Source organism: Anolis carolinensis, chromosome 5 (genome assembly GCF_035594765.1).
Source record: "Anolis carolinensis isolate JA03-04 chromosome 5, rAnoCar3.1.pri, whole genome shotgun sequence".
Lineage (NCBI taxonomy): Eukaryota > Metazoa > Chordata > Lepidosauria > Squamata > Dactyloidae > Anolis > Anolis carolinensis.
In genome coordinates, this window is record NC_085845.1 from 3898607 (window position 1) to 4020502 (window position 121896).

At 46.2% G+C, this 121896-nt stretch overlaps 4 protein-coding genes across 10 annotated transcripts in view; 2 read left to right on the top strand and 2 right to left on the bottom strand.

Moving 5' to 3' along the window:
- The window catches only part of LOC103281892 (drebrin-like protein A), a 215788-nt gene extending 203219 nt beyond the window's left edge, over positions 1-12569 (bottom strand). For all 3 annotated transcript variants that reach the window (XM_062981920.1, XM_062981919.1, XM_062981918.1), the window contains exons 1-3: positions 12451-12569; positions 5272-5324; positions 5000-5112 (exon numbers count right to left, since the gene is read on the bottom strand). In XM_062981920.1, the coding sequence (XP_062837990.1) occupies positions 5000-5112; positions 5272-5324; positions 12451-12542 (258 nt within the window). In that variant the 5' untranslated portion in view covers positions 12543-12569. The remainder of the gene's footprint in view (positions 1-4999; positions 5113-5271; positions 5325-12450) is intronic.
- Positions 12570-51002: 38433 nt separating this feature from the next.
- LOC100558177 (rho-related BTB domain-containing protein 2) lies at positions 51003-81244 on the top strand. Its single transcript, XM_062981933.1, has 10 exons — positions 51003-51163; positions 54234-54435; positions 54725-54828; positions 60269-60454; positions 61100-62013; positions 62122-62240; positions 66068-66218; positions 69121-69209; positions 69470-69575; positions 79778-81244. Exons 2-10 carry the CDS (start codon positions 54244-54246, stop codon positions 79951-79953), a joined length of 2037 nt encoding a protein of 678 aa, XP_062838003.1. The 5' UTR covers positions 51003-51163; positions 54234-54243; the 3' UTR covers positions 79954-81244.
- A 3965-nt stretch (positions 81245-85209) lies between these two features.
- On the bottom strand, positions 85210-95952 carry wdr54 (WD repeat domain 54). 3 transcript variants are annotated; one of them, XM_062981937.1, is made up of 11 exons: positions 95544-95680; positions 92547-92653; positions 91091-91466; positions 89147-89209; positions 88941-89010; positions 88463-88519; positions 87913-88040; positions 87015-87115; positions 86423-86585; positions 85901-85975; positions 85210-85793 (listed from the first exon to the last, which is right to left on the bottom strand). In XM_062981937.1, the coding sequence occupies exons 3-11, from the start codon at positions 91313-91315 to the stop codon at positions 85662-85664; spliced, it is 1014 nt and encodes a 337-aa protein (XP_062838007.1). In that variant the 5' UTR covers positions 91316-91466; positions 92547-92653; positions 95544-95680; the 3' UTR covers positions 85210-85661. The 3 variants fall into 3 exon arrangements, with proteins under 3 accessions (XP_062838007.1, XP_008119808.2, XP_003228138.2); XM_008121601.3 differs by lacking the exons at positions 92547-92653; positions 95544-95680 and adding an exon at positions 95815-95952; XM_003228090.4 differs by lacking the exon at positions 92547-92653 and having other exon boundaries at positions 95544-95677.
- c5h2orf81 (chromosome 5 C2orf81 homolog) lies at positions 95839-121058 on the top strand. 3 transcript variants are annotated; one of them, XM_016997778.2, is made up of 4 exons: positions 95839-96015; positions 107633-107860; positions 111416-111622; positions 119873-121058. In XM_016997778.2, the coding sequence occupies exons 1-4, from the start codon at positions 95839-95841 to the stop codon at positions 120995-120997; spliced, it is 1737 nt and encodes a 578-aa protein (XP_016853267.2). In that variant the 3' UTR covers positions 120998-121058. The 3 variants fall into 3 exon arrangements, with proteins under 3 accessions (XP_016853267.2, XP_016853266.2, XP_062838004.1); XM_016997777.2 differs by lacking the exon at positions 95839-96015 and adding an exon at positions 96037-96331; XM_062981934.1 differs by lacking the exon at positions 95839-96015 and adding an exon at positions 100423-102386.
- The last annotated feature ends 838 nt before the right edge of the window (positions 121059-121896 follow it).

A 121896-nucleotide genomic window follows, 5' to 3' on the forward strand; every position in this document is an offset into this window, starting at 1 on the left:
TTCCTTGTCATGGAATGGAGAGTTGGCCATGGCACTAAACTGGGGATATCCTATTCCAAAAGTCTGTGTGGCCTCTCCCAGAGGTTGCATGTATACGTTCAACAGCACTGGGGACGAGGGGATGGAACAGGAGCCTCCCAGCATCACCTTCTGGGTTTGCCCCACCAGGAAGGACAGGAGCTCCTGCAGAACAGTATGTTCAAGCCCCATCCGAGAGAGACATCTCAGAAGGAAAACACAATTGATGGCATTGAAAGTGGATGAAAAGTCCAGTAGAACCAACAGTGACACACCTGCATAGGACAGCTGCCTGCGTAAGTCGTCCACCAAGGTGACCAAAGTTGTATCTGTCCCATAACCAGGAGTGGAGTCAGACTGAGGTGGATCTAGGTCAGGCCAGTAGGCCAGTAGGCTGTTAGGAATTGTGGGAGTTGAAGTCCAAAACACCCGGAGGGCCAATGTTTGAACATGCTCGAGTTGAAGTCCAAAACACCAGAAAGGCCAAAGATTGACCACACCTGAGCTGAAGTCCAAAAAATTTGGAAGGACAAAGTTTGACCATGCCTGAGTTGACGTTCAAAACACCTGGAGGGCCAAAGATTGACCATGCCTGAGTTGATGGTTAAAACACCTGGAGGGCCAAAGATTGACCACATCTGAGCTGAAGTCCAAAATATCTGGAAGGACAAAGTTTGACCATGCCTGAATTGAAGTCCAAAACACCTAGAGAGCCAAAGTTTGACCATGCCTGAGCTGAAGTCCAAAACACCCAAAGAGCCAAAGATTGACCATGCCAGGGATGAAGACCAAAACACCTATAGGGCCAAAGTTTGACCATGCCTAAGCTGAAGTCCAAAACACCCAAAGGGCCAAAGATTGACCACACCTGAGCTGAAGTCCAAAATATCTGGAGGGCCAAAGTTTGACCATGCCTGAATTGCCGTCCAAAACACCCAAAGGGCCAAAGACTGACCACACCTGAGCTGAAGTCCAAAATATCTGGAGGGCCAAGGTTTCACCATGCTTGAGTTGACATCCAAAATACCTGGATGGCCAAAGTTTGACCATGCCTGGTTTAGAGCCCATGTGGTGCTCCAAAGACCCCATCCACATCCTCAGGTGGCACAACTGGAAATGCATCCATCAACCTGGGACAAGCAAGAGTGGCAGCAGGAGGCAGGGAATGACAATGGAGCTTTGATGTTTGCTTAGCTTTGATTCACCCCCCCCCCCCCAAATGAATAATTAGGATGAGGAACAAGGCAGCCTTCACCCTGAATTACAACCCCCAGACACAACTAGTCTTCCTTGGAATAAGTGGCACTCCCCAGCCCTCTCTCCTCCGGTTTCTGTGCCATTGCCCCATGGACAAAAGGTCACCCCACAAGCCCTCAGGGATAAGGATGGAGAGGAAGGGATGCCAGAGCAGGACCAGCCTGTCCTGCAACTGTCTCTACTGGTTTTGTCTCCGTCGCCGCTGAGAAAAGCCCTGGGGAAGCCCTGCTCCTTCCCTCCTTCCTTCCCTTCATCAGCCTTCACCAGACCACGGCCAGAAGGTTTTTGCCTTCTTTGGTTTTGTTGCGGAGTGTTTGGCTCAGGAAGGAAGGAAGGAGGGAGGGAAGGAGGCCCAGCGCAGAGATTCCCACCGAGATAAGAAGTCCTCCCCCTGCAAGGATACCAGGCAGCAAAACAAGACCTGGGCAGCCTGGCTCCTATGGAGTTTCGACTATTATCTGAGCTCCCTTAAGAGAAGTTCCAGGAATCGCAGCAGCCGTAAGGGACCTTATGGGGTGGGAAAGGACCAGTGGTTCCCATAAGACCCCCCTCTTTTTGGAGGTGTCTGGAAGGAGGGACCCCTCTTCTTCTCCCTCCAGCAACAGACTCCCTTCCCAGAGTTCTCCAGGACACTCAGTCAGGACTTTATCTATATATATAAAAGAGTGATGGCATCACGGCGACCCACAAAACAACAAAACTACAGGCCCCCCAACCTCGAAATTTGACAACACAACCCATCATCCACGCCTCTAGGTTGATACAACAAAAAGAAAAGAAAAATCCTCCAACTTGGTCTCCTAGCAACCCAATAAAAAATAATAAAAAACTCTAAAAATTAATACAATAAAATACTATAATAACAGAAAATAACTAAAAATAATACAAGAAAATAATAAAATATAATAAATAAAAATATAACTTACAATAAAATTAATAAAAAATTGCAAATAACATCAAATAAAAATTACACAACAATTTTTAACCAATACCACCACCGCTTTGCCACAGCAACGCGTGGCCGGGCACAGCTAGTTCCTACTATTGGTTTCCCTGCAAGCTCCTGGGTTTCCTGGCTCTTGAGAAAATTCTGGGAGAAGAACCAAGGAAGGGGAAAAATTCTTTGGGAGAATTATTCCAACCAAAAGTGCAGATTATTATTAACTCTAATGAGGGCATGCCAAAAATGTCCAAGCTGACTATGTTTTGTGCACTGCCTGCACAAAAGTTCTTTTTGTGCACAAAACAACCCCCTGAAAGAGCATTTAAAGGGGAATATTTGGGGTCCCTACCTATACTTTCCAAGGGTCCCTATACTTTGTCAGCAGAGAAGACCATAGAATCATAGAGTTAGGAGAGACTACATGGGTCATCTATTCCAACCTCCTGCCATGCATGAAAACCACAATCAAAGCACCCCTGACAGAGGACCATCCAGCCTATGTTTCAACTTCCAAGGAATAGCTTCCGCCAGACTTCGAGGCAGAGAGTTCCACTGCTGAACAGCTCTTCTTACAGTCAGGAAATTCTTCCTCATATTCAAGTGGAAGCTCCTCTCCTGGCATTTGTCTCTATTGAGTCCTAGTGTGCAGAGTAGCAGAAAACAAGCCTGTTCCCTCTTCCTTATGACATCCTTTCACATGTTTATACATGGCTCTCATGTCTCCTCTCAACCTTCTCTTCTAAGGCTAAACAGACCCAATGCTTTAAGATGCTCCTCAGAGGGATTCATGGTCTCTAGAGCTTTGATTCTTCTAGTTGCCCTCTTCTTCTGGACACCTTCCAGCTTAGAGTCAATATCTCTTTTAGACTGTGGTGCCCAGAATTGGACACAGTGTGATTCCAGGTAAACCAAAACAGAATAGACAAAGGCACCATAGCTTCCCTCGATCTAGACATTAATCTAGACCAGTGTGTTGTCTACCCATCTTTACAGAGAGGGTGGTAAGTAGAGAAAAAATGTGGAGTATAAATAATAATAATAATAAGAAGAAGAAGAAGAAGAAGAAGAAGAAGAAACTCCTCAAAGCACAGCAGACAAAGGATCAGTACAAGAAAACTGCACTACAAACTAGAGCTGTGGGCTAGACAAAACTACAGTTAGGTGGATCTGTAATTGGTTAAGCGAACGAACCCAAAGGGTGCTCACCAATGCATCGTCTTCATCTTGGAAAGAAGTCACGAGTGGAGTGCCGCAGGGTTCTGTCCTGGGCCCGATTCTGTTCAACATCTTTATTAATGACTTAGACGAAGGGTTAGAAGGCACGATCATCAAGTTTGCAGATGACACCAAACTCGGAGGGAGAGCCAACACTCCAGAAGACAGGAGCAGAATTCAAAACGATCTTGACAGACTAGAGAGATGGGCCGAAACTAACAAAATGAAGTTCAACAGGGACAAATGCAAGATACTTCACTTCGGCAGAAAAAATGGAAATCAAAGATACAGAATGGGGGACACCTGGCTAGACAGCAGTACATGTGAAAAAGATCTTGGAGTCCTTGTGGACAACAAGTTAAACATGAAAGCTTGTTTTCTGCTGCCCTGCAGACTAGGACACGGAACAATGGCTTCAAACTACAGGAAAGGAGATTCCACCTGAACATCAGGAAGAACTTCCTCACTGTTCGGGCTGTTTGGCAGTGGAACTCTCTCCCCCAGACTGTGGTGGAGGCTCCTTCTTTGGAGGCTTTTAAACAGAGGCTGGATGGCCATCTGTCGGGGGTGCTTTGAATGCGATTTCCTGCTTCTTGGCAGGGGGTTGGACTAGATGGCCCATGAGGTCTCTTCCAACTCTACTATTCTATGATTCTATGATTCTATGATAGCTGGCACAACAAAACATTGCATGGAAAGTTCCTTGACAAAATTGAAGGAAAAGCTGATAAAGAGAAGACCTGGCTCTGGCTCACGAATGGGACCCCTGAAGAAGGAGACAGAAGGCCTGATCCTCGCAGCCCAGGAGCAAGACATCAGGACAAAGGCAATTCAGGCCAAGATCGAAAAATCAGCTCATGACCCAAAATGCAGACTGTGCAAGGAAACCAATGAAACCATTGATCATATCCTCAGCTGCTGTAAGAAAATTGCACAGACAGACTACAAACAGAGGCACAACCATGTGGCCCAAATGATTCATTGGAACTTATGCCTCAAGTACCACCTCCCTGCAGTAAAGAACTGGTGGGATCACAAACCTGCAAAAGTATTGGAAAATGAGCACGGAAAGATACTGTGGGACTTCCGAATCCAGACTGACAAAGTTCTGGAACACAACACACCAGACATCACAGTTGTGGAAAAGAAAAAGGTTGATGTCATTGATGTCGCCATCCCAGGTGATTGTCGCATTGACGAAAAACAACAGGAAAAACTCAGTCGCCATCAGGACCTCAAGATTGAACTTCAAAGACTCTGGCAGAAACCAGTGCAGGTGGTCCCGGTGGTGATCGGCACACTGGGTGCCGTGCCAAAAGATCTCAGCCGGCATTTGGAAACAATAGACATCGACAAAATTACAATCAGTCAACTGCAAAAGGCCACCTGCATCATCCGAAAATATATCACACAGTCCTAGACACTTGGGAAGTGTTCGACTTGTGATTTTGTGACACGAAATCCAGCATGTCTATCTTGTTTGCTCTGTCATACTATGTCGTTGTGTCAATAATAATAATAATAATAATAAGGACACCTGTTACATGCAGACCCTGCCCCACTCACCCAGCTGATGAGGACAACGTGCTGCTGGCCTGTGTTGCCATCCGGCAGGCGGCACAATCCGTACATGACGGCACCGCTCTGGAAGCGCTTGGCTAGTTCGTCTGGGCCGCCGGCTGCAGAAGAAGGCAACCAGGCAGAGGTCAAGAAAGGTCACAGGGCTTCCATGGCCAAGATGCCCCTAGGAATCCCTGGAGGCTCATTTTCTAACCAAAACCAAGGAGGAAGGGAGCCCAAACCAAGGGAGGGTCAGCAAGGTCGGCTGGGCCACTTACCTCCTGAGTCCAGCAGCTTGAGGACGTTGGCTTTTTCATAGGTGAAGAGGGCCCTGGATTGGAGAGAAAGTCAGGAGGGAGTCAGAAAGCACAGCAGCCCCAAAGCACACGCCCTCTTTCTGCCAAAATATCGGGATGCTATGCTTAGGACCTGCCATGTTTGAGAGTAAGATGTGTTCATGCTGTTACACCTTATCAATACTTTGCATCTGTAGGTATTAGGCATTTCATATTGCTATGTTCAGGAGATTCCAAGAATTTGACTGTAAAAAGAACTGCTCAGCAGTGGAACTCTCTGCCTCGGAGTCTGGTGGAACCTCCTTCCTTGGAGGCTTTTAAACAGAGGCTGGATGGCCATCTGTCGGGGGTGCTTTGATTGTGCTCTTCCTGCATGGAAGAAGGGGGTTGCACTAGATGGCCCATGAGGTTTCTTCCAATTCTATGATTCTATGTCAGGGGCCCCCAAACTAAAGCCCGTGAGTCAGAGATGGCCCTCCAAGGTTATTTACCTGGCCCCTACCCTAAACTTTAGACTTGGGATCGACCTAAGTCTATCTGGTCTTTGGAGGTCTCTTTGCTTACCTATGGTCTTGGGAGATCGTCTAGATGGTCTTTGAAGGTCTCTGTGCTTAGCTACGGACTTATGAGACTATCTAGATGGCTTTTGAAGGCCACTTTCCTTATCTATGGTCCCAAGAGACTGTCTAGATGGCCTTTGAAGGTCTATTTCCTTACCTATGGTGTTATGAAACCATCTAGATGATCTTTGAGGGTCCCTTTCCTTACGTATGGTGTTATGAAACCATCTAGATTATCTTTGAGGGTCCCTTTCCTTATCTATGGTCTTCTGATGGCCTTATGATATCATCTAGATGGCCTTTGAGGGTCTCTTTCCCTACCAATGGTCTTATGAGACTGTCTAGATGGCTTTTGGAGGTCGCTTCTCTTACCTACGGTCCCATGAGGCTGTCTAGATGGGCCTTTGAGGGTCCCTTCCTTACCTATGGCCTTATGAAACCATCTAGATGGTCTTTGGGGGTCCCTTTCCTTATCTATGGCCTTATGAAATCATCTAGATGATCTTTGAGGGTCCCTTTCCTTATCTATGGTCTTCTGATGGCCTGATGAGATCATCTAGATGGCCTCTGAGGGTCCCTTTCCTTACCGATGGTCTTATGAGACCATCTAGATGGTCTTTGGTGGTCTCTTTGCTTACCTAGGGTCTTATGTTAGGGTTGATCTAAGTCTGAAATGTCTTGAAGGCACACAAAAACAATCCTAATTTTTTACTATGTCATCGTAGACTGAATTGGCCCTCCACTTAAAAAGTTTGAGGACTCCTGTTCTATGTGCTTTGAGTTTAATTGCTGATGGGTATTAGAGTAGTGTGAGATGCTTGCCAGCTGCAACTAATTATTGGCCAAAGATGGGTACAGCTTAAATGCAACACTTAGCGATAAAGGGTGATGAGGTTGGTGCAAGGAACGTCTTGGGATCCATACAAACAAGGGACGAAGACATGTTTTGATTTATCGACCAATGCAGCACAGACCACAGAAAAGTGTAAAAGAAGGGGTTCTTTGGAAGCAATGGCCCTAAAAGCACACCAAATGTTTGACTGCAAACCCTATAAAGTAGTAACATCCAGCTCTGATAATGCTAAACTCGAGTAACCTGTACTTTTTAAAGTTTTATTTCAAGTTGGGCAATTTAGCATATTTTTAGAATGAGATCATTCGTATGACTTGGTATTTTAAAAGTTCTCTCCCCCCCCCCCCAGTTGACTTGATAGCACATTTGATTTTGATGCCCTGAGGTCAGCCTGATGCCCTTTGGGATGCCCAGATTGGGAGAAATGTGGCTAGGGAAGGAAGGGAAAGGGGGCTTTGGGGACACTGGGACCTGCCTCTCAAACCAAGGAGACACATCTCGATGATCCGGACAGATTTAAGAGGACGACAAGGGACAACTCTTCCATGCAGTGCCTCCGCATCACCTGGGGTCCTTTGCAGCTTCCTAAAAGTTATGTACTGTATATACTCAAGTACAAGCCTAGTTTTTCAGCCCTTTTTTTAAGTTTGAAAAAGCCCCCCTCGGCTTATACTCTTTCTCAATCTCAATGGGAGGAAATGCACCCGGCCAACAGAAATGCATGCAGCACAATGGGGGCTGCCAAAGCCACCGTATTGTTGTTGTCGACAAGGCACGGTGTATGGCAAATGGGTGTGGGGTACAATCCTTATGCTCTCAATCTGGATCCCAGAGCCCTCCCTTCTAGGCATGCGCTTAGGGCCCATGTGGCAGCCGGCTGGGAAGGAAGGAGAGTGCCTTCGGCACATCAAAGGGTTGCCTGTCTGCCACATCTGGGCCCCATCCCCCCCAGGCGCCACGTCTTAGTATGGGGAAGGGGCACCAAGGAAATGCCCTGCCTTTTGTGGGGGGGGGGGGGGGCACCAGTGGGTGAACAGCCCCCAAATGGGATTCCAAGCTGCATCAATAGGAGTACAGTGTCCACATCCCACTCTCGTCTTCTTTGGCCAAACTTCACCTGGAATAATGACCCTGTGTCCAGTTCTGGGCAAAGCAAGGAGGAGGCGGTCAAGTTGGAAGGAGCCCAGAGAGGGTGGCCAGAATGGTCAGACTATGGAAACTATGGCTCCTTTTTAGGAATTTAAGGATGTTTGGCTTGTGAAAGAGAAGGCTGTACTAATAATATAATGTACTACCCTGTTTCCCCAAAAATAAGACATCCCCGAAAAATAAGACCTAGTAGAAGTTTTGCTGAATTGCTAAATATAAGGCCTCCCCGGAAAGTAAGACCTAGCAAAGTTTTTGTTTGGAAGCATGTCTGCCAAACAGAACATCAGAGCATGTAGGATTGGTACATGTACATACCATAGAGTGTTGTACATGGAAATAATTGTAGTAACAAGAAATTATTGATAGGATTCAGTTTGTCTGGTTATGCTGGTTTCTGATGACAACTACTGTACAGTATATAATAAATTCATTTTTTTGTTCAACAATAAATGTGAATTCTTCTTCATGGAAAAATAAGACATCCTCTGAAAATAACACCTAGCACATCTTTGGAAGCAAAAATTAATATAAGACACTGTCTTATTTTCGGGGAAACACGGTATACTACTAATCTAATATATTGTATATGCATATAATATAAATAATCTTATAATGTAGTACAATATCATAATTACTATTATACACTATTATAATGGTATATTTATATTGCATGTAATATTACTAATAATATTACAATATAGTGTTATAGTACAATATAGTACAGTAGAGTCTCACTTATCCAAGCTAAACGGGCCGGCAGAAGCTTGGATAAGTGAATATCTTGGATAATAAGGAGGGATCAAGGAAAAGCCTATTAAACATCAAATTAGGTTATGATTTTACAAATTAAGCGCCAAAACATCATATTATACAACAAATTTGACAGAAAAAGTAGTTCAATACGCAATAATGTTATGTTGCAATTACTGTATTTACGAATTTAGCACCAAAATATCATAATATATTGAAAACATTGACTACAAAAATGTCTTGGATAATCCAGAAGCTTGGATAACCGAGGCTTGGATAAGTGAGACTCTACTGTAATATATAATGCTTATATATAATGCAGTAACGCATTGTGCCCTGGTGGCACAGTGCGTTACAGCGCTGAGCTGCTGAACTTGCGGACTGAAAGGTCCCAGGTTCAAATCCTGGGAGCGGAATGAGCGCCTGCTGTTAGCCCCAGCTCCTGCCAACCTAGCACTTCGAAAACATGCAAATGTGAGTAGATCAATAGGTACCACTCCAGCGGGAAGGTAACGGCACTCTATGCAGCCATGCCAGCCACATGACCTGGAGGTATCTATGGACAATGCCGGCTCTTTGGCTTAGAAATGGAGATGAGCACCAACCCCCAGAGTCAGACATGACTGGACTTAATGTCAGGGGAAAACCTTTACCTTTACCTTATATTGTGCTATACAAATAATATAATATATTGTATGTACATATGACTCATGAGTTGCCCTGAGTCCCCTTCAGGGTGAGAAGGGTGGGATATAAATGTCGCTAATAAATAAATAAATAATAATAATAATTTATTTCTTATATGCCGCCTCCATCTCCCCGACGGGACTCGAGGCGGCTCACATGGGGTCAAAGCCCTAAAAACAACAATTGACATATATATAAAATAGTACAAATTACAACATTAAAATACATAGCAAAATCCAAACAATTTAAAAAACGTTAAGACCACATATCAAAGTAATTAGGCAAGGGAGTGGGGCTGTTTAGGATTACAGGAGAGTCTCACTTATCCAACACTCGCTTATCCAACATTCTGGATTATCCAACGCATTTTTGTAGTCAATGTTTTCAATACATCGTGATATTTTGGTGCTAAATTTGTAAATACAATAATTACTACATAGCATTACTGCGTATTGAACTACTTTTTCTGTCAAATTTGTTGTATAACATTTTTCTTAATCCCTCCTTATTATCCAACATATTCGCTTATCCAACATTCCGCCGGCCCGTTTATGTTGGATAAGTGAGACTCTACTGTACATGGGATTTAGGATTAAACAAATAAAGAGGGGAAATCATAGAATTGGAAGAGACCACATGGGTCATCTAGTCTGACACTCTTCTTCAGTGCATTAGAAGGAACTTTGTGAAGAAAAGAGTGGTTTAGCATAAAATCATAGAATCTAAGAGTTAGAAGGAATTGCATGGCCCATTAACATTATTTTGTATATTGACCTTTTATGACTGTTTTTACCCATGTTGATGTTTTATTGTTGGCTGATTTGTTTATTGTTTTGTTTTGATTTTGTGCTGTTGTGTCCGGGCATAGCCCCATGTAAGCCGCCCCGAGTCCCTTCCGGGCGATGAGGCGGGGTATAAGAATAAAGTTATTATTATTATTATTATTATTATTATTATTATTATTATTATTATTATCTAGTCCAAACCCCTGCCATGCAGGAAAAGCACAACCAAACAACCCTGACAGAGGCCCATCCAGCCTCTGTTTAAAAGCCTCCAAGGAAGGAGCTTCCACCAGGCTCTGAGGCAGAGAGTTCCACTGCTGAACAGCTTACAACAGGCACGGGCCAACTTTGGCCCTCCCTCGAGGTGTTTTGGACTCCAACTCCCACAATTCCTAACAGCCTACCGGCTGTTAGGAATTGTGGGAGTTGGAGTCCAAAACACCTCGAGGGAGGGCCAAAGTTGGCCCGTGCTTGAGCAAAACATTAGAAAGAACATTAGCAAGAGCTGTTTGTCCTGCAGATAATCTCCTTCTTTGGCGATGTCCCAGCCGAGGTTGGGTGGCCATCTGCTGGGAGTGGTTGAGCTGGGCGGCCCAGCTGTGAGACTAGGAAGCGGAACAAGGGCTTCAAACTACAGGAAAGGAGTTTCCACCTGAACATGAGGAAGAACTTCCTGACTGGGAGAGAGAGCTGTTCAGCAGTGGAACTCTCTGCTCCAGGGTGTGGTGGAGGCTCCTTCTTTGAGGGCTTTTGAGCAGATGGCCATCTGTCGGGAGTGCAGGAGGGGGTCGGACTGGGTGGTCATGGATTCTATGGGCCTTGAGGATCTGCTCAGTTCCAAACCTGTGTCTCCCTCCAAGTCTAGTCTGAAGTCCAAAATCCACTGGCGGCGTTTCATAAGTGGGGGAAAACACTGACTACTAACAAATTGGCTACAAATAAAGATAGAATTGCATAAAAAGAACAACATTGTCAGAAGGTAAATCAGTAAAAAGTTCAGTCTTTGCTGCTTAGAGAAACAGCTGTAGATCCGGGTGGGAGGTAGACTGTGTTGGATAATCCAGAACGTTGGATAAGTGGATGTTGGATAAGCAATATTCTACTGTGTGTGTGTGTGTATGTGTGTGTGGAGATACGTTTAAAAATGTACCTGTTCAAATTCAATACAAATTCAACAAATCTACAGAAACCAGGCGAGATCCTCAATTGTAAACATATGAGTCTCACTTATCCAACATAAACGGGCTGGCAGAATGTTGGATAAGCAAATATGTTGGATAATAAGGTGACACCAAGGAAAAGCCTAAAGGTAAAGGTAAAGGTTTTGCCCTGATGATAAGTCCAGTCATGTCCGACTCTGGGGGTTGGTGCTCATCTCCATTTCTAAGCCGAAGAGCAAGTGTTGTTCATAGACACCTCCAAGGTCATGTGGCCACTGGCATGACTGCATGGAGCGCCATTATCTTCCCACCAGAGCAGTATCTATTCATCTACTCACACTCTGGGGGTTGGTGCTCATCTCCATTTCTAAGCCCAAGACCCGGCGTTGTCCATAGACACCTCCAAGGTCATGTGGCCACTGGCATGACTGCATAGAGCGCCCTTACCTTCCCGCCGGAGTGGTACCTATTGATCTACTCACATTTGCATGTTTTCGAACTGCTAGGTTGGCAGGAGCTGGAGCTAACAGCGGGCGCTCATTCCGCTCCCGGGATTTGAACCTGGCACCTTTCGGTCCGCAAGTTCAGCAGCTCAGCGCTTTAACACACTGTGCCACCGGGGACAAAAGCCTATTAAACATCAAATTAGTTTATGATTTTACAAATTAAGCACCCAAACATCACGTTATACAACACATTTGGCAGAAAAAGTAGTTCAATACGCAGTAATGCTATGTAGTAATTACTGTATTTACGAATTTAGCACCAAAAGATCACGATGTATTGAAAACATTGACTACAAAAATGCGTGGGATAATCCAGAACGTTGGATAAGCGAGTGTTGGATAAGTGAGACTCTACTGTATCTACAAAATTCAGAATCATCTGGGCTAGAATCTTCCAGCCCCCTCCCCGGGCCCTCCGACCCAAGTCGCAACTCCAGAAAGTGGCTTCTGTTTGGGAGGGAGGGAGGGAGCCCCGCCTCCTCCAGCTCCAGCTCCAGCTCCAGGTGCCTTCCTCTGAGACCGGGGGAATTGGGGAGGGTCTCCTCTTGGCCTGTGTGGCCCCCTCCCTTGGCAGGGTCGTGCCCCCCGCCCAAGGAGGGGCTGAACGCGGTCCCCGAAGGCTCCCGCTGTGCGCCGGGAAGCCAGGCAGGCTTGGAGGGTCCCAACCTGGGTCCCAAAGGAAGAAGGAGGGGGAGAGGGAGGGGGTCTCACCAGCTGGCGGCGGCGCCCCCGCCCACCACGTCCCCCTTGGCGGCCATCAGGGCCAGGCGGTGCTGCTCCAGGTCCACGCCGCCGCTCCCCATCGCCACCCGAAGGCAAGAAGAGAGGGAAGGAGAAAGGAGGGAGGAGGAGGAGGAGGAGGAGGAAGAAAGGCCCGCCCCAGCCAGCCAGCCCCCCAGGAGCTCCAGGGAGGGACCGGCCCAGGCCTGGAGGAGGATTCAAGGAGGGAGCGCCCCGTCGGAAGAAGGGAAGGAAGGGAGGGAGGAGAGAAAGAAGGAAGTGAGGGAGGGAGGGAGGGAGGGAGGGAGGAAGGAAAAGAAGAAGGAAGGGAGGAAGGAAGGAAGGAAGAGAAGAAGGGAGGGAGGGAGGGAAAGAAGAAGGAAGTAAGGGAGGGAGGGAAGAAGGAAAAGAAGAAGGAAGGGAGGAAGGAAGGAAGGGAAGAAGGGAGGGAAAGAAGAAGGAAAGGAGTAAGGGAGGCAGGAAGGAAGGAAGGAAAAGAAGAGGGAGGGGGATGGAAAGAAGAAGGAAGTAAGGGAGGGAGGGAAGAAGGAAAAGAAGAAGGAAGGAGGGAGGGAGGAAGGAAGGAAGGAAAAGAAGAAGGGAGTAAGGGAGGGAGGGAGGAAAAGAAGAAGGGAGGGAGTAAGGGAGGGAGGAAGGAAGGAAAGAGGAAAGGAAACGGGAGGGAGGGAGGGAGGGAAAGAAGAAGGAAGGGAGGAAGGAAGGAAAAGGGAGGGAGGGAGGGAAAGAAGAAGGGAGGGAGGGAGGGAGGGAGGAAGGAAGGAAGGAAGGAAGGAAGGAAGGAAGGAAGGAAGGAAGGAAGGAAAAGAAGAAGGGAGGGAGGGAGGGAGGGAGGAAGGAAGGAAAGAGGAAAGGAAAAGGGAGGGAGGGAAAGAAGAAGGAAGGGAGGGAGGAAGGAAGGAAAAGAAGAAGGGAGGGAGGAAGGAAAGAAGGAAGGAAGGAAAAGGGAGGGAGGAAGGGAAAGAAGAAGGAAGGGAGTAAGGGAGGGAGGGAGCAGGAAGGGAGGAAGGAAAAGAAGAAGGGAGGGAGGGAGGGAAAGAAGAAGGAAGGAGGGAGGAAGGAAAAAAAGAAGGAAGGGAGTAAGGGAGGGAGAAAGGAGGGAGGAGGAGGAATAAAGGCCCACCCCAGCCAGCCAGCCCCCCAGGAGCTCCAGGGGAGGGACCGGGCCAGGCCTGGAGGAGGATTCAAAGAGGGAGCGCCCCGTCGGAAGAAGGGAAGGAAGGAAGGAAGTGTCGCACCTCAGGTTAGCTTCACCTTGCTAAAATACACAAGGCAGTACCAGGGCCGGCCCAAAGTAATTTTCAAGTGTAGGTGAACAGAATTTTGGCGCCCCCAAAATCAATCACTGAAAAATAAAAGCGTTGGATGAGCGAAAAGCGTTGGATAATAAGGAGGGATTAAGGAACAGCCTAAATAAAGAACAACACTCTGAAAACAGGGGAAATCCAGACAGGAAACAATCAGGGCCAGCTAACACCTCCCAACCAAGGATGCCCCCAGGGAAGAAGCAGCCAGGCTTTGAATCTGCAAGGCCATTAAATGCTAAATGGAACACCCTCCCCATTGAAGTCAGGCAGGCTCCCTTCCTCCTGTCTTTCCGAAAGAGAACAAAAACGTGGTTATGGGACCAGGCATTTGAGCATGAGTAGCAGCAAAATGAGATAAGAATACATGACCTACTGACAGACCCCACATGAACATGGAAAGCGCCTTAAATGTATATTTAAATGTATAATTATGTATATTTTAATGTATATTCTTAATTTTATTGTAATTTTTAATCTTGATGGATTTTTAAATTTGATGACAACTGTTTTTAACAGCAACGTGTGGCCGGGCGCAGCTAGTGTGATATATAACATACTCCAATCCTGGCTGACCCCTCCCCAAAGAGAGTCCACCTGAATATTGGGAAGAATATTAGGAAGAACGTCCTGATGGTTGGAGCTGTTTGACAGTGGAATAGGCAGCCTTGGAGTCTGGTGGAGTCTCCTGCTTTGGAGGATTTTGAGTAGAGGTCGGATGGCCATCTGTTGGGAGTGCTTTGACTGTGTCTTCTTGCTTAGCAAGATGGGGACGCACTAGATATCCCTCAGGATTTCTATGATTCTGAGACCAAGGATGGTTTGGGTAGAATTTGTGGGTGGGAGCGGGGCATTTCTAGCACATATTAAAGAAGATGCTGCGCTCTGCCAAAGGGCTGGGTGCTTCCCTTTGCATGCAGACCCCCTTTGAGCCCCCAAAAAAGCGGATCTGATATAGCCGGAGAGCGGTGTGACTCTTTTGGGGGTCGAACGCACATTTGGAAGGAGAGGGCAGGGGTTGGCACCCAGTTCCAGCCTGAGGCGCATGGGCAGTCCTTGGTCCGTAACATGAGGCTAATGGGCATGCCGGGCAGCCTTGCCAAAACAAACCCATTCCCGCCTCTGGTGGCGCCGCTGTGGTGCCTCTGGCCCTCGGAGCGCATGGCTGCGTCAGCCTCAATAGAATCACAGAATAATGGAGCTGGGAGAGACCACATGGGCCATCTCGCCAACAAAAGCACAATCAAAGCACTCCCGACAGATGGCCATCCAGCTCCTGTTGCTCGTGCCTGAGTTGTTCTTTTCTATGAGGCTTTGCAGCCTCAATAGAATCATAGAATAATGGAGTTGGGAGAGACCACGTGGGCCATCTCGCCAACAAAAGCACAATCAAAGCACTCCGGACAGATGGCCATCCAGCCTCTGTTGCTCGTGCCTGAGTTGTTCTTTTCTCTGAGGCTTTGCAGCCTCAATAGAATCACAGAATAATAGAGCTGGGAGAGACCACGTGGGCCATCTAGCCATGCAAGAAAAGCACAATCAAAGCACTCCCGACAGATGGCCATCCAGCCTCTGTTGCTCATGTCTGAGGCTTTGCAGCCTCAATAGAATCATAGAATAATGGAGCTGGGAGAGACCACATGGGCCATCTAGCCATGCAAGAAAAGCACAATCAAAGCACTCCTGATAGATGGCCATCCAGCTCCTGTTGCTCGTGCCTGAGTTGTTCTTTTCTCTGAGGCTTTGCAGCCTCAATAGAATCATAGAATAATAGAGCTGGGAGAGACCACGTGGGCCATCTAGCCATGCAAGAAAAGCACAATCAAAGCACTCCCGACAGATGGCCATCCAGCCTCTGTTGCTTATGTCTGAGGCTTTGCAGCCTCAATAGAATCGTAGAATATTAGAGTTGGGAGAGACCACATGGGCCATCTAGCCATGCAAGAAAAGCACAATCAAAGCACTCCCGACAGATGGCCATCCAGCCTCTGTTGCTCGTGCCTGAGTTCTTCTTTTCTCTAAGTCTTTGCAGCTCCATCCTAGAAGTCTGGACTGATAGAGAGGTTAAAAAGGAGAGCAGAATGATAGGATCACATATAATCATTGCATTGGAAGCGATGCCAAAGGGCCATTTTGCACACAATCTTAATCCTAGGACTTTGCAGGGTCAGTGGGGATTTGTAGAGATACATCTCCAAGATTTCACCAATGCCATAAGGCCTCATTTTATAATACTAGGATGTTGGGCAAGCTTGAGTACACAATGAGTAAGACCCTTCTTACCTCCTTCCTGCTTTCTCAGAGCAGCCCAAGACACTATCTCCCCTCAAGTTCTATAGGATCCATCCCAGATAAGCGGGAGGCTCACCTTGCAGCTCCAGGGCCTTCTGTGTGTGTTCTTTTTCTCCCTCCTTGTCTTCCTTCCCCTCCCAGCCTCTTGGCCATGTCTCCAGGCTCAGAAGGGAAGGAGGCATTTCGTAACTTCTTTTTGGCATTCGCTCCGAAGGGAGGTCTCCACCTTCTGCAAGACGTTGCCACAGGAGAAAGGAAGCAAAGCCTATAGATGGGGCCGGGCTGTGGCGCAGCTGGCTAGTAACCAGCTGCTATAAATCACTACTGACCGAGAGGTCATGAGTTCGAAGCCCGGGTCGGGTTAAGCCTCCGACCATAAAAAAAAAAAATAGCCCCGGCTTCCTGATGACCTAGCAGCCCCGAAAGACAGTTGCATCTGTCAAGTAGGGAAAATTTAGGTACGCTTTATGCGGGAGACTAATTTAACTAATCTACAACACCATAAGAATGAGGAAGAACAGCCACCAATGGACGGTGAAGCAACAGCTCCCCCTGTGGCCGGAATCGTGAAGCTGGAAAGATGTTAAAAATGCCTCTGTGTCTGTCTAAAACTGAATGTTGTTTGTCTGTTGGCATTGAATGTTTGCCATATATGTGTTCATTGTAATCCGCCCTGAGTCCCCTTCGGGGTGAGAAAGAAGGGCGGAATATAAATACTGTAAATAAATAAATAAATAAATAAATAGATCAGGCATGGGCAAACTTAGGCCCTCCTTCCAGGTGTTTTGGACTTCAACTCCCACCATTCCTAACAGCCGGTAGGACAGCTGCCTGCGTAAGTCGTCCACCAAGGTGACCAAAGTTGTATCTGTCCCATAACCAGGAGTGGAGTCAAACTGAGGTGGATCTAGGTCAGGCATGGTCAAACATTGGCCCTCCAGGTGTTTTGAACTTCAACTCCCACCATTCCTAACAGCCGGTAGGCTGTTAGGAATGGTGGGAGTTGAAGTCCAAAACACCCGGAGGGCCCAAGTTGGCCCATGCCTAATCTATAGGCTTTGCTGACTCTTATCACACTTTTCTCCCATGATTCCAACTGGAAAATAGTTGTGATGGGAAGTTTCCCATCCTGTTTCATTGCCTAACAGTCAGCAGTCTCTTGTTTTCTATGGAGTTTGGTGCAGAACAATAGGATCCCTTGGAAAGCAGTGGTTTAAACCTGGAGCACTGTCTCTTGTATCCTATGGGTTTTGATGTAGAACCATAGGATTCTATAGAAAGCAATGTTTTTAAACTGGCGCCAGTCTCCTTTAATGTAAGAGGTTTTAGACAGGGCAACGGATCTCTTGGTTTTTGGACACTGTTGTTTCTCCTGATTTAAAAAAAAAAGGTAATACTGCCCTTGTGATGAATATAAGATGAATGTATTACCAGCTTTTAGATTTTCACATGTGAGTGTGAGTCTGGTGGGGAGGCAGAACGCAAACTGCTGACAATATTAGAGGGGAAATTCTCTACTCTTAAAGGGATAGTCACCCATGCTTTCCCCTCTCAATGTGATGAGGTGGAAAGTGAATGAACCCAATAATAATATGATAATAACACTTTATTTTTAACCCATACTCTCTTCCTCAGTGGACAGCAATCTCCTAAAGCAGAGAAGGGCACGCAGGCAAAGGCATGCAGGCTGAGGCACTATGCCACGAGGTGCAATGGCTGCTCTTGTCTTCTGGAAGCCCTGTACTCTCGCATTGGGTGTCAAAACGTTACTCTAGGCTGAGTGAGGATTTGTAAGTTAAAACATGGTGTCCTGTTTTGTCTTTCAAGAACAGCCTTAAAACACTGTGGTAAGTAAATGAAAACTGCTTTACTTCAGCAAAACATAAAGTACAGCACACTCAGTGGAATAATGCAAAAGGAAGCAAGGAAGTCTTGGTAGAAAAAGGAAGAAAAAGGAGGCGATAGGGCCACTGCAAGGAGTAGATGGGGTGATGGTGACAGGGGATAGGGAAAAGGCAGAACTGCTTAATGCCTTCTTTGCCTCGGTCTTCTCACAAAAAGAAAGCCATCTTCAACCTCAGCAACATGGAATGGACGAAGGATTGGGGGAAATCCAACCCCAAATAGGGAAACAAGTTGTCCAGGAACACCTGGCCACTCTAAACGAATTCAAGTCCCCAGGGCCAGATCAGCTACATCCAAGAGTATTGAAGGAACTAGCGGAAGTTATTTCAGAACCACTGGCAATCATCTTCGAGAGTTCTTGGAGAACAGGAGAAGTCCCAGCAGATTGGAGGAGGGCGAATGTGGTCCCTATCTTCAAGAAGGGAAAAAAGAACGACCCAAACAATTACCGTCCGGTCAGCCTCACATCAATACCAGGCAAGATTCTGGAAAAGATCATTAAGGAAGTGGTCTGCAAACACTTAGAAACAAATGCGGTCATTGCTAATAGTCAACACGGATTTACCAAAAACAAGTCATGCCAGACTAATCTGATCTCTTTTTTCGATAGAGTTACGAGTTGGGTCGATACAGGGAATGCCGTGGATGTAGCATATCTAGATTTCAGTAAGGCCTTCGACAAAGTCCCCCACGACCTTCTGGCAAACAAACTAGTAAAATGTGGGCGAGACAAAACTACGGTGAGGTGGATCTGTAATTGGCTAAGCGAACGAACCCAAAGGGTGCTCACCAATGCGTCGTCTTCATCATGGAAAGAAGTGACAAGTGGAGTGCCGCAGGGCTCCGTCCTGGGCCCGGTTCTGTTCAACATCTTTATTAACGACTTAGACGAAGGGTTAGAAGGCACGATCATCAAGTTTGCAGATGACACCAAACTCGGAGGGATAGCTAACACTCCAGAAGACAGGAGCAGAATTCAAAACGATCTTGACAGACTAGAGAGATGGGCCGAAACTAACAAAATGAAGTTCAACAGGGACAAATGCAAGATACTTCACTTCGGCAGAAAAAATGGAAATCAAAGATACAGAATGGGGGACGCCTGGCTTGACAGCAGTGTGTGCGAAAAAGATCTTGGAGTCCTCGTGGACAACAAGTTAAACATGAGCCTACAATGTGATGCGGCAGCTAAAAAAGCCAATGGGATTTTGGCCTGCATCAAGAGGGGAAGAGCATCTAGATCCAGGGAAGTCATGCTCCCCCTCTATTCTGCCTTGGTCAGACCACACCTGGAATACTGTGTCCAGTTTTGGGCACCGCAGATGAAGGGAGATGCTGACAAGCTGGAAAGCGTCCAGAGGAGGGCAACTAAAATGATTAAGGGTCTGGAGAACAAGCCCTATGAGGAGAGGCTTAAAGAGCTGGGCATGTTTAGCCTGCAGAAGAGAAGGCTGAGAGGAGACATGATAGCCATGTACAAATATGTGAAGGGAAGTCATAGGGAGGAGGGAGGGAGCTTGTTTTCTGCTGCCCTGCAGACTAGGACACGGAACAATGGCTTCAAACTACAGGAAAGGAGATTCCACCTGAACATCAGGAAGAACTTCCTCACTGTGAGGGCTGTTCGGCAGTGGAACTCTCTCCCCCGGGCCGTGGTGGAGGCTCCTTCTTTGGAGGCTTTTAAGCAGAGGCTGGATGGCCATCTGTCGGGGGTGCTTTGAATGCGATTTCCTGCTTCTTAGCGGGGGGTTGGACTAGATGGCCCTTGAGGTCTCTTCCAACTCTACTATTCTATGATTCTATGATTCTATGATTCTAAGTCTTAGGGTAAACACAGTTCTTAGTTTTTGTTAAATTCCCAAATCAAATAGCAGTCTTACTTCAGACAAAGAAACAGCAATTAAACCTTAGGAGCAGTTTCCCAGATGCAGACTCGAAGCAGGCACAAGGGGAGCGAAGAGTCAGTTTGTTACCAGCAAGAGCTGGCTGCGCCTGCTTCTGCTTTATAGCCCTGAGTCCCCTCACAGCTGCTAGGGCAGTTCCTAATTACTCAGATGCATTTCTGGCAGTTGTTCTAGCTGAACGACATCTCTGCTGTGTTTCCTTTTGCCTCTCCTGAAATGTGGGTACTTGCAAAATCTCCTCCTCAGATTCCAACTCACCCTCAGATTCATGAACACTTTCCTGCTTCCTTCCTCTTCTGAAGAAGAGGAATCCCTAACACGTAGTTATGTTGGGACATTCTTATGTAGAGGTTCTACTGTAAAGACTAAAGCAGTAAGCAACAAGAAGACGGTAATACAAGTGAGCTCATTCTAGCAAGGAAGACATGGCTGCTATGAAATGTCAAGACCTGAGGAAGGCAGCAGGCATTAGGGGCTCTTGTAGATTTGTTCAGAAAGTCAGCTTAAGTGGAAAGAAACTGACTGGATGGGAAGTAAGAACAACAGTCCAGTAAAGGTCAAGCTATGGCCCTTCTGTCCTTGCCTCCCTCATTCCAGCATGCTGACTTTTCATACAATTTGGTGGGAGGAGGAACGCATCACTCCTTGAAGAGTAATGCATTCCCTGCGTGATGCAACCATTTGTTGAATTGGCAATGTACAACTGAGCCAAGACATCCAATGTGGAGATGAAACACAACCGAAATGTGCATGCAGAGCTATGCTTGATATGTGCCACTCTGCAACCTCAATAAGGACATTGCACATCAAGCAAAAACACCCAGTGGCTTCCAGGTGTTGCATGAAACAACCAGCCCTGGGTTTTTGGGATGTCTAGTTTACCTGGGCCAGGTCCCCACTCACTGAAGTCTCCTTTTTTCTTCCTCCTTCCCCCTCCTTTCCTTCCTTTCTTCCTCCTTTCCTCCCTCTTTTCCTTCCTTTCCCTTTTTTCTTCCTTCCTCACTTTTTTTCCCTTTCCTCCTTTCCTTCCACTCTGCCTGCCTTCCTTCCCGTTTTTCCTCTGGGAATCCTGGCTTTTTAAAAGTACTTTGGAAAACTATGTCTCTCATGTATATAATTTGCCCTAAATGCTCCATGTTTTTTCCTATGTGTTCCTATTTTGCCTATATGTTGTGTTAACCTAATGTTTTCTGCTCCTGAGATCCCCATTCCTTCCCTTTGGGGGAAACCTTGTTCCTGAACCCAAAGATGTCTTGCATCCCACACAATTGCATAGCCTGGGGGAAAGAAACCAAGCTGGGAATTTCCTCACCAAATCCCAGCCTCACCCATCTCTTGGACTTTACCTGGACATTGAAACACAATAGCTTACCTGGGCAGGGCAATCACCTCTTCCTGCCCTCTGGGGAAGAACCAATTTCACCACCTGCGCCTTTGATGAACAGGACCTCTCGCATCAGAAGGAAATCAGCATTTCTACAGGCAAAACCCATCCTCTGTCATTTTTGCATGATTGCATTAATATACGATACTTTGTTTCTCTGGGGTCTGGAAATGCCAGCCCACCCCTATTAAGGGGCCATGCCATGTTCATCTCATAAGACAATAGCATTCTTGAGTAGGGCCAGAAAATGCCCTCAATCACTTTGTTATTTTTCCTGTTCAGTAAAAGGAACCCCATTCATCGACACTTAATCATCCCTTGTCCCAGCCCATGCTGGCCAGTGAGCCAAGCTCCTCTCTGTGACTGGTCAGAATTCGAGGCTTGGCTGCAGCCTATGTATAAAAAGAGCTATGAAACTGTATTCTGTATGCTATCTACATTGTGAAACTTATCTGCAGATAATAAAATCTTCCTTGGCTGTAAATCACCTTCTCTCCTTGCTTGCTGGCTAATTTCCATTGGGCCTAATCTGAATGCTCGCCATAGCAGGGACTCACTCCAATTGGGCAGCTCAGGCGAATTACTTGCCAACAGGCATCTTCCTGGTCTCACTGCCAGGGGTTGCCTCCAAAAATGGGGCCAACACAGGGAGGAACCGTAGCTCATGGATTCTGCAAAAGCATTGTAAGGTTCCCATGAAAGATCGATAAATAAAGGTCCACGCCAGAGTGTGAGGTTTTTACTGAAATTCAATGTATCTCTGCTTAAAAAACAAAATTTAAATCTATGCCCCAGAATGACTAGTGGGTAGGACTGATAGATGTATAGTCATCAGTAGCTGGAAAGGCTATCCGAGCAATGCTCCCCTTTATGTCCACCTATTAAATCGAGTCAGACCTTATAGCTTATGTTTACACCAAAAAACAACTTTAGGAGTAAGTTACGTGTTTACATATTCAGCTGCGGGACATAAAACTCAATTACAAAACCATTTTAAGTACACAAATGAAACAAACCCAATACCTTAGGTGTGAATTGAATATTTTGCAATAGCAAAACAAATAACAAAATAAAGATGGATGGTAATTAAAATGTTTTTTCTTTTTTTTCTGAAGCAACTACAGCAGGCATGGACCAACTTGGGCCCTCCAGGTGTTTTGGACTTCAACTCCCACAATTCTTAACAGCCTAGGAATTGTTAGGAATTGTTGGAGTTGAAGTCCAAAACACCTGGAGGGCTCAAGTTGGCCCAAGTCTGTACTACAAGATACAAAATACTCTGCGATAGAAGGAGGTAAAGAAAGTTGAGTTGGGGTTCCATAGGAACATCTGGTGAAGTTAGGGTTCTGCAGGAGGAAAGGAGTCTTCTGAAGGGTTCTGTGGCTGAAAAGGTTTGGGAACTGCTGCTCTAGAGAATGGGGGCTTGTTTTGATGGGAAGTAGTGCCACCTATGGGCCGAAAGAGCACTGGCCGGTCAAGGAGGCTTTGGCTTGCTGGACGCCCACTTCTCCCTCTGGCTTCAGAAAAGAGCTGCTGCCTCGAGGGTCAAATCAGGGCCCAAACATGAAGGTGAAGATTGGGGTTGTTGTGTGTCTTTCGGGCTGTGTGGCCATGTTCCAGAAGCATTCTCTCCTGACGTTTCGCCCACATCTATGGCAGGCATCCTCAGAGGTTGTGAGGTATGGGTATACCTCACAACCTCTGAGGATGCCTGCCATAGATGTGGGCGAAACGTCAGGAGAGAATGCTTCTGGAACATGGCCACACAGCCCGAAAGACACACAACAACCCTGTGATCCTGGCCATGAAAGCCTTCGACAACACAAGGTGAAGATTGTTGTGAGTTTTCCGGGCTGTATGGCCATGTTCCAGAAGCATTCCATGGGACACTCTGAAAAACAAGCCCTAGAAACAGCACCAAAAAAGCCCACTATATGGTTCAGATAAGTGGATGACACCTTCACCATTTAGAGCCATGAAGAAGAACTACACAAGTTCCTGGGTCACCTCAACAGCATCCACCCAAACATCCAGTTCACTATTTGGAGCCATGGAGGAGAAGAACTCAGGAAGTTCCTGGACCACTTCAACAGCACCCACCCAAACATTCAGTTCACTATTTGGAGCCAAGTAGAAGAAGAACTCAGCAAGTTCCTGGACCACTTCAACAGCATCCACCAAAACATCCAGGTCACCATTTGGAGCCATGGAGAAGAAGAACTCAACAAGTTCCTGGGCCACCTCAACAGCATCCACCCAAACATTCAGTTCACCATTTGGAGCCATGGAGAAGAAGAACTCAACAAGTTCCTGGGCCACCTCAACAGCATCCACCCAAACATTCAGTTCACCATTTGGAGCCATGGAGAAGAAGAACTCAGCAAGCTCCTGGACCACTTCAACAGCATCCACCAAAACATCCACCATTTGGAGCCATGGAGAAGAAGAACTCAGCAAGCTCCTGGACCACTTCAACAGCATCCACCAAAACATCCAGGTCACCATTTGGAGCCATGGAGAAGAAGAACTCAGCAAGTTCCTGGACCACTTCAACAGCATCCACCAAAACATCCAGGTCACCATTTGGAGCCATGGAGAAGAAGAACTCAACAAGTTCCTGGGCCACCTCAACAGCATCCACCCAAACATTCAGTTCACCATTTGGAGCCATGGAGAAGAAGAACTCAACAAGTTCCTGGGCCACCTCAACAGCATCCACCCAAACATTCAGTTCACCATTTGGAGCCATGGAGAAGAAGAACTCAGCAAGCTCCTGGACCACTTCAACAGCATCCACCAAAACATCCACCATTTGGAGCCATGGAGAAGAAGAACTCAGCAAGCTCCTGGACCACTTCAACAGCATCCACCAAAACATCCAGGTCACCATTTGGAGCCATGGAGAAGAAGAACTCAACAAGTTCCTGGGCCACCTCAACAGCATCCACCCAAACATTCAGTTCACCATTTGGAGCCATGGAGAAGAAGAACTCAACAAGTTCCTGGGCCACCTCAACAGCATCCACCCAAACATTCAGTTCACCATTTGGAGCCATGGAGAAGAAGAACTCAGCAAGCTCCTGGACCACTTCAACAGCATCCACCAAAACATCCACCATTTGGAGCCATGGAGAAGAAGAACTCAGCAAGCTCCTGGACCACTTCAACAGCATCCACCAAAACATCCAGGTCACCATTTGGAGCCATGGAGAAGAAGAACTCAACAAGTTCCTGGGCCACCTCAACAGCATCCACCCAAACATTCAGTTCACCATTTGGAGCCATGGAGAAGAAGAACTCAGCAAGCTCCTGGACCACTTCAACAGCATCCACCAAAACATCCACCATTTGGAGCCATGGAGAAGAAGAACTCAGCAAGCTCCTGGACCACTTCAACAGCATCCACCAAAACATCCAGGTCACCATTTGGAGCCATGGAGAAGAAGAACTCAACAAGTTCCTGGGCCACCTCAACAGCATCCACCCAAACATTCAGTTCACCATTTGGAGCCATGGAGAAGAAGAACTCAGCAAGCTCCTGGACCACTTCAACAGCATCCACCAAAACATCCACCATTTGGAGCCATGGAGAAGAAGAACTCAGCAAGCTCCTGGACCACTTCAACAGCATCCACCAAAACATCCAGGTCACCATTTGGAGCCATGGAGAAGAAGAACTCAACAAGTTCCTGGGCCACCTCAACAGCATCCACCCAAACATTCAGTTCACCATTTGGAGCCATGGAGAAGAAGAACTCAGCAAGCTCCTGGACCACTTCAACAGCATCCACCAAAACATCCACCATTTGGAGCCATGGAGAAGAAGAACTCAGCAAGCTCCTGGACCACTTCAACAGCATCCACCAAAACATCCACCATTTGGAGCCATGGAGATGAAGAACTCAACAAGTTCCTGGACAACCTCAACAGCATCCACCCAAACATCCAATTCACCATGCAAAAAGAAAAGGAAGGAAAACTGCCATTTCTAGATGTTCTACTCATACGCAAATCCGATCAACAATTGGGCCACACAGTTTACACAAAACCTACACACACTGATAGATACCTTCATAAAAACTCCAGCCAGGTCAAGGCTTCTTCTTTGGATACTTTAAAACAGAAGCTGTATGGCCATCCTTCGGGCGTGCTTTGGTTACGCTTTTCCTGCCTGGCAGATTGGGGTTGGACTGGATGGCCCATGAGGTCTCTTCCAACTCTAGGATTCTATGCTAAACCACTTGCCTTCCCAAAGTTCCTTCTAATGTTCGATCAAAATCTGCTCTCCTCTAACTCAAAGGCAGCAGTTTTGATTTTAAAATGATGAATTTTCAATTATGAATAGAATAGAATAGCTTTATTGTCATTGCATGATTGCACAATGAAATTATGTGCTTTCCCCAGCACACACCACAAAACAACACACCCATCCCACCACACCCCAAACACCACCACCACACTTTTAAAACTATTTAAAACTATTTGAGTTAATGCATACTCCTGTTATATGTTTCCCCTAATTAAAAAACCGATTTAAACAGACACTAACTGCAAGCACAGAAGAACCTTCAAGTGGGAGTTTGCCTTGTACTTTTGCCTTCAATGCTTTGAATAGGATTGCTTGTTCCGTTAGAAAATATTCTTTTCGCCAGGGTTTTTGCTGTTGCAAATTCCTCTGCTGGAGCGATAAGTCTTTTTGGTCATTAACAATCCAAGGCCAAGAACCCAAGAAGTTGGGAAGAACCGAGGAGAAATAGCAGAATTCCCTTTCTAGCCGAAGGAGCCAAGAGAGGAGTCTTGAGGGGGCATTTGCATTGCAGTTTGATTCCATTTGAACAGCTGTAGGATCCCGGGATGTATAGTTTTGCAAAGTCTTGACCCTTTTCTGCCAAAGAGTGTCGGTGCCTCGCAAACTACAACTCCCTGGTTTCCATAGGACTCTGAAAGCGGCGAATCCCCAAACCTCCAATGCTGCTGCCATCTCTAAGTGACGGACAGCCTGAAATATACTGTTTACATCTCTGCTGGAGACTACGGTGGATCCCATGTTATCAGAGAGGTGAGTGACCATCTATGCGGCCCTCCAAAGTCATTTACCTGGCCCCCACCCTCATTTATAATATAATAGTTTTATATCAGTTTTAATAATATAATATATCGTATATACATATGATATTGATAATAATATTATCATTTTATACAATACTAATTTTTAATACCATATAATAATATTAATTATATGTTATATATTACATATAATATTACAGTATAGTGGTATAGTTCAATATAGTAATATATAATGCTAATATTGTACTATGCTAATAATATAATATATTGTATGTACATACAGCTGCTCTGAGTTCCCTTCAGGGTGAGAAGGGTGGGATATAAATGTAGTAAATAAATGTAGTAAATGAATAAATAAATAATTTTGGACTTGGGCTCGCCCAAAGTCTGACATGACTTGAAGACTCACAACAACAATAACAATCCTAATTAACCTGACTATCTCATTGGCCAGAAGCAGGCCCACACTTCCTATTGAAATCCTCATAGGTTTATGTTGGTTAAAATTATTTTCATTTTTAAATATTGTATTGGTCTTTCATTGTTATTGTTGTTGTTTTGCACTACAAATAAGATATGTGCAGTGTGCATAGGAATTTGCTCGTTTTTTTTTTTTTTCAAATGATAATTCGGCCCCTCAACAGTCTGAAGGATTTAAGCCCTCTGCTTAAAAAGTTTGGGGACCCCTGATCTATAGTTACAGATTTCCCCCCAGTTTCCCTTTTCCCAAGCCCTATTTTCCCCAATTTCTGCTGGTTTGATCGTTCTTTCCCAATACACCCCACATCTGGGGGTCTTAAAATGACACTATGTAACAGAATTTGAAAAATAAACTATGTTCCTGGTTTGAAGGTATTATTTCCTGGGTGGTTGTATGTTTTCCGGGCTGTATGGCCACGTTCCAGAAGCATTCTCTCCTGGTGTTTCACCCACATCTATGGCAGGCATCCTCAGAGGTTGTGAGGTATATTGGAAAAAAACTAAGCAAGGAAGGTATATATATCTGTGGAATTTCCTGGGTGGAGGGAAGAACTCTTCTCTGTTGGAGGCCAGTGTGAATGTTGTAATTAATCCCCTTTGTTAGCATTAAATGGCCTTCCCAGCCTCACATCCTGGCCTGGGAGCATCCTTTGTTCAGTGTCGTTAGCTGCCCCTGATTGATTCATGTCTGCAATTTTTCTGTTTTCAGAGTGCTGCTCCTTATTTACTGTTCTGATTTTGGAGTTTTTTAATCTTGGTAGCCAGATTTTGTTCATTTTCATGGTTTCCTCCTTTCTGTTGAAGTTGTCCACATGCTTTTGGGTTTCAATGGCTTCTCTGCGTAGTCTGACATAATAGTAGTTGGAGTGGTCGAGCATTTCAGTATTCTCAAATGAAATACTGTGTTCAGGTTGGTTCATCAAGTGCTCTGCTGATTTCTCCAGTTGGATTTCTCCTTGGTCTTATTGTTCTTTTGATCTTGTTTAATGTAGTGTATATTTTCTTTTATTGTGTTGTTTAATGTGTTATGATTTGTTATTCTATTATATTTTGTTATATTGTATTGTTCTGGGCATGGCCCCATGTAAGCCGCCCCGAGTCCCCATTGGGGAGATGGTGGCGGGGTATAAATAAAGATTATTATTATTATTATTATTATTATTATTATTATTATTATTATTATTATCGGGTTAGTCTGCAATGCCATAATAATAATAATAATAATAATAATAATAATAATAATAATAATAATAATAATAATAATAATAGGAAACCGACGAAACCATCAATCATCTCCTCAACTGCTGTAAGAAAATCGCACAGACAGACTACAAACAGAGACACAACTATGTGGCCCAAATGATCCATTGGAACTTATGCCTCAAGTACCACCTCCCAGCAGCAAAGAACTGGTGGGATCACAAACCAGCAAAAGTATTGGAAAATGAGCACGCAAAGATACTGTGGGACTTCCGAATCCAGACTGACAAAGTTCTGGAACACAGCACACCAGACATCACAGTTGTGGAAAAGAAAAAGGTTTGGATCATTGATGTTGCCATCCCAGGTGACAGTCGCATTGACGAAAAACAACAGGAAAAACTCAGCCGCTCTCAGGACCTCAAGACTGAACTTCAAAGACTCTGGCAGAAACCAGTGCAGGTGGTCCCGGTGGTGATGGGCACACTGGGTGCCGTGCCAAAAGATCTCAGCCGGCATTTGGAAACAATAGACATTGACAAAATCACTATCTGCCAACTGCAAAAGGCCACCCTGCTGGGATCTGCACGCATCATCCGAAAATACATCACACGGTAGGCTGTTAGGAATTGCAAGAGTTGAAGTCCAAAACACCTGGAGGGCCCAAGTTTGCCCATGCCTGGTCTAGATCCAGGGAATTTAGGCTACCCTTCTATTCTGCCTTAATAATAATAATAATAATAATAATAATAATAATAATAATAATAATAATAATAATACATCACACAGTCCTAGACACTTAGGAAGTGTTCGACTTGTGATTTTGTGATATGAAATCCAGCATGTCTATCTTGTTTGCTGTGCCATACAACGTCGTTGTGTTGATGATGATAATAATAATAATAATAATAATAATAATAATAATAATAATAATAATAATAATAGACATTGACAAAATTACGATCTGCCAACTGCAAAAGGCCACCCTGCTGGGATCTGGCGCATCATGCGAAAATACATCACACAGTCCTAGACAGTTGGGAAGTGTTCAACTTGTAATTTCGTGATACGAAATCCAGCATATCTATCTTGTTTGCTGTGTCATAATAAAATAATAATAATAATAATAATAATAATAATAATAATAATAATAATATAAAACTTTATTTGTATTCCACCCTATCTCCCCAAGGGGAGTCATGTTCCTTGATTCGTATTTGGGCAATGTTGCATTTGGTGGTCCCTCTGTAGACTTATCCACAGCTGCATGGGATACGGTAGACTCCTGCGGAGGTGAGAGGATCCCTCTTGTCCTTTGCTGAACGTAGCATTTGTGGAACATGGCCATACAGCCCGGAAAACATACAACAACCCTGTGATCCCAGCCATGAAAGCCTTCGACAACATATTATTTCCTGTTTAGTTGCACAGTCCTTACCTTTAAAATACACAGTTGTTCTACTCCAGAAACTTCGTTTTTGTGGCAGAAACTATGTTGAATTGGTTGAGACTCAATGACGAGGTAGTCATTGAAAAACTATTGCAAAATACATAGCAGGATGTCCATCTTGCAAAGACAAAAGTTTTTGCAGTTTAATAAAGTTTCCCCATGCTTGTTATCCCTCCCGAGCCTGATTATGATCTACCCCTCCTTATGCAATAATATTGAAACCAGGAAATATTTTTATCTAATTTATTCATTTCCTGTTGTGTTTTTAGTACTCAATTCCCACTTTTTCTTATTAATAGATCTTTATATTTAAGCCAATTTTCCCACCCTATTATTCTTCTTTGGGAGGCCTCTAATGGTGATATCCATAATGGTGTTTTTTTCGTATAACTTTATTTATATTTCTCCCATATCTTAAGAATTGAGGACCTTATAAAACGGAATTATTTTCTATCTTTTTTTTTTCATACCAGAGATAAGAGTGCCACCCTAATCTCAGGTCTATTCCCGTCAGATTCAAAATTTTTGCTATTTTCAAATTTTGCCCAATCTTTGGCCCACAATAGTGCTCAAAGTATAGTTTTAAGTCAGCTCCCCTCCTTCTGTCATCAATCATGTATTTTACTTTAATTCTGGGGTTCTTTTTTCTTTTATTTTTTGCCAAATAAACTTCATTATACAGTAGAGTCTCGCTTATCCAACATTCGCTTATCCAACGTTCTGGATTATCCAATGCATTTTTGTCGTCAATGTTTTCAATACATCGTGATATTTTGGTGCCAAATTTGTTAAATACAGTAATTACTACATAGCATTACTGCGTATTGAACTACTTTTTCTGCCAAATTTATTGTATAACATGATGCTTTGGTGCTTAATTTGTAAAATCATAACCTAATTTGATGTTTAATAGGCTTTTCCTTAATCCCTCCTTATTATCCAAGATATTCGCTTATCCAAGCTTCGGCCGGCCCGTTTAGCTTGGATAAGTGAGACTCTACTGTATCTTTATGCCAAAAAAAAAAAAAAGTCCGGCCAGAATCTTGAACGGGATCTTGTTAACAGCTTGTTTATTTTAACTTACAGTAGAGTCTCACTAATCCAAGCCTCACTTATCCAAGCCTCTGGATAATCCAAGCCATTTTTGTAGTCAATGTTTCCAATATATTGTGATATTTTGGTGCTAAATTCGTAAATACAGTAATTACAACATAACATTACTGCATATTGAACTACTTCTTCTGTCAAATTTGTTGTATAACATGAAGTTTTGGTGCTTAATTTGTAAAATCATAACCTAATTTGATGTTTAATAGGCTTTTCCTTGATCAGTCCTTATAATCCAAGATATTCGCTTATCCAAGCTTCTGCCGGCCCGTTTAGCTTGGATTAGTGAGACTCTACTGTATTTTATACCGCGGGTTGTATGTTGTACTTACTTACTTAAGCGATCCCTCGTAGCTCGAGGACGATTGTCTTCCATCTTGGGGGTGTGTTCTCATGTGGCTGAAGAGACCGATTCTTGACCCGCATATTCTCCCGCAGTGAGGACATCGGTTTCCAGGTGGAAGGCGGTCCCGGTCAGGGTTGGCTTGACACTCCTTCCTCTTGGCACGTTTCTCCCTTAAGCCCTCCGTTCGTGCCTCTTCGAACTCCACAGCACTGCTGGTCACAGCTGACCTCCAATTAGAGCGCTCAAGGGCCAGGGCTTCCCAGTTCTCAGTGTCTATGCCACAGTTTTTAAGGTTGGCTTTGAGCCCATCTTTAAATCTCTTTTCCTGCCCACCAACATTATGTTTCCCCTTCTTGAGTTCGGAGTAGAGCAACTGCTTTGGGAGACGGTGATCTTTGGGCATTCGGACGACATGGCCTTCAGTCCAGCGGAGTTGATGGCGTAGGAGCATCGCTTCAGTGCTGGTGGGCTTTGCTTCCTCAAGCACGCTGGCATTTGTCCGCCTGTCTTCCCAAGAGATTTGCAGGATTTTCCTGAGGCAACGCTGATGGAAACGCTCCAGGAGTTTGGTGTGATGTCTGTAGACCATCCACGTTTCGCAGGCGTAGAGCAGGGCTGGGAGGGGAATGGCTTTGTAAACAAGCACCTTGGTCTCTCTACGGATGTCCTGGTCATCAAACACTCTCTTCTTCATTTGGAAAAATGCTGCACTCGCAGAGCTCAGGCGGTGTTGTATTTCAGTGTCAATGTTGACTTTTGTGGAGAGGTGGCTGCCAAGGGAGCGGAAATGGTCAACGTTTTCTAATTTGACACCGTTAAGTTGTATTCCTGGCTTTGCAGAGGGATTGGCTGGTGCCTGTTGGAAGAGCACTTTGGTTTTCTCGATGTTCAGTGAGAGGCCGAGCTTCTCGTCTGCTTCTGCGAAGGTGTTGAGAGTGGCTTGTAGGTCTTCTTCTGAATGCGCACAGACTACGTTGTCATCGGCATATTGGAGTTCTATAACAGATGTTGTGGTGACCTTGGTTTTGGCTCTAATAATAATAATAATAATAATAATAATAATAATAATAATAATAATAAATTTATTCTTATATCCTGCCCCATCTCCCCGAGGGGACTCGGGGCGGCTCACAACAATAATAAAAACAGTGACAAATTACACATTGTAAAATCAAACATGAAAAGCAGTCATACAATCAATACATACATCACATGTTAAAAACAAGGAGATAAAAACAGTTCTAGGCTCTCAGTCTGCTGAGGTTAAATAGCTTGCCATCTGTCGGATAGATGATTTCCACTCCGGTGGGACGCTTCCCATCAACAAGGTGAAGTATCATAGCGATGAAGATGGAAAATAAGGTGGGGGCAGACATGTTATTACACATGTATGTTGTATGTATGTCTATGTGCTAAATGTTTTGATACGGTTCATGGGCTAATCAATAAAATGTGATTGTATACTCTTGATTGTATATTCCATGCTTGTTGTGATAGAACCAATGAGGAAATCATGATATTTATAACCCAGGAACAAAAATCGTGTTGCATAGTGCAATAGTGTGGGTTCAAACCCCCTCCTGCCCCCCAGTTGTGTCACCCAAACAAGGCCCCCGGTCACGCCACGGCACGGATCCCAGGAGAGGGAGGGGTGGGCACATGCTCAGGTGCCTGTCATCAATGGCCACCCCTTCCAGCCCTTTCTGGCACTGGGAGCCCAGGGTCCAATGCACCCCTGCCTGCCCATCCGTTCCCCTTCTGGCCCCCCAGCCGCTGCCTCAGCAGAAAGAGCACAAAGCAGGGATTTCCGCCGGCCGGCCGGCCTCGAGCCTCTCCTGGCCATGGGGCGCATCAGGCAGTCATGCCTCCTCCTTCCCGGCTTTTCCTGATGCTCCCCTTTACAGGCTGATGCGGCCAATAACAAGGTGATGCAGCAGCTGAAAAAGCCAACGTGGTTCTAGGCTACATCAAGAAGAGCACAGCCTCGTGGAACAAAAAGCTAAAATGCACTGCTTCAATAAACCTAAGAGAAAACTGGCTCAAAATGTTTCACAGGTGGTATCTCACCCCTGAGAAGCTGGCAAAATTCTATAGCAGGGGTCCCCAAACTTTTTAAACAGGGGTCCTGTTCACGGTCCCTCAAACCGTCGGACTATAGTTGAAAAAAACTATAAACAAATTCCTATGCACACTGCACATCTCTTATTTTGAAGTTAAAAAAACCAAACGGGAACAAATACAGCCTCAATGTTAATAATAATAATAATAATAATAATAATAATAATAATAATAATAATAATATTGTTGTTTGGCACAACAAAACACTGCATGGAAAGTTCCTTGACAAAATTGAAGGAAAAGCTGATAAAGAGAAGACCTGGCTCTGGCTCACGAATGGGACCCTGAAGAAGGAGACAGAAGGCCTGATCCTTGCAGCCCAGGAGCAAGACATCAGAACAAATGCAATCAAGGCCAAGATCGAAAAATCAGCTGATGACCCAAAATGCAGACTCTGCAAGGAAACCGATGAAACCATTGATCATATCCTCAGCTGCTGTAAGAAAATTGCACAGACAGACTACAAACAGAGGCACAACTGTGTGGCCCAAATGATTCATTGGAACTCATGCCTCAAGTATCACCTCCCTGCAGTTAAGAACTGGTGGGATCACAAACCTGCAAAGGTTGTGGAAAATGAACACGCAAAGATACTGTGGGACTTCCGAATCCAGACTGACAAAGTTCTGGAACACAACACCAGACATCACAGTTGTGGGAAAGAAAAAGGTTTGGATCATTGATGTTGCCATCCCAGGTGACAGTCGCATTGAAGAAAAACAACAGGAAAAACTCAGCCGCTATCAGGACCTCAAGATTGAACTGCAAAGACTCTGGCAGAAACCAGTGCAGGTGGTCCCAGTGGTGATGGGCACACTGGGTGCCGTGCCAAAAGATCTCAGCCGGCATTTGGAAACAATAGACATTGACAAAATTACGATCTGCCAACTGCAAAAGGCCACCTTACTGGGATCTGCACGCATCATCCGAAAATACATCACACAGTCCTAGACACTTGGGAAGTGTTCGACTTGTGATTTTGTGAAACGAAATCCAGCATATCTATCTTGTTTGCTGTGTCATACAACGTCATTGTGTCAATAATAATAATAATAATAATAATAATAATAATAATAATAATAATAGGGTTAGAAGAGACCTCTTGAGCCATTTAATCCAACCCCCTTCTACCCTTGTGCACCAAAATCACAAGCACCCCTGACAGATGGCCACCCAGCCTCAATGTTGTTTAATAATAATAATAATAATAATAATAATAATAATAATAATAATAATAATACATCACACTTGGGAACTTGTGATTTTGTGATACGAAATCCTGTATATGTATCTCGTTTGCTGTGTTATATTATGTCTGTGTCAATAATAATAATAATAATAATAATAATAATAATAATAATAATAATAATAATAGACCCCTTGGGCCATATAGTCCAGCCCCCTTCTGCCTTTGTGCACCAAAAGCACTAGCAAAGCACCCCCTTGATAATTAATTATTAATTAAATAAAAATAAAAATACCATTATAAACAAGCAAAGCTCTGGAAGGTGCGCACTGGGTGAGGGAGGAGGTGGGGTCAGATAAATGGTTTCTATGGGCCGCATGTGGCCCCCGGGCCTTAGTTTGGGGACCCCTGTTCTATAGGAACGTATCAAACAAATGCTGGAGATGTGAAACAACGAAAGGTACGTTCCTCCATCCGTGGTGGCTATGTAAGAAAATCCAGAAGTTCTGGGAAGAAGTGAGGAAAAGTATGGAAGAAATCCTCCAGGTCAATATTAAAATGAAACCAGAATACTTCCTCCTGAGTATCACTGACATCAAATTAGACAAAAACCAAGAGAAATGGTTCTTTTATCTAACCACAGCCGCTAGAATTATCATAGCCAAAAAATGGAGACAAAAAGAAATACCAGACATACATGAATGGACTACCAAAGTACTTGAGATGATGCAAATGGACATTCTGACAGAAAGAATTAAATTAGGACATAAAATAACAGATTGGTCAAGAGTCAAGGACTTCCTAGAGAAGCAACGAACACCATTAATTATAGAATCAATATGAGAAGTCAGTAAGATAATGATACTTAGAAACATAAAAGACAGAAGGCGGGAACTATATAAGATGGATATGAAACATGCCTGAAAGGAATGAATTGGAAGGCAAATACTTTTTTAAAATATATTTTTCTTCTTTTTTTTTTCTTATGCCTCTCTTAATTTTTTTTTCATTTCTTCTTCTTCTTTTCTCTCTTTCTTCTATATTTCCTATACTCACTATTGTTCTCACTCTTTCTATGTACAGAAACACTTAATAAAAACATGTTTAAAAAAAAGAAGAAGAGTACAGTCTCTAGTTCAAGGGAAGTCCTAGGATTCTTCTACACTGATTATCTGCTTTGAACTAGATTATATGAGTCTCTTGTTGTCATTCCTTTGTTCAGTTGCTTCCTACTATTGGTGACCTCCTGTACCGTTGCTACCTGCAACTTCTTCAAGGTCAAGGCAGTCCCTTCAAGGATGCCACCCATCCATCTCGCCCTTGTTCGGCCCCTCTTCCTTTTTCCTTCCTTTCCCCCAGCATCATTACCTCTTCCAAGCTCATGGAACTATAACATGTGTAGTGGGAGGCTGGAGGTTCACAGCCAAGAAACACTGCCAGGAAAGGAGTCCCAACCCACAAGTTCTAGGTTGTGGGTCTCCATTCGCTGTAAGAATGGTCTGTGCTGTTACCAGGTGAGAGTATAGCAGAATCAGTAGCGTCCAGATAACACCATGTGCAAAAGACTCAGACCAGGCAGAGGAATTGAAATGAACAAAGGAAACTTTACTCTTGCTTGTAGAGTTGAAATACAAAACAGTTCTGCAATCATACAATGTCCATGTAGTTGCATAAGATCAATAACTAATCAATCAGCATTCAATATATATATACAGCATAGCATATTAAATTAGCTACTTGACCGTAGCTATTAGAGAGCCTTGTTTTTCCTGTGCTCTCCCAGCAAGCTCAAATCCCAACTGACATTCTCAGCCACCTGCCATCTAACGATACATTGTTTCGAGGCGTGGCTTGCCTCTGCAAAAAGAGCTCCTCTGCAGAGTTCCCTTGCAAACTAACTTTTGCAAGGATTTATTTACACATGCACACACACACACTAGCATTTTGGCACAATATGTGCCACATAACCTAGACCACCGAAGTACTTTCTTCTTCATTCACACAGTCGTTTCCAACTCTTTGTGACCGCATGGACCAGTCCAGGCCAGAGCTCCCTGTCGGCCGTCGCTGTCCCCAGTTCTTTCAAGGTCACGCCAGTCCCTCCAAGGATACCGTCCATCCATCTCGCCCTTGGTCGGCCTCTCTTCCTTTTTCCTTCCATTTTCCCCAGCATCATGATCTTCTCCAAGCTTTCCTGTCTTCTCATGATGTGGCCAAAGTCCTTCATCTTTGCCTCTCATCTCCTTCCCTCCAGTGAGCAGCTGAGCATTATTTCTTGGAGGATGGACTGGTTGGATCTTCTTGCCAAGGTCCAAGGCACTCTCAGGATTTTCCTCCAGCACCAGAGTTCAAAAGCATCTCTCTTCCTTCGCTCAGCCTTCCTTATGGTCCAGCTCTCACATCCATAGGTTACTATGGGGAATACCATTGCTTTCACTATGCGAACGTTCTTGCCAATGTGATGTCTCTACTCTTCACTATTTTATCATCGAGGTTGGTCCTTGCTCTCCTCCTAAGAAGGAGGCTGCAGGAATCTTCGTGCCTAGAAATACAAAGCCTGTCCCTGCCGCCACGTTTTCTCCATTTTCCAGTCATCAGTCGGTCTGGTTGCCATGATCTTGGTTTTCTTAATGTTTAACTGCAGCCCAGCTTTTGCCCTTTCTTCTTCCTTTCCCCTTGGTGATAAGGCTCCTCGGCTCTTCCTCGCTTTCGGCCATCAGAGTGGTATCATCTGCAGACCTAAGGTTGTGAATGTTTCTTCCAGCAATTTTAAATCCGGCCTTGGATTCCTCAAGCCCCGCACGTCTCATGATGTGTTCTGCGTACAAGTTGAATAGGGAGGGTGAGAGGATGCAGCCCTGATGTCCGCACTCCTTTCCCAATCTTGAACCCGTCTCCTGTTCCGTGGTCTGTTCTGACTGTGGCCACTTGGTCTTTATTCAGATTTCTCAGGAGACAGACAAGGGGACTTGGTCTCCCCAGACCACCAAGAACATGCCACAGTTTATTATGATCCACACAGTCGAAGGCTTGAGAATAGTCAATAAAGCAGAAGTAGATGTTTTTCTGAAACTCCCTGGCTTCCTCCATCATCCAGCATCCAGATATTGATCATTGGGTCTCTGGTTCCTCTGCCTTTTCTGAACCCAGGTTGGACATCTGGCAGCTCTCGCTCCATGTCTGGATGGAGTCTGCCTTGCAGGATCTTGAGCATTTCCTTACTGGGAAATAAGGGCCACTGTATGGAAGTTTGAGTATTCTTTAGTGGTATGGGGATATAAATTGATTTTTTTTTCCAATCTGGTGGCCCTTCTTGAGGTTTCCATATTTGCTGGCATATGGCCTGCATCATCTTGACAGCATTACCTTCCAAGATTTTAAACAACTCAGCTGGGACCCCGTCGTCTCCTGATGCCTTGTTATTAGCAATGCTTCTTAAGGCCCATTCGACCTCACTCCTCCGGATGTCTGGTTCTAATTCACTCACCACACCGTCAAAGCTATCCTCGATATTATTATCCTTCCTATACAGATCTTCTGTATAGGATCTTTTCAGCTTCTGTTAGGTCCTTGCCATCTTTGTTTTTGATCATGCCCATTTTTGCCTGAAATTTACCTCCAATGTTTCTGATTTTCTGGAAGAGGTCTCTTGTTCTTCCTATTCTATTGTCTTCTCCCACTTCCATACATTGTGTTATCCATATTTGCTGGCATGTGGCATGCATCACCTTGACAGCATCATCTTTCAAGATTTTAAACAGTTCAACTAGGATTTCATCATCTCCTGCTGCCTTGTTATTAGCAGTGCTTCTTAAGGCCCATTCAACCTCACTCCTCTGGATGTCTGGTTCTAATTCACTCACCACACCGTCAAAGCTATCCTCGATATTATTATCCTTCCTATACAGATCTTCTGTATAGGATCTTTTCAGCTTCTGTTAGGTCCTTGCCATCTTTGTTTTTGATCATGCCCATTTTTGCCTGAAATTTACCTCCAATGTTTCTGATTTTCTGGAAGAGGTCTCTTGTTCTTCCTATTCTATTGTCTTCTCCCACTTCCATACATTGTGTTATCCATATTTGCTGGCATGTGGCATGCATCACCTTGACAGCATCATCTTTCAAGATTTTAAACAGTTCAACTAGGATTTCATCATCTCCTGCTGCCTTGTTATTAGCAGTGCTTCTTAAGGCCCATTCAACCTCACTCCTCAGGATGTCTGGTTCTAATTCACTCACCACACTGTCAAAGCTATCCTCGATATTATTATCCTTCCTATAGAGACCTTCTGTATAGTCTCACCGCCTTCTCTTGATCTCTTCTGCATCTGTTAGGTCCTTGCTAGCAAGATGAGTCTACACACTGCCATATAATCCAGTTCAAAGCAGGTAGAAGTGGCTTAGGACACAATGGAGTAAAAGCTGCAAAGAAGAGATTTGCAGTTTTCAGTCCTTTAAAATTGAACATGCCCATCTGTATTTTAGAATGTGTTTTATGAATGTCCGATGTAAGTTAATAATTTTTAACTGTTTTATAGTGCATTGTACAATTTTTATATATGTGTTTTATTGTAAGCCGCCCTGAGTCCCCTGTTGGGTGAGAAGGGCGGGATATAAATATTGTAATAAATAAATAAATTCTATCTCAACACGAGGAAGAAGAAAGTCCTGACAATAAGAACTACAGTAGAGTCTCACTTATCCAACACTCGCTTATCCAACGTTCTGGATTATCCAACGCATTTTTGTAGTCAATGTTTTCAATACATCGTGATATTTTGGTGCTAAATTTGTAATACAGTAATTACTACATAGCATTACTGCGTATTGAACTACTTTTTCTGCCAAATTTGTTGTCTAACATGATGTTTTGGTGCTTCATTTGTAAAATCATAACCTAATTTGATGTTTAATAGGCTTTTCCTTGATGCCTCCTTATTATCCAACATATTCGCTTATCCAACATTCTGCTGGGCCGTTTATGTTGGATAAGTGAGACTCTACTGTATTGTAATAAATAAATAAATTCTATCTAAACACGAGGAAGAAGGAAGTCCTGACAATAAGAACTCTTCAACAGTGGAATGCAGACTGCCTTAGAGTCCTGTGACATCTCCTTCTCTGGAGGCTTTTAAGCTGCATGGCCGTCTGTTGGGAGGGCTTTGAATGTGTCTTCCTGCCTGGCAGAATAGGGTTGGATTGGATGTCCTCTGGGGGTCTCTTCCAACTCTTCCAGGCAATATGAGGGACCCCTGAGTGCCCAGCTGGAATAAGAGCCATTGGGAGGGCTGAACTGCAGCTGCGCCAGGCATATTTCTGGGTTGCAACGCCGAAGGGGTCGGCATGTGCAGGCATGCACCTTTCCAGTGCCAAGCGCTTCACCTGGGTGTGTTTATGTGCATACAAATCTTCCAGCCTCCCCTGAAGCCAACACCTTGCCGGACAGATTGCTTTCAGTAGTTGATCTCTGGAAAATGCGGTTCGACAAGAGGAGAAACGGCTCCTTGGAACGTGAGCCAAGATCAGGCATCATTTCCCATCGTATTTCTGGCATATTGGAGGCTGTGTTGTCCTTAGACGTCCTCCCAATCGATGTCCTTAAGGGTGTCTTTTATTACCTCCCCGCTAAAAGCGGTACTTATTTATCTACTCGCATTTCTGTTTTTGATCTGCTCGGTGGAAAAGAGCTGGGGGTGACGGCGGATGCTCACCCTGACCTGGGCTTGATCGGCAGGAATTTCTGCAGCTGGGCTCCTAAAGTCACAATCACAGCTCTCCCAACAAATGGACATCCAGCCTGTGTTTAAAAACCTCCAGAGAAGGAGACTCTGAAGCATCATATTCTCCTACTAAACAGCTCTTACCAATGGCCAATGAGAGCCAATGGGGACTGCAACTCTGGAGACCCACATTCAGCCATGGAAACCCACTGGGTGACCGCAACTCCCAGGGTTGCACAGCATTGAGCCATGGCAACCAAAGTGGTGTTGAACCACATTGATGCTATAGTATAGAGCAGGCATGGGCAAACTTGGGCTCTCCAGGTGTTTTGGACTTCAACTCCCACCATTCCTAACAAGAATTGTGTAAGGAGCTCCAGGTGGTGCAATGAGTTAAAACACTGAGCTGCTGAACTTGCTGAACAAAAGGTTGGCTGTTTGAATCTGGAGAGCGGGGTGAGCTCCCGCTGTTAGCTCCAGCTTCTGCTAACCTAGCGGTTCAAAAACATGCAAATGTGAGTAGATCAATAGGTGGGAAGGTTACAGCGCTCCATGCAGTCATGCCAGTGGCCACATGACCTTGGAGGTGTCTACGGACAATGCCGGTTCTTCGGCTTAGAATTTGAAATAAGCACCAACCCCCAGAGTCAGACACGACTACATTTAATGTCAGGGCAAAACCTTTTCCTTTCCCTTTCCCTTCCTTCGACAAGGTCCTGCATGACCTTCTGGCAATGAAACTAGGCCCGGGCCGTGGCGCAGGCGGGAGAGCAAGACAGGTCAATTAACTGCAATGAATCACTCTGACCAGGAGGTCATGAGTTCGAGCCCCGCTTGGAGCCTATGTTTGTTTGTGTTTGTTCTATGTTAAAAGGCATTGAATGTTTACCTATATGTGTAATGTGATCCGCCCTGAGTCCCCTTCAGGGTGAGAAGGGCGGAATATAAATGCTGCAAATAAATAAAATAAATAAAACTATTTTAAGACAATTAGCTTCAAAGGGCCCTGGCTCAGGAGGGAAATCAGGCAGAAAAACTCAGTCTCGTGAGGGATGCAAAAAGCAAAGTTTATTTTCACCATAGCTGTGAGAAGGTGACAGCCGTATATACCCCAGAGGGCTGTATTATGCAAATAGCCGTTGCAAAAGCACTTCGCAGTAAACAAAGAATTTATACCTTTTGCTTATCTAAAACTGACCAATGGCTGAGGGTCTTCCACACCCACTTTGGCATAAGTGATACCTGTGACCTCACTTGTTGATTTCAAGCTAACTTTTGGTCTTGGAACTTTCTGGAGAAAGGCACCAGCTCACAGGAAGGGAGGGGCATATGCAGAGGCAAAGCCACAGAGGCAAAAGTTTACTATTTTCTGGCTTATGGTCCCTTCACTATGGTTAGGTGGATCTGTAATTGGTTAAGCGTACAAACCCAATGGGTGATTCTCCCCAATGTTATCGACCGCGTTTGGGGGATCGGGCCCCTTTAGAAGGAAGCCGATCCGGTCCTGAGGGAACGGACCTTGGCGAAGCCAAAAGAAGAATATAAGCCGCAATACAACCTGAAGCCTGAAATGAAGAAGGTCCGCCAAGTTGAAGGAAAATCCGCCAAGGAGTTTTTATTGAGCAATTCAGCTGAAAAGGACGCTAATAGCGATCATTCAATCTACTAGCGTACCATATGTTTCAAATAAAGTCATATTTATACAATGTTTCGGTCTGACAGCCCTTTGAATTTCCCGCCCCGCTTCCCCGCCCATCTGATCGCGGATAGGCTGAGAGGTTGAACGAGGTGGGCTTTCGTTTCCCGCCTTGCCCTGCTGGCCCAATGGGGAGCCGTTTTTTGTCCCCCCTCGGGCCAATCAGAGAGGAGGAGGAGGGAGCTATAGAAACAATGCGGTGACCGGACAGGAAACATCGGATTAATTCTGGCCCAGCCGATTTCTAAAGGAATTAATGGCACCCATCAAGGGTGTCCGGGGTCCTGTCACGTTCACAGATTTTAGAAATGCCTTGGGGTGTCAGACGGGAAGTGGCGATGGGTGGTGATGAGCCGTCATTGACGGGCCCCACAGGGTGCCTTCCAGCGGCGTCCTGGCCTGGGATATGATAATGTTTGCCTTGGGGGCGAGTCACCTTTAGGAGTTTGGTGACTCTACACCCTATATTGTCCATGCGATCGGAATGAGATTGGATTAAACGGTGGCAGATTATCCTTTTGTTTTTGGGAAGGGAGGTCTGAGTCATAGGGCTAGAGTTCATGTTAGGGTCATAATATTTCCCATTTGATTTCACGATTTGACAATTATATGGGATAGAATGAAGATTAAAATAAAGTTGGAACATAAACCCAGCTGGGAAAAACACATATTTTCCGGGGATCCCAAAGAGTATAAATACATATTAGCAGATAGGTAGATTTCAAGGAAACAAAGGAGAATCCATAAAGGTGGGTGACATTGCATAAAGGGGAATCATGAACAATAGAAAACATTTGATAAAAATGAAGTTTACAACATCTGGGGAACCCAATATAGAAGTGGAGCATGATTTCACAATTCATGAGGTTAGCCCAACGATTGGAAGTTCATACAGCAGTGAGTCATGAGAGTGTCCAAGTACATAGAATATGAAAGTTCACAAATACATGAGGAAAAAGAGTTCATCTGTGATGGGAGGAATTCGTAGAGATGGCCTGGGGGGGGGGGGGGCACATGTGGGTTGCAGTCTTTGGAAGTATGGGATTTCATAAGTCCAGGGGTTGGTCTGGGGAAGAATGTTCTTCTCCTTCATAAAATCATGAAGGTATGAATGAAAACGTGGAGGGCACCCGTCCGGGCACCCCCCGGCAGCGGTAGAGGATGAGGGTCCTTGGAGAACTATGTCTCCCCCGCGAGAGAGCGATTCCCCCATCCCCAGTACACAGAAAGGGGCTAGGGATCTCTTAATCCCATTCCGCGGGCTGCGGGGATAGAAAAGTCCGGGATAAGGCAGCAACTTGGCTTGAAAGGAGCCGTCGGTCCTGTTTGACAGTCAGCTGTTGAGGTGCCGAAAACTGGACCGATTCCGGTTCTGCTGGTTGTCTTCGAGTCAGGAGCCTTAGAAAGGGTTAGGACTAAAAGAGGAGCGTTCTAGGGGTAATTTTGATAGAGATATGAGCCAATTTGTATCGTCCGCCATGTTAATCTATGGCGGAGAAACCTCAACCGGAGTTTAAAAGGACGGGAGGGAGAGAAACTACATGCAAAGGAAGGAGTCAGAGGGAGATACAAAATAACCAGATAGAGAGTGTTATTGTTAAAATAAATGCTACTTTTATTGGGGGATTTTGTTACATAGTTCAGGGAAGGGGAAAATGAAGAAAAAAAGTCTTTTAATAATAGTCTGCTGTGGTCCCGCTTCGTTCCTTTGGAGAGTAATCTATGGAACTCTCTGCTGCGTTTTCAAATCAATTTGAAAGCCGGGGCGACGGTTATCATATTCCCCACTCGGTAAGGGCGGGGCGAGATGGGCGGAGCCTATTTCGCCCCTGCCCTACCGCATAAACATTATAACCTCTCAGCGGCAGCATGGCCATCTGCTGAGAGGGGTTCGAATGGTTCTTTTTGCGACAAATTTGGAACAGAGCGGGCAAATGTGACCAGCAGCAGCTTATTATTAGAAGGAAAAGGATTACAGCTAGAAAGAGGAGAAAACCTTTGCAAAACCGGGCTAGAATTGACAGGGAGGGTTAGAGAAGAAATGAGGATTAGGGTTAGGGTTAGTACCCTGGACAGCTCCCAAGGAGAAAAATAGAGAGAAAATTAGAACTCACGGCTCCTGATTCAGCATGCTGGACAGCTCCCCAGCGGGGAATCGTGGTGTTAGTTCTTCCGAGCGGGGGGTTGAAGTGAGGGCCGATTTGACAGCTGTCAAAGCGAGCTGTCAAATGTTTGTAGGTCCAAATGGGGGTGTTCCCGTGGTGCTAGAGGGATGGGATTTGGAGGGGTCCTCGGAGGGGGTCTTGTGCTTCCGTCTCTGGCGTTTGGTCTTTCTCCGGACCTCGGGAGGGTGTGGGTCAGGACAGCTTGCGGGCGGCGGGCCCTGAGGAGGTGTTTTCCGGAACAACACCTTCAGGTCGTCTCCCAGCTCAGCTGTCCACAGATCTTTGTCTTCCTCACCGATGGTGGGGGCTGGTTCTGGTTCAGGGGCACTCTTGATGGATCCTGGCACGGATTCCAGCACCTTGCAAGCGATGTAGGAGGTCAGGAGGGCTCCGAGGAGGTTGTGATGCCATCTTCACCAGGCGCCTCCTAGTGTCCACAGCCAGGTCCAGCACCTCCACCCGGGAGGAGGTCCAAGGGATAGAGAATGCCTCAAGACAGCAAAGAAAAGAGATCACGTGTCCCATCCCCACTCCCCTTCCCCCAAGACCCTAAGTGTGGAGGGTTAGTTTTATAAGGAAGAAAAAAGGAGGAAAAAATGGAAATAAATCATTCATACCTTTTGGGACGTTTTCAATACTGAAGGTTCCTCTGGCACCCTTGCAGCCATGTTAGGGCTCCCCACTCGCGCCTGACCCAGCGACCAACAGCGGGGGTCCTGTTCGTGGCTCCATGGGGCCCCTGCCACCTCTTCTCAGGTGAGGGGGGTCGCCCTTACCTGCCAGCCTTCTCCTGGTCTCGTGGGGGCGCCCTCTCCTCCCTGCAGTTGAAGGGGGATGTTCTTCTGCTCAGGGTCAGTCTTACGACCCCTGCCAGGGGTTGGAGCCAGCTTGTGGGTGGGGGGCCTCATCACCGTGATGGCACCCCACTGGTTGCTCTCGCCTTATCTGGGCTGGGTTTCTCAGAGTCCCTTTATAGCCACAGGAGCGGATGATGGTCCTGGTAGTCCAGGTCGGAGTGGGGTGCCTTCCATGTGGGGTGCCAGGATCCCCATTCTACAATTCCCAACGGTCCCTTTTATACTGAGAGAGTGTTAGTAAAACCCCTAACCCGTTGTATACACAGTCATTCAAGAAATAGCAAACAAGAGAGAGAGAGAGAAAAGAACAGAAAGGATAGCTCAAGGAAGAAAACCATGAGGAAGAGGAACAAAGCTTGGTTCCCCACATTTAAAGGACAGACAAAGGCTCCAAAGTCAACTACTCAGAGAACAGGGAAGCCCCAGGCAGGACTCAGCCAGTCTCTGAAGATGGAAGGTTTTCCAAAGATACACAATATCCCCCAGAGAGAAGGGGGAGGCTGAGAGGGAGATTCAAAAAGGGGAGGGGTTTTGCAGGGTTGCCCAAAGGGATTGGGTGAAGAAAAAAGAAAAAGGGAAAGGAGTCTTTGAGGACACAGGATCCTTTAGTTTGAGCAAATTTCATGGTGTGACCTGGCGATTTGGAAAGAATGCCAGATCAAAGGTCCCACTTACAAATTGTAACCAAAAAATGCAGTCTAAAGATTTATGTTCCTCTGGGATCTTTGGGGAGTTTCTGGAGTTTTTGGGTAAAGTTTTGAAAGCAAACAGGAAAGAAGAGGGAAAAAAGGGAATTGAACTGTGACTCAAAAATTCAGAAGCAGATTGCTTTGAAAAGGAGGGGGAGAGGGGAAAATAATTCCTTGGAGAACTATTGACCCAATATTCAGGCTCCAGATAAAACAGAGGGTGGCAATGGATGTTTTATGGTCTCTGAACAGTCAATTCCTCCTTCCTCTGAGGGTCCTCATCCCCCCCCCCCGGCCCCTTCTTTCCCCCTGTTCCTCTGGTCAAAAAGGACGAGCGAGAGGAAGAGAGGGAGAGATTAAGGGAGGGGGGCTGCAAGGGGGAAGAAGTCTTTGGGGTGGAAGGGGAAAAGGCTTAGAGGGATTCGGTTGGGGAGGGGTGGAGAGGGAATAGGAGGTTGGGAAACGGAGGGGAGATGGGGCTGAGAGAAAACAGAGGGCTGGGAAACGGAAGGGAGACGGGGGTAAATGGTAGGGAGTTGGGAGAGTGAGTCTGGGAGTGTGGGATCCCGGGAAGCAGTGGTTCCCTTGAAGGGTCGATTTGGGGGTTCTGGGTCGGTGCAAGACTCAGGGTGAGGAGAAAAGGTGGGGATGGGGACTGGAGGAGGGGGGCTGATGGGGTGGGGAGGAGGCAAGCAAATGTGTCCAGAAAAATCCTCTGGAGGAGGGGGTAAGGGGAAAAGGGTCTAGGGGGGAATCTTTGGGGGGTTGTTTTTGGAGCCCAAATCTCTGCATGGGAAGACGTGGGCCCCCCTCCCCCTCCGATTCTCTCCCTGGCTTAGGGCCATGAACATTGCGGCATAAGCAAGCTGGGACCACCTGCCCTCCCCTGGTGAGTCACCTTAGGTCAACACTCCGAATTCGGCGACTCAAGCGGGGGGGGGGGGCAAGCTGTTCCCCCTTCAAGGGCCACGAGGGGCCACTTATGCGCGCTGGGTTAGCCCAACCTGGCCTGCACCATGTTTTTCGATGCAAAGCCCACCCCAATTGGCCAGGATCTTGCCCAATGGAGAATCCCTGGGGATGTCTGCTGGGGTGGGACACCCTAGACGTGCTTGAACAAACACCCATTCTTGGCTCAACCCCTGCCCAGTACCTGACAGTTAACGGAGTAACGACTCACCCAACCGGCTAGGTGCCGCTCGTCCTACCGAGAGTTCCCTTCACCAAGACTGAATGGCTGGCGTCCGTGGAATCCGCAGGTGCCCCGGGAACACAACCGTTCCCTACCCCGCAATTCTTGAACCTGTAATCTTACAAGCCAGACTGTTCTCACACGTCCCCCGAGCGCCAGATGTTCCCGCGTTTCACCAGGAATTTGTTACCGAGCCCTGATCCGAAGTGCAATACCTCCAGGGCTCCTCCCACCTGGGTCTCAACAACGGGGCCGGTTCCCTTTTATTTTTACAGGGCGTCCCCTGTTTCACGTTGGCGCCTTTCCTTCGAGGAGCTAAAAATCTGCTTCCTCCTATCTGGCTCCTTTGTTCAGTACCCTGAATCAGATCTAGAGAGAGAAAGGGGCTGCCAGAGAAATTTGGATGTGAAATGAGGTCAAATTGTTGGTCGGAGGGCCCTCCTTGCAGCCGTTTCTCTCCCCAACCTGTTCCAGAATATCTGGACCAAGGTCGCCGCTTGGAATTTTAGCCTAAAAAAATTGATTTTCGGAACTTCCAAGCAAGTCCCTTCGTGGTAAAGCCAAATTATGTTATCGACCGCGTTTGGGGGATCGGGCCCCTTTAGAAGGAAGCCGATCCGGTCCTGAGGGAACGGACCTTGGCGAAGCCAAAAGAAGAATATAAGCCGCAATACAACCTGAAGCCTGAAATGAAGAAGGTCCGCCAAGTTGAAGGAAAATCCGCCAAGGAGTTTTTATTGAGCAATTCAGCTGAAAAGGACGCTAATAGCGATCATTCAATCTACTAGCGTACCATATGTTTCAAATAAAGTCATATTTATACAATGTTTCGGTCTGACAGCCCTTTGAATTTCCCGCCCCGCTTCCCTGCCCATCTGATCGCGGATAGGCTGAGAGGTTGAACGAGGCGGGCTTTCGTTTCCCGCCTTGCCCTGCTGGCCCAATGGGGAGCCGTTTTTTGTCCCCCCTCGGGCCAATCAGAGAGGAGGAGGCGGGAGCTATAGAAACAATGCGGTGACCGGACAGGAAACATCGGATTAATTCTGGCCCAGCCGATTTCTAAAGGAATTAATGGCACCCATCAAGGGTGTCCGGGGTCCTGTCACGTTCACAGATTTTAGAAATGCCTTGGGGTGTCAGACGGGAAGTGGTGATGGGTGGTGATGAGCCGTCATTGACGGGCCCCACAGGGTGCCTTCCAGCGGCGTCCTGGCCTGGGATATGATAATGTTTGCCTTGGGGGCGAGTCACCTTTAGGAGTTTGGTGACTCTACACCCTATATTGTCCATGCGATCGGAATGAGATTGGATTAAACGGTGGCAGATTATCCTTTTGTTTTTGGGAAGGGAGGTCTGAGTCATAGGGCTAGAGTTCATGTTAGGGTCATAATATTTCCCATTTGATTTCACGATTTGACAATTATATGGGATAGAATGAAGATTAAAATAAAGTTGGAACATAAACCCAGCTGGGAAAAACACATATTTTCCGGGGATCCCAAAGAGTATAAATACATATTAGCAGATAGGTAGATTTCAAGGAAACAAAGGAGAATCCATAAAGGTGGGTGACATTGCATAAAGGGGAATCATGAACAATAGAAAACATTTGATAAAAATGAAGTTTACAACATCTGGGGAACCCAATATAGAAGTGGAGCATGATTTCACAATTCATGAGGTTAGCCCAACGATTGGAAGTTCATACAGCAGTGAGTCATGAGAGTGTCCAAGTACATAGAATATGAAAGTTCACAAATACATGAGGAAAAAGAGTTCATCTGTGATGGGAGGAATTCGTAGAGATGGCCTGGGGGGGGGGGGGGGCACATGTGGGTTGCAGTCTTTGGAAGTATGGGATTTCATAAGTCCAGGGGTTGGTCTGGGGAAGAATGTTCTTCTCCTTCATAAAATCATGAAGGTATGAATGAAAACGTGGAGGGCACCCGTCCGGGCACCCCCCGGCAGCGGTAGAGGATGAGGGTCCTTGGAGAACTATGTCTCCCCCGCGAGAGAGCGATTCCCCCATCCCCAGTACACAGAAAGGGGCTAGGGATCTCTTAATCCCATTCCGCGGGCTGCGGGGATAGAAAAGTCCGGGATAAGGCAGCAACTTGGCTTGAAAGGAGCCGTCGGTCCTGTTTGACAGTCAGCTGTTGAGGTGCCGAAAACTGGACCGATTCCGGTTCTGCTGGTTGTCTTCGAGTCAGGAGCCTTAGAAAGGGTTAGGACTAAAAGAGGAGCGTTCTAGGGGTAATTTTGATAGAGATATGAGCCAATTTGTATCGTCCGCCATGTTAATCTATGGCGGAGAAACCTCAACCGGAGTTTAAAAGGACGGGAGGGAGAGAAACTACATGCAAAGGAAGGAGTCAGAGGGAGATACAAAATAACCAGATAGAGAGTGTTATTGTTAAAATAAATGCTACTTTTATTGGGGGATTTTGTTACATAGTTCAGGGAAGGGGAAAATGAAGAAAAAAAGTCTTTTAATAATAGTCTGCTGTGGTCCCGCTTCGTTCCTTTGGAGAGTAATCTATGGAACTCTCTGCTGCGTTTTCAAATCAATTTGAAAGCCGGGGCGACGGTTATCACCAATGCTATCTTCTTCGTCCTGGAAGTTACAATTACAAATACAGTAGAGTCTCACTTATCCAACACTCGCTTATCTAACGTTCTGGATTATCCAACGCATTTTTGTCGTCAATGTTTTCAATACATCATGATATTTTGGTGCTAAATTCATAAATACAGTAATTACTACATAGCATTACTGCGTATTGAACTACTTTTTCTGTCAAATTTGGGTTGCTTAATTTGTAAAATCATAACCTAATTTGATGTGTAATAGGCTTTTCCTTAATTCCTCCTAATTATCCAACATATTCGCTTATCCAACGTTCTGCCGGCCCGTTTATGTTGGATAACTGAGACTCTACTGTATATACTTGTAAACCGCCCTGAGTCCCCTTTGGGGTGAGAAGGGCAGGATATAAATGTCGCTAATAATAATAATAATAATAATAATAATAATAATAATAATAATAATAATATACAGTAATATATAATTAATATTATTATATCATATTATTAGTATTATATTGTCTTAAAAAATAATATTACAGTAGAGTCTCACTTATTTATTTATTTATTTATTTACAGTATTTATATTCCGCCCTTCTTTCTCACCCCGAAGGGGACTCAGGGCGGATTACAATGAACACATATATGGCAAACAGTCAATGCCAATAGACAAACAACATTCAGTTTTAGACAGACACAGAGGCATTTTTTAACATCTTTCCAGCTTCACGATTTCCGGCCACAGATGGAGCTGTTGCTTCACCGTCCATTGGTGGCTGTTCTTCCTCTTCTTTTCCTCGTGAGCAGTTTTATGGTGTTGTAGATTAGTTAAATTAGCCTCCCGCATAAAGCGTCCCTAAATTTTCCCTACTTGACAGATGCAACTGTCTTTCGGGGCTGCTAGGTCAACAGCAAGCCGGGGCTATTTTTTTAAAATTTTTTTATGGTCGGAGGCTTAACCCGACCCGGGCTTTGAACTCATGACCTCTCGGTCAGTAGTGATTTATAGCAGCTGGTTACTAGCCAGCTGCGCCACAGCCCGGCCCCCTTATCCAAGCTAAATGGGCCAGCAGAACCTTGGATAAGCAAATATCTTGGATAATAAGGAGGGATTAAGGAAAATTTATTTATTACATCACTTCTACCCTGCCCTTCTCACCCATCAGGGGACTCAGGAAAAGCCTATTAAACATCAAATTAGGTTATGATTTTACAAATGAAGCACCAAAACATCATGTTATACAACAAATTTGACAGAAAAAGTAGTTCAATACGCAGTAATGCTCAGTAGTAATTACTGTATTTACGAATTTAGCACCAAAATATCACAATGTTTTGAAAACATTGACTACAAAAATGCGTTGGATAATCCAGAACGTTGGATAAGTGAGACTCTACTGTATTGAAAACATTGACTACAAAAATGGTTTGGATTATCCAGAAGGTTGGATAAGCGAGGCTTGGATAAGTGAGACTCTACTGTATTAATATTATATGCATATACATTGCAAAGAACTACAAATAACTGCGACCCTTGTTGTTGTTGTTTAGGAGCAACAGGATTCTCTTTCCCTGGAGGCCCCGCCCCCTCCCCTGGAGGCCACGCCCTCTCCCTGACCGCGCCTCCTCCTTTGTTCGGGCTGGGAGGGGCGTGGCGGGCGTCCCATTGGCTGAGAGAACCCCAAGGGGCGTGGCTAGAGGCTAGTTTACCAGGCCCGCGGGGAGAGGAGAGGATTGGCTGGGAAGGGGCGCGGCTTGGTTCCTATTGGCGGAGCAGGGCTGAGAGGGCGTGGCCAGGCAGCGGGACGTGCCTGCGATGTCCCCAGGAGGGGGCGTGGCCGCGGGAGAGGAGGAGAGAGAGAGAGAAAGAGAGAGAGAGAGAGAGAGAGAGAGAAGCAGAAGGAAGGAAGGAAAGAAGGAAGGAAGGAAGAAAGAAGCAGGGAGGGCAGGGGATGGGATGGGGCCCTCCAGGTGCAGACGCCCCCTCCCCACAGCCCCCTCCTCCTCCTCCTCCTCCGGAGACCTGAAGGGGCAGCTCCCGGTGAGTGGCAGGAGGCAGACCCCTCCCCAATTAACCCCCTCCCTCTTCTCTCCCCCCTTGTCCCACCCTTTAGAGGGGGGGGTCTCTCTTGGGGAGGGGGCGTGGGCATTCACCCCCCTCCCATGCATACACAATCTTGGGTGGGGGTCTCTCAGTGGCCTGCCCCTCTTTCTCCACCATTTTGGGGGCCAGGGACCCCTCCCCACTTCAAGATCGACGCCTCCTCTTCATTTGGGTGGGGGTCCCCCGGCGTGGCTTTCTTTGGTTTTGGGAACCAGGGACCCCTCCCCACTTCTTTCCATGCCTTTCTCTTCCTTTGTATTTGGGTGGGTGGGGGGGGGGGGTCCCTGGTTATAAGGGGAGGGGGTCTCTCTCTTTGGGAAGGGGGCGTGGGCATTGAACCCCTCCCCCCACTCACACTTCTGTGATCTTGAGTGGGGGTCTCACTTCGGCTTTAAAGCTCCTGCCTCTCTTTCTATACAATTTTGAGTGGGGGTCTCTCTTTGGGAAGGGGCTATGGGGACAAGAGACCCCTCCCCACTTCAAGATTGATGCCTTTCTTGATTATAAGGGGAAGGGGTCTCTCTTTGGGAAGGGGCGTGGGCATTGATCCCCCCATTCACACTATTGTAATCTTGGGTGAGGGTCTCACTTCGGCTTTAAGTCTCCTGCCCCTCTTTCTGTACCATTTTGGGTGGGGGTCTCTTTGGGAAGGGGCTATGGGGACAAGAGACCCCTCCCCACTTCAAGATTGATGCCTTTCTTGATTATAAGGGGAAGGGGTTTCTCTTTGGGAAGGGGCGTGGGCATTGATCCCCCCATTCACACTACTGTAATCTTGGGTGAGGGTCTTTCTTTGAGAAGGGGGCGTGGGCATTAACCCCTTCTCCCCCAACTCACAATTCTGTGATCTTGGGTGAGGGTCTCGCTTCGGCTTTAAGGCTCCTGCCCCTTTTTCTGTACAATTTTGGGTGGGGGTCTCTCTTTGAGAAGATTGATGTCTTTCTTGATTATCAAAATTATGATTATGATTATTATCTTGATTATTATTTCTCTCCCCTGATTATAAGGGGAAGGGGTTTCTCTTTGGGAAGGGGCGTGGGCATTGACTCTCCCTCACACTACTGTAATCTTGGGTGGGGGTTTCGCTTTGGTTCTAAGGCTCCTGCCCCTCTTTCTGTACAGTTTTGGGTGGGGGTCTCTCTTTGAGAAGGGGCCATGGGCATTGATCCCCCCACTCCCATTTCCATAATCATGGGTGGGGGTCCCCCATTGGCTTTAGGGGTCCTGCCCCTCTTTTTCCATGATTTTGGGTGGGGGTCTTTCTTTGGGAAAGGGGTGTGGGCATTGACACCCCCCCTCACACGTCTGGAATCTTGGGTGGGGGTCTCACTTTGGCTTTAAGGATCCTGCCCTCTCTCTGTACAATTTTGGGTGGGGGTCTCTCTTTGAGAAGGGGGCATGGGGACAAGAGACCCCTCCCCACTTCAAGATCGATGCGTCTTTCTTTCCCTTCCCTGAAGGGAGGGGGTCTCTCTTTGGGAAGGGGGCGTGGGCATTGACCCCTCTCACACTTCCATAATCTTGGGTGGGGGTCTTGCTTTGGCTTTAAGGGTCCTGTCCCTCTTTGAGAAGGGGGTGTGGGCATTGACCCCCCCCCCAAACACACACACATACATTCCGCAGTGTTGAGTGAGGGTGGTCCTCTTCATGATTTTGGGTGGGGGTCTCTCTTTGGGAGGGGTGTGTGGACATTGACCCCCCCCCCCCCCACACACACACACTTTTGTAATCTTGGGTGGGAGTCCCTCCTAAACTCAAGGGGTCAGTGATGTGCCCCTCTTTGTCCACGATTTTGGGTGAGAGGGGGGCTTGGGCACCAGAGACCCCTCCCCACTTCTTTCCAAGATTGATGCCACTTTTTCTTCCCTTTCTCTATTTGGGTGGGGGTCCATCCCCTGGCTATATAATGGTAGGGGGTCCAGCTCTTGAGCCGTCTCTGCTGCACCTCTTTTTTCCTTTCTCCTCTGTTTCTTTCTTCCTCCGGATGTGATTGGTGATAAGGGTGGAATTGGGAAATAAGGGGAAGGGTCCGGCTATAAGGGTTGGGGTCTCTTGCTTGGCTATAAGGCATGGGAAGGGGTCTTCCGGCTTGCTGGTCTTTCTCACCCTTCTTTCTCTGCAGGGGATAAGGGGAAGGGTCCGGCTGTAAGGGTTGGGGTCTCTTGCTAGACTATATAATTGCAGAGGGTCCGGCTCTTGGGTGGTCTTCACGCAACATCTGCATTAGAATTTTGCAAAAAGTGGGATTTTTTTTTGGAAATTTTGCAAAAGGTGGGGCTTTGTGTTAGAATTTAGCAAAAAGTGGGATGTTCTTGGAATTTTTGCAGGAAGTGGGGTTTTTGTGTTGGAATTTTGCAAAAGTGGGATTTTATTTTGGATTTTTTTTTTTTTTTTTGCAAAAAGTGGGGCTTTGGGTTAGAATTTTGCAAAAAGTGGGATGTTCTTTTAGAATTTTTGCAAAAAGTTGGATTTTATTTTGGAATTTTGCAAAAAGTGGGGCTTCGGGTTAGAATTTTGCAAAAAGTGGGATGTTCTTTTAGAATTTTTGCAAAAAGTGGGGTTTTGTGTTGGAATTTTGCAAAAAGTGGAATTTTATTTTGGATATTTCTTTTTTTGCAAAAAGTGGGATGTTCTTTTAGAATTTTTGCAGAAAGTGGGGTTTTGTGTTGGAATTTTGCAAAATGTGGGATTTTATTTTGGAATTTTTGCAGAAAGTGGGGCTTTGTGTTGGAGTTTTGTCACCTCCTCTGTCTCTTTCTTCCTCTGGATGTCATTGTCGATAAGGGCGGAATTAGGGGATAAGGGGAAGGGTCCGGCTATAAGGGTTGGGGTCTCTTGCTTGACTATAAGGGATACTTGCCAGTTTTCAGTGCACCCCTCTTCCTTCCCCCTTCCTCTGCAATGTTGGGTGGGGGTGGGCTTAGTGGGGCCAGGGGTCCGGCTCTTGCCTGGGCTCTGACACGCCCCCTTTCTCTCTCTCTCTCTCTCTCCCCCCGGCTCTGCCCAGTGGCACCCCGATGGACCTTGACCTGGACTACGAGCGGCCCAACGTTGAGACCATCAAGTGCGTGGTGGTGGGCGACAACGCCGTGGGCAAGACCCGCCTCATCTGCGCCCGGGCCTGCAATGCCACCCTCTCGCAGTACCAGCTCCTGGCCACCCACGTGCCCACCGTCTGGGCCATCGACCAATACCGCGTCTGCCAGGAGGTGGGTCCCGGGGGGGGGGGCACCAAGGCCCGCAAAGAGGGCGGCAAAGTCCCAAAGGGCTTCCAGGATTTATTGACACCTTATTTGTTTGGCTTTTAATGCAATGCCATAGCATTGTATACAATACAGTATATCCGTGTGTGTGTTTCTATACAACAGGCATGGGCAAACTTTGTAACTTTTGGCCCACCCTTTGCAGAAGTCTTGCAATGCTATCCAATGACATAGCACCATGACGGAGCCTTTTTGCCCCTGTGCCCCCTCCCCTCGACCCCTTCCCACACGGCAGGTGCTGGAGCGCTCCCGGGATGTGGTGGACGAGGTCAGCATCTCCCTCCGCCTTTGGGACACCTTTGGCGACCACCACAAGGACCGGCGCTTCGCTTATGGCAGGTGAGGCCTGGGGGGCCCCTACGTGCTGGGAAAGGATAAACCCCTCCCTCTGACGGACAAGCACCGTATGTACTTGAGTATAAGCCAACCCCAGGGCTGGCCCTTGGTCATTTTCAAGTGTAAGCAAAGAGTATTTTGGCGCCCCCCCCATTGAAAAATTAAAGAGTCAATAGAAAGAAACACTAATGGGGGGGGGATAATTAACATTTTGAGAAAGCAGTGCCTTTTTTGGATTGCTGTAGGTTTTTCGGACTGTAGGTCCTTCCCCAGTCTCCAACAGACCTCAACCTCTGAGGATGCCTGCCATAGATGTGGGCAAAACGTCAGGAGAGAATACCTCTGGAACATGGCCGTACAGCCCAAAAAACCTACAGCAAAGCCTTCGACAACACACTGTATTTTTTTCCGGACTCCAAAATAGTGAAACTGCTGTGTTGTCGAAGGCCTTCTTGGCCAGAATCATTGGGCTGCTGTGAGTTTTCTGGGCTGTATGGCCATGTTCCAGAAGCATTTTCTCCTGACGTTTCATCTGCATGTATGGCAGGCATCCTCAGAGGTTGTGAGATCTGTTGGAAACCAGGCAATTGGGGTTTATATATCTGGAAAGTCCAAGGTGGGAGAAAGAATGCTTGTCTGCTTGAGGCAGGTGTGAATGTTATAACTGGCCTCCTTGATTAGCATTTAATAGCCTTGCAGTTTCAATGTATGGCTGCTTTCTGCCTGGGGGAATCCTGTGTTAGGAGGTGATTAGCTGGCCCTGATTGTTTTGTGTCTGGAATTCCCCTGTTTTTGAGTGTTGTTCTTTATCTACTGTCCTGATTTTAGAGTTTTTGAATACTTGTAGTTTTTAAATACTGGTAGCCTGATTTCTGGCAACTACCATGTCAGACTACACAGAGAAGCCATTGACATCCACCAGCATATCGACAATTTCAACAAAAAGGAGAAAACATGAAAATGAACAAAATCTGGTTACCAGTATTTCAAAAACAGGACAATAAATAAAGAACAACACTAAGAAAACAGAGGAATTCCAGACAAAAAACAATCAGGGCCAGCTAGCACCTCCCAAAAAAGGATTCCCTCAGGCAGGAAGCAGCCAGACCTTGAAGCTGAAAAGCTATTCAATGCTAATCAAGGTGGCCAATTGAAATATTCACACCTTGCCTCAAACAGACAAGACATTCCATAGATATATACCGTGTTTCCCCGAAAATAAGACAGTGTCTTATATCAATTTTTGCTCCCAAAGATGCTCTAGGTCTTATTTTCAGGGGATGTATTATTTTTCCATGAAGAAGAATTCACATTTATTGTTGAACAAAAAAATGAACATTTATCATATACTGTACAGCAGTTGTCATCATAAACCAGCATAACCAGACGAACTGAATCCTATCAAGAATTTCTTGTTACTCCCATTATTTCCATGCACAACACTCTATGGTACGTACATTTACCGATCCTGCATGCTCTGGTGTTCTGTTTGGAGGGCATGCTTCTAAACAAAAACTTGGCTAGGTCTTACTTTTGGGGGAGGCCTTATATTTAGCAATTTAGCAAAACCTCTGCTAGGTCTTATTTTCTGGGGATGTCTTATTTTAGGGGAAACAGGGTAAATCCCACTTGACTAATTTCCAACAGACCTCACAACCTCTGAGGATGCCTGCCATAGATGTGGGCGAAACGTCAGGAGAGAATGCTTCTGGAACATGGCCACACAGTCCGGAAAACTCAAAGCAACCTGTGATACAGTTGTTGCTGCAAGCCTAGCTTCCTTCCTTCCCTGCCTGGGGAATGCGATTTCCTGCTTCTTGGCAGGGGGTTGGACTGGATAGCCCATGAGGTCTCTTCCAACTCTACTATTCTATGATTCTATGGGGCACCTCGACAGCGCCCCAGGGGATTTGGCACCACCCGCAATTGCTTACTTCGCTTATAGCTGCAGCCGCCCCTGGCCGCCCCGAATATAAGCCGAGGCAGCTAATCTTACCACAAAAAAACTGGGAAAACATTGACTCCATTATAAGCCGAGGGTGGTACATTTCAGAAATAAAAATAGATACCAATAAGGTAAAAAAATATTACATTAATTGAGGCATCAGTAGGTTCAATGTTTTTGAATATTTACATAAAGCTCAAATTTAAGATAAGACTGTCCAACTCTGATCCAATCATGATTCTCATCTACTTCAATGTAAATGTGATTATGTATCCTTTTAATAATAATAGAGTAAAATAATAATATGGAGTGTCCGGTCGCTCAGTGTGTTAAAGCGCTGAGCTGCTGAACTTGCAGACCAAAAGGTCCCAGGTTCGAATTTATTTATTTATTTATTTACAGCATTTATATTCTGCCCTTCTCACCCCGAAGGGGACTCAGGGCAGATCACATCACACATATAGGCAAACATTCAATGCCTTTTAACATAGAACAAAGGCAAGACAAACATAGGCTCCGAGTGGGCCTCGAACTCATGACCTCCTGGTCAGAGTGATTCATTGCAGCTGGTTGCAGCTGGCTTGCTCTCCAGTCTGCGCCACAGCCCGAGCCGGGGAGCGGAGTGAGCGCTCACTGTTAGCTTCTGCCAACCTAGCAGTTTGAAAACATGCAAATGTGAGTAGATCAATAGGTACTGCACTGGCGGGAAGGTAACAACAGTCATGCCAGTGGCCACATGATCTTGGAGGTGTCTACGGACAACGCCAGCTCTTTGGCTTAGAAATGGAGATGAGCACCAACCCCCAGAGTCGGACATGACTGGAGTTAACCTCAGGGGAAAACCTTTACCTTTACCTAAAATAGTGCATGTAATAATAATAATCATAATAATAATACAGGAAATAATACATGTAATAATAAATAGAGTAAAATAATACATGCAATAATAATAATAATAATAAGAAGAAGAAGAAGAAGAAGATCAGAGTGAAATAATAAATGTATTATTATTAATAATAATAATAAAAAAGAGTAAAATAAATGTAATAGCAGCAACAATAATAGAGAAAAATAATAAATGTAATAATACCCATAATAATAGAGAAAAATAATGAATGTACCATATATTCTCGAGTATAAGCTGACCCAAATATAAGCCAACCAGGACCCTCACCCGAGTATAAGCCGAGGGGGGCTTTTTCAGTCTTAAAAAAAGGGCTGAAAAATTAGGCTTATACTCGAGTATATACAGTAACTTTCCGTATCCAGCCAGGGCCAAGCGTTCTCCTTGACCAGCGGATCAGGGTTTCTTCCTGGGGAGTGGAATAGGGAGGAGGGGGTTATTCAGGGGAGGGTCCTGGCCAGAAGCCAGCTGGACGCTTCTGCCTTTGGCAAAACAGCCCGATAGGATTGATTGATTGACCACATGAGCTGCAGTGATGGGGAAACAAGGCAGAGCGAGCAGGAGTTTGCTGCAGCTCCAGGGAGGGGCTGCCCTCTTTTAAAAGGTCCATGATGGTGAGGGGGCAGAGATTTGGGGAATGGATGGTCTTTGGCCTTTGTGAGTGGGGGTCTCCCAGTAGGAGTGTGGCCAGAGTAATCCCTTCCCTCCCTGCCGGAGCTTTGCTGGCCGGCTTCGGCTGCGGCTCGTGCTGATAATCCCTTCTAAGATGTTTCTGTGGCATGCGATGGGTGGGGGGGGGGGGGTTCCCCAAAGTCCGGGGTCTTTTGTCCCAGAGCCTCTGAGCTGCTGCCAGTGAGAACATGCCTGGCTCCTGGAATGAGGTTCAGGAGTTCTGGTTAAGGAACCACATATCCAAAATGCACAGTTGTTGTGGTCTTCTACTGGAACAACAAACACGCAGAGTTTGTTTCCCAAATAAGCAGGAAGGCTTTTCTTTCTCCTTTGTTGCAGATGTATACGAAGTATAGACAGTATATACAAACTTTACACCTTCTACCCAAAGCAGCAATTCTCCAACACACTCTCCAGAATACCATCCGTCCCCTCAACAACTCTCATCAAACTTACTCGATATAACAACAACCTATATAATAATAATAATAATAATAATAATAATAATAATAATAATAATAATAATACGAACTGCCAACTGCAAAAGGCCACCCTACTGGGATCTGCACGCATCATCCGAAAATACATCACACAGTCCTAGACGCTTGGGAAGTGTTCTACTTGTGATTTTGTGATATGAAATCCAACTTGTTTGCTGTGTCATACAATATAATAATTATAATTATAATAATAATAATTATTAATTAATTATTTATACCCCATCACCATCTCTCATAGGGATTCAGGGCAGCTTACAAAATAGCACACAAAGATGCCATACATAAAATACATAATACATAAAATGAAATACATCAACATCTCCCGTTGCATTAACCACCACCACACCATAATTACTATAACACCCCTAAGCAGCGTGAACACTGGAAACCAACACGGAGGCCAATAAACAATCTAATATCTTTATTAAAGCAATAAAAGTTCTAAACAAAAATAAGCAGAGTATATAGTCAGGCGGTTGACCTTTTAGAGAAGATCAAAATTAGTCCAATGAAATGAAGTTATGTGTCCAGTATTAGAGTCCAAAGTCTATAATCCAAGTAACCGAAACACACTCAAACTCTTTGGAAGTTTGAGTGGGGAAAGAGCAAGGTTTCGCAGGAAGATGCTTGAAGTAAAGTCCAGAACAAGGATTCAAGGCTAGGCAAGGTATTTCGTGATGGATCTGAAACGCAATCCAAACTTAGCAAGGAGTGGGACGCAACTCCCAGACTACTCGTGAGTAAACGCGCCGGTGGGCCGCTTGGAAACTCAGGAACAAGAGACGATGTTCTTCAGTCAATAGTCACGTTGATACCGCAACAGGGAGAACTCAGCGCAGAACTTTTATTGAAGTTCAAGAGCTCCCCCAAGCAGGTGTTTGACTCCCCAAATCTTCCCAGAGAACGGAGCTGTTTCAAATCGCACCAGATGCCTGCCTCCCTGAAACTTCCCAAGAGAACCGATTTAGCCACAATCGCCTCTCTCCGCTAATCTCGCGCTTCTCCTTAAAATCTGTCTTTGGGAGCGATCTGTTTTGAGAAAAGCCCTTCTATCAAACACCAAACTTTCCGGAGAACCAGGCTCCGTTTCAAGGGCGTCCCTAATTGGCTCTGGCACGGAAATGTCAACAGGAGACATCTGGAAAGGGACGGAATCTTGCTGAGATGGAAGAAAGCCCAAATCCTCTTCAATTTGATCTTTGATGGCTGCGGGGTCATGGGCCAAAGGTGCCTGAGACATCACAATTACAGTGGCTTGACGCTTTTACCGGTGGTTAGGCCAGAGGTATTAACTCCACTATCACTTAGAAAATGCCTGGTAATTTCCAAATCCTGACAGGCAGGGCCCTCCTTTGCAACAGACTAGGAGACGTCTATGTGTTATTCGATGCGCTGCCTCACTCGGCTCCTCTTCCTCCGCAGGTCAGACGTGGTGGTGCTCTGCTTCTCCCTGGCCAACCCCAACTCCCTGAAGCACGTGAAGACCATGTGGTACCCAGAGATCAAGCACTTCTGCCCTCGCACCCCCATCGTGCTGGTGGGCTGCCAGTTGGACCTCCGCTACGCCGACCTTGAGGCCGTCAACCGCGCCCGGCGACCCCTGGCCAAGTGAGGCCCCTCTCCCCAATATAGAGATAGACCCCCCCTCTGTCCTTCTTTGGGGTGTTTTGGTGGGATGCCTTTGACTCTTGGAGGTGGGAATCTGGAGCACTTGGGAGGTGCCAGGGAAAGATTCATATTTTCCTGAATGGGGTGTATGTTTTCAGACAAAATATCGACATTCCCCGTGCTCGCAAGCAGTGGTGAATAGTTTATAACGGAGAATAAAAGACAAAAGGCGTATTGAGCCAGTCAATACTTATGACGAGAGAATTTAATACTCATTAAAGCCGTTCAAAACAATGTTGTAATGCCAACCACATGTGCAACTCTGGGGGAAATCAATTAGGCTCCTGTGGGTTGAGCCGTATCTTCCTTGGCATCTGAAGAACCCAGTCCTGGCCTGACCCTCTTCTCCGGGGGGCTCTTCCACCCTCAGGAATCTGGGCTTTCCAGCTGCAGGAGGGCATGTCGCATTCTTGCCTCATCACTCCACTCCCTCGCCAACTGCGAACCCTCTTATTCCAAGGGCAGCGCAATGGGAGCTGGAGTGTGGGGAGACATAGCCTTGTAACTGTGCAAGGGTCTTCCCTTTGCTTGGCCTCGTCCCTTCAGCCATTGCTTCCTTCCTTTCTCTCTCGCCCCCTCCTCCAGGCCCATCAAGCCTTCCGACATCTTGCCCCCCGAATACGGGCACGAGGTGGCCAAGGAGCTGGGCGTCCCCTACTACGAGACCAGCGTGGTGGCCCAGTTCGGCATCAAGGACGTCTTCGACAACGCCATCCGGGCCGCCCTCATCTCCCGGCGCCACCTCCAGTTCTGGAAGTCCCACCTCAAGAAGACCCAGCGGCCCTTGCTACAGGCCCCCTTCCTGCCCCCGAAGCCCCCGCCGCCCATCATCCACATCCCGGAGCCGCTGCCCGGGGAGGGCCGGGGCCCCACCGCCCTCTTCCACCAGCCCATCTGTGCCGACGTCGCCTTCTTCCTGCAGGGCGGCCACCGGGTCTTCGCCCACCGCGTCTACCTGGCCACCTCCTGCTCCAAGTTCTACGACCTCTTCATGCTGGACTTGGGGGGTGAGGCGGTTGCGGGGGCCAAGGAGCCCGCCGGCAGGACGAAAAGCCTGGACGCCGCAGACAAAGCGCCCCCGGGGCCCCCGGCGGCCTCTCTCCGGACCTCGCAGAGCGACGACCCGCTGCGCTTGGCCCCGGCCGCCCGGGAGCTGTCTGGCTGGGGGCGGGGCTTCGTGCGCATGTGCCCGGAGGTGGTGCGGGACCCGGTGACGCTGCAGGAGAGGCCCATGACGGCGGTCTACCTGGACGGGCTGGTGCCACCGGGCCCCTTCCGGGCGGTGCTGGAGTACCTCTACACGGGACACCTGGAGCAGCACCGGGCCGACCTCATGCAGGTGGCTGCCATCGCCGAGCTGCTGGAAGTCTTTGACCTGCGCATGATGGTGGCCAACATGCTCAACAAGGAGAGCTTCATGAACCGCGAGATCACCAAGGCCTTCCACGTCCGGCGGGCCAACCGGATCAAGGAGTGCCTGACCAAGGGCACCTTTGCAGGTAGGCAAGGGACAGGTGGGCCTGGCGACACATATAGCGGTCCTCCCTCTTGGTGGAGGCCTGATCTGCCATCTGCGCTTGCAACACTTTCTTTGTTTCCCCCTTCAGATGTGGTCTTTGTGGTGGATGACGGATTGGTGCCGGCGCACAAGCCGCTGCTCCTCGCAGGATGTGACTTCATGGTGGCCATGTTTGGTGGCACATTCCGAGAGAGTTGTGCTGCAGAGGTGAGGAAAGCGGGGGTTGGAATTAGAACCATTATTATTCCAGGGGTTCTGTGTTTCTACAGTCGCTCCCTTTCATGGAGAGGGTCTCTCTTCATGACCCACCCTTTGTCCCACTGACTTTTCATGGTGCTTCTCCCAACCACTCCTGGTTTCAAAGTGTCAAATCAAGTGTTGGTGAAGTCCCTGGACGTTTGGGGGTCCCAAAAGCAGGGGAGGGGCTGCTCTTTCTTGGTCCTTTCCTAAAGACATCTTACAGGCCAAGGCCTCAGTGCTGGTGTGCTGCTAGAAGGGGGTCTGCTCTCCAGTGACTCATCGGGCAAATGGGAACAGTCTTCTGGGCAGCATGGATGTTAGGGATTCCTCTTTTTCAGAAGAGGAGGGGGAGCAGGAAAGTGTTCATGAATCTGAGGGTGAGCTGGAATCTGAGGAGATTTTGTAAGTACCCACATTTCAGGAGAGGCGAAAGGAAATAGAGAAGAGATGTCATTCAGCTAGAATAGCTGCCAGAAATGCAGCCGAGTAATTGGGAACTGCCCTAGCAGCTGTGAGGAGACTCAGGGCTATAAAGCAGAAGCAGGTGCAGCCAGCTCTTGCTGGTAACAAACTGACTCTAATGCCTTCGCTGCCCTTGTGGCTGCTTCAAGTCTGCATCTGGGAAACTGCTCCTAAGGATTTATTGTTGTTTCTTTGTCTGAAGTAAGACTGCTATTTGATTTGGGCATTTAACAGAGACTAAGAAGTGTGCTTGCCCTAAGCCTTCCTTGCTTCCTTTTGCATTATTCCACTGAGTGAGCTGTATTTTATGTTTTGCTGAAGTAAAGCAGTTTTCATTTACTTACAATAGTGTTTTAAGGCTGTTCTTGAAAGACAAAACAGGACAACGGAGGGCTTGGGAGGACAGTCTGCCTCTCTAGAGCAGGGGAAGCAGGGCTCAGTGGCAGGAAATCTCCTCTTTTGGTGGAGTAGGGAGGCCGAGCCGAGTTGGCACCAGGAAGGCAGGTCAAAGGCGTTAAGTTGCAAAGAGGGTCAGGCTTGGGGTCAGATTGCGCAGCTCCCTCCGCTTCTCCTCCTGGCTCTTTCCTCTTCCTCTGCAACCCAGACCCCTTTCTTTGGCAGGAGGGAGAGCAGCTGGTCCCAGGAATGCGCTCCTCCAGCCACTCAGTGTTGGCTTTTGGCGGGGAGGGGCCCAAGATAAATTGGGCAGTGCAAAAATAAAAGTGCCAGGCTGCAGCCAAGGCGGCCAAGAGGCAGGGAAGCTGAGCGCCTCCCCAGCAATCGGTGCCTCTCCCTCCTGGCTGCCTTCTTGCGTCCACACTCTTGGGCTCCCTGCAAAAGGGCTTCCTTTCCAGGCCCTGAGGCACAGGCAGGGACCCCCACACGGAGTGCCACCGAGCATGCGCAGAGTGGACTCTGCCCTCCCAAGTCTTAGAGGATTGGCCTTCTGTCTTTCAGGAGCTTGAGGTCCAGTGCATTGGGGGTGGAGGTCCTGTTTGGGTGCCTTTGCTGTCAGGTTCATGAGGAGAGGGTGGTCATAAAATCATAGACCCCCAGGGACACCCAGTCCAACCATGTAGTAACACACAATCGAAGCACTCTTGACAGATGGCCATCCAGCCTCGGCTTTAAAACCTCCAGAGAAGAAAAAGACTCCACCAGTCTCCTAGGGAGCCTATTCCGCTGCTGAATATCTCTAACTCTCAGGAAGTTTTTCCTAATGTTTAGGTGGAATCTCTTTTCTTGCCATTTGAATCCATTGCTCCATTTATTTATTTATTCCATGTCAAAAGCATTGCATAAATAAGTATAAAACTGATAAAAATAGAGGGAAATAATAACAAGAAGTTAAATACAAGGGCTATCCAGAAAGTAGATTACGTTTTGGAATTAAAAATGAACAAAGTATAGAAAACATTTACCATATGCAGTTAAAAGCCACACCCAAATACCACTTCTCAACATAGTCCCCATTGAAATCTAGGTACTTCTCATAGCGATAAAAGAGTTTTGAAAGTCCTTCCCCACCAAATTTTGCCGCTTGGCTTGTGTCCTCAACCAGGCGGGCGTCCCTTTCCGCAGCTGCGCATGTGCATGCGCTCAACTTGTCCTGGATTGCTCTTCTAAGGTTTTGCGAGAAGCACACCTTTCCTGTCCCAAAAAACAGTCGCCATAACCTTCCTTGCCAGCATTTGCAAAACAGAAGAGCGATCCAGGACGAGCATGGTGGAAAGTTGAGTGCATGCACATGTGCAGCTGCGGGAAGTGACCCTTGCCTGGTTGAGGACGCAAGCCAAGCGGCAAAGTTTGGTGGGGAAGGACTTCCCAAACTCTTTTATCGCCATGAGAAGTGCCTAGATTTGAATGGCAACTATGTTGAGAAGTGGTATTTGGGTCTGGCTTTCAACTGCATATGGTAAATATTTTCTCCTATACTTTGTTCATTTTTAATTCCAAAACGTAATCTACTTTCTGGATAGCCCTCATAATATTTGACCAAAAACGGGCAATAGCGACCGCATTGTCTGTAGCTTGAAACAGTTCTCCCCCTGTGCATGAGGCAGGGCATGGTGGGCAAGCAGACAGGTGCGGAGTCGCACAAGGTGGGGGGTTCTTCTAGGTCGTGCCATTTGGCCAGGTTGTCTTTTGATCTGCCCATGTCGAAGAGATAAACAACCACTATAAAGGTTCAAAACATAAAAAGAGATATGTATATTGGGCAGAGCCAACAATATACAAATTGAAAACTATTTGCTGCTTATCCATTGCCGCTTACCAGAAGAAGGACAACCGAAACTGGAGTAAACCCGGGAACCAGTAGTAAACGGACTATTGCAATCTACAGCCAGCTACTTAGAAACAGCATTGTGTTCTCCTAGCTGGGGCTCTTGTTGACAACTACTCAGAACCAACATTCATGCATAGTTTGGTCCCCAGACTTGGGAGCTTACTCTTGAGAAACTGAACTTACTTCCAATAGACTGTTATTTCAAAAGATATGCTATACATTTGATGTCATCAACACAGGATCTCAAAGAATCAAAAGAACTTTTGGTCAAGGTTTTTTTGGAACAAACTTTTCAATACCTGTGAAGTCTCAAAAGATATATTAACCAATATTATTTTGCAAAGGTTGAATGTGTTTATATTATTTTGGTTGCCAAATTCAATTGATGTTGAAATAGTGGAGACTATTACAGTCTGGAAGATACTACTGTGGATTATAACAGTTGACTGTACTTATTTATTTTCATTATTGTTGTTAACTCTCAGGTAATATTGTATGTATATGGTGCTCTGAATTACATAGTGCAACTTATGTTTTGAAACTTTATAGTATTCGCTTATCCTTTTTACATAGAAGGAAGATAGCTCTATACTCAGAGAGGCCTGACTATTTCTGTGGCCTTTGCAAGATGCTCTAATATACATATCTCTTTTTATGTTTTGAACCTTTATAGTGGTTGTTTATCTCTTCGACATTGTCTATTATAGACATTTGTGTGTATTTATCATTTTGATCTGCCCACTCTGCTTCTGAGTCTGTTCAGGGCTTTCCACGTTGCCCATTCTTGGTTTGTCCCTGGAGGAAGGAAGACCCTCGTTGGGGGGGTGGGATCCATTTGGGATTTCCTGGTTTAGCTGCCCAGATGGACACTCTTGCTGTTGCTGGAGGAACATTTAGAGAAGTGGTGGTCCTCCTGAAGCTTTTCTTTGAGTCTTGTCCCCGCTTCAATGTGACATCTTCTCCAACGGTTGGTGGTCCCCCAGTTGGGTTCTATGGTAGGCGGCATCTTCCTTGACCCCCTCCCTCGCTCCCTCCCATCTTCCAGGTCCCACTTCCGGGCACCAACTGTGCCTGCCTCCGCGCGGTGCTGGAGTTCCTCTACACGGGCCACTTTGTGCCCACTCCGGACCTGGACGCCATGGAGCTGCTGGTGCTGACCAACCGCCTCTGCCTGACCCGCTTGCAGGCCCTGACTGGTGAGTCCGGGGACCCAAGGTTGGGGGGGGGAGAGAATCGGAACGTGGCAGATGCAGCACCACACAACATCCCCCCGCCCAATGTCCTGCTGCTGGCTGGCCAATCTATCTGGCCGCTTCCTGCCTGGAGGCCTCTTACATAAGCTGCCAATAAGATAGCGAGGAGGGCGGTGGGGACACAGCGTCCCTGTAATCAATTTGTCCCAGGGCCTTGATTTGGCTTGCCAGCAGCACAGTAAGAGAGAAACAGAAGGGGAGGCGGGTATTATCCTCTGTTATAGTACTAAACAAGCCTCCAGTCCAATGGAATTGAATCCCAGAGCCATTGAGCCCATCCAGAAGACGGGCATCCGCAAGACATGACTGCTGGCATGACTGTCGTGGGCAAAGGAGCCTCTGAGCAGCCCCAAAGTGCACCCAACACTCCATGCGCTTGGCTTCCAACAAGCGGATAGTTTACCAGCCAGCGTTGTTGTTGTTGTCGTTGTCGTTGTTGTTGTTGTTGTTGTTATTATTATTATTATTATTATTATTATTATTATTATTATTATTATTATTATTTGAAACACAACAAGATGAGTCCACAGCAGACACACTGCTGGTTGTTGTATTGGATCACACGTCGGACACTTCCCAAGTGTCTAGGACTATTATTATTATTTTATTGTATGACACAGTAAACAAGATGTATATGCTGGATTTCGTTTCACAAAATCACAAGTCGAACACTTCCCAAGTGTTTAGGACTGTGTGATGTATTTTTGGATGATGCACACAGATCCCAGTCGGGTGGCCTTTTGCAGTTGGCAGATCGTAATTTTGTCAATGTCTATTGTTTCCAAATGCCGGCTGAGATCTTTTGGCACGGCACCCAGTGTGCCCATCACCACCGGGACCACCTGTACTGGTTTCTGCCAGAGTCTTTGAAGTTCAATCTTGAGGTCCTGAGAGCGGCTCAATTTTTTCTGTTGTTTTTCGTCAATGCGACTGTCACCTGGGATGGCAACATCAATGATCCAAACCTTTTTCTTTTCCACAACTGTGATGTCTGGTGTGTTGTGTTCCAGAACTTTGTCAGTCTGGATTCGGAAGTCCCACAGTATCTTTGCACGCTCATTTTCCAATACTTTTGCAGGTTTGTGATCCCACCAGTTCTTTGCTGCTGGAAGGTGGTACTTGAGGCATAAGTTCCAATGAATCATTTGGGCCACATAATTGTGCCTCTGTTTGTAGTCAGTCTGTGCGATTTTCTTACAGCAGCTGAGGATATGATCTTTGTGTGCTCATTTTCCAGCCAGCATTATTGTTGTTGTTGTTGTTGTTGTTATTATTATTATTATTATTATTATTATTATTATTATTATTATTATTTGAAACACAACAAGATGAGTCCACAGCAGACACTCTGCTGGCTGTTGTATTGGATCACACGTCGGACACTTCCCAAGTGTCTAGGGCTGCTATTATAATTATAATTATAATTATTATTATTAGTAGTAGTAGTAGTAACATTTATATCCCGACCTTCTCACCCCGAAGGGGACTCAGGGTGGCTTACAAGTTATATATACAGTAGAGTCTCACTTATCCAAGCCTCGCTTATCCAAGCTTCAGGATTATCCAAGCCATTTTGGTAGTCAATGTTTTCAATATATCATGATATTTTGGTGCTAAATTCGTAAATACTGTAATTACTACATAGCATTACTGTGTATTGAACTACATTTTCTGTAAAATTTGTTGTATAACATGATGTTTTGGTGATTAATTTGTAAAATCATAACCTAATTTGATGTTTAATAGGCTTTTCCTTTATCTCTCATTATCCAACATATTCGCTTATCCAACATTCTGCCGGCCTGTTTAGCTTGGATAAGTGAGACTCTACTGTACATACAATATATTATATTATTAGTATAGCACAATAAAAGCACTATATAAGCATTATATATTATTATATTGTACTATACAACTATATTGCAATATCTATATTGTAATATAAATATACAATTATAATAGTGTATTATTATATATCAATATTTTATGTATATACAATATATCATGTTAGTATAGTATGGGTATTATATATTATTATATTGTACTATACGACTATATTGCAGTATCTATATTGTAATATAAATATGCAATTATAATAGTGTGTTATGGTTATTATATATCAATATTTTATATATATACAATATATTACAATACTAGCTGTGCCCGGCCACGCGTTGCTGTGGCAAAGTGGTGGTGGTATTGGTTAAAAATTGTTGTGTAATTTTTATTTGACGTTATTTGTATTTTTTAATTAATTTTATTGTACATTATCTTTTTATTTATTATACTTTATTATTTTCTTTGTATTAATTTTAGTTATTGTCTGTTATTATAGTATTTTATTGTATTAATTTTTTTAGTGTTTTTTATTATTTTTTATTGGGTTGCTAGGAGACCAAGTTGGAGGAGCTTAGCCTTCTAACTGGCAGCAATTGGATAAAAGCAACTATTCCTCTCTCTCTAATTAGGACTTTGTTTTTCTTTTCTTTTTGTTGTATCAACCTAGAGCCGTGGATGAGGGGTTGTGTCGTCAAATTTTGAGGTTGGGGGCCTGTAGTTTTGTTGTTTTGTGGGTCGCCGTGATGCCATCACTCTTTTATATATATAGATTAGTATATTGTGAATATTATATATTATTATATTGTTAAATTGATACAGGAGACATGGTGGAAAGATGTCTTCCTGGCCTCGCCTTCTTCATTCTGGTCCAGAATGGCAGTTAGACCTTGGGGGCGGGGGGCTCCCATCTAATGATATAGGAGACGTGGTGGAAAGATGTCTTCCTGGCCCTGCCTTCTTCCACATGTGCCAAGCTGAGGCCTTTCTTTGGTATCTTCTTCTCCAGAGCAGTACGCCGTGGACGAGCTTGTGCATGCCAGCCTGCAGCAGGTGGAAATAGATGCCCAAGTCATCCTCTACCTGGAGATGACACAGGTAGGGAATAGGGAACACGCCAGCTTTGCCTCTGGCCAGGTGTCCACTTGTTTCAACCTCCAGGAACACTGAGGCTCAATTGGTGGTCACCTTCTTGGTGGCCACCTCCTTCTAGGGTGGGGTGGGACCAACCATTGAAATGGGCCCACTGCCTGTGGAGGTGCATGGGAGGGGAGAGCCATGCGTACATACCTGGGGGCATGTTCTACAAGCCCTTCCTCTGCCTTTGCTCCTCACGGTTGCCGATTCCTCTTCTGCAGTTCCATAATGCCCGCCAGCTGGCTGCCTGGTGCCTCCACTATCTCTGCACCAACTACAACAGTGTCTGTCGCCGGTTCCCCCGCGAAATGAAGTACATGTCTCCAGGTAGGGCTGCATCTCCACGCTTTGGTTGCCGGGGGAAGTGGGCCAGGAGGGAGTATTGGGGGACCTGGGCAGTTTGAAGTATCACAATGGACGCCCACTGTCGCGACCCAGGCTGCAGAGCACCAATAACCATACACAGAGGCCAGAATCTATCTAATATCTTTATTGAAGGAATATATAAAGTTAATAAAAACAAGTGTAGAAAATAGTTCAGAATTAGACCTTTCAGGAAAGGTCAGAATTAGTCCAAAAAAGCAATGTCCAATAAGAAATATTAAGGTCCAAAGTTGTAATCCAATAACCGAAACACTCACTTTGCCAGGCAAAGTGAGGGGAGATGACAAGGTCCTTTAGTCCATGAAACTTGAGCGAGGCTAGGAAATAACTTGATACTTGAAACAAGGCTTGAACGTGGAACAAGGTAACTAAGAACAAGAACAAGGTCCGTGGAATAACTTGATAAATCCGTGGAACAAGGCAAGGATTGATCCTGGGAAACAAGGCAAAGTCCGTAGATAAACAAGGCTGGGAAGCAAGGCGAAGGCTGGATAGCAAGGCAAGGCTTGAGCAGGAGCGAGGCTTGAATCGGAGCGCGCTGTCCAGACACAACTCGCTCCGAAGGCTGACGAATTGACTCCGCGAAGTTACTACGCGGGTAAAACACCTAAATAGAGTCTAGCTTTCCCGCCGAAGCAGTTCTCTGGGAATCAGAACCGAAAGCTAACTCTGAGACCAGATGTGAGACTCCCCAAAGATTCTCACGAGAAGCAGTCTTAATTGGCCACATTCTTAGCTGCGATCCTCGCACTCCTGCGCGAAGCTGAATCCAAACTTCTCTGTTGTTTACAAAACTCCCGGCGCAAGAATACGGGAGAAGTAGGCTCTGGGCTTGTTTGACATACTTCTGGGAGACAACTTTCTTGCAGGTGCAAGGTTCCCAGATCTGCCTGGGAAAGATCTGGCTGAGAGGAATCCAGTTCAGACTGGGAAGGTAAAAAACCCAAGTTTTCATCTTCATCAGGAATTACAATGTCCTGAGCAGGACTACAAGGCCCATGGGTCATCACACTATCCCCCTCCTCAAGGCCCCTCCCAAACTGGGGCCCTCTCCCCGAGGCGCGAGGTCGTGGTTTGGTGGGATAGGTCTGATGAAAGCGACGGGTTAGATCAGGAGCATGGACTGTGGAGGCGTCTTCCCAAGAGCGTTCCTCAGGGCCAAAACCCACCCAGTCAATGAGATATTGTAGGCGGCGGCGGTGAAAGCGAGAATCCAAAATGTCCTCAACCTCGAACTCCTCCTCCCCATTCATCAAAACAGGAGGGGGGGCCGGTTGGTCTGTATCAGGTCGCACACCATCCGCCGGAAGGAGCAGGGAACGGTGAAACACTGGGTGAATGCGCATTGAACGCGGAAGTTGGAGTTTGAAAGTCACGGGGTTTAATTGCGCCACCACTGGATAGGGACCAATGAAACGGGCATCTAACTTCCGGCAAGGGCGGTGGGAGGGCAGAAAGCGAGTGGACAGGAAAACCCGATCTCCTACCTTGATTTCGGGGCCCGGCTGGCGATGTTTGTCAGCGTGGCGTTTATAGTCCTCCTTGGCTTGATCCAGTTGCTGGAGCAAAAGTTGTTGCACCGCTGTGAGTTCCTGCAGCCAATCCTCTGCTGCGGGAACCTCTGAAGTTTCGATGACAGGGGGGAAGAAACGTGGATGGAAGCCGTAGTTTGCAAAGAACGGCGTTTCTTTTGTAGAAGCTTGAACTCCATTGTTGTAGGCAAACTCAGACAGTGGTAACAGAGAAGCCCAATTGTCCTGTTGATAGTTTACATAACAGCGAAGATACTGCTCCAAAGTGGCATTGGTGCGCTCCGTTTGCCCATCTGTTTGGGGATGATGAGCTGAAGATAAGCGAGAGTCTATGCCCAATAGTTTTTGTAGTGCCTTCCAAAAACGAGAGGTGAATTGAGATCCACGGTCTGTGACTAAACTCTTGGGCAATCCATGTAGTCTGAAAACATGTTGAAGAAATAGATCCGCAGTTTCCTTGGCCGTGGGGAGGCCTTCGCAGGGAATGAAATGGGCTAACTTGGTGAATAGGTCCACCACCACTAAGATCGTGGTGAATCCACAGGAAGGTGGTAGGTCAGTGATGAAATCCGCGGAAATTATTTCCCATGGGCGAGATGGGGTAGGAAGGGGGTGTAAAAGCCCTGAGGGCTTCTCCCTTCGTATCTTGGAGCGCTGGCATACTGGGCAGGTGTTGACATATTTTTCCACATCCTTGCGGATCTTGGGCCACCAAAAATCCCTTAGGATCAAATGCATAGTTTTAAATAGTCCGAAGTGTCCTGCTGGTTTGCAGTCATGACACAGACGAAGCGCTTTTTCCCTGCCCGGTCCGGGTGGGATATAAACATGATTTCTATAGCAGAGCAGCCCATCTTTAAGCGAAAAGGGGAAATGCAGACCTTGGCGAAGTTGGTCCTGCGCCCAGGCATCTGCTTGCTGACTAGCCCTGATTTCTTGAGCACAGATGGGTCCTGGAGTAGGGGAAGTTGAACCAATGGGAATGGATTTGGTGTTCCCCACCGTGAGCGTGGCAAAGTTCTCAGGTTGTAGCAGTTGGGATTCAAAGGTCTCCTTGCGTCCTGCAGCGTATTCCGGTTTACGTGACAGGGCGTCTGCTTGCTTGGTTTGGGCTGGGGTCACATAATGGATCTGGAAGTTGAAACGTTCAAAGAATAAAGCCCAACGTTGCTGCCTCTGATTTAGTTTGCGGGCAGTTCTTAGATGTTCTAGATTACGATGATCAGTGTGGACTTCAATGGGAAATTTGGCCCCTTCTAGCCAATGTCTCCAAGTTTCAAAGGCTGCCTTTATGGCCAGTAGTTCTTTTTCCCAAATGGTGTAATTCCTCTCTGGTGTGGTTAGTTGACGAGAATAAAAGGCACAGGGGTGGAGGTGATCTCCCACCGGTTGTAAGAGTACAGCCCCAATTGCCACATCAGAGGCGTCCGCTTGCACCACAAAAGGGGTTCCAGGATTTGGGTGCTGTAGAATTGGCTGGGAGGTGAATAGTTTCTTTAGTTGCTGGAACCCTTTCTCTGCTTGATCAGTCCAGCGGAAAGGCTGCTTTCCACGGATGCAGCTAGTGATGGGGTCGGACCAGCGGGCAAAATCTGGAATGAACTTGCGGTAGTAGTTCGCGAACCCCAAGAAACGCTGCACCTCTTTCTTGTTAGTTGGCGCCCGCCATTCCAATACTGCTGAAACTTTGGCTGGATCCATGGAAAGCCCTAGAGGCGAGATGCGGTAACCAAGGAAATCTACCTCTTGTAGATCAAAAGCGCATTTTTCCAGCTTGGCATAAAGTCCATGATCCCGCAATCGTTGTAACACCATTTTGACGTGGTTCTCATGTTCTGATTGTGATCTGGAAAACACCAAAAAATCGTCCAGGTAGATTATCAAGAACCTGTCTAGATAGTCCTGAAAAATGTCATTGACAAAATGCTGGAATGTTGCGGGGGCTCCGCATAAACCGAAATTCATAACTCGGGACTCAAATAATCCGAATTTGGTCTGGAAGGCGGTCTTCCACTCGTCCCCTTCCCTGATGCGAACTAAGTTGTAAGCCCCCCGAAGATCCAGCTTGGTGTAAACCTTGGCTCCTCGAAGCCGATCCAGTAGATCCGAGATTAAGGGCAGGGGATAGCTGTTCCGCTTGGTGATATTGTTCAATGCTCTGTAGTCCACCACCAAGCGTAGTTCCCCTGACTTCTTCTTCACAAACATCACTGGGGAGGCGGCTGGGGATTGAGAGGGTCTGATGAATCCCTTGCGAAGGTTTGTCTCTAGGAATTCCCTGAGAGCTTCTTGCTCTGGTTCAGTCAGGGAGTAGAGATGCCCTCGCGGGATCGGGGCCCCCTCCACCAAGTCAATGGCACAGTCATAAGGTCTATGTGGGGGTAATTTTTCGGCTTCTTTCTCATTGAACACATCCCAATACTCGGAGTACTTCTTTGGCAAGGTGATGATGGGCTCGGTGTCTGTGGCATGGCATACCTTGGCTACGAGGCAATGGTTTTGGCAGTACGGTGAAGCAAACTGCAGTTCTCTGTTGGACCAGGAGATGTTAGGGTCGTGGAGAGTCAGCCATGGAATTCCCAAAATCACAGGGAAATGGGGGACCTCGGTAACAAAGAAGGAAATCTCTTCCATATGTTCCCTTATCCACATCCTGGTGGGTTCCGACCACTGGCTTACGGGGCCCGTCTTGAGGGGACGGCCGTCTATGGCTTGCACCACACGGGCATTCTTGAAATCATGATATTGTAATCCCAGAGAGTCGGCATACTCTCTATCGATGAAATTGTTGGTAGCTCCAGAGTCTATCATGGCGTGGATCATGACGGGTCCCCTTTTTGCTGACCATAATGTGACCACGAGAAGGAACAGGACCCCGGTTGGCGGCTCTTGGATGGATTTTTTGACCGGGTTGGCGAGCCTCTCTACACCCGGTCGTTGGCTTCCCCCGCCGGCTGTGTGCCAGTCGGCTCAGACGCCTTCGTCTCCGTGGAGGACGCCGCCGCAAGACGGGCGGCAGGCTTCCCTTTGGCTGGGCACTCTCTGGCGAAGTGGCCCCCGTTCCCGCAGTACCAGCAGAGGTTTAAGCGTTGACGACGGGCCTTCTCGGCGGCATCTAGTCTGGGACGCACATTGCCCAACTGCATCGGCACCTCCTCGCCTCCTCTGGGGTATGGGGTTGGCGGTGGGGGTCTCCACACCGGACGTGGCTGAACGCTGGCGGGAGCGGGGGGTTTTGCCCCGGCTCTACTGCCCTGGCCTCGAACCCACTGTTTCCTGTTGGCAATCATGACTTCAGCCCGTAAACATTGATCAATGAGTGCCTCGAGGGTCTGGGGAGGATCCACCTTGGAGATTTCTTCCAGCATTTCAATGTTGAGACCCTCCCGGAATTGTCCCCTGAGGGCTACATCGTTCCAGCCGGTGTTGTGGGCCAGCACTCGGAACTCGGCTATATACTGAGACATAGGTCTGTCTCCTTGGAAAAGGCGACGGAGTTTGTGACCGGCTGCCTCCAAATTGTCCTCGATTCCCCAAGTCTCCTTGAGGTGGTCCAAGAAGTGTTGCGCTGATCTTAGGTGTGGAGAGGCTTGGTCGAACAGTGCCGTCGCCCAGCTGGCCGCTGGCCCGTCTAGAAGACTGTAAACCCATGCCACTTTGATGTCTTCTTGGGGAAACTCGGCAGCACGGGCCTCCAGATAAGCTTGACATTGGCGACGGAAGACATGAACCTTAGAAGCTTCTCCAGTAAACTTGGTTGGCAACGCCATGGCCGGAAGACGAACTCCGCGTTCCTTCAAACCCCTTATTTCTCCATCCTGTGCATTGAGCTTATCACGGATTCGGTCCACCTCTTCCTTGTCGATGGTGTAGGTAATCGGCTGGCCGCTCGGCCCAGGTACGACTCCGGTAGACATTCTGGCCGAGGTTAATTGGTGCTTAGGGTGGCGGAGTCAAACTGTCGCGACCCAGGCTGCAGAGCACCAATAACCATACACAGAGGCCAGAATCTATCTAATATCTTTATTGAAGGAATATATAAAGTTAATAAAAACAAGTGTAGAAAATAGTTCAGAATTAGACCTTTCAGGAAAGGTCAGAATTAGTCCAAAAAAGCAATGTCCAATAAGAAATATTAAGGTCCAAAGTTGTAATCCAATAACCGAAACACTCACTTTGCCAGGCAAAGTGAGGGGAGATGACAAGGTCCTTTAGTCCATGAAACTTGAGCGAGGCTAGGAAATAACTTGATACTTGAAACAAGGCTTGAACGTGGAACAAGGTAACTAAGAACAAGAACAAGGTCCGTGGAATAACTTGATAAATCCGTGGAACAAGGCAAGGATTGATCCTGGGAAACAAGGCAAAGTCCGTAGATAAACAAGGCTGGGAAGCAAGGCGAAGGCTGGATAGCAAGGCAAGGCTTGAGCAGGAGCGAGGCTTGAATCGGAGCGCGCTGTCCAGACACAACTCGCTCCGAAGGCTGACGAATTGACTCCGCGAAGTTACTACGCGGGTAAAACACCTAAATAGAGTCTAGCTTTCCCGCCGAAGCAGTTCTCTGGGAATCAGAACCGAAAGCTAACTCTGAGACCAGATGTGAGACTCCCCAAAGATTCTCACGAGAAGCAGTCTTAATTGGCCACATTCTTAGCTGCGATCCTCGCACTCCTGCGCGAAGCTGAATCCAAACTTCTCTGTTGTTTACAAAACTCCCGGCGCAAGAATACGGGAGAAGTAGGCTCTGGGCTTGTTTGACATACTTCTGGGAGACAACTTTCTTGCAGGTGCAAGGTTCCCAGATCTGCCTGGGAAAGATCTGGCTGAGAGGAATCCAGTTCAGACTGGGAAGGTAAAAAACCCAAGTTTTCATCTTCATCAGGAATTACAATGTCCTGAGCAGGACTACAAGGCCCATGGGTCATCACACCCACCTAGAGTAGAGGGACCCAGACAGCTAATCCACCCACTTCCCCTGCTTTTCCACCCCAGGATGGCTCTGGGCAAGTGGCATTCGCTGGGCATCTCTATCCCAGGGAGTAGTGCCCATCTTGTGGAACTTGAGACTGACCCAGTTGCTGGGGAGCCCATAGATGTGCCATAGCAACATGCTATGCTAATTTTATACACACACACACACACACATATATATATATATATATGCAGTAGAGTCTCACTTATCCAAGCCTCGCTTATCCAAGCCTCTGGATAATCCAAGCCATTTTTGTAGTCAACGTTTTCAATATATCATGATATTTTGGTACTAAAGTCGTAAATACAGTAATTACAACATAACATTACATATTGTATAACATGTTGTATAACATTACATGTTATACAACACATCAAATGTGTTGTATAACACGATGTTTTGGTGCTTAATTTGTAAAATCATAACCTAATTTGATGTTTAATAGGCTTTTCCTTAATCCCTCCTTATTATCCAAGATATTTGATTATCCAAGCTTCTGCCAGCCCATTCAGCTTGGATAAGTGAGACTCTACTGTATATATATATATATAGGGCCCTTGGTGGCACAGTGTGTTAAAGCGCTGAGCTGCTGAACTTGGGTCTTGCATTGTCCCTCATTCTGTCTCTTTGCATTTCTTTTTTTTCTGCCTAAGTGGAGTACCTTGTATCCTGTTGAACTTCATTGTGTTAGTTTTGGCTCATCTCTTTAATCTGTTCAGATCATTTTGAATTCTGCTCCTGTCTTCTGGAGAACTGGCTATATTTCCCAATTTAGTCCCATCTGCAGACTTGATGATTGTGCCTTCTAACCCTTCATCTAAGTCAGTGGTTCTCAACCTGTGGGTCCACAGGTGTTTTGGCCTTCAACTCCCATAAATCCTAACAGATGGTACACTGGCTGGGATTTCTGGGAGTTGTAGGCCAAAACACCTGGGGACCCACAGGTTGAGAACCACTGATCTAAGTCATTAATAAAGATGCTGAACAGAAGCAGGCCAAAGACATAACTCTGTTGATGGCACTCCACTTGTCACTTCTTTCCAGGATGAACAGGAAGCAGAGGAAACTATAGAGTGCCAAATAGCAAAACAACAAGTTGTCAACTGTTATACACAATAGTGTTACACAGTACTAAAACATATGAGTCAATTTAATCTAGAAATGAATAGCTGAACAAAGATATATCATGGTACAATACCCAAAAGTGCATTTTTTTCTAGCAGAGATTACTCATATAATCAGAGTTTTTGTCTTCACTCGTACGTGTAACATTTAAGTCCCGTTGGTAATTTGTATATTCCTAGTGGAGGTAGTTCAAACTGTTATATCTTCACTCTTCTGTATTGTCTTTAATTGGTTGACAAACAAGGAGAAAGAAATGTGTTTTTTGAAAAGTCTCTGTAGTAATGAGTAACACACTTGAGGTGTCCTTGGGAAAGTGTCAACAAAGATCCCCGGGTTTGTAAATCCTTGTTTAGGGAAACCCTCTTTTGTGTTGTCAAAGGCTTTCATGGCCAGGGTCACAGGGTTGTTGTATGTTTTCCGGGCTGTATGGCCATGTTCCAGAAGTAGAATACTTCTGGAACATGGCCGTACAGCCCAGAAAACATACAACAACCCTGAAACTCTCTTCTCTGGATTCTGCGGTATCTTCACGAGTGTTGTTAGACTCAATGTCCCATTTTGTCTTTCAAGAACAGCCTTCAAACACTGTGGTAAGTAAATGAAAACTGCTTTACTTCAGCAAAACATAAAGTACAGCACACTCAGTGGAATAATGCAGAAGGAAGCCAGGAAGTCTTAGGGCAAACACAATCTCTGATAAACTCCCAAATCAAACAGCAGTCTTACTTCAGACAAGGAAACAGCAATAAATCTAGATGTAATACAATGTAATAATAATAATAACTCACTGTTATAGTTGTATATTTATATTATGTCCAAAATTACTAATAATGTTGCAATATAGTCGTATAATATAATATATTGTATGTATATATACTTGTAAACTGCCCTTAGTCCCCTTCGGGGTGAGAAGGGCGGGATATAAATGTCACTAATAAATAAATAAATAATAGATGCAGACTCGAAGCAGGCACAAGGGGAGTGAAGTGAAGGCATTAGAGTCAGTTTGTTATCAGCAAGAGCTGGCTGCACCTGCTTCTCCTTTATAGCTCTGAGTCCTCTCACAGCTGCTAGGGCAGTTCCTAATCATTCAGTTGCATTTCTGGCAGCTAATCTCTGCTCTGTTTCCTTTCGCCTCTCCTGAAATGAGCGTACTTGCAAAATCTCCTCCGATTCCAACTCACCCTCAGATTCATGGACACTTTCCTGAAGAGGAATCCCTAACACTCAATAAATTCGCATCTCTAAGGAGGAATGGCTCTACAGATACAGTTGGCTTTCAGAAGTGAGCACCAGTACTGTATAACACTATTGTGTATAACTTGGTTGTTGTATGTCTTTCGGGCTGTGTGGCCATGTTCCAGAAGCATTCTCTCCTGACGTTTCACCCACATCTATGGCAGGCATCCTCAGAGGTTGTGAGGTATGGAAAAACTAAGTAAGGAAAGAATATATATCTGTGTAGAGTCCAAGGTGTGGCAAGAGTCCTTTGTCACTGGGAAGCCAGCATTAATGTTTCAGTTAATCAGCCTAATTAGCATTGGGAAAATTTTTTGTCTCTTGCCTTTGTTCAGTCATTAGCTGTGCCCTCAGAGTGTTGGTTCCCATCTACTGTTTTGATCCAATGCTAATTAGGGTGATTAACTGAAACATTAATACTGGCTTCCCAGTGACAAAGGACTCTTGCCACACCCTGGACTCTACACAGATATATATTCTTTCCTTTCCTTACTTAGTTTGTGGCGCAGCTGGCTAGTAACCAGCTGCTATAAATCACTACTGACCGAGAGGTCATGAGTTCGAAGCCCGGGTCGGGTTAAGCCTCCGACCATAAAAAAAAAAAAAAATAGCCCCGGCTTGCTGTTGACCTAGCAGCCCCGAAAGACAGTTGCATCTGTCAAGTAGGGAAAATTTAGGTACGCTTTATGCGGGAGGCTAATTTAACTAATCTACAACACCATAAAACTGCTCACGAGGAAAAGAATGAGGAAGAACAGCCACCAATGGACGGTGAAGCAAGAGCTCCCCCTGTGGCCGGAATCGTGAAGCTGGAAAGATGTTAAAATGCCTCTGTGTCTGTCTAAAACTGAATGTTGTTTGTCTGTTGGCATTGAATGTTTGCCATATATGTGTTCATTGTAATCCGCCCTGAGTCCCCTTCGGGGTGAGAAAGAAGGGCGGAATATAAATACTGTAAATAAATAAATAATAAATAATACCTCACACCCTCTGAGGATGCCTGCCATAGATGTGGGCGAAACGTCAGGAGAGAATGCTTCTGGAACATGGCCACACAGCCCGAAAGACATACAACAACCCTGTGATCCCGGCCATGAAAGCCTTCGACAACACAGTTGACAACTTGTTGTGTTGCTATTTGTTACAGATATCTGTGTTTCTTGGAAACTATAGAGTGGCCAGGGAAGGTGGCATAGAGACCAGGTGAGGATTGGGTGCTGACAGATGCCAATCGTACGGTCTCCCCTTCTCTCTCTCTCCCCACTTCCAATCTGCAGAGAACCAGGCCTACTTTGAGCGACACCGCTGGCCCCCCATCTGGTACCTGAAGGAGGAGGACCGCTACCTGCGCCTGCAAAAGGAGCGCGACTTGGAGGAGGAGGCGCTACGCAAGCAGCACCCGCGCAGCAAGTGGTGCTTCTGGCGCCCGCATCACGCCAGCCACATCTCCTGAGCACCCCCTTCCGATATTATTTTGGGGGGTGAGGGGGTTATGGGATGCCAGTGTTGCCGTCGGGTTGGTGCCTTTGCTGGCGAGGGCACCGGCTGGCCGGCCGGCCATGATTGTTTTTTTTGCTTGGGCGGAGGGGCCCCTGCCTTGTTTACAATCTCCTTCTCCCAGAAAGACCCCTCCTCCTGGAGCGCCGGCCCACTCCCGTCTCTCTCTCTCTCTAGTTGCTACCTCTGACCTTAGCAGTATTTTGGTGACTGAGGGAGGGGTGGAGTTGGGAGGGGGGGATTCGGATGAGGCGCTTGCTGGGTCCTGCCCGCTCCCCAAATGGGACTGGATGGAACTGGATTTGTGGTTTGGGGGAAAGAGTGGGGAGGGTGGGTTTTTTTTGGGGGGGGGCTTTCGGTAAGTGAGGGGGTGCATGGGGATGATGGGGTAGAGAGTGTCTTTGAAGGCATCCTGGTGTAGACCAGGCATGGGCAAACTTTGGCCTGAACCTCCAGGTGTTTTGGTTTAAGCCGAGACGGAAAAGGAAGGTCAGGTGTGTAAGGCATGATCTCATGGCTTCTTGGTTGGGCTATTTTTACATTGGACTGCAACTCCCACCATTCCTAACAGCCTCAGGCCCCTTCCTTTTCCCCCTCAGCCGCTTAAGCGGCTGAGGGGGAAAAGGAAGGGGCCTGAGGCTGTTAGGAATGGTGGGAGTTGCAGTCCAAAGCACCTGGACGGAAGACCGAAGTCTGCCCATACCTGGTATAGACGTGCTTCCCGTTTTGTGCTTGTCTGCTGTGGGAGGGGGGCATGCGTGCGTGCGTGTGCACAGAGTGGAGCCCCCTCCCCATTCGCCTGCCTACGTCTGTGCCTTGGACACAACACACGCCTCTTCCCGGCACGGGCCACACCTTGGTGCATTAAAGGGAAGTGGTGGCCAGGTGTGTGTGCGCGCTTTGGAGAGAGAGAGGGGAGGGGCGTCGAGACCCCCTCTCCCTTGGGAAATTGCACACACCCAGATAGAAAGGTATTCCCCCCCCCCCCCCACCCACTCCCCACTTTTTGCTGATCCACGCTCCACTTTCCCGGCCCCAAGACCTCAGCCAAGCACAAACCTAACCCGGGGTGGGGGCCCCTTTTGTGGCACTCGCTGTTCTGAAGGGCTTTTGGGTCACGCGTGTCTTTCGCGGGACACGTGCACCCACGTTTCTAACCACTGTGAGCTGGGCCTAGCCTCTCCTTTTCTTACACACTTCAGTATTGGACTGTTTTAACCTTTAATAAACGCCTTTTTTGTATTGTGTGCCCGAGTGAGGTTCGGCTCTTTTGGGCGGGGTGGGAGGGCAGAGGCCGGTATTTATTAATTAATTAATTTATTTATTTACATCATTTATATTCCGCCCTTCTTTCTCACCCCGAAGGGGACTCAGGGCGGATCACATTACACATATTAGGCAAACATTCAATGCCTTTTTAACACAGGACAAAGACGAACAACAACATAGCTCCGAGCGGGCCTCGAACTTATGACCTCCTGGTCAGTGACTCATTGCTCTCCCGTCTGAGCAATGGTATTTATTAATTGTTCTGTCACACGCTGGGCCTGTGACTGATTGTCTGTTATATAGGACGTATGCTTTATGCCCAGCGGGAAGCCAGGGTGCCTAAAGAAAGGTTGTTGAGGAATGTTCCTGAAAAGATGGCCTTGAAGTCTTTAAAGAAATAACAAAGTCTTTATTGACAAACAAATAATAAATCTTCGAGGAGTCTTGTCCCACAGGACAGGCGATTGGCTTTGAATAACTGTGATAACCCTCTTATAACCTCTCCCAGGCTATCTTTTATCTGGGCCTAGCTGGTCTGGGACCCACTGCCAACTCCCAAGTGCTTCTGGTTGTTGAGTGGACCTACCAGCCAATGGCTTGCAGATGTTTCTGTGCTGTTGTTCTGTATCCTCGGACGGTCAATATCCCTGGTGTTCTTTATCCCCGGTGGTCTTGAAATATGAAGCTTTTTACGGGACGAGCTGGTCTACGTCCTATAGATGAGCTTCCTAAGTGAGACTAACTTAAAAATGGCTCCTTCCCTCCCAGAGCCCTGAACAAGGGGAGGAACCAAACTTAATGGTGATTGACAGGCAGCCTGTCCTATGATTGCAAACTTTTGCAGAAAGAAAATAAAGCTGAATTTTCTGGTACAGCTGTACCAGCACATTAATTATTAATTAACAGCGTTCCATGCAGTCATGCCTATGGCCACATGACCTTGGAGATGTCTATGGACAACGCCGACTCTTGGGCTTAGAAATGAAGATGAGCACCAACCCCCAGAGTCGGTCACGACTGGACTTAACATCAAGGGAAGCCTTTACCTTATTAATTAGAAGGCAGGATCATCAAGTTTGCAGACGGGACCAATTTGGGAGGGATGTGCCACACTAATGACACAGTGCATTAAAGCGCTGAGCTGCTGAACTTGCGGACCAAAAGGTGCCAGGTTCAAATCCTGGGAGCAGAATGAGCGCCCGCTGTTAGCCCCAGCTCCTGCCAACCTAAGGTAAAAGGTAAAGGTTTCCCTTGACATTAAGTTCAGTCATATCTGACTCTGGGGGTTGGTGCTCATCTCCATTTCTAAGCCAAAGAGCCGGCGTTGTCCGTAGACACCTCCAAGGTCATGTGGCCACGGGCATGACTGCATGGAGCGCCGTTACCTTCCCACCGGAGCGGTACCTATTGGTCTACTCGCCTTGGCATGTTTTCGAACTGCTAGGTTGGCAGAAGCTGGAGCTAACAGCGGCCGCTCCTGCCGCTCCCAGGTTTTGAACCTGGGACCTTTTGATCTGCAAGTTCAGCAACTCAGTGCTTTAACACACTTCGCCACTGGGGCTCCTGTAAACTAGCAAACCCAGCAGTTCAAAAACATGCCAATGTGAGTAGATCAATAGGTACCGCTCCGGCGGGAAAGTAATGGTGCTCCATGCAGTCATGCTAGCGGCCACATGACCTTGGAGGTGTCTACGGACAACGCCAGCTCTTCGGCTTAGAAATGGAGATGAGCACCAACCCCCAGAGTCGGTCACGACTGGACTTAACGTCAGGGGAAACCTTTACCTTAACCAATACTTCAGAAAACAGGAGCAGAATCCAAAACCATCTTAACAGATGAGAGAGACGATTGGCCAAAACGAACAAAAGGAAGTTCAACAGGGACAAATGCAAGAGACTCCACTTAGGCAGAAAAAAGGAAATGCAAAGAGATAGAATGGGGGACGATGCCTAGCTTAACAGGACATGTGAAAAACATATTGCAGTCCTAGAATCCAGAGTTGGAGGATCATGGGCCATCCAGTCCAACCTTATTCTGCCAAGAAGCAGGAAAATCACACTGACACATGGCCATCCAGGCTCTGCTTAAAAGCCTCCAAAGAAGGAGCCTCCACCACACTCTGCGGCAGAGAGTTCCACTGCTGAACAGCTCTCACAGTGAGGAAGTTCTTCCTCATGTTCTCCCTTCTTTCCTGTAGTTTGAAGCCATTGTGGGGAACAAGTTAAACATGAGCCAACGTCATGAGGCAGCAAAAAAAGCCAATGATCTTTTGTCCTACATCAATAAGAGCCTAGTGCCTAGATCCAGGGAAGTCCTGCTCCCCCTCTCTTCTATTCTGCCTTGGTCAGACCACTTTACCTGGAATCAAACTGTCCAGTTCTGGGCATCACAACTGATGTTGGCAACTGGAATGTGCCCAGAGGAGGGCAACTCAAATTGTCAAGGGTCTGGAGAACAAGCCCTATGAGGAGCGGCTTAAAGAGCTGGGCATGTTTAGCCTGCAGAAGAGAAGGCCGAGACTCCCAAGATGAGGGCCATGGATCAAGATGTGAGGGGAAGTCATAGAGAGGAGGGAGCAGGCTTGTTTTCCGCTGCTCTGGAGACTAGGATGCAATGGAACAAAGAGTTCAAACTACAGGAAAGGAGATTCCACCTAAACATTAGGAAGAACTTCCTCACTGAGTGGAACTCTCTGCCTCACGGTGTGGTGGAGCTCCTTCTATGGAGACTTTCAAACAAGCGGAATGGCCATCTGTTGAGGGGTTTTGAATATGATTCTACTGCTTCTTGGTAGAATGGGGTTGGGTTGGATGGCCCAGCAGGTCTCTCCCAACTCTAGGATTCTATTATTTCCTCATGGGAGCCAGACCCCTCATGGCCCTCCAAGCAGTGGATGGGCACAGCTGGCACGACCAAGAATGACATGCCTCTAATCTTCCTGGCGAGGCTGAAGGTTGCTCTCCCGGCTTGAAATCCCACTTTGGCTCAGCCCAAAGACTTCCATGTCTTGGGAGGAACGTTTTTCCAGTAAGAGCTTTCAGGTGGTGGAATGGGCAGCCTCAGATGAGGGTGGACTCTTTGAGGGTCTTTCTTCAGGGGGGTGGACTAGATGTCCCTTTGGGGAAATCCCTTCCAGCTCAGCAGCACTGCAAGAAATACGTGAGCCCTAGAATCCTGTTTTGTCAGAGGCAGAATGTTAAATGACTTCCATTTGCAAGCCAAGAACCAGAAGGCTTCACACCCAGGGACTGGCCAGTTGGAAAGCTTTTTGTCGGTTTTAATTATTATCCAGAAATGTGTAGAGTTTAACTCTTTTTTTTTTTAGGATTTAATTTCTGTTTGTGTGTGTGTTGTTGTCTTTTAAAGGCACCAAGTAGACAGAAAAAAATTCTAATTTTATCTGTATATTGCAGATATATAAAATTGAGCAGTGGGGCCCTCAGTCTCTCCTCTGGGCCACAAAGCAGAAAGTGCATTTGTGGCATTTATTTCCTTGCATGTTGTTACCATTTTCTGTCCACTCAGGATATTTTCAGGTGAGGACGGATGCAAAGAAAGGGTTACCCAGGGCCCTGGCAAAGTGAGATTGGGCCACAGATCTGGTGGAGGAGCACATTGGTTCCTGCCACAATCCACACGGCTGGCTGGACGGGCGGGCGGAGGGAGGCCTGGAAGCCCCCAGAAGCCGAGTTCCACCACCCTTTGGCCCATGCTGGTCAGATGACCAGATCAGACACGTTCCAGGGAAACGGGAGGCCTGCCAAGTGGGTTGAGGGGTGGGGGCGTGGTGCTAAGCCCTCCTATCACATGCCTTGGGGTCTGGACTTCACCCTGCATTCTAGCCAGCCGCCAGCTGGGCCTTCTTCGGCGAGAAGCTGCCAAGTCAAACAGGACATCCTGCTTGTGCCCCAATCGCCTCTGAGTGACAACGCTGCTTCCAAGTGCAGATACATGTTTATGTTTTTAATAAATAGCAAAAATACAAAGCCTGCCCCACCCATCTGTTGAGGCAGTAAAGGGCAGGGCCGTGGAATCCTGGCCCGGTTCCGAGTGCTTAGGTTTGATAGCTGAACGAGTGGGATCCTGGTGAGATTCCTTCTAGTGGGAAGGGGAAACCTGAAAGACTGGGGCGTTTGTGCTCTCTGGACAGCCCTCAAGGCTGCTCTGGGTCTACAGCTGGATTGCTAGGGACCTGCCTTCAAGGGAAGTAGAGCCAAAGGGCCATACTGGGAGTCCATGGGCACTGCCCAAGGAAAGGAAGGAAGGAGGGAGGGAGGGCAGGAAAGCCTGCTGGCCCTGGGTTCTAATCCCAAGCACCCTGTCTCCACTATTAAGGGTCTCTAAGCTTCAAAGGGAGCCCCCATCCTCCCTTTGAGGTGGCTCTGAATGGGGGGCTACACCTGGACGTAGCGGATGATCTCGCTGAGCTCGAAGCCCGTGACAGCAAAGGCACTGCCTTCAGGGTTGCAGAAGCGGGCCCCGCAGAGTAGGCCGTCGGTCACGCACTCCCCGTGGCAATGCTCGATCTACAGCCAGAAAGAGAGGGAGAGTGGGTGGGGTGCCACTGGCCGCAGAGGGGATGTAGCCAGTCACGTGGGCGAGGGGGGCCACTTGCTTCCTGCCCCCTTGTTACCTCCAGGGCCTCTGTGTCTGGATTGCGGCTCAGCCTCCACACCTGCACAAAGGAGTCCTCCGCAGCAGACAGGAGCTGTGGGGAGGAAGTGGGAACAGACAAGGGCGGGTGAGAGGCTTCTGGGGAGAGGGTGCACTTTCAACACAGCTGGAAGCTGTAGAGATCAAAAGCAAAGCGGGGCTGTGCGGACAAGGCCTCCTTCAAAGAGCAGAAGCACCGGTAGGCCCACAGCGTGTCAGGAAGGCTGAGAGCGACGTTATTAGAAAGATCTTTCACGCAAAGAGTGGCTGCAGCAGGGCTCTAAGCCCTCTCTCCCACCCCTGTCCTGGTGCCCTCCAGCTCTAGGGCTCCACAGACAGCCTCAGCATCTTCAAAGCAGTGCGCACAGGACTTCAGAGGCAAGTCTGGATCCTGTTTACACCTGACAAGGGATTGGTCTGGCTGCTTCCCTTCCTTGCTTCCTTACACATGCAAACACACCATGGGGTGTATCCGCCCTTCCTGCGGGGAAGGAACTCCCACCTTTCCTGAGAGCGGTGCCAGGTCCAGGGCATAGATCCAGCGCGCATGAGCACTGACTTCAGCATGCAGGGTCCCGCTGGCTGCCTCGTAAATGCGGATCTGCCCGTTCCCATAACCAGCAGCGATGATCCCGTTCCACAGCTTCACGGACGAGCAGGTGTACCTGGAGAAGGAAGGAAAGATGTGGGAGAGGCTCTTGATAAGGGAAAGGGCTGAAGCCGGATCATAAGTAGAACCCCTGCTCTGCAAGGAAAAGGCCCTGGATTTGCTTCCTGGCATCTCAAAGAAGACATGAGGTAGATCCTGCCTAGATCATCTGAGAAGCTGCATAGAGCTGAGCAGACTTAGAAAAGGCAGCTCCTGCTGGGATAATCTCCCAGACCTTGACACCATGAGCAGTTCCCACAGAAGCCCCCGGGACTGGCATGCCCTGTTCCTGCAGTTGGGGTGTTGCATTTCTTCTGCTCTGTCCCTGTTCCTGGCCCAAGAAGCGCATACTGATAAAGAGTGTTCCCAGGGCCTCTGGACAATTGTTTGCAAGTCCTAAGCACATACCCCTCCCACATCAATTCAAATGAAGACCAGTCCTTACTCAGAAGCTGGGATTTGGGTGACCAGCCTGAACTTCTCTCCCGAGCACCAAACGCACAAAGCACCAGAGTCATCGGCTGTTACCAAGTCAGCAGCTCCCTCCTGTAACAGAGAAAGAGCAGATTAATAGTTCTCTCGCCTTCCCCTGTTGTGGTGGTGGGAGCAATGCATTAGAGAGACAAAGATTGGGTGCGCTGGGGGGGCTGAGGTGTGCCTGGGTGAGGGCAGGAAGGCCTCTTGCAAGGGTCTAGGGGTCAAGGTTCTGGGCAAAGGTCTTGCTGTTCTAGCCCTGAAAATCTCACAGGGCCTCTCCAGCACTGGCTAGAGATTGGCTTCAAACTGGACATGGCACCAACAACAAGATAACAAAATGCATAAAACCCTAGGTTCATTTGACTCGGTCTAAGTCTTAATTTCTGATCTGGAACTGTGAGTAGGTGGCCATTTTAAATGTAGCCACAATACAAAGAAAGCTTGGCTGTAATCGCATGGTTTGCCACAGAAAAGCAGCAAAGCACTTTAGTAGGCGCTGAGGGCACATGCTGAGAAGACAGGAGATCTCTGCTACACCCACAGCCATCTGTCTTGCTCCAAACAATCCTTGGAAAAGGTTAATGCTTCTCCTTCCAAGGTAACTTGCAATGGGTACAAAAGGCCAACTGGCCAGTCCAGAGGCCTAGGAGCATCCCAGGCTGAGAGAGGTCCAGCGGGAGCTCCCAAGTGCTGTTGCCTTCAGAAAGGAGCCACCTCCAGACAGAGACAGGGTTCTGATATGAAACATCCACCATCTGAGCAGAACTGCTGCATATGAGCTTTGCTCTCTGTTAAGCCAGCACCAGCAATGCCCAGGGCCTACCCCAGCACAAGTGACCCTATCTGGAACAAACAGATAGCCTTACTGGCTGCTGGCAGAGTTCGGCTCCGACATCCGTGATGGCGCTGGTGTGCTTTTTCAGGACTTCGCTCAGCGTGATGTTGGTGCCTTTGGAGGGAACGTCAAAGACGAGGACAGCCCCGGAGGATGTTCCTGTGGAAGGGAGGGACAGGGTGAGCGCAGGGACATCTGCCAAGTTCTCCCAGGCCCATCTTTCTCCAAGTGCTGCAGTTGGGATGGAACTCCCATCATCCCCCTAAACCAGCATGGCCAATGGTGAGGAATGCTGGCGTTTACAGGCCAGGATCATCCAGAGGGCCACACTACCTATCTGTGTGTCTGCTGGGATTCCCTTGGTGGTCCTGGAACATTGAGAGCTGATAAATACATAGTTTGAATAAATACCTAACAATCCATTTCTTTCCTACTTCTTGGAATTTCCACCTCCCACAGCAACAATCCTCCCCGCATGCCTTTCTGAAGGAATCAACTTGCCCCTCCAGCATACATCAAGCCCACATCTTGGCCTTGCATAATAACACCATCATAAGAGTCCCACCATGCTGTTTATTTACCTATGCAGATAAAGTGTTGCCCAGTCGCCGCAATCCCACGCGCAAATGCTGCCATGCCTGGAGATGACAGAAGGGGAGGGGACAGTCACGTGCTGCCCACTCCTTTGTAGTAGAAACGGTGCTTGCACAACACCTTCTTGGCATGAGCAGACAGTGTAGCAAGGAAGTGTGCCAACACCCAGAACACAGAACCAAGAATTTCCCACTTGCTGGGAATTACGGAACGCCTTTACCATCTTGGGCCAGGTAGGGGAACTGCTTGCCAGTGCTCAAGACAGAAAACGTGTGCGTGCGTGTGTGTGTGTGAAAGGAAACCAAGATCAGCAACTCCTTGACCCACGGCTGGGAGTAATGGGGCCTGGAGTCATTCCTTGCTTCTTGCTCTTAGGAGAAACCACAAATCCACAGCCCAGGCACCTAAGGGCAAGCTGCTACTCAGCAATGTAAACACACAAACACTCCATGCAGGAGAGAGTACCTGGTGAGGATGACTCCATTCCCTCCAGAGCGTGCCAGTACACCATGACGGATCCATCTGACTCGTACATCTTGGAGGAGAGAGATGGCACAGGAGTGAGCCTAGCAGGGAAGCCCACAGACCCTCTTGGGTGGGTGATGAAAACTGGGGTTCCAGGCTCTGGGGCCAATTACCATGCCCAGCCTGAACTCAGGAGCACCTCTCACCTGGATACCTTTCCGTGAGGTCAGCACCAGGAGGACACGAGAAGGGAGGGAGCACCACATTGCCTGAAAAGGAAGTGAATGTGAATGCACCAGGCCCTTCGGCAGAACTGGAATTCCACCGAGAGGGAGCCCTACCTCCCCTGTGGAAAGATCAGGGCCAAATGCAGGAACCCAGAAAGCAGAACATCTCAGCAAAACCGAGAAAGCTCCCACTTGGAGTGAGTGAGTGGCTTTTACAGGTATCGCCTGCCAGAGAGAGGGGGGCATTAAAAGTTTAACCCTCCCTCCATAGAAATGAACAAAAGGAAGGAGATTTGTTGTGGAGCTTTTTCTGCCTGCAGAGATGGCAGGAGCTCAGAGGGGCTTGAATCCTGGGTGGGCAAGTGTGCAAATGGGAGAGGTTTCCCCCTGGCTCGACCACTCAGCTGCACCCCTGTGCACTCAGTCCTATCCAGAGGTACTACATGTCCTTGGGAAGGGGAGTAGACAGATCCAAGGACCCTCTGTGGGTCATAAGCAGACCCCATAAGACCAGCAAAGGTCACAGTAAATGCAAGAAGGCTTATGCGGGCCAAAGGGGTTGGCATTGAGTAAGAGCCTCATATTGGAAGGAATAAAAGCACTTGGTGCATGCTCAGGTGCAGTGCCTTCTCTTTAGCTTAACTTCTCACACTGAGGTATAAGGTATTTTGTTATTATGGGTAGTAAGCAGAAGTTGCAGGTTACAAAGCAATCCACGACCATGACTGTCATTGCTGTTGCTTTGTGTGTCCTGGGATATTATCTACCACATTACTGTTGTTTTGTGTGTCTTGAGACATTATCTATCAACATTTTTGGCCCTGCTCTCTTTGTGTCTCAGCTTAAGAACAGAAAACGGAGTGTCATTGGACAACAAAACAGATTGAAAGATAATCTAGAAATGGGTCAACTGACTCTTTTACTTAAAAAGAACTCGGGAAACCCTATAAAACAAACCAACTGGGAACCAGTAGAAAACTATTTTAGAAGAATAAAGAATCAATAGGACATTAATAATTGGAGAAGAAACAGGGTCAGAAGGACAGATAGTATTTTTAGAGGAAAGCAAAAAGAAGACCCCAACCATAAAGGATTAGAAGGAAGTCATTTTTTTTCAATTTATATATATAATTCTTTCTCTCTCTCTTTTTTTTTGCATCTTTACCACATACCTCTCTTTTCTTCTTCACCCACCTTTTATATTACATTATTGTTCTCACACTTTCACTGTATACCAATCTTGATACTTAATAAAATCATTTTTTTTAAAAAAGAAAGATAATCTAGAAATGTATTATAAACACTGAGAACTGGGAAGCCCTGGGCCTCGAGCGTTGGAACTGGAGGCCACCTGTGACTTCTGGTGCCATGGATTTTGAAGAGGCAAGAAAACTGGGCGAAAGGGAGAAATGGGCCGAGAGGAAGAAGGCATCTCAAGCAAACCCTTATCGGGACCACTTTCCACCTGGAAATCTATGTCCTTAATGTGAAAGAAAGATCAGAGCAGCTTTGAGTCTCCTTGTGGAGAGAAAAAGCGGGGTATAAATAAACATAACAACAATAGCAACAACATCAACAATAGTGTAGATCCAGAACTGGTCTCCACTCTCAATTACGTACTCACGGGCAAGACCCGACCCCTAGAAGACAATCAGACTCATGGGCAACAAGGAATCGCTCATGACTTTGTGTATCCTGGGACATTATCGACATTGCTGTTGCTTTCTGTGAGAGGAGCCCCCCTCCTTGCCTGCCCCCCTTCCTCCATTGATCACTTTGTTCGCCGGCCAGTGTTTACGCCCCAGGGCATGGGCATTGGCTTCTCGGTGACAGCAGCAGCAGCAGCGCAGTTGCCCAATGGCAAGCCATTGATGGAGTGGGCACGAGGCCCAGGAACCCCCCCCCCCCCCCGGCCCCCTTTACCTGGGTAATGAGGGAGGCGCCCAGGCCCAGGCCACCCTCCTTGGCCATCAGCTGGCGATGGGAGATGGTCAGGCCATCGTCTGAAGCACTGGCCATGCTGACGCTGGTGCCATGGACGCTGGCAAAGTAGGTGACCTGCTTCCCTGGGACCGGCAGCACGCTCAGGTTGTTGTAGAGGGCCAGGCTGCTCTCCTTCAGAGCAATGCTTTTCTCCTTGCGGTACATGCTGCTGCCACTGCTGCTTCTACCACAATTGGGGAAACTGAGGCAAAGAATGTGGGGTGGGGGGCTTCTTTTCAGCAAGCTTAAGTCTCAGAGCCCGGAGAAGCCTCCTTCTCGGGTGCCCCTGCTGCCTTTCAGGACCATCCTTCGGTGCCTAGATCATAGAATAAAATAGAATAACTTTATTGTCATTGTACATCGCACAACGAAATTAAATGCCATTCCCAGTGTACATTATATACCCTGTTTCCCCGAAAATAAGACATCCCCGAAAAATAAGACCTAGTAGAAGTTTTGCTGAATTGCTAAATATAAGGCCTCCCCCAAAAGTAAGACCTAGCAAAGTTTTTGTTTGGAAGCATGCACAGCGCCTGCCAAACAGAATACCAGAGCATGCAGGATTGGTAATTGTACGTACCAGTTGTACATGGAAATAATGATAGTAACAAGAAATTCTTGATAAGATTCACAGTTTGTCTGGTTATGCTGGTTTGTGATGACAACTACTGTACAGTATATGATAAATGTTCATTTTTTTGTTCAACAATAAATGTGAATTCTTCTTCATGGAAAAATAAGACATCCCCTGAAAATAAGACCTAGCACATCTTTAGGAGCAAAAATTAATATAAGACACTGTCTTATTTTCGGGGAAACACGGTATGTACAAATTTCTAAACAAAGCAGCCATTCTTCCACATTCTAATCACTATTGCACAACCCCATAATGCCACATTAGTGAGAACCCAGTGTTCAATATAGTCACAGCTCTAGGATAAAAGCAACCTCTCAGCCTATTTGTCCTTGTTTTTATCATCCATAGAATACAATCACAAGAGTTTTTATCACCCACAGAACAGAATCGCAGAGATGGAAGAGACTCCCAAAGGTCATGCAGTCCAACCCCCCCCCCCCCCCCGCCATGAAGAAAAAGCACCATCCAAGCCCTCCTGACAGATGGCTATCCAGCTTCTGCTTAACAACTTCACACTCCCAAGACAGCATTGTATTCTACCATCAGACTGCTCTCACCAACAGGAGGTTTTTTTCCTGTTTTTCCTTGGACCAGGGTTATTCTTTCAGATAAGATCTGACCAAAGCAGGAGAGACTGGGACTAGGTCTTTTCTCCATACAGACATTATATTCTTTAATAACACTATGCAACAAAATTTGAAAAATGTCCAGTTCCTGGTTCGAAAGTGTTTTTTTCCTGTTTAATCGTGTAGTTCTTACTTTGAAAGTAGTTGTTATCCTTCAGAAACTTCGTTTTTGTGGCCACTATGTTGAATTGGTTGAGACTCAAATGAAAAACTGATCAAAATGTGCTATAGCAGGATGTCCTGCAGAAACAAAGTTTTTGCAGTTTAATAAACTTTTTCCATAGGTTGCTGTGATTTTTCCGGCCATGTTCCAGAAGCATTCTCTCCTAACGTTTCAACCACATCTATGGCAGGCACCCCCAGAAGTTATGAGGTCTGTTGGAAACCCCACTTGCCTTGTTTCCATGTTTTTACCGTGTTTCCCCGAAAATAAGACAGTGCCTTATATTAATTTTTTTTTCTCCCAAAGATGTGCTAGGTCTTATTTTCAGGTGATGTCTTATTTTTCCATGAAGAAGAATTCACATTTATTGTTGGACAAAAAATGAACATTTATTATATACTGTACAGTAGTTATCATCACAAACCAGCATAACCAAACAAACTGTGAATCTTATCAAGAATTTCTTGTTACTACTATTATTTACATGTACAACAATCTATGGTCAGTACATTTACCGATCCTGCAAGCTCTGGTGTTGTTTGGCGGGAATGCTTCCAAACAAAAACTTTGCTAGATCTTACTTTCGGGGGAGGCCTTATATTTAGCAATTCAGCAAAACCTCTGCTAGGTCTTATTTTCTGGGGCTGTCTTATTTCGGGGAAACAGGGTATGATAGGACCAAATAGGAAATAACATTTATAACCGAGGCACCAAAAATCGTATTACACAGTGTAATATAAAGTCAAAGATCACATTGGCCTTTGGAGCTGCTGCATCACATTGTTAACTCATGTTCAGCTTGTGGCCTGTTAAGTAATAATAATCATAATTTTATTTCTTACTCGCCTATCCTCATGGCTCAAGGCTGGTTACAACATTGCTAAAACACATAATCAAAGCCCATAATCATTTAAAACACTCTATAGAATACACATATTACTGTAAAACATATTTCTATAAAATCCATATGAAGATATACATATGGAAGATGATCCCTTTTCACATAGACTCGCTTCAAAAGTTAATAGTACAATATACTAGTAGTGTATTATTCTTCCTCTTAGGCAATCTCTCGTTGTCCGAGTATGATGGCCCTCCAAGTGTAGTGTCTTGGTGGTGGGTCTGTAGGTGACTGTGGAGTCCAATTCTTGACTCGCATGTTCTTCCACAGTGAGGACATTGATTTCCAGGGGGAAGGCGGTACCGGTGAGGGTTGGCTTGACGCGCCTTCCTCTTGGCACATTTCTTCTTTTTGCCCTCCATTCATGCCTCTTTGAATTCCACAGCACTGCTGGTCACAGCTGACCTCCAGCTAGAGTACTCAAGGGCCAGATCCTTCCAGTTCTCAGTGTCTATACCATAGTTTTAAGGTTAGCATCTTTCAATCTCTTTTCCTGTCCACCAACATTCCATTTTCTATTCTTGAGTTGGGAGTAGAGTCACTGCTTTGGGAGACTGTGATCAGCCATTCGGACAAGTGGCCAGTGCAGCAGAGTTGATGGCACAAGGGCATCGCTTCAATGCTGGAGGTCTTTGCTTCTTCCAGCACACTGATATTTTCCCGCCTGTCATCCCAAGAGATTTGCAGGATTTTTCGGAAGCAATGCTGATCGAATTGTTCCAGGAGTTGAGTGTGACGTCTGTAAACAGTCCATTTCGCTGGTGTAGAACAGGGTTTAGCTTTATAAACAAGCACCTTGGTATTCTCTATGGATGTCCCGATCCTCAGATCCTCAAACACCCTCTGCTCCATTCAGAAGAATGCTGCACTTGCAGAGCTCAGACGGTGTTGTATTTCAGTGTCAATATTGACTTTTGTGGAGAGGCGGCTGCCAAGGGGGCGGAAATGGCCAACATTTTCTAATGTTACACTATTAAGCTGTATTCCTGGCATTGCAGAGGGATTAGCTGGTGCCTGTTGGAAGAGCACTTAGGTTTTCTCGATGTTCAATTAGAGACTGAGCTTCTACATGCTTCTGCAAAGAGTGGCTTGTAGGTCTTCTGAATGCACACAACTATGTTATATATACATATATATATATATATATTGTGATATACTAATATAGTACAGTATAACAATATATAATAACAATTGCATATTATATATTACATGTAATATTACTAATAATTTTGGTCTAGTGGTACAGTACAATATAGTAATATATACTTCTAATATTGTGCTATACATATAATATTGATCATACCATTAAATATACTAATATGTAATATAATATATAATAATATTGCCATATAATAATACTAATATATTAAATATAATTACTACAGCTCATATATAATAAAATATAATGATAAACTGTTTTATTATTGTATATTTGTATATTTGAAGTTGTCACGTTTTTGATTGTGTGCTGCTTTGGGTCTCCGTATGGAGAGATATAAATATAAAGTGGGATATAAATGGGGGCTCGGGCTGTGGCGCAGGCAGGAGAGCAAGCCAGCTGCAATGAATCACTCTGACCAAGAGGTCATGAGTTCGAGGCCCGCTCGGAGCCTATGTTTGTCTTGTCTTTGTTCTATGTTAAAAGGCATTGAATGTTTGCCTATATGTGTAATGTGATCCGCCCTGAGTCCCCTTCGGGGTGAGAAGGGAGGAATATAAATGCTGTAAATAAATAAATAAATAAAAATAAATAAATAAAATAGCAGGAAGCAGCCAGGCTTAGAAGCTGCAAGGCCATTCAATGCTAATCAAGGTGGCCAATTGCCATATTCACACTTGCCTCAAGCAAACAAGAGTTCTGTCTTTCACCCTGGACCTTCCAGAGATATATAAGCCCCACTTGCCTAGTTTCCAACAGACCTCACAACCTCTGAGGATGCCTGCCTTGGATGTGGGCGAAACGTCTGGAGAGAATGCTTCTGGAACATGGTCATACAGCCCGGAAAGCTCACAGCAACCCATAAATAAAAAGCCGTTTTTATTCCTGCTCTACGTTTCTGGCCTACCTCGCAGGACGCGCGTTGCTGCTAATCGAGGCAGGCAAGAGAAGGGGCGTGGCTTCCAAGTGCGCGCGAGGGAGGGAGGAAAGGAAGGAGAGCTCCCATTGGCCGGTATGGGCTGAAGCAACGCCAAAGAGCCAATAGGAGCCCGTCGCGAGCCAGGGGGCGTGGCCAGTAGCAACGCTTGCGGCCTTCCCTTCAGGCGCGGCTCATTCGCAGCCGCGGCCTCGAGTAGGAGAGACCCACCGGGCTTTTCCGTCTTCGTGTTCTCCCTTACCTCCTTCCCGTTCTCTCCGCTGCCATGGAGACGGCGCAAGAGCGGGATGGCGTCCGGAAAACCAGCGCACGTATGTGGGCGGCGGCGGTTGCTACGGCGACGCGGCGCAAAGGGGGCGGGGCCTTGGGCGGCGTCGACGGAGAAGGCCGAGACGAAGAGGAACCGGAGACCCCGCCCAGGAAGACCGGTTCAGCCTATAGGGTGCGAGGGGGATGGCGGGGAGCAAGGGGTGTTGTGCGCATGCGCAGTGGGGCCTGTTGTGCTGAGGAGAAGGCAACGCGGCTCCCTTTCACCCAATAAACCGCCCTGCTGCCTCGCACCTCACCGTGTGCTTGTCTGTTTATTAAGGAGGCATGGGGAAACTTTGGCCCTCCCTCCAGGTCTTTGGGACTTCAACTCCCACAATTCCTAGCGGGCTGCTGTGAGTTTTCCGGCCTGTATGGCCCTGTTCCAGAAGCATTCTCTCCTGACGTTTCGCCCACATCTATGGCAGGCATCCTCAGAGGTTGGAAACTAGGCAAGTGGGGTTTATATATGTCCAGGGTGAGATAAAGAATTCTTGTCTTTCTGAGGCAAGTGCGAATGTTGTAATCAATCACCTTGATTAGCATTGAATGGCCTGGCTGCTTCCTGCCTGCGGGAATCCTTTTCGTTGGGAGGTGTTAGCTGGCCCTGATTGTTTCCTGCCTGGAATTCCCCTGTTTTCAGAGTGTTGTTCTTTTATTTACTGTCCTGATTTTAGAGCCAGATTGTGTTTATGTTCATGGTTTCCTCCTTTCTGTGCTTCTTGTGGATTTCAGTGGCTTCTCTGCGTAGTCTGACATGGTGGTTATGAGAGTGGTCCAGCATTTCTGTGTTCTCAAATAATATTCTGTGTACAGGTTAATAATAATAACAACTTTGTGTTCTCAAAGGCTTTCATGGCTGGGATCACAGGGTTGTTGTATGTTTTCCAGGGTGTATGGCTATGTACCATTAGTATTATAGGACTAATAATACAATGTGATAATATTAATTATATATTATATATTAAATGTAATATTACTAATAATATTACCATATAATGATATAGTACAATATAGTAATTTAATGCTTATATTGTGCTATGTTAATAATATATTGTATGTTCATTTGATTTGTAAGCCGCTTTGAGTCCCATTCGGGGTGAGAAGATCAGGATATAAATGTAGTAAATAAGTAAGTATTCTCTTCTGAGAATATCCTCAGAGGATGCCTGCCATAGATGTGGGCGAAACGTCAGGAGAGAAAACATACAACAACCCAATAATAACTTTATTTTTATACCCTGCTTCTATCTCCCCGAAGGCACTCGTGGCGGCTTACATGGGGCCAGCCCAAAAATTACAAACAGTGTAAAAGACTCGACAAGGTAAAAACAAATCTATAAAACATATTAACATCACATTTACAATAAAACATAGTTAAATAAAAACGTACATAAAATGAACTGGGCCAGAAGAAAGTGCATATAATGAGGAATGTAAGATCATAGAATCATAGAATAGTAGAGTTGGAAGAGACCACATGGGCCATCCAGTCCAACCCCCTGCCAAGAAGCAGGGAATCGCATTCAAAGCACCCCCGACAGATGGCCATCCAGCCTCTGCTTAAAAGCCTCCAAGGAAGGAGTCTCCACCACAGCCCGGGGGAGAGAGTTCCACTGTCGAACAGCCCTTCTCACAGTGAGGAAGTTCTTCCGGATGTTCAGGTGGAATCTCCTTTCCTGTAGTTTGAAGCCATTGTTCCCTTGTGTCCTAGTCTGCAGGGCAGCAGAAAACAAGCTTGCTCCCTCCTCCCTATGACTTCCCTTCACGTATTTGTACATGGCTATCATGTCTCCTCTCAGCCTTCTCTTCTGCAGGCTAAACATGCCCAGCTCTTTAAGCCGCTCCTCATAGGGCTTGTTCTCCAGACCCTTAATCATTTTAGTCGCCCTCCTCTGGACGCTTTCCAGCTTGTCAACATCTCCCTTCAACTGTGGTGCCCAAAATTGGACACAGTGTGATTCCAGGTGTGGTCTGACCAAGGCAGAATAGAGGGGAGCAGGACTTCCCTGGATCTAGACGCTATTCCCCTATTGATGCAGGCCAGAATCCCGTTGGCTTTTTAAACTGCTGCATCACATTGTTGGCTCATGTTTAACTTGTTGTCCACGAGGACTCCAAGGTCTTTTTCACACACACTGCTGTCAAGCCAGGCGTCCCCCATTCTGTATCTTTGATTTCCATTTTTTCTGCCGAAATGAAGTATCTTGCATTTGTCCCTGTTGAACTTCATTTTGTTAGTTTCGGCCAATCATCTCTCTAGTCTGTCAAGATCGTTTTGAATTCTGCTCCTGTCTTCTGGAGTGTTGGCTATCCCTCCCAGTTTTGTGTCGTCTGCAAACTTGATGATCGTGCCTTCTAACCCTTCGTCTAAGTCGTTAATAAAGATGTTGAACAGAACTGGGCCCAGGACGGAGCCCTGCGGCACTCCACTTGTCACTTCTTTCCATGATGAAGATGACGCATTGGTGAGCACCCTTTGGGTTCGTTCGCTTAGCCAATTGCAGATCCACCTAACCGTAGTTTTGTCTCGCCCACATTTTACTAGTTTATTTGCCAGAAGGTCGTGGGGGACTTTGTCGAAGGCCTTACTGAAATCCAGGTAGGCTACATCCACAGCATTCCCTGTATCGACCCAACTCGTAACTCTATCGAAAAAAGAGATCAGATTAGTCTGGCATGACTTGTTTTTGGTAAATCCGTGTTGACTATTAGCAATGACCGCATTTGTTTCTAAGTGTTCGCAGACCACTTCCTTGATGATCTTTTCCAGAATCTTGCCTGGTATCGATGTGAGGCTGACCGGACGGTAATTGTTTGGGTCGTTCTTTTTTCCCTTCTTGAAGATAGGGACCACATTCGCCCTCCTCCAATCTGCTGGGACTTCTCCCGTTCTCCAAGAACTCTCGAAGATAATTGCTAGTGGTTCTGAAATAACTTCCGCTAATTCCTTCAATACTCTTGGATGTAGCTGATCTGGCCCTGGGGACTTGAATTCGTTTAGAGAGGCCAGGTGTTCCTGGACAGCTTGTTTCCCTATTTGGGGTTGGATTTCCCCCAATCCTTCGTCCATTCCATGTTGCTGAGGTTGAAGATGGCTTTCTTTTTGTGAGAAGACCGAGGAAAAGAAGGCATTAAGTAGTTCTGCCTTTTCCCTGTCCCCTGTTGCCATCACCCCATCTTCTTCTTGCAATGGCCCTATTGCCTCCTTTTTCTTCCTTTTTCTACCAACGTAAGCAAAAAAGCCTTTTTTGTTGTTTTTTATGTCCCTGGCAAGCCTGAGCTCATTTTGTGCTTTAGCCTTGCGAACCTTTTCCCTACAGGTGTTGGCTATACGTTTGAATTCTTCTTTGGTGATTTCTCCCCTTTTCCACTTCTTGTGCATGTCACCTTTGAGCTTTAGCTCAGTTAGAAGTTCTTTGGACATCCATTCTGGCTTCTTTGCACTTGTCTTATTTTTCATCTTTGTTGGCACTGTTTGCATTTGCGCCTTGAGTTTTTCACTTTTGAAAAACTCCCATCCATCCTTAACTCCCTTGTTTTTTAATATTGGCGTCCATGGAATGCCGCTCAGTAATTCCTTCATTTTTTGGAAGTCAGCTCTCTTAAAGTCGAGAATGCGTGTTTGACTTGTCTTAGTTTCAGCATTCCTTTGTATTGCAAACTCCAGGAGCACATGGTCACTTGCCCCTAAGGATCCAACCACTTCAACTGTGTCTTCCACATTTGTTAAGATTAGATCAAGAGTTGCTGATCCTCTTGTTGCCACTTCTACCTTCTGGACCATAAAATTGTCTGCAAGGCAAGTGAGGAATTTGTTGGACTTTGTACTCTTGGCTGAGTTTGTTTTCCAGCAGATATCGGAATAATTGAAATCGCCCATGACTACTATATCTCTTCTTTGTGCCTGTTTGGTCAGCTGTTGACAGAAGGCTTCATCAGGTCCTTCATCCTGACTCGGAGGTCTGTAGTAGACACCCACGACAAGATCTTTTTGAGTCCCGGATGGAGGAGAGGTAAATAGCCCGGGATTATTATCATGAAAAAGGGGCTTGGGATGAGTTAAACATGAGAACTATTTCCAACTGAAGGAATGGAATAAAGTGCAACAGAGATACTGTTATTCAATAGGACAAACCCTAACCCTAGCAAGGTTGGTTTATCAAGTGCTCTGCTATGGCTGACTTCTCTGGTTGGAATTGTCTGCAGTGTCTTTCATGTTCTTTGATTCGTGTTTGGGCGATGCTGCATTTGATGGTCCCTCTGTAGACTTCTATAGTAAACTCCTACAGTGGTTGGAGGCTCCCTTTTGTCCTTTGCTGAACATAGCCTTTGTTGGATTTTCTTAGTGGGTTTGTGGATAGTTTGTAGGTTGTGTTTCTTCATCAGCTTCTCTATTCTGTCAGTGGTTCATGGTAAGCACACTTTTTCTCTGGGTGGATCTTTGTCTACACAGTCTATACAGAGAAGCCATTGAAATCCACAAGCATGTGGACAAAAATAACAATAACAACAATAAAACTTTATTTCTAGACCGCCCTTTCTCCCCAGAGGGACTCAGGGCGGTTAACATACATATAAATGGCAAACATTCAATGCCACAATTCCTTCATTAATATCAAAAGTATAAAATGACAATAACGTACACATTATAATAAAAAATCCACATTGGAAAAACAATACATTTAAACATGACAGTCAGTAAAAACATTATTGCACAGAGCGAGCGTATACCTGGACCAGTGTAACTGACAATGTCAACAGAAAGGAGGAAACCATGAAAAGGAACCAAATCTGGCCACCAGTATTAAAACACTCTAGAATCAGGGCAGTAAATAACTAACAATTCTCAGAAACAGGAGAATTCCAGACAGCAAACAACCAAGTGCCAGTCAACATCTCACAAATAAACGATGCCCCTAGGCATTTTCAATGAAATTGTTCACATGTTTCTTCTAGATTTCAATGGTTCCTCTGTGTAGCCTGACATGATGGTTGTGAGAGTGGTCCAGCATTTCTGTGTTCTCAAATAATATGCTGCGTCCAGGTTGCTTCATCAGGTGCTCTGCTATGGCCGTTCTCTCTAGTGGAATCAGTCTACAAGGCCTTTTGTGTTCTTTGATTTCTGTCTGGGCAATGCTGCGTTTGGTGGTCCTTATGTAGACTTCAACTTTGGGAGGTGAAGTCCACATAGTAATAATAACTTTATTTATACCCCACCACCATCTCCCCGAAGGGACTCGGGGCGGCTCTCGGAAGCACTCCAAGTGCCGCATATAGACAACAATACCTAGGTATTTACATAGTGACATAAATATAAAACAACAATGCATATAATATCCCAGCTAATACAATTGTAAAAATTGTTAAAATTATAAAATGTTCCAAACTGCAGTAGGATCTGTGAAATAGCTGGCTTTCTGCAGTAACAAATCAAAGTGCGAAGTGATAATCAGTGGATCATGGGGCTGACTATAGAATTACACAAGGGCAAAGGCCTGTCTGAAGAGCCATGATTTTAAACCTGCCCAAAAAGCTTGAAGAGTGGGGTCTAATTTAATTTACTTTAGGGAGGGTATTCCAGAGCTGGGGAGCCACCACCGAGAAGGCCCTCTCTCTCATCCCCACCAGCCATACTTGAGTCGGTGGTGGGACCCAGAGAAGGGCCTCTCCAGCCGATCACAGTGCATGCGACGGTTCATAGAAGATGTGGTCTCAAAGACAGGTTGGACCCAAAGCATATAGGGCTTTATAAGTAATCATCACCTGCACTTTGAATTGGGCCTGGAAACTTGTTGGAAGCCAGTGGAGTTGCTTTAAAAGGGCCAAGGTATGCTTCCTAAAGTCCAAAACACCTAGAGGAGGGTCTATGTTTTCCCATGCCTTCTCTATCAGATAGCCATTTAAAAACTATCACAAAATGTGCTGCAGGATGTCCCTCCCACAGAAACAGCTTTTGCACTTTTCCCATGTTTTTATGATAGAACCATTTAGGAAGTCTATCCAATGCTAATCAAGTTGGCCAATTGCAACATTCACACTTGCCTCCAACAGACAAGAATTCTTTTTCCCACCCTGGATATTGCATAGATATGTAAACCCACTGCCTCGTTTCCAACAGACTTCACAACCTCTGAAGATGCCTGCCATAGATATGGGTGAAATGTCAGGAGAGAATGCTTCTGGAACATGGCCAGATAGCCTGGAAAACTGACAGCAACCCATGTTGAGACTCTTATGATATATTCATTGGAAAAATATCTCAAAATGTGCCATAGCAGGGTGCCCCTCCCGCAAAGATAAAGTTTTTGCAGTTTCATAAAGTTTTCCCTTGTTTTTATGATAGAGCCAATTAGGAAATAATGGCATTGATAACACCAGGAACAAAAATCGCATTACATGATGTAATTGTTTCGCTTTAGGGGTTTTGTGAATGGAGCCATTATGGTGTGGGCGAAGTACAACTCCCATCATCATCTCTCATCATTCCCCAAACTGCATCAATAGGTAAATTTGTGTATTGCAGGCCTGTGTGCCAGGTTTGGCCCAGATCCATCATTGGTTGTGTTTACAATGCTCTGTGGATGCCGGTGAACCACATCTCCCAACATTATGGGTCAATTTTCCCCAAACCTTGACAGTATTTAGAGTTGGGCATGGCGGGTTTCCATGCCAAGTTTGGTCCAGATCCGTCATTGATGGGGGTCGCAGTGATCTCTGGATGCAGGTGGATCCTAACTCCCAACATCCAAGGGCAATACCCCCCAAAACCCTCCATACATAGATAGATGCATAGATATTATTTAACTTTTATTTATGTAGATTTAGGGAAAAAACAACTAGGGAGAACAAAAACAATACCAAAAAAGAATAAATTTTTATAAGTCCCCTTTGGGAGTGATAAAGTGGGGGTGTAAATAAATAAATAAATACAGTAGAGTTTCGCTTATCCAACATAAACGGGCCAGCAGAACGTTGGATAAGCGAATATGTTGGATAATGAGAAATTAAGGAAAAGACTATTAAACATCAAATTAGGTTATGATTTTACAAATTAAGCACCAAAATATCATGTTATACAACAATTTTTACAGGAAAAGTAGTTCAATACACAGTAATGCTATGTAGTAATTACTGTATTTACGAATTTAGCACCAAAATATCAGAATGTATTGAAAACATTGACTACAAAAAAGCATTGGATAATCCAGAATGTTGGATAAGCGAGTGTTGGATAAGTGAGACTCTACTGTAATATAAAATGATCATTCTTATGGGCAATCAATAATATGATTCTTTCAGAGGTAGAGTATTGACTACATCTAAAACAATCACACTAACCTAAAACAAACTTATACATCGGACACACAACTACTGGGACATAGATTGCACTATGTAACAAAATTTGAAAAACATTTCTATTCCTGGTTTTGAAAGTATTATTTCCTATCTAATTGTGTGGTCTTTACTTTGAAAGTAGTTGTTCTACTCCAGAAACTTTGTTTTTATGCCTGCCACAAACTAGGTTGAATTGGTTGAGACTCGATGGTGAGATAATCCATTGAAAAACTAGAGCAAAATGTGCTGCAGGTTGTCCTGCAAAAGCAAGTTTAGTAAAATTTCCCCATGTTTTTATGATAAAATTAATTAAGAAATGACATTGATAACCCAGGAACAAAGATTGTATTACGTAGTGTTGTTAATCCCTTTAAATATCACTATAGACAAGCATGCTTCTACTTTTCATAGCATTCCTCTGACTCATTAATCACCCCCTTTTGTTGCTGTGAAAAAGCGATGGATGAGTCCCAGGCTTCATTGAAGTTGGTCAAGGAGTCCAACTTTGTCCCATCGCAGATCTGGGTCGGTCATTCTTGCATTGTGATGCCTAGTTCTTTCCATCTTTGCAGACAGATAATTCTCGCTGCAGTTATCAGATCTTGTAGTATCTGCATCCCATGCCTGAAGGTGATACTTTCGGGAGAGCAGGATTTTGTGGGGTGTGATGGGGTTTTGTAGCTGCAGGCTACAAAAGCAAAAGGGCCATTGCTGATGAAGCACATGGGTCCAGCAATCCCCAGCCTTTTGTACACCTCACAGAATCAAAGTCATAGAAACAGAATTGGAAGAGACCCCAAAGGCAATCCTGTCCAACCTTCTGCCAAGCAGGAAGACACCATGCAATCCCTCTTGACAGATGGCCATCCAGCTTCTGCTTAAAAACCTCCAGAGCAGGAAACTACACCAGACTCCAAAGCGACATATTCCTTTGCCAAACAGCCCTTACTGTCAGAAAGTTGTTCCTAATTAATGTTCAGGCGGGATCTCTTTTCCTGCAATTTGGATCCATGGCTCAATTGTGTCCCAGTCTCTAAAGCAGCAGAAAACAAGCTTTCCCCCTTCTTTTAAAAGTGAAATCCATTCAGATATTTGAACATTGCTCCATTGTCCCTTCTCAGCCTTCTCTCCTCCATCCCCATCTCCTTCAGCCATTTCTCAAAGCGATTCATGGTTTCCAGACCTTGGACCATTTTGGTTGCCCTTCTTTGGACACATTTTAGCTTCTCCCATCTCCTTGACTGGCATTGCCCAGAACTGGACCCACTGTTGCTCTAGAAGAAGTTTGACCAAAGCAGAAGAGTGTGAGACTATGACTTCCCTTGATCTGGACACTAGACTCCTCTTGATGCAGCCTAGAATCACATTGGCCTTTTTAGCTGCCGCATCACATTGTTGGCCCATGTTCAGCTTGTGGTCTACTGACTCCTAGATCCCATGGACTGTTTCCAAGTCAGGGGTTCCCCATCTTCTGTGCATTTCATATTTTCTGCCTAAGTGTAGCTTCATATTTTCCCTCAATGAAATCCATCTGGTTAATTCTGGTTCTAATCGGTTGACATATTTTGGATGCTGATCCTGTCCTTTGGGGTATTGGCTACCCCATCCAATTTGGTGTCACCTGCAAATTTGATAAGCATGCCTTTTCTCACAATGTCCAAGTCATTGATAAAGATGCTGACTAGCAGATGTGGAAACCTCCTTTCTGTCCACCTCCTTTCTGGGAACAATCTACCACAGCTCTTGTTGAGGCTGCAGAGGTGGAAGGAGTGGCATCTGTGCCCCATGGCATCCATGCTCTTAGCATGCCCAAGGCCCTTTGGGCTCCTGGACACCTGGCTTCTATTGGTCTCAGTTGGGACCAATGCTGCAAAAGAGCACCCAAATCTCACCGAGAAGCCAACCAGCAACCAAAATCAAGCCATTTGGTACTCCCTATGAAAGCCGGGCAGCTGTGGGGAGAGCATTAGAGACTTGTCAGGCCAGCCTTCCATGCTTGAGTTCAGAAAGCAGAGCTTCAGTGACCCATGCCCAGGCGGAGGAGTCAAGAAGATCTTCAGCATGTGGGTTCATACTCCTGAAGCTCAAGCTGGGTGATGTTGGTGGTAGAATTATTATTATTATTATTATTATTGACACAATGACATAGTATGACTCAGCAAACAAGATAGATATGCTGGATTTTGTATCACAATATCATAAGTCTAACACTTCCCAAGTGTCTAGGACTGTGTGATGTATTTTCGGATGATGTGTGCAGATCCCAGTCGGGCGGCCTTTTGCAGTTGGCAGATCGTAATTTTGTCAGTGTCTATTGTTTCCAAATGCCGGCTGAGGTCTTTTGGCATGGCACGGCACCCAGTGTGCCCATCACCACCGGGACCACCTGCACTGGTTTCTGCCAGTTTCTTGAGGTCCTGATAGCGGCTGAGTTTTTCCTGTTGTTTTTCGTCCATTTGACTGTCACCTGGGATGGCAACATCAATGATCCAAACCTATTTCTTTTCCACAACTGTGATATCTGGTGTGTTGTGTTCCAGAACATTGTCAGTCTGGATTCGGAAGTCCCACAGTATCTTTGCACGCTCATTTTCCAATACTTTTGCAGGTTTGTGATCCCACCAGTTCTTTGCTGCTGGGAGGTGGTACTTGAGGCATAAGTTCCAATGAATCATTTGGGCCACTTAGTTGTGCCTCTGTTTGTCTGTGTGATTTTCTTACAGCAGCTGAGGATATGATCTATTGTTTCGTCAGTTTCCTTGCACAGTCTGCATTTTGGGTCATCAGCTGATTCTTTGATCTTGGCCTTAATCGCATTTGTCCTGATGGCTTGCTCCTGGGCTGCAAGGATCAGGCCTTCTGTCTCCTTCTTCAGGGTCCCATTTGTGAGCCATTGCCAGCTCCTTATCAGCTTTTTCTTCAATTTTGTCAAGGAACTTTCCATGCAATGTCAGCTCTAGTTTGTAGTGCGGTTTTCTTGTACTGATTCTTTGCTGTGTTTTGAGGAGTTTCTGATTTTTGACTTCACTCAAAGCAGGTTCTTCACTTTGCTTTACATATTCAGCCAGGGCATGTTCTTCTTCTTTGACTGCTTGTTTTGCTTGTAAGAGTCCTCTGCCCCCTGACCTTCTAGGCAGATATAGCCGGTCAACATCACTGCGGGGGTGCAGTGAATGATGAATGGTCATGAGTTTTCTTGTTTTTCTGTCCAAATTGTCCAGTTCCATCTGTGTCCAGTTTATGATGCCAGCAGTATATCTTATGACAGGTATGGCTCAGGTGTTTATGGCCTTGATGGTGTTGCCTCCACTGAGCTTGCTTTTGAGAATTTTTCTGAGCCTTTGTGTGTATTCTTTGCTGACCACAGTTTTCACATATTCATGCTTGATGTTGTCCAGCTGTAATATGCCCAGGTATTTATAGGCCTCTATTATTATTATTATTATTATTATTATTATTATATCTCACTTTTTCTCTCCACAAGGAGACTCATAGTGGCTTGCAGTACCCACAACATCAACCTGTTTCACCTGTGGCTAAAACAGGTGATTGGGAGCAGCCTCTACCTGTGCTGGAGCCCCCCTGAAAGCCACTGATGCCCTGTTGGAGCAGGCAGCCCCAGCTGGGATGGATAGAGTCTAGGGACCATAAGCCAGAAAATAGTCAATTATTGCCTATGTAGCTTTGCCTGTGCATGCGCCCCTCCCTTTCTGTGAGCTGGTGCCTTTCTCCAGAATGTTCTAAGACCAAAAGTTATCTTAAAACCAATAAGTGAGGTAACAGGTATCACTTATGCCAAAGTGGGTGTGGAAGACCCTCAGCCATTGGTCCATTTTAGATAAGCTGAGATATAAAATTCTTTGTTTGTTATGCACATGATACGGACCCACTAGAGTGGGTACCTACGGCTGCTTTGCCTTATCATCAGCTGTGATAACAACAAAAGGCTTGTTTTATTGCTCTCCTGGAATTCTCTCCTTTACTTCCCCTCCGGGCTAGTCTCTAACAAGAGCACCAGCCAAAGCCACTACAGAGCTATCTGCCAAGGCTGGACAGCTACCTGGGGCCTTTCTTGCTTCTGTCCACAGCACTTATGGCTACTGCTTTCTGGAACTGCCCAGCTGTGTCTCTGTTCCCAATTCCCTTCCCAAGAAGCCTGGACAGTGGACATCACATGTATATTTCCCCCTCAGCTCCTGGCCAGAGTTCCATGGTCTGGAATGCCCTCTGCTGGACGCTGGACTCAGAATCCTGGCCTTTGAGCTTGTCATAATCAGGATTCTCGGGTCGCCAGGCAACCGGATACGCTTTGCCCGGAGAGTGGTTGGCGTCGGACAGCCTTGCCCTGCAGCTCCTTGGGCTTCCTGCTCCCCAGCCTTGGTGCTGAGTGGCCCCTTCTGTTTGCCCCCCTGCAGAAAATGGCCTCCCGAGACCGCGTGGCCCAAGCCAAGTCCCGGGCGGAGCGCGCCCGGCCACCCACGGTGCCCGTCCCGCAGGTGGAGATCGTGCCCGGACGCCTGTGCGAAGGCGACTGGGTCTCCATGCTCTCCTACGAAGAGGCGGAAGACAGCGTGGCCGACCTCCTGGCCGTGATGCTGGACCAGGTCATGGAGGAATGCTACAAGGTCTACCTGGACCGTCAGGTGAGAGGCCTCTCCTGGGGCCAGCAAGGTGGGTGGGACGGGGTGGTGCTCTAGATGAGCAAGTGGGCCTTTGGTGGTCAGAATTTGGCTTCTCGCTAGAGGCTGGGGGTCATGTCTGGTGACACCCCCAAGTCTTTCAAGGCCCTTGGCTCCCAACAGGTTCTGTCTAAATCTGTGCAATTGTTTTACGTTCTTTTAAAACAATCCAAGGGACTGTCGAAGACTTCCATGGCCGGAATGACTGGGTTTGACCTCTGAACAAGCCTCTGGGGATGCTTGCTATAGATGCAGGTGAAACATCAGGAGAGAATGCTACTGGAACATAGCCAAATGGCCCGAAAAACCCACAGCAACCCAGTCCACTAGACCTTTGCCATCAATTACTCATGTAATTGTTTATAGTTTGTTCAGTCTGTTTATTTCAGAAATGTTACTGCTTTATTTTGCTAAGCTTAAGCCAATGTAATGGATTGCCACCCAGAGAGTGGCATAGGTCAGCGTATAAGTATCCCAATAATATAGGGTTAAGATGTGGACATTTAAAGGGCCCCAACCTCTGCCTCAGTTTCAGGGGAAGCAGAGAAAGCCACCCAGGCAGGTCCTCCTTTATTCAGGCAGGCTTTTAAAGACAAAGGTTTTTAAGATCAAGTCGAAGGGTGCTTTGATTTTTAACTTTGAGTATGTTTTAATGGTCTTTTAAATATAAAATACTGCTTAGGTTTAATCCTGTTTTAATGTTTGCATATTGGTACATTTTAAAATGTATGCTGATGCTTTTATGTCAAGCCGCTTTGAGTTTCCTGTATCAATAATAATAATAATAATAATAATAATAATAATAATAATGGTAAAGATTTCCCTCTGACATCAAGTCCAGTCGTGTCCAACTCTGGGGGTTGGTGCTAATCGCCATTTCAAAGCCGAAGAGCCAGTGCTGTCCATAGACACCTCCTAGGTCATGTGGCCACTGGCATGACTGCATGGAGCAGTGTAACCTTCCTGCCGAAGCAGTACCTATTGATCGACTCACATTTGCATGTTTTTGAACTGCTAGGTTGGCAAACTGGGGCTAACAGCAGGAGCTCACCCTGCTCCCTAAGTTCGAACTGCCGACCTTTCAGTCAGCAAGTTCAGCAGCTTAGCGGTTTAACCTGCTGTGCCACCAGAAGCTCCTAATAGTAATAATAATAATAATAATAATAATAATAATAATAATAATAATAATAATAATAATATCTTCTAAAGAGGCAGTTTCTGCCCAGAAGGTAGGTGAGTTGCTGTTTTCAGTAGTAACTAAACACAGATGTCTATTCTAAACAATATCTGAAAAATATGCAACCATGATAAAGGTTCAAAACATGAAACACAATATGTATATTAGAGCATCATATACATAATAATGTTAATAATACTAATTTACATGATAATAAAATACAGTTAGCTGTAATGATACACAGTAGTAACTTACAGAGTATAAAGATTTAAATGCTACAAAGCATTTGCTGTGAAACTAAATAAATCACGCCAGGTCTGAGTCAATCATATTGTTTACTGGTTTATTTCGTTTCACAGCATATTATCACATATCATTTTGGAGAGATTGAATGTATACATACTGTGTTGTTAACAAAATTTAGTTGGAGTCTTGTACATATTGTTCTACACTGAAAACTGCTCTTTGTAGCATTTCAATCTTTATACTCTGTAAGTTACTACTGTGTGTCATTACAGCTGACTGTATTTGATTATCATGTATACTACTATTATTAACATTAGTATGTATATGATGCTCTAATACACATATTGTGTTTCATGTTTTGAACCTTTATTGTGGTTGCATATTTTTCAGATAGAGTTGCTGTTTTCACCAAGCAAGGATTCGTCCTGGCTCCAGAGAGAATGAGGAAGGCATGTTTGCAGCATGGGATATTTGGAAGGGACTCCTAAATTGTCAGCGTGGGGTCTCAGGGTGCGCGCTGGGTGGGTTTCTTCAAACTCCATCAATCATCTGCTCCAGCACCCTGATGAATTGGTTGCAATCGTCTGCCACACCAATTCCTCTGTTCAAATGTCAGACTCAAATACATCTGTAGTCTGAAGTCCAAACATTTCAATATCTACATATTTACAAAGCACAACAAAAGCCATCGCTGTGAGCTGGCATTCTCTTTACAGCCTCTTCACTTGGCAAGCACAGCTCAACTCACAGATAAGAAAGCACATTCCACAGTTCATGAGTTCCGGCCAGACAGTTCAAAAGGAAACTGTGCCCCATAGGTCCTGTGGGCAATCAAACAAGCAGTCTAGTGATTAACTCCTGCACTGCTGAAATGCTTTGCCGGAAACACAGTTGCAAAACACCAAACAGTTTAACTTGATATAACATTTCAACCTCAAAACATTAACACACACTAACATAAATGTCATCTAGACCAACTCCTGGCAGGAAACCTCCTGCCAAAGCAATTCTGTGAAGTGTGCCATTCATTCTCCAAGGACGGAAGATCACCCATCTTCCATTTTTCCAGCCCTTAACCTTAGGGACCTCTTTTCCCTAATGTTCACTTGGAGCAGCGGTCCCCAAACTAAGGCCCGGGGGCCGGATGCGGCCCATTGATGCCATTAATCCGGCCCCCACGGCACAAGGGCAGAAGGGGGTTGGGCTAAATGACCCAAGGGGTCTCTTCTTCTCTTACAACCCTTATTATTATTATTATTATTATTATTATTGTTATTGTTATTATTGTTATTATTGACATTGAGGCTGGGAGGCCATCTGTCAGGGGTGCTTTGCTTGTGCTTTTGGTGCACAAAGGCAGAAGGGGGTTGGACTCAATGGCCCAAAGGGTCTCTTCCAACCCTCTTTATTATTATTATTATTATTATTATTATTATTATTATTATTATTATTATTGTATGACACAGCAAACAAGATAGACATGCTGGATTTCATATCACAAAATCACAAGTCGAACACTTCCCAAGTATCTAGGACTGTGTGATGTATTTTTGGATGATGAGCACAGATCCCAGCAGGGTGGCCTTTTGCAGTTGACAGATCGTGATTTTGTCAATGTCTATTGTTTCCAAATGCCGGCTGAGATCCTTTGGCACGGCACCTAGTTAATAATAATAATAATAATAATAATAATAATAATAATAATAATAATAATAATAATAAACATTGAGGCTGGGTGGCCATCTGTCAGGGGTGCTTTGCTTGTTCTTTCAGTGCAAAAAGGCAGAAGGGGATTGGACTCAATGGCCCAAGGGGTCTCTTCCAATCCTCTTTATTATTATTATTATTATTATTATTATTATTATTTATTATTATTATTATTATTGCTCGGTGGCCAACTATAGTCCGGCCCTCCAACAGCCCAAAGGATCGTGAACTGGCCCCCTGTTTAAAAAGTTTGGGGACCCCTGACTTGGAGGCTTTGGCATTTGAACCTGGTGTGCTGAGGACCCAGGCCATTGGGAAGCCTCTGTCCTTTGTGTTGGCCTTCCTGCCTCTGCATTGCACTCACCCGCTCGCCTGCTTGGTCTCCTCAGTGCATCCCCTACGTCATCAACCAGGCCCGGGAGGCCATGATCCAGATCATCGAGTGGCGCTTCCTGGTGCGCGACGAAGGCGAGGTGGATGTGCCCACGGACCCCACCTGGCAGGAGGACGAGGAGCCAGTGCCCGGCATCACGGACTGCTGGGCTCAGGGCTCTGTGCCTGTTGTCCAAACCACGCCAGCCCCGCTGGAGAGTGAGGTATGGGGCCCGTGCGGGAAGGAAACGAGCGCCTTTGCTGCACTGTTGGAAACTGCAACCTCCCAAGCCTCTCACCATTTATTTGTTTATATGTAGTGGAGTCTCACTTATCCAAGCTAAACGGATAAGCTTGGATAAGCGAATATCTTGGATAATAAGGAGGGATTAAGGAAAAGCCTATTAAACATCAAATTAGGTTATGATTTTACAAATTAAGCACCAAAACATGTTATACAACAAATTTGACAGAAAAGGTAGTTCAATATGCAATAATGTTATGTTATAATTACGAATTTAGCACTAGAATATCACAATATATTGAAAACATTGACTACAAAAATGGCTTGGATAACCCAGAAACTTGGATAAGCAAGGCTTGGATAAGTAAGACACTACTGTATTTGCAAATCTGTATTCTATATGTATGTTGATTTGCCAGTTTGACTGTACCCAGGGCTGGCCCTAGGTAATTTTCAAGTGTAAGTGAACAGAATTTTGGCAAAACCCCCCCCCCCCCAAACCAATCACTGAAAGATAAAAGCGTTGGATAAGCGAAAATGTTGGATAATAAGGAGGGATTAAGGAAAAGCCTATTAAACATCAAATTACATTATGATTTTACAAATTAAGCACCAAACCATCATGTTTTACAACAAATCAACAGAAAAAGCAGTTCAATACATGGTAATGTTATGTAGGAATGAATATATTTACGAATTTAGTACCAAACATTGAACTGGGATATAGGGCAGTGTGGACTGAGATAACCCAGTTCAAAGCAGATATTGTGGGTTATACTGCCTTGATATTCTGGGTTATATGGCTGTGTGGAAGAGCCCTGAGGGTCCTTAGGAATCCATAGGAATTAAAAGGCCACCGAAAGGGAATCTGGCCCCTGGTATTAAAAAAAAAACCTCTAAAATCAGGACAGTAAATAAAGAAGAACACCCTGAAAACAGAGGAAATTCAGAAAGGAAACAATCAGGGCCAGCTAACACCTCCCAACCAAGGATGCCCCCAGGGAGAAAGCAGCCAGGCTTTGAATCTGCAAGGCCATTAAATGCTAATCAAGATGGCCAATGGCAACATTCACACTAGCCTCAAACAGACAAGAGGGAGGGAGGCGGGCTGTGCCCTTCCAACTCATGACGCCTTCAGCAACCGCATAGTTTGCCTAATGGTTGAACCGCCCCTGACTGTACCTCTTTGGTGTGGGAGGGGTAACAGACATGTGACTACACTAAGCATGTTCAGACTCAGGACTCCATTTTGTATTCAGTATGTGTTCGGTTTTCAATGAAAGCAGATGTATGTGCTTAGACTTCGATGGAAGCAGTTTTGCATCAGACCTCAGTGGAGGTGGATGCATGTGCCTGCTTAGAGACTTCAATGGATGCATGTATGCTTCTGGACTTCAGTGAGTACAACTACTTAAAGACTATGGACTATTGATTAAGAATGATAACCTGTGTTCTCAACACAGAAAAGATATATCCTATCTGTAACTGAATTTTAATAAGAAATGTGGCTGTATGGTGAATTAATACAATATGTTTGTGAGTAAACAATTTAAGTTATTTGTCAAAGAAGACATTGTTTTTATATCTGTGAGTGCAAATTTTAAACTAAGAGGTTTCAAGGGAGTGTATATCTTTTGGGCAACTGCAACTGCAATTTCAACTTCAAAGAAACAACCATCCTCTGCTAATCAAATATATTTTTGTAGTGGCCTGTCTTTGTCCTTGGCATTTCAAAGACATGGTTCTTCAGTCTAACAGATTAGTTCCCTGTGTGCCATTACATGAATGCTTGTGAATATCGCATGTTCAAAGCGTTGACTTCTAACAAGGTCATGTTTTTCTTGACTAGTAGTTTTCAAAAGGTGGTCCCCACGTGTTCATGGAGATTCACATTTGCCAAGCGGATATTGTTGGCCTCATTTTAGGAGGCAACCCCTGGCAGTGAGACCAGGGAAAAGCCTGTTGGCAGAAACCCAGGCAAGTGATCAGCCTGAGCTGCCATTTTGAGTGAGTACTTGCTGTGGCGAGCATACAGATCAGGCCCAATTGAAATTAGCCAGCAAGCAAGGAGAGAAGGTGATTTTCAGCCAAGGAAGATTTTGTTATCTGCAGATAAGATGCTAGCTAGTGTTCATTCACATAGTAGATAGCATACAGAATACAGTTTCATAGCCCCTTTTGTACACAAGTTGGCATAGGCTGCAGCCAAGCCTCTAATTCTGACCAGTCACGGCCAGCATGGCTGTTTACAGTGGGTGATTTGAGTGGCGACAGGTGAAGTTCCTCTTTATTGACAGGAAAAATAACAAAATGATTGAGGGTGTCTCTGGCCCTACCCAGGAAGGCTATTGTTTATTTATTTATTTATTTACAGTATTTATATTCCGCCCTTCTTTCTCACCCCGAAGGGGACTCAGGGCGGATTACAATGAACACATATATGGCAAACATTCAATGCCAACAGACAAACAACATTCAGTTCTAGACAGACACAGAGGCATTTTTAACATCTTTCCAGCTTCACGGTTCCGGCCACAGATGGAGCTGTTGCTTCACCGTCCATTGGTAGCTGTTCTTCCTCTTCTTTTCCTTGTGAGCAGTTTTATGGTGTTGTAGATTAGTTAAATTAGCCTCCCGCATAAAGCGTCCCTAAATTTTCCCTACTTGACAGATGCAACTGTCTTTCGGGGCTGCTAGGTCAACAGCAAGCCGGGGCTATTTTTTTTTTTTTTATGGTCGGAGGCTTAACCCGACCCGGGCTTCGAACTCATGACCTCTCGGTCAGTAGTGATTTATAGCAGCTGGTTACTAGCCAGCTGCGCCACAGCCCGGCCCCCAACATGTCCTGGCCCATGAACATGTCCTGGCCCATTAATAGGGCTGGCCTGCTGATTCCAGATCCCAGAGAAACAAAACATCGTGTTCTGACATAATCATGCAAAATGACAGAGGTTGGGGTTTGGCTGTAGACATTCAGATTCCTTCCAGTGCGAGCGGTCCTGTTCATCAAAGGCGCAGGTGGTGAAATTGGTTCTTCCCCAAGGGCAGGGAGAGGTGATCTCCCCCGCCTGAATAGAAGTATTGTGTTGCAGTGTCCAGGTAAAGTCCAAAAATATAGGTGAAACTGGGAGCATGATGAGGAAGTTCCCAGCTTAGTTTCTTTCCCCCAGGCTATGCAATTGTGTGGGATGCAAGACATCTTTGGGTTCAGGAACACGGTTTCCCCCAAAGGGAAGGAATGGGGATCTCAGGGGCATAAAACATTAGGTTAACACAACATATAGGCCAAATAGGAACACATAGGAAAAAACACGGAGTTTTTGGGGCAAATTATATACATGAGAAACATAGTTTCCCAAAGTACCTTTAACAAGTCAGGCTTCCTAGTACGTCATGGCCAGGGGTAATCTACCCCTGGTTGTCATGGCACATCATATAAACCAGGGGTCCCCAAACTTTTTAAACAGGGGGCCAGTTCACAATCCTTTGGACCGTTGGAGGGTTAGGGTTAGGGTTAGGCTGGACTATAGATGACCACCGAGCAATAATAATAATAATAATAATAATAATAATAATAATAATGATTATTATTATTATTATTAATAAAGAGGGTTGGAAGAGACCCCTTGGACCATTGAGTCCATTCCCCTTCTGCCTTTGTGCACCAAAAGCACAAGCAAAGCACATCTGACAGATGGCCTCCCAGTCTCAATGTCAATAATAATAATAATAATAATAATAATAATAATAATAATAATAATAATAATAGACCCTTGGGCCATTGAGTCCAACCCCCTTCTGCCTTTGTGCACAAAAAGAACAAATGAAGCACCCCTGACAGATGGCCTCCCAGTCTCAATGTTAATAATAATAATAATAATAATAATAATAATAATAATAATAATAATAAAGAGGGTTGGAAGAGACCCCTTGGGCCATTGAGTCCAATCCCCTTCTGCCTTTGTGCACCAAAAGCACAAGCAAAGCACCCCTGACAGATGGCCACCCAGCCTCAGTGTTAATAATAATAATAATAATAATAATAATAATAATAATAATAATAAAGAGGGTTGGAAGAGACCCTTTGGGCCATTTAGTCCAATCCCCTTCTGCCTTTGTGCACCAAAAGCACAAGCAAAGCACCCCTGACAGATGGCCACCCAGCCTCAGTGTTAATAATAATAATAATAATAATAATAATAATAATAATAATAATAATAATAATAATAAAGAGGGTTGGAAGAGACCCTTTGGGCCATTTAGTCAAACCCCCTTCTGCCTCTGTGCACCAAAAGCACAAGCAAAGCACCCCTGACAGATGGCCACCCAGCCTCAGTGTTAATAATAATAATAATAATAATAATAATAATAAAGAGGGTTGGAAGAGACCCTTTGGGCCATTGAGTCCAATCCCCTTCTGCCTTTGTGCACCGAAAGCACAAGCAAAGCACCCCTGACAGATGGCCACCCAGCCTCAGTGTTAATAATAATAATAATAATAATAATAATAATAATAATAATAATAATAATAAAGAGGGTTGGAAGAGACCCTTTGGGCCATTTAGTCAAACCCCCTTCTGCCTCTGTGCACCAAAAGCACAAGCAAAGCACCCCTGACAGATGGCCACCCAGCCTCAGTGTTAATAATAATAATAATAATAATAATAATAAAGAGGGTTGGAAGAGACCCTTTGGGCCATTGAGTCCAATCCCCTTCTGCCTTTGTGCACCGAAAGCACAAGCAAAGCACCCCTGATAGATGGCTACCCAGCCTCAATGTTAATAATAATAATAATAATAATAATAATAATAATAATAATAATAATAATAGAGGGTTGAACGAGACCCTTTGGGCCATTTAGTCCAATCCCCTTCTGCCTTTGTGCACCAAAAGCACAAGCAAAGCCCCTCTGACAGATGGCCACCCAGCCTCAATGATGATGATGATGATGATGATGATGATGATGATGATGATGATGATGATGATGATGATGATAATAATAATAATAATAATAATAAAAAATTACGATCTGCCAACTGCAAAAGGCCGCCCTACTGGGATCTGCATGCATCATCCGAAAATACATCACACAGTCCTAGACACTTGGGAAGTGTTTGACTTGTGATTTTGTGATATGAAATCCAGCATGTCTATCTTGTTTGCTGTTTCATACAATAAAATAATAATAATATTAATAATAATAATAATAATAATAATAATAATTATGAATCTTCGTTGGTCAGCCAGTCGGGGTTCTGTTATCTGTGAGTCAGGGTACTCTTGTTTCCATAGCTGATGCATCCTTTTTTGGTAGCCACGCCTTTGAGGTTCAGATTTGTAGTAGCATTTCATAATTGTGCTGTTTTCTGGCATTGTATATTTTTGCCGCTTCTGTGACTGTTCATTTGGGTTTTGATGATTCCGTAGCCCACTTGTCGATGGATGTCCAGAATCAGCAGCATCCACCGCGGTCCTTTTTATCCTGGGCGACGACCGAGCCAGTATAGACTTCGTTTGGATTTGATTCTCCATATGCTAATGGGTTAGGTGCTCTTGGTTGTGCTCCTCAGCTGAGGCCTCTCTGGCTTGGTTGGACCTGCCGGTAGTTACACTACCGCCAGCACAGCCCTCAGTCATCATTGGAGCAGCTAAGCCCCCCCACCACGTCAAGGTGGCACCTGCGGCAACACCATCAAGGCCATAAACACCTGGGCCATACCTGTCATAAGATATACTGCTGGCATTATAAATTGGACACAGGTGGAACTGGACAATTTGGACAGAAAAACAAGAAAACTCATGACCATTCATCATTCTCTGCACCCTCGCAGTGATGTTGACCGGCTATATCTGCCTAGAAGATCAGGGGGCAGAGGACTCTTACAAGTCAAACAAGCAGTCAAAGAAGAAGAACATGCCCTGGCAGAATATGTCAAGCAAAGTGAAGAACCTGCTTGGATTGAAGTCAAAAATCAGAAACTCCTCAAAACACAGCAGACAAAAAACCAGTACAAGAAAACCGCACTACAAACTAGAGCTGACAGCTGGCACAACAAAACACTGCATGGAAAGTTCCTTGACAAAATTGAAGGAAAAGCTGATAAGGAGAAGACCTGGCTCTGGCTCACGAATGGGACCCTGAAGAAGGAGACAGAAGGCCTGATCCTTGCAGCCCAGGAGCAAGCCATCAGGACAAAGGCAATTCAGGCCAAGATCGAAAAATCAGCTTATGACCCAAAATGCAGACTGTGCAAGGAAATCGACGAAACCATTGATCATATCCTCAGCTGCTGTAAGAAAATCGCACAGACAGACTACAAACAGAGGCACAACCATGTGGCCCAAATGATTCATTGGAATTTATGCCTCAAGTACCACCTTCCAGCAGTAAAGAACTGGTGGGATCACAAACCTACAAAAGTATTGGAAAATGAGCACACAAAGATACTGTGGGACTTCCGAATCCAGACTGACAAAGTTCTGGAACACAACACACCAGACATCACAGTTGTGGAAAAGAACAAGGTTTGGATCATTGATGTTGCCATCCCAGGTGACAGTCGCATAGATGAAAAACAACAGGAAAAACTCAGCCGCTCTCAGGACCTCAAGATTGAACTTCAAAGACTCTGGCAGAAACCAGTACAGGTGGTCTCGGTGGTGATGGGCACACTGGGTGCTGTGCCAAAAGATCTCAGCCGGCATTTGGAAACAATAGACATTGACAAAATCACCATCTGCCAACTGCAAAAGGCCACCCTACTGGGATCTGCACACATCATCAGAAAATACATCACACAGTCCTAGACACTTGGGAAGTGTTCGACTTGTGGTTTTGTGATATGAAATCCAGCATATCTATCTTGTTTGCTGTGCCATACAACGTCGTTGTGTTGATAATAATAATAATAATAATAATAATAATAATGGTTGTAAGAGAAGAAGAGACCCCTTGGGTCATTTAGCCCAACCCCCTTCTGCCCTTGTGCTGTGGGGGCTGGTTAAATTGCTTCTAAGGGCCGCCTTAGTTTGGGGACCCCTGATATAAACCTTCAGAGGAGATGGCAAGGCATCTAAGGAGTGTGCTTTGCCTTTTATTGGATTAGTGCTCTGGCAGGCGCCAGAAAGAGAGAAAAAGAGAGAGAAAAAAGGAGACTTCAGGGAGCGGTGACCTGGCCCAGGTAAACTAGATGTCCCAAGGACCCGGGGCTGGTTTTCTCATACAACAATATGACATATTATTTTCCTTTTCAACAAGGTTATGGTTGCTATGTATTGACAAAAAGATATGTGTCCAAAGAGTGGGTGCAGTTATTTTCCAAAATGCCTATCTTAGTGAGGCAGGGGCTAAGGCATGAAGGGAGCGGTAGGCAGGGTCTCGTTGGTGGGCAGGGTACTTACTTAGGCGATCCCTCGTAGTTCGAGGATGATGGTCTTCCAGTCGTGAGGTCTTGAGGGTGAATTTTTAGGTGGCTGAAGAGACCTATTCTTGATCTGCATGTTCTCCCTTCCGCAGTGAGGACATCGGTTTCCAGATGGAAGGCAATCCCGGTCAGGGTTGGCTTGACGCTCCTTCTTCTTGGCACGTTTCTCCCTTAAGCTCTCCATTCGTGCTTCTTTGAATTCCGCAGCACTGCTGGTCACAGCTGACCTCCAATTAGAGCGCTCAAGGGCCAGGGCTTCCCAGTTCTCAGTGTCTATGCCACAGTTTTTAAGGCTGGCTTTGAGCCCATCTTTCAATCTCTTTTCCTGCCCACCAACATTATGTTTCCCGTTCTTGAGTTCAGAGTAGAGCATCTGCTTTGGGAGACGGTGATCTTTGGGCATTCGGACAACGTGGCCTTCAGTCCAGCGGAGTTGATGGTGTAGGAGCATCACTTCAATGCTGGTGGTCTTTGCTTCTTCCAGCACGCTGACATTTGTCCGCCTGTCTTCCCAAGAGATTGGCAGGATTTTTCTGAGGCAAGACTGATGGAAACGCTCCAGGAGTTGAGTGTGATGTCTGTAGACCGTCCACATTTCACAGGCATAGAGCAGGGCTGGGAGGGGAATGGCTTTATAAACAAGCACCTTGGTATCTTGGGCAGGGTGCAAGTGGCTCTCAGGTAAGGTGGCGAGTGAGGGGACTTCATAAGGTGTGGCTTAGAAGAGGGACATAGGCAAAAGAGGACTTCCACCCTGCAGTCTGGGTGACTGGGCAGCTCCTCATGGTGTCCTTTTTCTTTCCAGGTGCCGTTAGCCATCCTCCTGGAGAAAACCCCTGCGGTGGAAGTGGAGGCGCTGCCTGACAGAGACATGGCGGTGGGTGTTGCTCCAGGGCTCTTGAGCTCCCTACTGAAGGAGGACGAGGAGGAGGAGGAGGAGGAGGAGAAAGAGGAAAAGGAGCAGGAGGAGCTCCCCCAGCCATCCTTTCCAGACGTCCACCCATTGGAGTCCCGTGCCAGCCGGTTCAGATCCAAAGAGGGGCTCCCACCCATAAAAGCGGCTCGGGCCTCGCTTTACCTGCACCGTCTGTCCATCAGGCCCCTCCAGACCGGCGACAAAACCGTGCGGACGACCCGTTTCAGCTTCCCGTTGTCCTCCCAGGCGAGCTCCGAGAGGGAGAAGGAGCCATTCCTGCAGAAGCTCTCTCAGATCTCCCTGAAGCCACAGGAGCATGAAGAGGTGGGCCACCCCCTGATGCTTCCCCCCTCCTGCAGCAACCTGTTGCGGATCCAGGTGGGCCGCCCTCCCATCACCAAGGACGTCTCCTACGACTCGCACGGATGCGTCACCCTCGTCCCCCGCCTGGACCCGGCCCGGCTGCCCAAGCACTGGATCCGGCCCACCATGGAGGTGGTGGACGTGGACGAGGAGTCCCGCCGGCGGGAGGCCCTCAAGACCGTTTCGGGGAGATGCCCCATGCGCGGGCGCCCCCGCCAACGCCCCCTCCAGCTCTCCATGGCACGCAGGAGGGACACGGTGGTGGGCTTCAACGGCGTCCAGCCCCTGGGGGCCCTTCCGGGGCTCTTGTGGGAGGGCCCGGGTCTAACCCTGCAGGAGGAAGCCGTCCAGCTGCCCCCTCCCCCGGAGAGGGTCCTGGAGCCCACCGGCCTCATCTTCGTGAAGCCCACCTTGCTGATGGAGAGGGTGGACCTGGCCCCGGGGGTCACGCTCCGCTACAGAAGCAGTCCCACCCACTGCCTCCCACCCATGGCCCCTCTGGAGGAGGGGGTGGCCAGGAAGGCCCACGGGGAGCTCCGTACCCTCTCTGCCCAGACGCCTTTCCCCACGGCGAGCGCGGAGCAACCCCCCTTTCGGCCCCTGCCACGGCTGCACCCGAGAGTGGCTGCACGGCCCAGGTGCCCTTGCTAGGAATAGGGACCCCCGACTTAAGCCCCTTGTTGCTTAATAAAAAGGAAGGACTTTGGCACAACTCGTCTTCTCCTTGGCTGTTTTGTGGGGTTCTCCCGGGTGACTGGCTCGTTCCCATCAGCTGAGGATATTTATGGTATCAGAACCGAACCGAGAATGCAGTTGTAATGTTTTTAAAAACACAAACAAAGTTTAAAATTTGGCATGATACTAAATGTCTTTTGGCCAGAACCTGGCCACTTGGAATGTCTCTGGTGTTGCTATAAGAAGGTCCTCCCTTGTGCATGTGAATGGGCTCAGACCGCATTGTAGTCAGTGGTCTGTGGTTTGCTCTTCTCCACACTCACATGTTGTGGACTCCACTTTGTGGCCCCATTTCTCAAGGTTGGCTCTGCATCTTGTGGTGCCAAAGCACAGTCTGATCACCTTTCAAGTCACCCAGTCTTCAATGTTCCCAGGAGGGAGTCTCTCATTCGGTATCGGCCATGGATTGAGGTTCCAGGTTTGAGCCTGCCACTTTTGGACTCTCACTTGCTGAGGTGTTCCTGCAAGTATCTCTGTAGATCTTAGAAAACTATTTCTTGATTTAAGGCGTTGACGTGCTGGTTGATATCCAAACAGAGGATAGGCTGGAGATGTCAATGCCTTGATCATTTCATTACAGGCTGATACTTCCTGGCGGATGTCAGGTGGTGCAATGCCAGCTAAACAGTATAATTTCTCCAGTGGTGTGGGGCATAGACATCCAAAGATAATGAGGCATGTCTCATTAAGAGCCACATCCACAGTTTTAACGTGGTGAGATGTATTCCACACTGGGCACATGTATTCAGCAGCAGAGTAGCAACGCGCAAGGTCAGATGTCTTCACTGGGTTTGGTTGTGATGCCCAGGTTGTGT

Coding starts and splice junctions, on each gene's coding strand:
- LOC100558177 (XM_062981933.1), top strand. CDS start 54,244: ATGGACCTTGACCTGGACTACGAGCGGCCCAACGTTGAGACCATCAAG. Junction 62,014..62,121: donor GACCAAGGGCACCTTTGCAG/GTAGGCAAGGGA, acceptor TTCCCCCTTCAG/ATGTGGTCTTTGTGGTGGAT. Junction 62,241..66,067: donor GAGAGAGTTGTGCTGCAGAG/GTGAGGAAAGCG, acceptor CCCATCTTCCAG/GTCCCACTTCCGGGCACCAA.
- wdr54 (XM_008121601.3), bottom strand. CDS start 91,315: ATGTACCGCAAGGAGAAAAGCATTGCTCTGAAGGAGAGCAGCCTGGCC. Junction 85,976..86,422: donor TGGCACCGCTCTCAGGAAAG/GTGGGAGTTCCT, acceptor TCCTCCCCACAG/CTCCTGTCTGCTGCGGAGGA. Junction 85,794..85,900: donor CAGACACAGAGGCCCTGGAG/GTAACAAGGGGG, acceptor TTCTGGCTGTAG/ATCGAGCATTGCCACGGGGA.
- c5h2orf81 (XM_016997778.2), top strand. CDS start 95,839: ATGGAGACGGCGCAAGAGCGGGATGGCGTCCGGAAAACCAGCGCACGT. Junction 96,016..107,632: donor AGACCGGTTCAGCCTATAGG/GTGCGAGGGGGA, acceptor GCCCCCCTGCAG/AAAATGGCCTCCCGAGACCG. Junction 111,623..119,872: donor CAGCCCCGCTGGAGAGTGAG/GTATGGGGCCCG, acceptor TTTTCTTTCCAG/GTGCCGTTAGCCATCCTCCT.